We start from the raw sequence: 144179 nt of genomic DNA, 5'->3' as shown, positions 1-144179 counted from the left end.
ACAAGAAACATGACCTAGTAATGAGTCTTTTCCTGTGTTAATTATTTAAACAATTTTCCATTAAATCAATTCAGTTGACAACTGTAAAATGATGTCTTATATTGCGATATTAAAATTAAAACTTTCTGTTGTAATTGCCAGTAACTTAGATTTTTTTTCTTCACTAGAAAAACCATTATGAATTTATTTTTAAATGTTTTCTTAAACCAGAACACATTAATACAGAATTTTTAAAAACACCAATAACCTGTACAAGTCTCATCAAAATGCAGAAGATGCAGAAGTACAACAGTATCACCAGCTCAGTGACCTTACTAATATTTCCTTGTGAGAAGGAATATAAATATAGTATTAGGTGTCATTTGTTTCTCAAAATAAAACCAGTTAGCCAGAATACATTATTGAAAACAGATACTACTGCAGGAATGGTAGTATCCTTCTCAAACTCATTTTATGGAAGCAACTATGAGTTCAAGCTAACCAAGCTGCCCGTATCTGAGGAGAAGAAAGTCTTGGGATCTAGATTTTGTTGTTGTTTTAAAATCATCCAGATTGGTGATTTCCAAACTTTCTCAAGCTGTGAAGCATGCCTAAGATCCAAAACTTCTCAGAGAGTCTGGATGTAGTCACAGGAATCTGCTGAACCTGAAAACTGAATTTCTTAGCCTGATTTCAGAGGCCAGTTGTAGAACATTTTGTATGGCATTCTGCCCATCACCCTGCAGCCAGCATCACTCTCAGCCTGGGTTTCTGCTACAAAAGAGGCAGGAGGCAAAGAACTGTTTTGTTAGCCTAGCTAAAACACCATCTATCTCCATAAGGGTTCACAAACTGACAAAGTATGAAGCTAAACAACTCAAAGGCATTCTCATAGATGTATGAAAGGGTCGTATATACTGGCTGAAGCTGATTTTCTGATAAACAGGGATAGTGGTTTCTGGAAAAACTCTCGTTAATCCACATACATATGGGATTCATCTCAGTGAGATCATAGTTGTAGTAAGCAAACAAACAAAGAAAAAAAGTCATGCTTATCTATATGTACCCCAGTGATTGCTTGAGAAAAATGATGCACAAATTTAAAAGCAGCAAGGAGAAACTCAGCTGAGCTTGTAGAATTTCCCTGTTAGTCATGCATCTGTTTTCACCAGTCCCATGATGATTCCAGGTATTCAGCTGTGTTGTTTGTTTGGCCATGTAGATGCCTAACACATATCAAGTGACCTGATTGCATTTCTTTAAGGAAGGCAAAGCCATGGCTGCATCTCCTCATGCCCTGCTGTTACTTGCATAGGATTACAGACAGCTCTTTATTATCCATGACTCATGTCATGACAGGCTAATTGCACAAATGCAGCCAGTGTATTCTGTAGCTCATGTGGACTCCTCTCAACACGCCTTTGTTCTGTGCTAGCTGACAGTGCTGCTGGCCCATCTCTTGGGTGGTCAGTGTCACAAACAAATACTTTGCTTTTTACCACAGGCTCTGCAGCTGAATTGCTAAATGTAAGTGCCTAAATCTTAGTGCCCTATGAGTAAATGGGGCTTTTGTTACTGATTTTAAGGGGAGTCAGGTGCCTTTGCACTGCTGGATGCCTGATCCTTATCATGCAATAGTACACTTAAAAATGTTGCTGCTTACCAGCTGTCATCTTCCAGAAATACTATTTTTTGCATTTGTTTAGCTATTGTGTTTAACATTTCTTCAGTTTGCAGTTTTTAGAGCATTTGAGGGTGTAGAAATGGATTTCTATTAGAGCAAGAATATCTGGATTGCTCAGAAAATGAAACATGGCTGGCTGGAACAGGAAGAGACTTATTAACAGGTAATGTGCCTGTGTAGCTGGTGGATTGTAAGACACCCTGAAGTCACAGTCACTGGAGTCCATTATTTTATTAGCAGAGCTGCAAACAGCTCATGTACTGCTTTCAGAGCTTCTGTTCCAATGACGGTCACAACGCTCTTCAATATAAGTGGACAAGCACAAAACAGAATTTTTATATCCCACCTTAATAAATGATTATACCTCAATATAAAAGCTGAGTCATTACTTTCTAATCAAGTATATACTTCATATATATAAAGCTGCTGAGTCCTTGTCCCCGGCCCCACACTGATCAGGAACTTCTGTTTGTGTCTGTTCAGCCTATAGTGGAAGGAAATCTTGCAGAAACAAAGACAGCCCATTTCAGTGTTTCACAGCAGCAGCAGGATATGTGTAAGTGCAAACCATCTTAGTCATCTCTAGTCTTTCTCCTGATATATCTGGGAAAACAAGCAAAAGCAAAACAACTACTCTTGGTCTTTTATTATCACTTGAGCAGAATCTTGTAATGAATTCAGAAGGATATCCACTCATCTTTCAGACATAGGACTATCCAAAAATATTGCCCAATTATCTTGTGTGTTTTTTACCTTTTTTTAAACTGTGGCAGTGCTTTGACAAAGCTTCTGTGAATGCTATGAAATATAGATTTATTAGGGACAGGGAAATGAAATATTTAGTGTTTCTTTCTCTTTACTAAACAAGAATGAAAAAGCAAGCAATTCATAGACCTAAATACTCAAAACTCAGACAGAAATAACTCTCTATGAGAAAATCTCAGAGAACTTCAAAAATATTCTGCATGGATTGTCAAGAAGTCTGATGTAACCTACAGGGAATAACAGTGCACATTTTGAATTTGTGCTTCCAAAGAATACCTGTTGATTAAGTTTTTATAAAAGAACTATACTTCTCTGAAAGACATGAGCCATCTCTGGCTTGGTGTGATGTAGCACACCAGGAAGGCTGGGATCTGACGTCAGTAGGAAGGAAGATTGATATTTGTTAGTGCATCCTAAAGCCTTGCCTATTCTTGCTTGATATTTTATCACTTGCAGAAGAGCAAAGCACCTTGTTAGGGCTTTTCATATGAAGTCAGCTCTCAGGGCAATGTAGCAGAGCAGCCTTCCCACTCACCCAGCCATTCTCCACTGATGACAGTTCAAGGAGTGCACATGACACCTACCCTACAGCTGCTGGATTCCTGCTGTGACCAAGAGTGGTGAAGCATGACACTGTTCTTCATTAGGAAGTAGGCAGGAGTGCTTCTAAAGAATGCCATCCTGCTGTTCTGCACTTACTGCTTTGAACCCTTGCAAGAAGGCATGACCAGACAGACAGAACTTTCCTTACAGGACCTCTCTGATCCAAAGACGAGGAAGACTTAAAACTTCCTCAGATGAGAAAGACTTAAAACTACCACAGTGTGTTCTGAATCACAGGCATGTGTAATCAAACCCTGGAAATTTGTAGATTCTTTCTCTACGGAGCTATGGAAATTAAAATTCAATTTTTTTTTCTTACAGTTTCTTTTTAAACACAGAATTTCTATATGTTTTTTCCCAACAAATAAACTATCTCTTTTAATCAAGTACGAAGTCACCTTCACCCCCAATGTTTGAACAATGTTTTCTCAACAAGCAAGCAAGAAGAAAACCAGTCTGCCAACCACTATTTTCAAGTTCTTTTACATTTGTCCTAAAAATGTATTTTTTTTTCTTTTTGACATTTACAAATACATACTGCTGCCCTCTAACCTCCTCTTCAGATATTAAGTCTTCATTCCGTTCTAGTCAAGCAGAACTTTTGTCATTCTATTCTAGTTTATAGCAAAATGGCTTTGTTTGTGTTTGTGGTAATGAACAGGGCTTTCTGATTCAAGTCTATCTCCTTCTAAAGGAGCACCTCAGCTATCAGTAACATCTCAGGAGAGGAAAGAAACACCAATACTCATACAGATGCTGCATTATAAATCTTTTCTTTATCTACCTATTCATGATTGTAATGTTTTTCAGTATTAAACATTAATTTATATATGTTTATTTTAAACTTCATCAGGCAAAAAAAAGCACACACAAATTCACAAGAAGACAAGCAATTAATCAGCTTTATTAAATAATAAAGATAAAACTGAAGCAAGAAAGAAATAAAAATGCATTCTGGACCATGTTATTTAAAAACTCCTAAGAGAGCAAAAACTGTTAATTTGGCAGCAAATCTCAGTAAATTTGAATAGCAAAAAAGCTTTAGATAACACTAATTATGGAAATGCTTCAAAAACTATTGCTGTAGCTGGCAAAACACCTTCTATTACTCTATTCCATGAGAAAGATGTTATCAAGCTGTAGAAATTGTCCTGGATCCAGCTGGGACAGAGTTGTTTTTTTCTTCATAGTGTATGTTACAATACTATGTTTTGGCTTTAGGAGAAAAACAGTGTTGATAATACAGTGATGTTTTAACTGTGCTTGAGCAGCGCTGCACAGAGCCAAGGAAGTTTCTGTTTTTCAGCTCCTCAAGCTGTCCTGTCGATACGGTGGCTGGGGAGTACAAGGAGGTTGAAGGGGACAAAACCAGTACTGTTGACCTAAGATAGCCAAAAGGATATTCTATAATACACAGCATCATGTGAGAAAACTATAAAACTAAGGGGAGTTTGTTGAGGGGGTAGATGCTGCTTAGGGTCTGACGGGGTGCTTGTTTATGAGTGGCGAACAATTGATTGTGTATCAACTACTTTGTAAAAACAAAAATTATGTGTATGTATATATATATATATATATATATATATATATATATACATACACATAATTTTAATATATACACAATTAAAGTACTTGTTAGTATTTTTCTCTTCCTTTTCTGTCTTTGTAGATAGTTTATATCTCAACTTACAAATTCTTCCTTCTTCCCACTTCTTTCCCCTATCCCATTGTGGGGGGCTGGGCAGTGAGAGAAAGGCTGTGTGGTGTTGAGCTGCTTTTTTACAGAAAATCAGAAATCACATGTATTGAGAAACGTGAAAGTGAATCCAAGTATTTCTGGTCTCAACGGTATTTCAGCAGGTGGGGGGAGATCCCACTCCCACTATGTGTGAGTTTTGAAACCTTTCAATTAGATCTACTCAAATAATAAAATATCATTTCTAAAGCTGAGAGGGATATAGTACCATTATTTCAAAAAATATATCAAAATTAATGATTTATCAAGCTCTGTATTACAGATCTGTAATACAGATCTGTATTACAGATATTAATGTGTTACATTATCTGTCATCTGTCATCTATTTGCAGCAAAACAAACTGGACTTACACAGTGTCCTCTACCATTTCCTGTCGTGCTGTAAAGAGAATAAATACTCTTACTCCAAAGACTCCCAAATAGTGGCAATGTATCCAAAAGAGTCTCTCTTTCTCCATTCATTATTTCCCAGATGTAAAATAATCTATGGACTGACATTCTGTAACACTTAATTAGCTCTGACAAGGGTAAACTTCACTTTTTTGTTTTCATATCATACAAAAATATTTTGTTTTTATCAATATTCAACCTGCTGTAACATAGGAGGAACAACAAAGAACAATAAACCACAATAACGTTTTTAATTTGACTCATACTTAGTTTTAATATTTTCTTATTTTCCACAAAACTGATTTGTCCAGTAAGTAGTTGTCTACAAAGGAATTCAGGAAAAAGGGATAGAAAAGTTTTCAAAGTGTTCTTCCTTTTTCAAAGTCTCCTTGGTCAGTTTTTCTATATTACTCTAACTGATGAAAATAATAAAAGCAAGCTTTGCAATAAGTTATTAATTATGTTTAAATAAAGCATAATTTATGGAATGTAAATACGTGGTATATTAGGGAGCTAGTTATTTAACCACAAGATAAATTAAATTAACCACATGTTAATTATTATAAGGCAGCTAACCAAGAACAGCAAGAAGAAATAGAAGTTTCCACACTTCACTTTGAACATTTTTTCCTGATACAAAACAAATGAGCTTCTTTCTAATGGAAGCATAAATAGAGTCTTGAATGCAGCAACTTCAATGTGATGTGCTTTCAGGGAAGCTTGTCAGCAGCTGTCTGATCAGCTCTGATCTTGCTTCCCGCTGTAAACATCAAAGATACCTTTTGTGGATTGGCATGAAAATATGTGTCAGACTCCGGCTTAGATTGTTTCTGGTAGATATTTTCTGGAAACAACCAACTGCAGAAACGTCCTCTGTGGAAATGCTAGACGAGACCCTTAGAAATTCCTTTCACTTTGCTCCGACAACTCTTCTTTGCCCCTTTTGCTACTGTAACTATAGCTATGTCAATTAGTCTTTCTAATCACAGAATCAGAGAACTGTAGGGACTAGAAAGGACCTCAGGAGACCACCTAGTTCAATCCCCTGCTAAAGCAGTTTCCCTACGACAGGTTCCATAGGAAAGTAGATGGGATTTGATTACACCAAATAAGGAGACACAACAACCTCTCTAGGCAGTCTGTTCCAGTGCTCTGGCTTCAAAAAAAAGAAGTTTTTCATTGTGCTCAAAAGGAACTAAATAGGCCAATTTTTAGTGTCTTGAATTCCAAACTTGAAAATTTTAACAGCAGACACATCAAAATCAGTCTACCTGCATTTTAACACAGAGTAGACCACATCTTCAGTAGATCACAGTGCAATGGCTCTACTCCTCGTGTCACATTCTGTACTCAGTTATAATGGTAACATTTATGGTATTTATCCCTCACTGTTACAGAGTAGGATTACTGCTGATAAGAACAGAACACTTCCCACAGCAGAGCATCACTTGTAGAATATCTTAAAGTATCACAGCTTTCTTGGGTTTCTCTTTGGCAAAGAATAATTGTACGCATATTCTTGATTTAAGCAGCAGTACCAGTCTCCACAGCTGGCATTTGATTCAGCTTGCAGATAAGTCAATTAGAGACCTGATTTAGCTAGTATCATATCTCTGTTGAAAGGTCTCTTTGCAAATAATTGACTAAGATGTGATGCGTCCTCCCTGTGGACACCAAGAATATATCAGGGTCCACTACCTATGTACAGAATTCTTAAAGCAATATACAATTAAATATCATCAAGCTGTTCTCATAGTAATAGAAAAGCTGTCAGCATCACAGTACATCAAAAGCCTTTTAAGATTAATAGTATGTGTACTCCAAAGTTGTACTCCAACTTATTAAAGGCCAGTAAAAAAGGAACTTAAGAAGGAATTATTTTTTTTTCCCTGTGCGCTTACGTGTAATTCAATTAATGCTAAAACATAATTGTCTTGTGGATTAAATAATTGTGTTTTTTAAAGAAACAAAATACTATGTGTTACGTATTATGTATTTTCTGCTACTTTGTTAAAAAAAGTAATGACTAATGAGTTGTGACAGTGACATAAAATGTAAGAACATTTCATATACATGAGTTGGCCAACTCCATAAATAAAATTCATTCATTTTAGGTACTAGTGAGCAAAAGAATATTTAAAATAGACAGAATGCCCATGTAAGGTGGAAAAAATAGCCAGTGCTGGTTTCAGTGGATTTAAAGTCAGTGTATCTTTTTGGTATTGTGATCAATTTAGATGAAGTGATGGCAATCTTTCCAGTTATAGTTCATGGTACTTTTTCCCATCATTTTTTATGTTTGGAGCTCGATAACACTGCTGAAACAACTACAGTTACATTGTACAAAGTAGTTACAGTCATTATCTCTACTTATTAAAAAGAACAAGTTCAACCCCAGAACATGTACTGAGTGTTCAGGAAAAATCTAGGGCATAAGAATATTCAAGATAAGTCTAAGCTACAAGGCAATGACAGTTCCCTCTTCATCTATGAAAGAGGATTTCTTTTCATGTATCCTTGATAATACTGCTCACATTTAAAAGTCAGCAGCTTTTTCTTCTCTAAAAAGAATAAAACTCTCAAATCCTTCTCCAAAATATTAACTAGTAAGGACTGTCTTAAGGTAGTCCAATCATCTCTTGGGAGATGCTGTCTTCTTCAATTACATTGATCCTAAATGTAATTTTCCTAGTGAAAGGAAACTGGTATCCACATTCAGCATTCCCTCAAAATTCATCACTTTACAGATAAATATAATCATTTTGGCCAAGCTAGTATATTGCAATATAAATATTTTAAACTGATTTTTAATTTATTAAACTATTTTTAAAAATACATTCTATAAACTTACATTTTACACCTCCTCCCTATTTATGCTTCTTATATTAAAGTAACCTCTATACCACCTCTGTAACTGGCAGGCCAAGGGAAGTGGTTGTCTCCCTCTGCTTTGCCCTGTTGAGGCTACATCTGGAGTACCTTGTTCATTGTTCTGTGCTCCCCCATTCAAGAAAGATAGGGAACTTCTGGAGAGAGTCCCGAAGGTGGGGAGAGTCCAAAAATGTTATCAAGAGCCTGGAGCAGATTGAGAGGGCATCTTATCAATGCTTATAAATATATAAAGGGCAGGAGACAAATGGATGAGACCAGGATCTTTTTGACAGTGCCCAGCAACAGGACAAGTGGCAATGAGCACAAGACACAGGAAGTTCCATCTGAACATTAGAAAGAATTATTTTACCATGAAGGTGACAGAGCACTAGAACAAGCTGCCCACAGATGTGGAGTTTCCTTCTGTGGAGATACTCAGAATCAGTCTGGACACTTTCCTGGGGAACTTACTGTAGGAAACCTGCTTTACCTAGCAGGTTGGACTAGGTAATCTCCAGAGGTCCCTTCCAATTCCTACAATTCTGTGATTTTGTTGTGTTTGTTCCTCTTCCAGACACTGCCATCTTCTTTTCATTAGTCTTGACTGTTAATGACAAAAAAAATGAGGAACTTAGAAATATTTTGCTCTTAATGACAGCAATTACAGATTATACTATTCAGAAGTCAAATCTAAACACTTCTTTTTAGTTTTAAAAATTATTTAAGAAATGCTGGTAGGTTATTGTTTCTTACTGGATATATGGAAAGCAGTACCAATTCATTCTGAGTTTCTCCTCAGGCACCGAAATCACTTGATTTTAAAAATAGAATTATTGCTATGGTTTGAATTTAATTCCATAATAGAGTTAAAAAAGAGCTCTTAAGCTTGCCAAAATTCTGGCTATTTTTATGTTTAAGGTTTCTTTTTTTGATTCAGACAGGTTTGTGCTTTATAGCATTTATACTTAGCCTTGCAAGTTCTATCAAATTCTTTGAAAGACAGAATTAGTGCACTTCCAGGATTAAGTTTGAATATATTTAACAATCCACTTAAAGGCAACTCGGTTTCTAAAATATTATCAGTAAAATTCCACATTTGGTCTCAAAGTCAGTATCGTTACATCATGAGCATTTTCAGATCTAATTCTAGAGAAAAGAGGAGAAAAACTAGAAACATTTCTCCATATATACATAGGAACTAATTTAGGGTATTTCAGAAATATGCAGTAAAAAGGGAAAACATCTTTAAAAACCTTTGATTTCTGATCAACCCTAGGGACTGGGCTTATATGCCTGACTGTAAATTCCATTTTGCATGTGGCTTCTGATCATTTCAAGGATTTAAAGAATAATGACATTTGACTGATGCATTACTGTCATCAATTTGTATTACTAATCTGGTTGGTGGTTAATAAGGAAGACATCCATTCTGAAAATGCACCTTTGATGTTTCAGTTTGAGCAGCTAGATTTGAGATCGAAAATTTATTACACAATAAAAACTAGAAATAATTGCTCCAGAATTTAAAAATAAAGTTACAGAAGAATGCTACAAGTCTGGGAATTTATGAAAGCACATATTGCTCTTATAGTGGATTTTGAGAAGAACTGCTGACAAAGTCTACTATGAAGCTCGTCTGGGCATTGTCAGTAGCTGTATCACAGAAGACAGATGAGCAGACAGTGCATCAGATCACAATGCACTGTGTGCAAGTTGAGCAAACTGGGACCAAAGCCTGGTGAGTGCTGGAAAGCAGAGCTCAGCTAGAGCAGTAGTGGTAAACTCTAAGGTGGCATACAACCTTTATGCACTCTAGCAGACCCTCAGAACAACTGCTTTCCCCAGAGGAGTTCCTGAAAAAGAATTGTTGGGGATTTAGGCTTCCTCAATTAATACAAAAATTGATGGGTGAAAAGAAGAGTTAAGTGATATGGTATGCTATTGATAGGACAGGGTGGAGGACCTCAGTCACATATTTTCTTGGAGGGAAGATGCTCTAAATGTACATGAAACAACTCTAAAGTGGGTAGAATATTCATTCTGGTTAGGATCACAGAAAGGAATTGGGACAACTTGCTGGGGCACCCTCAAGACATTTGGGCATAAGGATGAGCCTGCCTCACTTCACTGCAGGTATCTTGTCATCTGGAAGAAGTGAAGTCAAGGGCCATAACTTAGTTTACGTTCATCTGTTAGGAACAGATAGTTAATTTGTACGTTTGTTTGTTTTATGATTGATGTATGAAAACTGAATAACTGAATCATAGAATGGTTTAGTTTGGAAGGACTTTAAAGATCACCTAGTGCCAACCCCTGGTGTGAGCAGGGTTGCCCCCCCACCAGATCAGACTGCCCAGAACCCCATCCAACGTGTCCTTGTCAATTTCAGGGAGGTAACTGCTTCTCTGAGCAACCTGTGCCAGTGCCTCGCTGCTCTCTGAGTAAAGTCATCCCTCTTAGTTTAAAACTGCAGCATCTGAGGCATGGACTCAGATGTAATGATTCAAATAATTTCTTACAGGTTCTAACATCCCTTACAATCACAAATTTTCTCTTTTAACTTTCCCAACCACCTATACATATCAACAAAACATTCCACAACTCTTCAACCATATATGCAGGTGCTTATCCAGTCGGGGTCATGAGTCACTCCAAGCCATGCACATGTCCTCCAGTCATGGTCATCATCACACAGCCATCACACAGCTTACTTGATTTTGTTTTACTTCTTCTGGAGTGTCCTTAGTTCTCAGCTTTGCTTTCTCATGCTGTTCATCTTGTTCAACAGCTTCTGCTCTGAAGAATCTTTCTTGTATACCCACAGAAAATGTAGGGAAATATGTGAGGAGTTTCTTTCAGATTTTTCAGAACACTTCCTAGAATAGGGTATGGTATATTTTAGGAATAAACCAGGTACATGTGAAGACTGAGAAGTGGCAAAGACAATATTATTTTGAAAAGCCCCACCTTCTTGGAGGAAAAAAAATAAAGCTTGTGATTCTTCATTCTTCATGTAACAGTTGTTTCTTCTGATGTCTTCTGTGTAGCCCTCTTATGTACTTTGCAGTTTCACCAGTGATTTTTCAAATCTGTTTTTGAGTCAGTAGTTCAGGTAAGTTCCTGTCCTCCTCATGTCCCCTGTTGTGCTGGTGACTCGAATATAGAGCAATGGAGAAAATTGTAGAGCACTACTAGAAGCCATTCAACTCCTGCTTTTGTTTTCTGTATTCTTTCTATGGCTGAAATTCATGGCTTCCACAGAAAAGCACCATCATTTGTGTACTCATTCCCACAAATGTACTGTAGTATCCATGAGAGCAATGAAACCAAATGAATAATGCTCAACTGAAGATCAAACTAAGGGTTTATATTTACAGAAACTGAGAAGCAATGTAAGAATATAAAATTTCTTTGGCAGAAATGCACTTTTATCAGATAAATCTTTGATACATTGATGCAATTTCAATTAAAAGAAAGCTTTCTATCTTAACTGAAGTGAAATAAAATGGCAATTTTCACTATGAACTGCTGAGATTCAGAAGCAGAGTCTTTTGATAAGACAGAAAATCTGAAAAAAAACCCTCTGAGGTAGTAACTAAAAGAACTAAAAGAGATAATATGTTCATGCATGTGAGTACTTGTCTTGGTGGGCAGTGCTGCATTGGATTATTTCTGTTATTGACTGGGCAACAAGAATGGGTTATGCAGTCACTAGGATAATCAGTTTTGAAAATACAATTTTATATGTAACAACAATGCTATTCACACAGACATGCCAGATTGTTAATGAATTCTTTGTATGCTCAGTGCTCGGGACAAACTTATATAGTATATGAGGAGTATTTGGAATGTTGATCTTCTGTATATCCTTTAATTTTCTTCTCTTTAATTGTATTTATATTGGAGGAATACTTAAGCCTCAGTTTAACTGAGGTATAAGAAAATAATTTGGACCATAGAATAAAATTGTTCATTGCCTTTATTTTCCAATACCACTTCAGATTTGAAAGGCAAGTTTCTCCTAGCAGAGAGGCAGAAGAAATCACACTAGGGACAAATCACTGAGTTGCTTGGATCCATGGAGGCCTATTGAATTTTGATCTTCCAACTAGGGGGTCAAAACTCAGCACACTGTTGACGCCCTAATATCAGTTAGGATCACTATTCTAAGAGTATTTAGTCTAAGCAAAAATCAACTTCAGAGAGATGTCTTAGTTTCATGTCTCATACAGGCCCGATGGGCGTTCTGCTTCCCTACCTCACCAATACTTCCTGTTTATCTAGGCTTAACTACCAAGCAGCTTCCTGCATCTGATGGTGCTGAGCCACCTCTTTGATGCAGCTTGCCTCAACCTGCCATTTTGTGACTCATTCAAAATAAGCTGTTCCCATAGTTCCGCACTACCATAGGCTTGGAGTGGTAGTGGAGTGGCAGATATTTTGCAGTGATTCAAGTTGTCTTAAAAAACTGGTCTGTTTTCAGCAGTTTGTGCTCATATCTGCAATGACAAGTCATTAGAAGAAATCATTACAAATAATATAGAGTTGTGTGAACACTGAAACTCCAATTAAATTAAAAAAAAAAAAAGTGTGCAGTACATTTCTTATTACTGATCTGCTCACTGGCATCATCATCCAGAGGCATTCTGTTTGTCTCCTATTTGGTGAACACTAGCACATGGTGGAAAGATGGCTAAATAAAAATGCAACAAACTAGAAGACCATGACAAAGAAGTTCTGAGATGATTTTTTAACTCCAGGATGAAAATAAATAAATAAATACTTAACTATAACCCCTCATTTTCAGAGATCTGACTGTCCAGAGTTGTCTCTGTTACACCTCCATGAGTTATAACTTCAAAGATACTTTTCATCCTTTTTTTTTAATTTTCATTTTTAAGAAGGATTTTTAATAGGTAGTCAGAGCTGAGAACAAAAGGCTACAGTCCTGTAACTTAATGCCTCGAAATTAAAAACCATTCTCTAACATATGTGACAACTTCCTGGGTTGCAGCCTGTGGGGTCAAAGCACATCTGTCCCTCATTTTCTCATTTCTCAGTGCACTGATCTCTTTCCAGCAATTCTTTCTTTGTGGATGACCGATTTGCAAAAAGAGTCATTTGTGTAATGCTCTTTTATGTGGGAGAGAATATAAAAATCTGTAACCTATGAATGGAGGAAAGTTGCAGGATATAATTTTGTTCCCCTCCTAAGTGAGAACTGTTATTTTTCTATTTTCCTTGTATCAGATGTTGCTGTCCCACAAGCAACAGAACAGAACTTGATGGGAATGTCGTTGGTTTAGTTGTACATGTACTGCACATTCTGGAATAGCTTGGCTTTGTCTTGTTTTGTCTGCTGTCTCTTGTTTACTTAGTTGAGATTACAACCTCAGAATTAGAAATGAAAAATGATAGTAACTGTAACAACTTCAGTAATTACTAAGTAACTTCATTTTAATGCCCCTTAAGGGCACTTTAGTGGTTTTGTACATAATTATTTGAAGAAAAAAAAAAAAAGGCCTCCACCTCTTCTGCTAACATATTGAAAGAGAGAGATTCTTTTTTCAGGTGTCTTAGAGCAGGCACACCCAACTTATCTGGTAAATTGCATGGGTGGTGGTTGAACACATGGTATTAAATGTGTTGCTAAGATTACAACAGCCATGAAGTTCAAAGGTAATCTGTTAACTCAGCCAGGGGAAAGTCCTTACACTTGAGGAAAAGAATTTGCCATGAATATAATAGAAATGTAAGGCTATGAGGATATGAGATAGGTCATCTATTCCATTCAACTGCTCAGAGTCTGATACTTGATCTCTTCTTGAATCACTTTCACCAGAGAATTATGGTAAACTCCCTGTATTATCAAACTAAGTGCTTACCACACTTAAATTATGCTTAAACAGAGAGGTATTTACTTTTCCTGTCATGTACTGGAAACTGCTGGAAATGATTTCCAGGCATGTGAAGGAGAAGTATCATCAGGAGTTGTAGTTACTACGGGTTCACCATGGGGAAGATTCTATAATGAAATGACTTGTGGGAGGAATGAGGAGGTAACAGTGCGTATTGTCTTCCTATACTTTAGGAAGGCCTTCAACTCTGTCTCACGGAAGATTCTCATAAAGAAGCTTTTGAATTATGGGTTGGAGGAACTGTCAGTAAGATTGATCAAAAATTGGCTGAAAAGCTGGACTCAGAGGGTCACTGGTACAAAGTCTATTTAGTTGGAGGTCAGTTATGAGCAGAGTACCTCAGGGGTCAATACTCTATTTGGTCTTGTTAAACATCTTCATTAACAATTTAGATGATGGGGCAGAGCGCACCCTCAGTAAACTCATGGGTGACACAAAATTGTGGTGACTGGCTGACTCACTACAAGGCTGTGCAGTCATTCAGAGGGACCTCAGCAAGCTGGGGAATTTGCCTGAGAGTAACCTTATGCAGTTCAACTATAGTAGAAGAGCAGAGTCCTGCACCTTGGGAGTAACAACCCCAGGGATCAGAACACTCTGGGTGACACTCAGATGGAAAGGGGGCTCTGCAGAAAAGGGCCTGGCAGAGAAATGCTGAAGGGCACTAAGTTGAACACCAACCAGATATGTGCCCTTGCTTCTATGAAGGTTAATGGTTATTGACTGCACTAAGCAAAGTATCATCAAAGTAGGTCAAGAGAGGTGATTATTTCCCTCCATTCAGTATAGCTGAGACAATACCCGGAGTTTTGTGTCCAAGTTTGGGTCCCAGTACAAAAGAGACATGGATATACTAGGAAGAGCCCAGTGAAGGACCACCAAGATGATAAAAAAACTGTAAGGAGAGTCTTCAAGATCTAGGATTGATTGGGCTGGAGGATGCTCAGGGAGGATCTGATTAATGTGTATAAAAGCTTGAGGAGAGGATGTGGGTACAAAAAGGATGGAGCCAGGTTCTTTTCAGTGCTGCCCAGTACCAAAACAACAGGTGATGGGTATAAAATGGAAGACCAGAGCTTCCTTCTGAATGCCACGTAGCACTGTAGTGATGTGTGAGTCACAGAGCACTGGCCAAGGTTGCCCAGAGAGCCTGTGGTGTTTCCTTCTTGTACTTCTTCAGAAGCTACCTGCATGTGATCCTGGGCACCCTGCTCTGGGTGTCCCTCCTAGAGCAGGGGTTGGACTGGGTGGCATCTAGAGATCCTTTCTAACCCTAACCACTCTGTGATTCTGCAATTACTCATCCAGATCTTCAAGGACATGTAGAGCAACTAGTTGCCACCACCTCAAATTCCTTCTCATTCTGGTCATTCTGGAATAAACAAGACCAGTTTCTTGAGCCTTTTCTCTGAAATCATCATCTGTCAAATAACTGATACACTACAAGCCTCTCCTATGAACACTTTCCCTCCATATTTTCCTAATTCCTGCTGTCTATAACTTGAAGTGTTGTTCCAGATGAGGCCTTGATACTGCTGTGAAAACCAAAGCTGTTACTTTCTGTTCTTCTCTTTACAAACGCATTCAACCCCCATTGTGCTGCTTTTGCAAGAGCATGACACTAGATTGGATTAAGCTTGCTCATAGAATAAAGCAGGGAAACTTTTACAGCACTAATACTGCATCCTGGAGTACAACATTTGAATATCTGATTTCTCATTTTTAAGTCTAACGTTGTTATCATATTTAATCTTATTGATGTATTAATTCTTGAAAATTGTGACTTTCTTCCACATACTCAATTCAGCAATTGGCTTCTTATTCCAGATGCTCTTTAAGACTACTGTGAGAAGCAGTATGGAACCAAGCATACTTCTCTGGAAGCAATCAGAATGCTATACACATTTGAGTCTATTTTGGACTGTTCCTTCTTTTTTAACATCATGTTAGAATGGAAGAAGGGAAGGGAAGGGAAGGGAAGGGAAGGGAAGGGAAGGGAAGGGAAGGGAAGGGAAGGGAAGGGAAGGGAAGGGAAGGGAAGGGAAGGGAAGGGAAGGGAAGGGAAGGGAAGGGAAGGGAAGGGAAGGGAAGGGAAGGGAAGGGAAGGGAAGGGAAGGGAAGGGAAGGGAAGGGAAGGGAAGGGAAGGGAAGGGAAGGGAAGGGAAGGGAAGGGAAGGGAAGGGAAGGGAAGGGAGGGAAGGGAAGGGAGGGAAGGGAAGGGAAGGGAAGGGAAGGGAAGGGAAGGGAAGGGAGGGAAGGGAAGGGAAGGGAGGGAAGGGAAGGGAGGGAAGGGAGGGAGGGAGGGAAGGGAGGGAGGGAGGGAAGGGAGGGAGGGAGGGAGGGAGGGAAGGAAGGGAGGGAGGGAGGGAGGGAGGGAGGGAGGGAGGGAGGGAGGGAGGGAGGGAGGGAGGGAGGGAGGGAGGGAGGGAGGGAGGGAGGGAGGGAGGGAGGGAGGGAGGGAGGGAGGGAGGGAGGGAGGGAGGGAGGGAGGGAGGGAGGGAGGGAGGGAGGGAGGGAGGGAGGGAGGGAGGGAGGGAGGGAGGGAGGGAGGGAGGGAGGGAGGGAGGGAGGGAGGGGGAGGGAGGGAGGGAGGGAGGGAGGGAGGGAGGGAGGGAGGGAGGGAGGGAGGGAGGGAGGGAGGGAGGGAGGGAGGGAGGGAGGAAGGAAGGAAGGAAGGAAGGAAGGAAGGAAGGAAGGAAGGAAGGAAGGAAGGAAGGAAGGAAGGAAGGAAGGAAGGAAGGAAGGAAGGAAGGAAGGAAGGAAGGAAGGAAGGAAGGAAGGAAGGAAGGAAGGAAGGAAGGAAGGAAGGAAGGAAGGAAGGAAGGAAGGAAGGAAGGAAGGAAGGAAGGAAGGAAGGAAGGAAGGAAGGAAGGAAGGAAGGAAGGAAGGAAGGAAGGAAGGAAGGAAGGAAGGAAGGAAGGAAGGAAGGAAGGAAGGAAGGAAGGAAGGAAGGAAGGAAGGAAGGAAGGAAGGAAGGAAGGAAGGAAGGAAGGAAGGAAGGAAGGAAGAAGGGACTGAGAAAATCTTCAGAAAGCTCCCTTTCTCTCTTTCTTTTTTTTAAATCTCTTTATTCCAGCTTGAACGGGTATGCTCAGGATTATTGAATTTCATGTTCAATGATCTAATCATTAGACTAAGCTACAAGGCAGATACTTTCATGCAAAAAACATTTTCATAAGCAGTATGGCGAAGTAGATTTCTTCTGATCAAAATGTTGCATTGGGTTGAAGGAGGTTTTAAGTAGTGTATTTTTTTCATTCAGATGAAAAGCCTGACTGTTTTAATACAAACCCTCTGAGATTTCTGTTGAGGTTCTGAAGAGTGAAGGGATGGGATAAAAGAGGAGGATGAAGTCTAAATATCCATAGCATAGCTGTTCTGGGCTTACCTGCTGTCAGCAGGAAGCTTGGGAGGAGACATAGGTTTATCTGTCTTTGCTCGTGATTTTTCTGAAGTAGTTTGCTATCTTGCAGGAATTATGCCTATGCTCCATGCAATCAGTAGAAAAGCACAATGAAATATGACCAGATACATAGCTTCCTTGGGCTGGACATTCAGCAGCAACATATGGAATGAAAGAGAATGTAATGCATGAATCAGAGCCACAATGATAACATTACTGTCTACTGCAATAAGTGTGTTGAGCTTTGTTATTTCTCAGCACTTCTATCAGTTTGTGACTTTTGAACTAGTAGGCTTTTTCAGACTACTGTTGTAAGATTAGTTACATACTATGATTAACTTGGCCACTGTACACAAATTGCTATGAATATTAAAAAAAAGCAAAAGTGTTGTCACTGTGTTTGCAGATACAGAGCAGAAGTTAGTTAAGGTCATTACAAGACAGAAGTGAGCTTTTCCCACGTATACATTCCTTTTCTCATGCGTTCTTCTTTGAAGAGCCAAGTATACATTCTTATCCTTCACTTTTTGATTCTTTGAAGAGCCAAGTATACATTCTTATCCTTCACTTTTTGATTCTTAATCTGGTATCTAACGATGCTCTACATTTCTGTATCTGGATTGTTTTTAGAAGTGCAGCTCATACTGGAATAATAAAGTCATAAGCGAAATTACAATTTAATCTAGGTATGCATTTGTTTTAGGGCTAAATGTAATCAACAATTTCTCTTCTCATTTTTTTTTTTTGTCTGACTTTCCAAGCTGATGGAAATGTACCAAAGCTTCCATGTGCAGAGTTATGCTCTTGATAACATTAGAGGTTTGTGAGCCTCATATGTTCTTATTTTCTTTGGCCTGATCATGCACCCATATGGTAGCCTTATGATTTTTCTGAGACAAGATCTAGAACTTCTTTGAGAAGCCACATGGAAATAAAGTAATAAAAGAAAAAAAAATTTAAACATATAAACAGGTCACGTGCAGATGAGAGACGTTTGGGAATCCTGTCCTTCTTGATGAACACATAGAGAAGCAATGAGAAAAGCCACATAAGGAATTAGCAGAGTGCTGTGGGATGACACCAGTGACCAATGGAGGAAGTACAAACTTATGCTTAAATTTGCCCTGTTAGCAAAACACTACTGAAGAATATTTTATCACGATGGTATGAATGTCTGTATCTCACCAACAGCTCTATTTGAGGTGTGCAAGTGACATATGACAACTGTGTTTGATTTTTATAACTACAGCTTGAGCACCAGTATTCTCCACTACAGATACCTTACTATTATGCTAGGATAAATTTATAGGTTCATAGGTTCATAAGGTTGGAAAGGACCTACAAGATCATCTAGTCCAACCATCCTCCTATCACTATCCCTACCCAACTACTAAATCAAATCCCTTAGCACCTCATCTAAACGCTTCTTGAACAGCGCTAGGGATGGTGCCTCAACCACCTCCCTAGGCAGGCCATTCCAGTGCCTGACCACTCTTTCAGAGAAAAAATGTTTCCTCAGGTCTAATCTAAATCTTCCCCGGCGCAACTTGTGGCCATTCCCTCTCGTCCTGTCATTATTTATCAGGGAGAAGAGGCCCACCCCCTCCTCACCACAACCCCCCTTCAGGAAGTGGTAGAGTGCAATAAGGTCTCCTCTGAGCCTCCTCTTCTCCAGACTAAACAATCCCAGCTCCCTCAGCCGCTCCTCAGAAGACTTGTGCTCCAGACCCCTCACCAGTTTTGTTGCCCTTCTCTGAACACGCTCCAGGGCCTCAATGTCCTTCTTGTAGTGAGGGGCCCAAAACTGAACACAGTACTCGAGGTGCGGCCGTACCAGAGCTGAGTACAGGGGGATGATCACCTCCCTGCTCCTGCTGGCTACACTATTTCTAATACAGGCCAGGATGCTGTTGGCCTTCTTGGCCACCTGGGCACACTGCCGGCTCATGTTAAGCCGAGCATCAACCAACAAAAATTATTTGTTTGGGGATTATTTGTTTAAATGAAAAAAAGATAACATCAATTTTTATTTTTTTTATCCTACTGCTTTATCCTACTACTTAAATAGTAAACAATAATACAAAAAATATTATTATTCAAACAACACTTCAGCTTCATTTGGGAAGATAGCTAACCGAATTTTTCAGTAGGAATATAATACAGTGGAATTTAAAGAGAATTTGAGAAAGACGTAAGAATAGTTATGAAGATTTTTGAGTGATTTCTTTGTTGAACATTTGAACTCCCAAGTTAAGTTTTGAATACAGCAAAATTTATCATCAGATGTTGTTACATGAAAATCAGATTTTTATATTTCGTTATATCAAATGGCAAAGGATTAAAATATTTTATCTCTACAAATAAGGCAGTTATCTTCTTTTTATCATTTTCTGTTAGTGCAAATTCCTGAAGTGATGTGGAATATGGTGAGCAGAAGAAAAACCTTGTTTTTTAATTAAGTGTCAGCCTGTGTCTAATTTTTATGAAGGTTCATAAGTTCATAAGTTCATAAGTTCATAAGTTCATAAGGTTGGAAAGGACCTATAAGATCATCTAGTCCAACCATCCTCCTATCACTATCTCTACCCAACTACTAAATTAAGTCCTTAAGCACCTCATCTAAACGCTTCTTGAACAGCGCTAGGGATGGTGCCTCAACCACCTCCCTAGGCAGGCCATTCCAGTGCCTGACCACTCTTTCAGAAAAGAAATGCTTCCTGAGGTCTAATCTAAATCTTCCCTGGCGCAACTTGTGGCCATTCCCTCTCGTCCTGTCATTACTTATCAGGGAGAAGAGGCCTACCCCCTCCTCACCACAACCCCCCTTCAGGAAGTGGTAGAGTGCTATAAGGTCTCCTCTGAGCCTCCTCTTCTCCAGACTAAACAATCCCAGCTCCCTCAGCCGCTCCTCATAAGACTTGTGCTCCAGGCCCCTCACCAGTTTTGTTGCCCTTCTCTGAACACGCTCCAGGGCCTCAATGTCCTTCTTGTAGTGAGGGGCCCAAAACTGAACACAGTACTCGAGGTGCGGCCGCACCAGAGCTGAGTACAGGGGGATGATCACCTCCCTGCTCCTGCTGGCTACACTATTTCTAATACAGGCCAGGATGCTGTTGGCCTTCTTAGCCACCTGCGCACACTGCCGGCTCATGTTGAGCCGAGCATCAACCAACACCCCCAGGTCCTTTTCCTCTCTACATTCTTCAAGCCATTCTGCCCCAAGCCTATAGCATTGCATGGGGTTATTGTGGCCAAAGTGCAGGACCCGGCACTTGGTCTTATTGAACCTCATCCCATTTTGCTCAGCCCAGCTGTTCAGCCTATCCAAATCCCTCTGAAGGGCCTCCCTACCCTCAGGCAGTTTGACACATCCTCCCAGAAAGGACCTACAAGATCATCTAGTCTTCATTGCATTCATTCATTGCATACCAAGGTCTAAAACATTTGTTGCATTTTCGTTTTATTTTAAAAAGACCTACAGGTTAAAAAGAACATGCACATCCTTAGTTCCATTGTAATTAGAAGAGGCCTTCTTGAATGTATAATACTACTACTACTACCAGTATAATATAATTCTACTACCAGTAGAAGATTGCAATGAGGTTTCCCTGGAGCCTTCTCCAAGTTAAATAATCCCAACTCCCTCAAACACTCATCGTAGGAGAGGCACTCCAACCCTCGATCATCTTTGTGGCCCTTTTCTGGAGCTACTCCATCAGCTTCACAACCTTCTTGAGCTGGGGACCTCAGGCCTGAATAAAGTAGTCCCGACAGGCCCTCAGTCTCAGACAGGGCAGAGCAGAGATGGACAATCCCCTTCCTCTCCAGGCTGGCCACCCCTCTTTTGATGCAGCCCAGGATACCATCAGCCTTCTGGGCTGCAAGTGCATACTGCTGACTCACATACAGTCTTTTGCCCATCAGAAATCCCAAGTCCTTGGTAGGGCTGCTCTCAAGGAGTTTATCCCCCAGTCTATACTCATATCTAGGATTTCCGTGACTCACTGGCCTTATGGAACCTCATTTAGGTTCTTGTGGGTGTCCAAATCCCTCTGGATGGCATCTTTTACTTCTGCTGTATTGACCGCACCACTCAGCTTAGCATGACTGTTTTTGAAGGCAATAATACTTTGTATTTGTAAATAGTGTAAATTAAATAGACAATGAACAAAACAGAAAGTCAAAATAACTTCTTACTGCCTTTAGTATCATTAATTCCAGCATAACCATAGCGAGTAATACCTTCCACGGAGAATGTGATTTGGACTTACATTTTCTCATGTAGAAAATGAATGGCAAGAATATTTTTAAATGTGTTAAACAAAGAAACAAAGAAACAAACAAATAAAGGCGTGCTATACTTTCATTCACCTTCTATTATTTTCCTTAGCAGTTCCCCAAAAGGGTGCTTCACACCAGAACAGACGCCAACACAAAGTGCAACCTAGTAACCAAGTTGTACAAGATAGTTGCTGCTGCTTAACCTTTTGACAATTCCTCTCCGGCTCTGTCCCCTGCACTTATGTATACGCGTGTTCTGAAGGCCTGCAACGCCAAGTGGGTTGCTCTGAGTCCGAAAGCAGAGAAAGAAAAGCTGTGTGGATGAGGATGCGGGGGCCAGCCATGGCCTGCATCTCCCAGTGAGGTGTCAGCCCTTGTTAGGCATTACTGTCTGGAGTGTGGATTGGGGGATTATTTTTAATAGATGGGCTTTGCTGGACAAAGAAGAGGCTGCTTGCTAAGGGGTACTTATGGTGATGCTGCTCAAGGTGACCAGAAAGATGTGAGAGAAGGGCAGTTTTAATCCACGGCGGCTTTGTGGCAATGGTTCCAAAGGAACCACAAGGAGAAAGCCAGGACAGAGTGTCTCGATGGCATCAGGGTCGCTGCTGCGAAAGGAGCGACGCGTACGGTGCTTTGTTCCACACTGAGACAGAACGCGGGGCAGCGGTGGGGTGGGTGGGGATGCCTTCCTCAGCTTCCAGAGCTGCCGGCAGGTCGAGGAGCGGCTCCGCAGCGTCCGATAAGCTGCTCCACCTGCCAGCAGCGACCCCGCGAGCAGACAGCGGGCGGATAAAGCTATTAGGCTAAAACTGCAGAGCGGCTCAGCCACCATCTGGTGCCGCGCAGCCAGGGATAGGTGCGGGAGGTGCGGGACGGAGGGGACGCCGGCGAACGGTTCGGGCGCCGCCAGGCAGCCCCTCGACCCCACTTCGGGAGCCCCCGTGTTCGCGGCCCCGGCACCGCCTTCCGCCGAGGCGGGTTGACGGGCAGTGACGAATGCCGCGGCGGCTCTGAGCCCGGCCCCAAGTCCGCCGTTCCCGTTGAGACGTCACAGCAGAGCGCGCATGCGCAGGGGTGATCGACGCCTGTTGTATCCGGCCGGCGCCTTTTTTTCTCCCCTCCCCTCCTCCCTCTCCCCAGCCCTCCCGCCCTCTCGGAGCCGCCGCGGTCTCTCTCCCGCCACGGCCGCCGTGCTTTCCTTCCCCGCCACCCCCGCGCGCCCGGCTGGCAGCGTTCTCGCTCGTCTAGGCTGCCCCATGAAGCGATGGCAGCAGCCAACTTCGGCAAGATCCAGATCGGGATCTACGTGGAGATCAAACGCAGCGATGGTCAGTGCGGCGGGGGGCCGGGAGGGGCCGGGCCATTGGAGTCGCCGCCGCGGGGCTGGGCGGGGAAGGGGCCTCGCGCCGGGCCCATTGTGTGCGCGCTGCCGGGGAGGGGCTGGGCTCGGCGCTGCGGTTGTCGGGGGAGCGGCGGCCGCCGGGCGCGGGGAGGCTGCGGCAGCGCGGGGAGGGGCGGGGGGTGAGGTGGGTGGGGGGGTTGGGTGGAGGGGAGGCGGTGTGGAGGTCCGGGGGGAGGGGGTGTGGGTGGGAGGAGAGGAGGAAGGTTCGGGGAGGGGAGGGGGTTCGGTGATGGAGTTCGGTGATGGAGGAGCCTGGCGTACGGAGAGAAGTTCGCTTTCGCTGTGGCTCGGAAAATGACAGCGCGGCGTGCGCTGCCATACGTGCCTGTGGACGCTGCCGTCGCCTGATGGAAGGCCTGGTGGTATTATTTTGGATGTGGTTAAAATATACGGGAAGTGCCTGCTGTTTTGTGCCCGTGGATGCCTGCTTCTCTGCTGGGATCCGGTGCTTTTCGTCTCGCCCGGCGTGCCCCGGCCGGAGCCCGCGTGGGGCTGCCTGAAGTCTGTATGATTGAAGGGTGCCGGGTCGCTGCCCCTGCCGGAATGAAGAGGGCTGAACGGGGAAGCTCAAGGCATGTCGGTCTTGTCTTTGGCTCTCTGATGTGAGTGGCAGTGTGTCATCCATTCCCAGCCACTGTGAGGTCTGAGACCTCCTAGCGCAGGGTGGGGTTCTGCCGCCTTCTTCTGGAAGATGTTTTATTCTGTGTTTGGGAGCTTCATAACAGCCAGATGTCATGAAGGACAGAAGAGCCAGAGGTGGTCAGCGTGGTTTTGTCATGAGGCAAAAACGAGCAGCAAGTCTTTGTGCAGCTTGTCTTTCCCATCTCCCATTGTACACTTCAACCCTACAAAACAAACAAAAAAACCCCAGATGTTCAATGTTAGCTGGATGCAGTATTAATCCAAGCCTTCAATTTGTGCTTGATGGCTTGTGTGTCACGTGGAGAATCTGATAGGTCTAATAGTTATTTGCATAACTCCTACAGAGTTCAGGAAGATTCACAAAACTCCCATCGTAGCAACTTGTACAACTGTTTTTCAAGGCCTTTGTCAATTTTTTCATATATATTACTGCCTGTTTTTGTGTCTTCTCAAAGATAAGGCATGGCAGTGCTTTGGTGTCTGTTTCTCTTTTTTCCTACCCTTCAGGTTTCTGCTCATTTCTGAAGCCAAAAGCATGAACTCTTAAACAGTAAATTGAACTTTCACTCCTACTGACAATTCACATCTTCTGCTGTATTGCTTACGTATGATATGGAATGTTTTGAATGTTACCCATCAGTAGCAGAGTAGGGGGTCATCATCTTAGCAGTTGTGCAAACTGTAGGGTTTTGAGTATTTGCATTAGTGTTCTCCTTGTGTGAGCAGCCACATTGCAGAATTGTACCGGGGTTAGCAGATCTTGGTTGTTGTGATATTTGCTTGCTTTCCATTGAGACTGATTCTGGTGATATTCATGTGGCATTGAAGAGGGTGTTTTGAGGCAAATACCGAAGGACAGTTCACACTAGATTGCATGTAGATTGCTTTGCTGTTCAGAAGGTAGGCTGTTACCAAGCTCGGCTGTGGTTGCACAGGCATTCAAGATTGATCTAGCTGCTTCTGAGAAAGAGTGTGTGCCTTTGCCAGTTCTGTTGTTCTTAACAGTCTCATTCATTGTTGCCAACATTTTTTTTCCTGATCTACTGAATTAATGCAATTAATACGTTACATTTTTGGATATGATAGTTTTCTGCAGGATTAGGGAATTCAAATGATTGTCAGATGGTCTGTGAGCTTGTAAGTATCAGGAAATGCATGGTTGGGAGAAAGAGGCAGTGATAACTTGTTACGGTCACACAATGTAAGACCATATAAAGTGGTCAGCTATTTTATAATCACCTTTGATACTGAATTTTATTATTTACTTCAGTATGATTTAAGGGTGTTACTTGAAATATTCTTTAGTAATCTGCTTTGGAAATGGAGAGAGCTTGTTCATTTTAGCTTGTGAATTGCCATTATCATGCTAAAGAGCTAGAGAGTAGGATGTATGGGTATTTTGCCTTGTCCAGAGATGCTTCTTTTTGAGGTGTAAATACAGACAATTGTGACGAATTCCCCTTGCTTGAAAAATAACTCATTGCTTTGCAAGTGAACCGATACTGCATCCTCACTTCTTTTGCATTATCCACATTATCTTGTGTGAATATATGTTGTTATGACACAAGAGCTGTGCCTGGCTTTTAGCCTTGTTGAATGCCGTACAGCTGGGTGCAGCCTATTCAGTGCCTTCCTACACTCCAGCACTTTAAAACTTCTGCCTAACTTGGTGTTGTCTGCAGACTTACTGAGGGTTCACTCCATCCTCTTATCAAGATCATTGATAAAAATATTAAACAGGATTGGCTCCAATACTGTGCCCTGGGAAACACTACTGGTGACCAGCTGCCAGCTGGATTTAACTTGGTTCACTAAGAAGATTCTTTGAGACTGGCTTACCAACCAGCTCTTATAAAACAGTATTGTCCAAATATCTGTCCAAATCACGAACAGTCAGTTTATCCAGAATATGTAAAGTGGAGATGTAAGCAGTGACAGATATCTAAGGGCCAAGATGGGGTTCATATGTAACAACGGAAGCTCAGCTTTTTTTGGGAGTGGCACGTGGTTCTTTGGCATCCAGAGGTTGGTTTATGATTGGGTACAGACATTATGTCACTGAAACCATCATTTGAGTGTGACTGCCAAGTATGATGTTGGAACAGTGGGTGCAAATGAATTGCTGGAGTGTGATAACATAGGCAGTGTGAACTGCTGATGTGAGAATTATCAGGCTGCTGTTGGTCTTGGATAATTGACTGGGTAGCTGTGTAGATGTATGGTCTTCAACCAAGCTGAACCTAGTAAGGGCATCTGTAGTGTTCACCAGATGTAGAAGTTCATTGGCTGTAAGCCATAATTTAAAATTGTACAGTTTTGAGGGAATTCATGGAAGATTTAAGATGCATTTGGCTGCTTGTTTAAAGCTTTGAGCTTTGCATTTATTATTTTTCTTTTGGGGAGTAACATTATTTAGAGTTTATTTTTTACTGTATCATTTACATTTTCTTCTCAATTCAGAGTAGGGAATGTATTTTTGTCCAGTGGATTGTCTAAGGAGAGTATCAGTGCAGCAGTTGAATTATACAGAGAGCTTGGTTCTTGATGTTTTTAGGGCAAAGCGTGGATGTGAAATCAATATGACACTTGGATCTTGATCCTTTTGTGTCAGTGCATGACTCCTCTGCTTTTACGATTACTCCTTGCTACCATATCTAAAAGATAGGATTTAAAATGACAGAGGTTATTTAAAAAAAAATAAAAAAAGCAATATATGTGCTTAAGAAAGAAGATCTTTATCAACTAAATGTTTACTGGTTTTATTTTTCTTTATGGGGTCTTACTGCTTGAGATCTTTTCACTGGATAAGTCATAGTAGTGGTACCTTAGAAGTTACTTATAAAACGACGATTCGTATTGTCACAAGCAACTTAATTTTAGCTGAATTACAAACTGATTGGATGGATGTCAGAATATAATCTTATGGCGCTTTACTGCTATGTCAGGACATTTAATGTTGTATCAGCCTAGAAGGGAGGCACCACAGTAAATTCTCTGCTGTATTGTTGGAAATCTTAACAAAACATTTCATTGAAAAAAACATTTTAAGTGGTGTGGCTTTCATACGGCATTGTGCTTACTTTTGACTGTTCTCTGCTGCTTGAATTTTTTCACTGTCCCATTCTGCTAGTAGATTGTATCTAAGTCAACTTTCAGTGTGTGACCAACAATCATTTTCACTTAAGCCCTGTTCTGTTTTAACCTTCTTCTTCCTGCCTTTCAGCATACACGAATTCAAATAAATTCTGGGACTTTTTTTCACCTGCTAATGAGTGATCATTTGTGTTTCCTTTCTAGGCCGAATTCATCAAGCTATGGTAACGTCCCTGAATGAAGATAACGAAAGCGTAACTGTTGAGTGGATTGAAAATGGAGATACTAAAGGCAAAGAGGTAAACTGAATTATTTTAGAACCTCAGTGTTTTTTTTTTTTTGTTTTGTTTTTAATGTGTAATCTTCGTGAATGTTGCTTTGGAATTTCCAGTGAGAAGGAAGATAAAAGACAAAACTTCATTTATTCAATGATTGTTTGGCTACATACTGTTTTGAAAGGGAGCTTTGGGGCAAACATTGTCTTCTGTTCTATTAAGTTTCACTTCCTGATCTTAGTGTCATTGCTTTTACATTGTGCTTTTTATTTATTGATTTTAAACTCAACTACGAAGGCTGACCTTGTTAACCCCTGTTTACAAGTAGAAAAATCAGATTTTTTGAGGAAGAGAATGAGTTGCATTTCAGACAGGGTATTTGTGAGAGTAGAAGATTAGAATTGCATTTTATTTTTTTATAGAATAACTGAACTACATTGTTTATGTAGATATGTAACTTATTTTTGGCAATAATTTTTTTAGGCTTTCGTGCTTTAAGAAACTATGTCTTTTTCTGTCTCAGTTATATTTTGTTGTTCCTTCTGAAAGTTTTGAATCTACTTAGCCTGTTCAGAGTGAGATATGGAGAAGCATCTAAGTAATAATTACACCTCAACAGTTCGATGAAAGCATGCAAAACAAAAAAATAGGAGAATGTTCTTGTGACTTCATTATCTGAGCTCATCCTTCTGGAGAAATAATCCATACAGTAATGACATCTTTGAAATGTCCAGACTCTGGAAATAGCAGTCTAGAAACAAAAAATATTTAAGGTCTTTAGGAAGCTGGATTTCAATGGATCCTAAGGTTACTAGTTCTGAGGTCTTCTTCTTCTTCCCACTGCTTAATTTTATGGCATTTTGAATGAAAAACTCTGAAGAAAAGAATAGGATATGTATCCTTGCATAGAAATATCCTTTTATTTTCGGGATAGTTGCAATTTCTTGTTTTTTTTTTTTCCACACAGTCTGAGAAATTTCAACTAACTAAGGTGTTTTTTTTATGCTATAGAATACTCTGCAGCACAGATTGTCAATTTTATGCAATAATGCTAGCTACTTCTCTTTTAGCTTTATCACACAATTGAATTCTGATTATCTGTTCACCATTATTATTTCATCTGTTTCCTGATGTCTGTATATTTCAACTAAGATGACAGCTAACACTTCTGATTTTTTTTGCAAGTTTGCATTGCGACATTTCCAGTTAAAGAATTGTGAATTACACTGAGATAAAACCTGTTGTGGAGTATTTTTGTTTATTTGGGATATGTTACGGGGTATGCTTTATTTATTCTCAAACACAATAGAAATGAATGTGATGAATTTGTTCTTAAACTCATAAATATTTTTTTAATATTTAAATAGATTGACTTGGAGAGCATATTTTCACTTAATCCTGATCTTGCAACTGAAGAAGATATTGAACCTAGCCCAGAAACACCACCACCACCAATTCCATCAGCCAAAGTAAACAAAATTGTTAAGGTTGGTAAAATGTATTCATACTGTAGTACAAGACTCATACATGTCTTGTTATGCTTAAATTTCTTCATTTGACTTTAGTCTGTGGAGCTACTTGTTAAATGTGTTCCACTTTTTTTTTCCCTGTGGTGAATGAGGTTTCCAAAGAGCACGTTAGGTAGAGAGGGAGTTGGGAACTAATACTTATAGCTAGCTCAAGGAAAAAATATATAAAAGGAGATAGTTTTCAAACTGTTTGTATAGTTCAAGCAGTCTTAATCCTAGGCTCTTCAGGGTTGGATTTGACAATAAACATCTCTCTGTGTTGTATTGCTGTTGTTATGCTGGAAGCCTAGCTGAGGCTTCAGTTTATGCTTTACATTATGAGGTGATCAAATATCAGAGATTTCTGTCTTTATAGTGTCGACGGAGTGTGGTACCTGTTAAGAATGACGTCCCTGCCAGAGATAATAGAGGTAAATATTATATCTTTCCATTTCAAGGAAGCAAAGAATATGGCCATATTTTAACTTGGAGCTCTTCTAAAGTTCTTTAATAGTTCTGTACTTCTAATTCATTATATACTCATGTGAGAATGTGAAAGACATCGTGCATCATTCCTAGAATTAATCCTATGTGTATTTAGGAATGGATACTGTATGAATAATATATACGTGCAAGGTTAAGGAACTTAGCAGCAAGAAAGTTAAGGTAAATAAAATGAAGGTGCAAAAATTTGAAGTTAACTGTGGTACATTAAATGACACATGGACTTTTACAATTGAAAACACCATCAGTTTGCTTCAGCTTGATTTTTCCATATACTACAAGTAGTGCACTTAAAATTCTTTCAAGTTTTTGGCTCAATTATCTAACAGTTAATAGTGAAAAATCTCCAAAACCCACAAAAATCTCACAGGAGGATAGATGCAATTAGGTATTAGATGAGTACAGATACAATGGATTTGTAATGTGGAAAGGAATAGTTATTGCCTATTGTTTTCATTTTCATGTCTGTTGTGAGCATGATTTACTTGATCTGGTAATGGTGATCATTCTTTCAAACATTAATTTAGTATCATTAGTTCAAACTTGATTCCATTTCATTTGTTTAAACTTGTTATTCAAGCGGGCTTGCATATCTTTGCAAGAGTTTAGACTCTTTGGGTATGCAGTAGAGACCACTTCCTGAATTCTGCCTTTTGTCTTCAGGAGTGGAAACTAAATCAGAAATATCATAAGGAGAAAATAGCTTTTCAGTTGTTATTTTCAAGGTAATATAGTCTACACTTGTGACATCTAGACTGGCTCTCCTCATGTGTGCACAAATTGTCATTTGTAGTGAATGCTCTGTTCAGTATGGAGTAACACTGCAAGTTGCGTTTTAGCAGGTACTGTGCATCTTACTATTTGCAGAATACTTAAGGATTAGTTCTTTGGTCTTGTAATTAAGCTTTCCTTGGCATACTGTCTTGTTAAGTGGAATTATTTCATGGTGTAAAGTAGATCTATCATATTTGCAAGTGATCTGGGAGTTTCTGTCTGTTCCTTTTGAATCTGTTTCCACGATTATCTCCATGTTGTACAATGTGCTGGCTTTTGGAATGTCATCTCTAAGTTATTAATCAAAACTGTTACCTTCAATTTCATGCTCTTCTGGCAGAGCTTATTACTAGCATGTACAAGAAACAACCTGCTAGCATGTACAAGAAGCAACCAAGCTGAAGCAGAAGTGCTTGGAGCCACTCTTCAACAAAATATTCAGCTCTTCTGGAGAGGCTTGCATGCTCACTACTCATACTGCATTCACTGGGAAGAGATAACATTGTACCATTAGAAACTGGCACTCTTATCATATATGGAATCAATGCACAAATTTAGGTAGTCATACCCCTTTCAAATGGATCTCAAAAAAGTGTGTTTCTTTCACTTGTAAATTGAGCTGCACTTGGCTGCCTTTCACTTGTATCTCTTTACTTCTCCAGATACTATAGGTTCAGTGAGGTGAGACTATTTTTTAATTTCTTAAGAATGTGAAACTGTGGGTCTGTTTTCTTGATGGATTTTTGATATTCTCACAATATAAAGAAAATTGCAGCTCTAAAGAACCACATGTCTCCAAGAATATTCTTCATTCTGTGTACATAATAAGTTGTACAAATTCTGCAGTAGAGTATGTGATGATTTGCAAGGGCAGCATAGGTACTTCGTAATTTGTTGTCTTGGTGTATCAGAGAAATAGTATCCATCATCTGAGGAAAAAATAAACTGAGTAGGAATTGGAAGAAGGGCTCAGAAAAACATTGGTGCAGATAAAAGAGAAAAAAAATGATTAAACGTTTAAACTGAAGCAAATGATCAGCATCCATGTTATTGATTGTTATAGAAATGAGACAAAATTGTTGTACACCAGCTTGAAACATTCAAGAAAAGTGTAGATATGGCCCTGAGGGACAGAAGTTAGTAGTCAGTATTGGTGAGTGGTTGGACTAGGTGATCTTAGAGATTAGATTTTCCATCTTAATGATTCATCGATTCTATCGATTTTCTCTAAAAAAGAAGTCTGCATACTTACCGTCTTTAATAACAGACTTTCATGTATATATGTGTATATCTCATTTCCATCCAATTCTCAGTAAACTGTCTCAAAAGAGGCCATGTTTTACCTTATCATAATAAAATTTTTCAAAGTTGGATAGATAAGATTTTAACATCTGGATCAGATTTGTTCATTTCTTTTGCAGTGTCTGTTTCTGCACGTGCACGACCCACTCAGCTTCCTGAACAGTCTTCTTCCTCACAACAGAATGGTACTGTTTCAGATATATCTCCAGTTCAAGCTGCAAAAAAGGAATTTGGACCCCCTTGTATGTAAACTGTATCTCAAGGATTCTTTCATTACATGTACATTCTCTTGGATTATGTTCCTGTTCACAAAGGACAAATGGTCTGTAGGCGTCCTTACGAAGCTTTTTCAGAGCACAATGGCTAAACAAGTGTTGAGTTTTGTCATAGGAGGAATTTGTTCTTCTTTTATCTTCTGTTACCTTTTATCTTTTTATTGTCACATCACAGATGTTTTTTATTGTTGTTTTCTTTTTGTTTTACATTTGTCTGGACTTAATTCAAACCAAGAGATCACATATACTTGTCCAAATGTTTTTTGAGGATCGCTTTCCTTATATTCTTGTTTTTTTAATTACTGTCCCATTTCCATTCATTCGTTCGATAAATTTTAGACACTAAATTGCTATAAATGTGCTAACCCCGATTTACTTGTAAAAACAGTTTATATAAATAAATACTTAGCAGTTATTGATTAATTAATGTAATTGAAATGTAGTGTAAATACTGATCTGTTGAAGCACACTGAAAATATTTTAAATTATATCATTTTCTCTAAGCACGTAGAAAATCTAATTGTGTAAAAGAGGTTGAAAAATTGCAAGAGAAACGTGAAAAAAGAAGGTTACAACAGCAAGAACTTAGAGAAAAAAGAGCTCAGGTAGGTATGTTTAGCCTAGGTTATACATTTTTTCTTCAGTAGTTTTTATGAACTGTGATAATCCTGAAGTTAAATGTTTTTTTTTCCTCCTACTCACAAATTTAATACATCATTTTGGTGTGTATTTGCATTGTTCCAGTAACTTATTATTTAGACAGTTTTCCCACTCTTTTTCTTCCAGCACAAATAATTATGTGCAGTTACTTACCTTTCCACATGTTATTTAAAAATCGAATGCCGATGATATGTATTTCTTAAGGATAATGATAAAAATCATCAAACTTTTTGCTTGAGATATTACAACAGTATGATAAATTGTTCTTTATGATCTTTTATGCTTTGTTGGAGAAGTAATTAAGGCTCAAGTTTGAACAGTGTGGATTTTTTTGTTTTGTTTTTTACTTCTTTAAACCTGTCTGTGACTTTATAGTTCAGCTTTGCATCATACAGGCAGCTTGGAAGCAAATTTTTAGAAACTTCTGTGGAAGAGATGAAGTTGCTAATCTTGTGAGGAAAAAGACTCCTAATGTTACAGGTGTGAAAAGAATACACACCATTCGTTGCCAATAGTAAGGAGTTCATGGAGCAAGCAGTAAATGAGCAGAACAGCGCAGGGCAGCCAGGAGTCTCCGCTCCACCAGAGGCACGCAGCTGGGGCCTCCCATCCCCTCTTTTTATTGTCTCATCTCTGCATTTGTGTTTTATCTTTCTCTTCCTGGGCTGCGCTGGCTGTTATTTGGGGGTCATTCTCTGCCTCCTGATGATCAAGATGATGAAGGCCGTAGTCCTCTTAGCTCTGATCACGCGCACTTAAGAGGAGATTTTCACTTATTTTTCTTTTGCAGTTTCTTACAAGGTCACTGTTAATATACTTTTCATTGTCCAGGTGTTAGAACTAAACGCTGTGGCTCCAATTTGCACAGACTACAAACAAAGTTTTTAGACAAAATATTTATATATCTATTTTGAGACTTCTACAAACTACATAGTTCTCATGAAAAAACACTGAAAAACACATCTGTCTCGAGTCGGTTTGATTAACAAGTACAGAACTTACTTTTATCACACTAATATTAAATGACTTTCTGTCACAGTACCATAAAAGCTTCAGGAAAAGTAGTAGTGTAATCTTGTTGGCAGGCTTGTATGTGCTAGTCTCCCTGAAGTGCAGTACTGATCTGCTGCTGACATAAGTAGCACCACTGAGTAAACAATTCAGCTAATTTACTTCATGCTTTTGTGATGTTTTTAAGCTGACCTAAAAGGACTCTTGCTGAACTCATGTTTTCTAATTTCCCTTCACTTAAACAAATACAGAACATAACTGTGTTATGTTTACAAATATATGTGAGGAACAAATAATTTTTATTTTATAACTTAAAAATTCTTTGACATGGTGCTAAAGCTAAAATTCTCTTTTTATTATTTGTGAAGACACTCTGACTTCTGGATGAGGAAAATCTAGTTGTCTTGTTGACCTGTCTGCATCTGTGCTTTCTGGTGCTTTGTTCATTCTCTTGTGAAATACAGTGATAATTAAGAGCCATTGTCTTCTATTGGACATTATTTTTAAGTACAGTTAGAAGAATAATTAACCCCTGTGCAGTGCTTTCTGAAAGTGCCTATGCCTCTTCCATAACCAGCTGAGCTTCAGAAAGGGTTTTAGCTCATGTGTGATGAGCCATGCAAAGCTCAGTAAAGTATGCGGACCAGAACTAGCTGAGTATGGCATCAGTACAATGTCTTGAAACTATAAAAAATGACAGGAAATGTAGATAAGCGTTTCTGCAGCCTGCTCAGCTTATTTGCTTTGGCTTACCAAGGTTTAGGCTCCATACACAAGCTTTTTCATGTCTTTTTGGTGTGCTACTCGTGGTTCCAGGTTTAGGAATCGGAGGACTTGTGTGCGTGGATGTAGCATATTATGTAACCTTGGGATTGTTTTTACTTCTTGGAGCTTTCTGTCGCTGTTCACTTCCAAGTCACTGTTACCTCAGGACCAGTAGTAGGATCAAACTTTAATCAGATCTGTTTGGAGCAGCCAGAGTACCTGCACTGTTTTGTGAAGCATAATAACATGAATAATAGTCAGCTCACTTGTTAGCTGTATAGCCTTGTCTCAGAAGTGTTGACTGTACATACTAAATAAATAGAAGTTATATGACTATTTTCCTTTACATTCAGTAAATTAGCTACATTAGTTAATGTTTCTTTATAACTAAATACAGAAGGTATTGAAATATGTCAATTTGGGGAGAAAAATGTAAGAAATTCTCTTGCTTACTTCTGTAGGATGTTGATGCTACAAACCCCAACTATGAAATTATGTGTATGATCAGAGATTTTAGGGGCAATTTGGATTATAGACCACTGACAACTGCTGATCCTGTAAGTACCCAGGCAATGTAGAAATGTTTTATTCTTTTGTATTTTTTCTTTTTGTTTTTAATATTTTCAGTGTATTAATGTACTTTTGTCTGTAAACATGAAAAATAAGTAGCTTAGTATTTATTAGTGTTCTTTATCACATGTGTTTGTTTGTTCTAGATTTTCCTGGAATACTAAGGGGTATACGCAATACCCTTAAGCTTCCCAGAAAAACCTCACCAAATATGAAAAATTCTGATTATTTTATATATAATTGATATATTTGGTATATAATTGAAGTATTTTAATATTTGATTTTTCAAGCTGATGAAGGCCTTTGATTTGCATTTAAATTGCATTATCAGATCTCTGTGATCTGTGACCAAACTCAGAGATTGTTGCAATTTCCGTCAATAGTTTATCCACCCTATTACAGCTGGATTTGCTTGTTGTCTTGCATTGTATGTACTACATTGTATTACGTGTACCAGGTACCCTACAGCATCAGACTGTGCAGAGAATTTGGTTATTTTCAGTGCATGGTTCTCGTTTGTATGACTCACGGTCTTTGAAATTTCTCTTCATTTAAAAATTGGTTAATTAACTCATAAATAGAAGTTAACACATCCTATAGCTGGAACTTAGATATAATTCACTGAAACTTTCTTTCCTTTGTAGATTGATGAGCACAGGATATGTGTTTGTGTACGAAAACGACCACTTAATAGGAAAGGTATGATCTTTCAAGATTTTGCAAAATTCTCTGTAAAGCTTCTTCTGAGTGTAATATTCTTTGTAGTGATGAGATTTAAAATGCTGATCAAAAGTGAAACTAATATACAAGAAAAAATGTGTGAGGGATCCAGACAATATATAGATTTATCATAACCTGGATAAAGAGAGGAACGACAGTAACTTAGAGTCACAGAAGCTGTATTTTTTTCCAAGGTCATCACAGTGTGTTTAGTTGGTCTGGAAATTAATTCTGCGATAATTTCTTGAGCATGCTTACACTGTATTGGTATCACTATTCTTTTAAGTTATCCTTTAAGTAATCTCTTGATCAGTGAGCTACTTGGTGAAAGGCTTTTTTGCCCATTTTAATATGTGCATTTTTTATACTTTCAAGTGGTCTTTAATAAAACACTGAGGAAACAGTTCAAGTGGTGCCTAATATTGATGTTCTGTGATGTCTTAAGACACTCAAGGGTATCCAGGACATTCTAGTAGAGCTTGTGGATTATGGACAGACTGGAGATTCATATCTCCTGTAATTGCAGCTTAGGTCTGAGCAAATATGCTGAGGTATACAAAATGTCACTAAACACCTAGTTTTAAGTACTGTAATTTCTCTAGTGGTGTGTTTATAGATACGTATGTACAGTATTACAACTTACTTCTTGCTTATTAGGCTGTAGTCAAAATTCCCCAAACTGATTAGATTTTCAAATCTAGTTAAATCTTTGTGTTCCTATCAAGTTCTTAACTATCAACATTACAGATGTTTCTGGACTGGGAGTTATCTAAGTTCAGCAGTAATTTAAGCTGATTTTCATCTTGAAAGATATTTCTTTCTTTCTTTCTCTTTTTGTTTAGGACTCAAAGAGCACCACACTTGGTTTGAAACAATGTAGGGTATATTTAGTATTTTTATACTGTCAAAACTGTACTTTGAGGTTTATTTGGAGGAAGCATTTCCAGAGGGATAGAGGAGAATTACATAGCAAAGTAAAACATGATGTCAGTGTATAGTTTAGGTGCAATTTTTTTTCTTTTATTGATCTGAAGGGAATTTGTCATCCTAAAAACTGTTCAGTTCAAACTATTTTTCATAAAGAATATTATATAAGTATCCAGTACACAGTCATCACCTTTATCTGCACAGAGGTTGCACAAAATGAAATTATAGTAAATGACAGCAAATTGTTACAAGAAAAAAGCTAGGATTCTGAAGTTGGATTGGAAACTGCATAAGTTGCATACCTTAGGTATGTGATTGTAAGCTATTAAGAAAACATTTCTGAGGAGTTTTTAGGAGGATGAACAGCGAAGCAAAAGGCAAGTTGGCACTGAAGTAATTTTGCATTTTTAAGAACAAGCTTTACAAAAAAAAAAGGCATTAATGAGTTAATTATGCAAAGGAAGAGTCAGAGAGGTAATCCAGTACCTCCATGACACAATCTTCTGAAAATGTGTATTCTATTTTTGAAAGTTCATAAGAAGCAGTATTTCTTATGTGATGTTTTTAAATAGCAGTGTGAAAAAAATCAAAGAAATTTGAGTACAGTCCACGGAAGAGAGGGAAAAAAAATTGTATTCTTTCTTATTTCATTAACAACATGTCAAAGATGTTACCTTTCCCTTTCCATCTTCTGTATTTTGAATTTCTGTATGATGTTGAAATCTGGTAATAGAAATCAAGCATGCAGGCATAATTGTCACTATAGTCTTCAGGTTTTCACAGTGCAGGTCATTTTGTGAACTGACTTTGCAGAAGTAAGTCTTTGGGTTGATATTTTATTTCAGTGAGGTATATTTACAATTGAGAAATGTATTGTGGGTTTCATAAACAGTGTTCCAAATTTTCATCAACAAGGAATGTAGGTTATTAAAGCTGTGAGGAGATAAATGTCTAATTACAAACAGTTCTTTAGGAAATAACAGCTTTTGACTGCTCTAGTGAAAAAGCTGTTTATTTAGATAATGGACCTTCATATATCCATTTCTACTGGTGTTCTTCATGTACTGCACAATAATTACATTTTACTTTATTGTAGTGCAGTTGAAATTTTGATTGTACTATGACTTGAGTGCATTCTTGTGTTGGTGTGTAATGTCATGAAGTGGTAACCATTGTACTATTTGATCAATGTGTTAGCTGATGAAAAGCTTCCTATCTAGTTGTGTAAAACTACATCTAATTATTGAACTGCATGGCTTAAGAAATTTTATGTAGAAGTGCAAGTAGGACACATTAGTGATCCTGACTGTGTATACACAAAGGATCTTTTTTTGTGCGTATGTCATGGACCACTGGGTTCTCTATATTTTGCTGAGTTTTATTTCTAAAACAACAATTAACCATAAACTGTGGTGTTGCTTAGTAATTATAACCTGGGAACTCACTATTGAAGTCGCATCTAGATGGCTTTTGTTCATTCCTAGTGATAGAAAGCATCATTAGCATTTTCAGTTTCTGGTTGCAAGATAAATTACTGTAACATACTTTTTTTATATGTTTACTTACTATAACATCTTAATTTAGGAAAAAGAAAATGACAAAGTCTAAAAATAAAGATGATTCTTTTAAGGATGTTAATTTCTTTTTTGTATGTTGGACAGTCCAATTAGTAGCTGCACTGTCCAGTTTCTCCAGAGAACTTACTTATAAAAACACTGTATGACAGTAATCTGCAAAAGAGTAAATAAGCCTTGGTAAAAGAACACAAATCCATGGAAAACACTGTTATAGAATACATTACGGACTATAATTGATTATCTTTCTTACCAACTTTATAACACTTTTCATTAATTTCTCACTATCGATAGCATGATTAGGCTTCCAAAATGAAACTTTAATTAGCAAGTAGCTGTCAATTTCACTGTTGTTATTTAGAGTAGCTGTTTTTTCTGATTGTTGCAAGTTAAATGTATCCATTTCACTTATTTTTTAGAAACTTTAATGAAAGATCTTGATGTAATAACAATTCCTAGCAAGGATGTTGTGATGGTACATGAGCCAAAACAAAAGGTGGATTTAACAAGATACCTAGAAAACCAAACTTTCCGTTTTGATTATGCCTTTGACGAAATGACTCCTAATGAAATGGTCTACAGGTATGTGTATGCTTCTTTTGTGAATCTCTTTTTCTCATTTATTCACTGTGTCAGTAACTGTGGGCTTACTCTGACACTTGACTCTTATTCTATTATCAAATACATATTTTCCTACTTCTATTCTTTTACCTATATACTTGAATATAATTCTGCTTGTGCTGTGTTTTTCATCTTCAATGTCATCTCCACCTCTTTTGACCTTACTTCTGTTCCCAGTCCTTTTCCAAGCCCTGCCTTGCAAGGCTCTAGCCTGTATTGCCTGCCTTCTCAGCCAGTGAATGTTTTTAACAACTTCATTGCTATCCATCTGTAAGCAGTCATTTCTGTTTCTGTCACTAAACATACTTTGTGTGAACACCTGGAAGAAGTTTACAGTGTATTACAAATGCTCTTACCGTTTTGTTTTGTTGGCTTTTTTTTTTTTTTGTAGAGGTGACCCTCTGTTAGGTTACTCCTTGCTTTTTCAAGATTTTCTTGAAGTAACTGATAGGCAGCTAGAAGTAGGGACAGTAACGGGGTGTGTTTTGTTTCTATTGTGATGAGCTTAGTTGGACCTCTTCTTGAGCCTTTTTCTCAGCGTACATGACTTCAAGATATTAAGAATCACAGTGTTGTTTTGGCTGCTTGTCTTATAAAGTATATCTTAGAAAAAGAAATAACAGCATTTTTTTGTATTGGCTAAACCTATGTATTTATCTGTTTTACTGTCCTTCTTACACATCTTCTAATGCTATCATCTTCAGAAATGTTGGGGAGATACAAACTCCATATAGTAAGCTTTGCTGTGTTGCATTATTAAAATGAGGATTTTTTTTCCCCTGAGAGTTTAAAGAAGGATAATATTGTTGTATATTTTTTGTTGTGTGTTGAACAAATAGGAGACACTCTTTAGGTTTTGTATAATTTCTTAAGGGTATTTTAATGTGTTAGAACTCCGTTAGTCAATTAGAGATATTCTTTGTCTCTCAGGGTACAGCGCCAGTTTTGTCCCTTCTTCCCTTAAGGTGTACACTGACCCTGTAGTAGAGTAATCTGTACATCCGTGTACAGTATAATCTGTATTTCTGTTTCTTATGTTCTTTTTTTTTCCTTCCAGATTTACAGCTCGACCACTAGTGGAGACCATATTTGAAAGGGGAATGGCCACTTGTTTTGCATATGGGCAAACAGGCAGCGGAAAAACCCATGCAAGTATTTCTTCTACATGTTGGCAATATGTTTTGTTTCTTTTTCATTAAATTCTATGAATAACAAAGATATAAGTCACAGTTCTGTGACTTTTAATCATATTTATTTTGGTGTTTGATTTTCTTATTTTTTATTTAATATAGACTATGGGTGGTGACTTTTCAGGAAAGAACCAAGATTGTTCAAAAGGAATATATGCACTTGCAGGTGAGATTTTATGGCTTGTTGGCTTTTCTCAAGCAAGTTGAGATCAGTGTATTTTCTTATATTTTCTACTGTCTTTGGTACAAACATGAAGAGTCTGCTTATTTTGCATTATAGCAAAGCTTTGGTAACATTGGAACTTGTTCCTAGATCTCTAGTTTTTACATGGTCAGATAAAGGTACAGTGTTTCAAAAACTATAATAAAGATTATGATTAATTTAGTTTACTACTTGGGGCCTTCAACTTCCTCCATTGTAATCTGGCAGTATAAACTGTAGTGTCTTAAGCTTGGTTGAGTTATCCTATCTGTTTTATTCTCAAATTAAGAGAAATGCTGGCTGTAATGAACTAATGAGAATTAAACGAAAATACATACCTAAATTTTATTTTACTTTGGAAATATATTCACAGCTCGAGATGTCTTCTTAATGCTAAAGAAACCAAACTATAAGAAGTTAGAACTTCAAGTATATGCAACTTTTTTTGAGATCTACAGTGGTAAGGTAAGGAGGTACTTTTTCCCATCTAAATTTTGAGTTTGTTTTGAAATTATTGGGTTTTTATCATCCTGCATACTTCATTTAAAATGTTTCAACGGTTTACGGGTAGGTTCGCCCCGGTTCCGTGACAATTGGTGCGGGGGACCCACAGACCCACGCCCCAAGAAAGGGGAAGGGGGAAAGGGAAGAGGGAGATGGGCCTAGGAACAGAACAGAGGCAATGATCTGAGGAGGAAAGCTAATTTACTAAATAGATATCGGAAAGCAAAATAACACAATATAATACAATATAATTGGAATTGAAGCTAATAAATCAAGTAAAATGAGCAAGAGAGAGTGGCCTTCGGTTTATCGGACTTACGCTAACGCTGAAGGCGGACGGCAGCGAGCACCCACTGCTGAGTCCATCCCAAAGGAAAGAGAGTGTCCCGTGACCGCAGACAGTTTTTATCTTTCCCTCTGAGCAGGAAAATGTAAAAATATGAAGTGACACAAAGTCCTCTGGGGAGTGTAGTTCTTTTCTTCTGAGACAGGTACACCCAGAACTATCAATGATCCACAGAGCTGGACCATTAACTCTTTAACTCTAAATGCACTACATGATGTTATGATGTGGAATACCAGTACCAAAAATCATAAAACCATGACAATTAGTTACCCTTCCTCAGACATATTTTGCTATGGGATTTGAAACAAATGCCTTTTAAAATTAATTCCTCTTCCACTGCTATATTTCTCTCTTCCTTTCCATAAGGTTTTTGACTTGTTGAACAGGAAAACAAAATTGAGAGTGTTAGAAGATGGTAAACAGCAAGTCCAGGTGGTTGGATTACAGGAACGAGAAGTCAAATGTGTTGAAGATGTTCTTAAGCTTATTGAAATAGGGAACAGCTGCAGGTATCTTCCATAGCTTCTACCAATTTTTCATTGTAAATTAATGAATTAAGACACCTCTTGTTATTTTCTGTCTCTGCATAATGATGACTTTTTAAAAGGCAGTGGGTTTTCTGAAAATGTGGTCTTCAAGAAGTAGGTCTACCTGCTTTTTGTATAAAGATAGTTTAGACTTTCCCACTTAGAAAACACTGCTCTTTCTCTCTACAATATGTGAATTGTTTGCCTTTATGTAACCAGCTTAGTGACTTAAATTCACATTGTTTGAAATCTGGAACACTGCCAGATTCTTCCTTTCTAAAAAGGCCTTTATGTGTAGTGACAGAGGTTAAGCATAAAATGATATTTTTTGTTAAAATGTAATTTCATTCTTTTTAACATTAGTCTTTCACATGGGCTGCTGCTTGATCAGATTAAAAAAAAATGCCATTGGCAATTTTGCATGTAAGCTCTCCTGTTGTCTGGAATAAGTAATTCATTTATTCTTGTGTTTAAGATGAAGGTAAAATACTAAAAATCTTCAATTTCTTTTTGGAGGTGGAGGGAGAGGTGCAACTGTATAATTACATCAGAGTATTAGAATTATATCTCTAGTGTCTATCAGCGTGTTAGACACGCTGCCAATGTATGTAAGAAGGTACAGGACTCTGCATTGAAAACAGGTTGGTTACTCTGGAAGTAACACCTCCTATTTGTTTCCATGGAAAAAACAAAGATACAGAGAGCCCAATAACACTACTTGGTAGAGCACATTTTCAGCTTCAAAGCGCTGTTTTCCAACATAGTCACCCCCACAAGCTGTACATTTTTGCCAGCAATGAACAAGATCTTACAGGCCACGCTCATAAAAATCTGCTTGGCCATCTGGAACATGGCTTGTCTTTCATGTCACTGTTGCCGCTGCTGAAACACACCACCCACCACCTTACTGTACTCATATCCACTGCCTGGTCTCCAACAACATTCAGCAAAAGTCAGTGAATGTCAGCCATTTTTTCTGCATGGAGGAATTTGATGCATACCTTTGGTTCGTCTCCACTTCCATGTTGGACAGCATTTTGTCAGACTGCCCTGTCCTGCCATCTGTCAATGGCAACAAAATCTAATGAAATCCTGATAGAAGGTTCAACCTCTACTGCCATAGCACCAACATTGGCCCCTGATATTGTGTGCCAACAGAATAAAATAGGAGGCATTACTTTCAGAACAGCTCTCATACATGTATTCCGTATACCATATATATACTATATATATATCATGTATGGTCCTTCACATCTTTGTAAGTTTCTCTCTTCTCTCCTTTTGTTTGAAGGACATCTGGTCAGACATCTGCGAATGCACATTCATCTCGAAGCCATGCAGTGTTTCAGATTATTCTCCGAAGGAAAGGGAAATTGCATGGTAAATTTTCTTTGATAGATTTGGCTGGAAATGAAAGAGGAGCAGATACTTCCAGTGCAGACAGGCAGACGCGACTGGAAGGAGCTGAAATTAACAAGAGCCTTTTAGCACTCAAGGTAACTGAAATGTTTCCACTGCATTTGAGTAGATGGAAGTTTTCTAAATAAAATAGCAATGACCATTAAAACAGGTGTTCTTGCAGACTTTGCTTGACTATATTGTCTACTGATGTGACAGGTAAAATAGTGCACTGATTTTTCCTGTGAATGCCTGAAGGAACACCTGGTCATTACTGAATAGAAACATATCAGAAACTTGTACTATCAAGTTTTCATGTAGTTTAAAACAAAAACAAACAAAACCACCTGGAATTTGAAGACTTCTCCCAATTTAGATATACGCTGGATAAGATGTGAGGAGAGTTAACTTACATTGCCACTTGAATTCTGAAATGCTAACTGGAAATATTCAAACTCATCTCAGTATATTGTGGGTCTGTGTGTATCTATATATATATATTTTATAATAAAAGCATGAAATGATATCTATTTACTGTTATTAATTAGTTTTCTAAGGAGAAAAGCACCACAACAGCAGTATATCCAGAAAGAACTAGCAGATGGGTTCAGTTAATTCTTCAACAGTGGGACCTGTTTTTGACTACTATCCATATTAAATTATGTGGTACAGTTCTGTATTTTCTTAGATGTCATCAAGAAATGTTTAAATATTCCATTTTTTTTTGTGCTTTACAGTGTTCTGAAGGAGTTCAGTCTAAATAATAAATAAAAAAAAAATTTTTGTTCCAACTGTGGAGGTGGCAGCATTGAATGTCCCAGAACTTGTCATTTAGTTATGTTTATGTTTACTTCTTTCTGCTCCAGCATTGTGGATTTATATGAATAATCTAAACACAAAAACTTTGTTCCTATTGTATTATCTCCAATATAAACTTGGGAGAAGTATATGCTCTAAACAGATTTTGCAAAACACAGAATTATAGTATCTCATTACAAAACTCTGGCATGTTGAAAAACTGGAAACAACAATCCAGAAACTGTCCTGCTTTGATGTAGAATCAAAAGAAATAATGCAAGAAACTCTGTGTTGATTTCATCACTTTTTTTTCCCAAATATGATTGAATAAAATTGTTTTGTTTTACTTTAGTTGTTTATTTTATGAATTTCTTTAGTGAGCATACCCATACAACATAGTTAGTTTTCATACAGTTTGTCTTTATAATTACAGTGAAAAATTGTGCTGCTGCTTTATTCGTGATTGTGATCTAGCTTATATGGAGAAGGGAAAATATAAAGGGAGTGAAGGTCTTGCAGAAGTATTAACAGCTGTATAATAACTGTTTCATGTTGATATGATAATTTTCCATTTTTCATCTGTTTCTAAAAATTTTGCACAGTTTTTGCCATTCATATTCAGCACTCTTGGTTCATATTAAACTGGTGTGTTCTGAAGGGTAAGCTTCAGTGCTGATCCAAGCTTTGCTGTTCACTGATGTGACAGTCCTGTCTTAGTGTGTTCAGAAGTTGATACAAAAAAATTTCTGTAATGTCTCTACATGTTATTTGGTTTTTTGAGCTCTGATAAAAAGAAATCTCTAAAAACTTTATTAAGTTTAAAATCTCACAATGTCCTCCTATAATTCTTAGGTAATTAAGGAGACAATACAACTGCATTTATTTGTGTATTTTTTTTCCAATAATAAGCTAAATAAAAATTACTTCAGTAAATTATAATAGTTTAATTAACTTGTAGGTTGCTGTACCAGTCATTCAGCATATACATTTGTTACTATCTAATCTGTTTTTCCCTTATCCAAATATAGTAGTAACATAACAAAACAATTCAAACATTTCAAGGGATACATTGCCTTTCTCACCTATAAGACTGAAACCTTTTTAAGTATTTACATGTGAGCTTCAGTCTTTCTGTTTACCTGAGCTGTGTCCATTCTATAAAATTCCACTAGTGAGTTTTTTGTTTTTTTGTTTTTATTATTTGTTAAAGCCAGCTTGCCTTTATGTTTGTTCCATTCTGTATCATGTTAGTACTAGACTGAATCCTTTTTTAGTTCTCCTATATGGTTTTTCACAGTTGCAGTGCTTCCTTGGATTGTTATCTCATGGTTTCTAGCATGGGTTTTTGAATAACTTGTTTCTAGGAAATTCCGAAAAATGAAAATTCAATATTCTTATATAAGAAGTGATTTATTAGCTGATGTTTGAACTCTGAGTGGACAGAAATAATGATGGGGTTGTAACAGTGGTGGCTTGTGCTGTGATACTTGGTTGCTGCTATAACTTTTATAGTCATTTCTTAATATTTGCTTCTGCGCCATATTTCTCACTAGAACTCTCCAACAAGTTGCAGATGTTTGTTTAGTGTCATACTTTTATAAACAAGAGGGAAAACATGCCCTTTTTTTCCACGTGAGAATGTTTTGAAACAGAAAATGACGTGTGTTTTGGCGTACCTTCTAATTTCGACTAACTCATTATGAAGTTAAACTTGCTATGTATGTGATCTGTGAAAGCTTTCATACAGCAGCAGTCTAGGCTATGCTGTCTAGGCTATGCTGTTTTCATCTGACCTGTAAAGAAAATCAACAGCAGAGTCAGATGCATAGCTATTACTTTTAATTGAGAAGAGTTAATGCATCACCATCCACACATCTGCTGGTGGAGGCTGTATGTCATTCAGGCTTTTGTAGCTGGTAGTCAGAAGTGGTTGTTAGCCTGGTGTCTTAATAGCAAGACTGAATTTGTTGTTGTTGGATACAGTATATGTAAACATCTTGGATGAGATTCAGAAAATTTTGTAGGTTTCTCCCTCTCTACTGAGAGGTAAAAAGTCTAACATTAATCAAACCTTTGATGGTAAATTTTAATGATATCTTAAAGAACAGCAAATAACTATGGTGTGTATTATCTGATTTTTAAATCGCATTTTTATTATTAGTATTTTTCTTAACATGAGTTGAATAAATACAAACCTCTGTTTTTTCAGGAGTGCATTAGAGCCTTAGGCCGAAATAAACCTCATACGCCATTCAGAGCAAGTAAACTTACTCAGGTGCTAAGAGATTCATTCATTGGAGAAAACTCCCGTACCTGTATGGTAAGTTTGTTTAGTTAACTGTATGTATTAATGATTTCATTGAGAAAAGCTAGTAATACAGGATATTGTGTTTAAAAGTGGTCATTTGCTGCTGGTAGTCTGTTGCATTTAGCTTATAAGCCTAAGAAATCAAAAAAATAATCTATTATATGTGGAGAGATTCTTTCAGCAGAGATAGTTCAGGTAACTCATTCCCTCCTCTTACTGCTTGTTCTACTTTTCCAGCTAGGGACCTATATATATAAGGACCTATATAAATAACAACATTCAAGCTAGAAACAATTCTAGCTTGAATGTGTTGTTTGTTTTTAATAATGTCTTAATTGTACAAGAGTACTGTTTGTAGAATCAGAATGTTGATGAAGTAATTCAAGCTGGAAGTATACTGATGAATTATGGTCTTTAAATGACAAAATTAAATTTAGAGTTGGTATCACAGGCATCCGAATATGCTCTAGGCTGTTAGAAGTGGGGATAGTTGGGCTATATGGAATGAATAACTGTATATTTTGTGTGTATTTGCATTGCACTGAAAAACAGAATTCTGTCAAAGAGTGGAAAGGACAGAAAAAAGCAGGTTTTTTCAGCAGTTTTATTTGTATGCCTCCATAATGTTCTAACTTGATGGAAATGCAAGCTCTCTGCAACAAACAGTGGCTATTAGGCTTGTTTGTGTTGGTCACTTTTCAGACTTCTTGGAATTGGTCTAAAGGCCACAGAAGGCTGCATAGGTCTGTAGACCATAGCATAAAAATCACAGTGTTAGTGCAGCCTTGCCTTCTCTTTAGCTTTTTGGTACTGTTCTAGACTGAAAATGGTGATAAAATCACATTTTTTATCAATCCTTTACTCTCCTTCAGTTTTCTGATGAAAATACGTGTTTATTTTCTTTCCACTGCTGCATAATTTCGCAAATCATATTCAGAATCAGAGAGCAAAAGCAATTCATAGCTAGCAAATGTATCCACAGTACTGAAGATTTGGAATGTTTTGCTGTTGGGAACTGCTGTCTGTACACAGAAGGATTAACAGTTACAAGCATGTCATGCAGTCTTCTCCAACACCTTTAACATTCCTAGAAGTGCTTACAAGATGTCTCTGTTTTGCTGTAGACTTCTTATTTATTACTTTTTTGTTAAAGTTGCCATAACTTTTTTTTCCTTTGAAATACATAACGATACCATCAAAACCAATCTATGATCTAAGGGATCACCTGATATACCCAATACAGATCATATTCCTTTATTTTATGTTCAATACATTTTGCATTAAGGAAAATACTTCCCCATGAAAGTGAGTGAAAATGTGTGTGAATATCCTACAGCTACAGTTATACCTCAAACTATCAGAAACAAAGTCAGCATAAATATTTTGACTTGAATGTTACTAATTGTTGTAGTAATACCGTAAGATATTGTATTATTGTTTGAAATTCACAAGAATAGTCCTTTTAGCCAGTCAGTCATCTTGGACATGCTGCAGTCATTAATGTGATCCAGGACCCTCAGTTCTCCAGGCTGGGAGTAGGAACCTGGGGACTTCAGTGTCCCAAAGGGGACATTGATTCCTCTCTGATGGCTTATAAGCAGTGTAGATTCAAGATAGGAAGAATTGTGTTTGCTGGTCTTATAGATATTCCTACATATATATAGTGCAACCTTTGCCATCCTCCTTGGCTGGAATTAGGAAGTGAGTGATGGAGGGGTCAGAGCCATCCTGTCCTTCCTAGTCTAGGCTTGTTGGGGCATAGGAGCATGTGACATAGTGAATGTTTCTATTCAACAGACTGAGTCTTGTGCCCTGAAAGATGTCAGCACTTGCAGTGAGTTTTTTGGCAGCTGTTCATTGTGTGCTTGAAGAGTTTAAGCAGTCTCCTGGCATTGCAGCAGTTGCCATGTGTGGTGCACACTGAACATTAAACTGAGGGAAGTGATGAATACACCTTTCTCGTAAAATGGAACTTAGAGGTTTTGTTAATTAGTACCTATGATGCTTTATAAGCTGATATGTAATCAAGCGATCTTTTCAGATTTATACTAAGTATTTTTACTATATATTACATATTACTATATATACAATTACTATATACAATTATATATATATATCATATATTTCATTACTATATATATCAGCATTAGAGACTAAAACTTAGTGTATGTATAACTCTTCAGACTTTCTAGCTTTCCTTTCTCCCCAGGAGGAGACATTCCTCTCAGGGACTACTTGCACAGTAATGTCAGCAGCAGGATGAAACATAAAAGCAGCATTATCTAATCTTATGCTGTGCTGCCAGCATAAAATGTAGTGTGTAGGATCATGGAGGTGTTTATCCTGGTAGTGCCTTTATGGCTATCCTGAAAGGAGCAGAGGTGAAAAACTGTAGTGCTGAGAGAAGCTAGGACAAGTAGTGATGCTACTCCTGTCTGATGGTTACTTTTGCTGAGTGTTGAAAAGAAAGTGAGATATCCAAAGTATTTCATTTAATCAGAAAAGGAAAATCTTAGAGGTTCCAGATATAAGTGATAACTTAGGTATCAATTATTATTTGCAGATAATTTTCAGTTCAGAAAAAGAAAATGCTTAAGGAAAATACTTAATGATATTAAACGTGCTTAAGTACCATTTTGGGCAGTTGCCAAAACAGATCTCTCAAATCAGTATGCAGTCTGTTTGAGTGGAGAACAGTTTTTGAAAATGCATACTTAAAAACAGTCAAGCAACCCAACAAAAACAAACAATCAAAAACCCCACAAACTCAACAATAAACAAAAACAAAATGCTAGTGTTACGGGGGATACATTAGACTTGTTTTCTACTGTATGACATATTTCTCTTTTTGAGAAGTCTTACTTTTTCAGTTAGAATGTTACACCTACAAGTTATATTATCAAGGCCGCCAGATGGGGAAAATGGAAGTTTACATGGATTCTTAGTGTGTCAGGTTACAGTTACAAAAAAGCTAACCTGAAGGTTTGACTTGATATATCTGTTCTTGAGATGGAATGGTATTAAGACAGGTTTATACAGTTGAGTTTTTGTAGAGGGCCTTGCATGAAACTGGGGACTTTAGGGGGAAAACAAAAGTTAATCTGAATTCATCTGCACTTTCATCTGTGCAAAACCACCTGTTAACATTTGGCATGCTTTTTGCAGATTGCTACAATTTCTCCAGGGATGGCATCATGTGAAAACACTCTTAATACTTTGAGATACGCGAATAGGTATGAGAAACATTACTTCTTGTAGACGTATGGCTATTGATTACTGAAGTTTGGAATACTGTTGTTCCATGATGTATAATTGCTTTAGCTCCTTCAGTATTTTAGAGTGTTTGCATTTTTTAATAAGATTAAAAACAAAATAATGTTTCAGGCTCACATTTAACTCAGTTGATCACTTTTTTTTGCAACCATAACAGAAGAACCAGTAGAAACTACATTTTTAAGCAATTATCCAGATATCAGTATAGTGTGGAATGCAAGGAGTGTGGAAGATGCTGCTATTTTTGCCCTTCTACAACCCTCTTTTTGCTTTAGGGTGCTGTTGTGTACTTGTTATTCGTATAACACATTCATCCCCTTGTAATTTTGAGGTGTTACCAGCCTATTTGATATATTTGTCAGCTAGCTTATTCATTTAAAAATTATTCTTTTGCTCTCCTCATCATTTTGTACTTCTGAACTGTAGGCAAATGTCTGAGATACCTAAGGAAAAAACTAGTTAATCCAACAGCAGTTATATCATCAGTGTAGAGAGATTATTACCTCCAGAAACTGTCAGCACGTCTGGATTTTCTGCTGCTGCTCTCTGAAAACATTAATTTCTCTTAAGTAATTTTAGAAGGAACTTTTTCCAGCTACAGTACTCTTTATTTATGCATATCTTGTGTGTTGCATTCGATCTGCTGCTGTTGTCCAGCAAGACTCAGACTACAGGGAACAAAGGAGGCAAGCTACATATGGGCTATTAGAAATCCTGTTTGTTTTTCCAGAATAAGCTACCGCCTAGTGGCCTGCAATGCCTTTCCTTGTGTGAATGAAAAGAGCAGAACCATGTCTGCTTCTTGTATGTGCAGCCCTGGCTGGCCACTAATGAGCAAAAAGAGTGCTGGAGAAGGTTACCACTGTCTCCTCTTTTAATTTGAGTTAGTGCCTGGAGCAAGGGAATTAGTAGAAATCTGTCTGGCTCAAATTCATCTGTGTGATTTCATTCCTTGTGAATTCTCTTGCACTAATATAAAGGAGGGAATTCCATGTTCATTAAGACTCATTGTATATTCCTGTCCCATATAACATATGTGTTGCTGAAGTGATATCAGAGGGGAAAAAAAACAAAACAAAACACAACACTACAAAAGCACTCAAACACCTACTTCTAATATATGAAATAAGGTTTCTTCCCCTTCGTGTCATGTTGGTAGAGGGTAAATGCCTACCAGGGTAAATTCGTGTTTTCAGTTTTTTTTAAGCTTTTTTCTATTACCAGTGTGTCATTTTCATAATACAATTACTTTTTAAGTGCTGTGCACCAGTGAGTGTGCAGTGTAAGACAGTGAGCAGGACAGAAAATGTTGCAGTAGCTATACTGGTTTGGTACTTTACCTTAAAAGGAGTGATTTAATATAATCTTGAATGTAGAGCAAATTTTATGAACAGCACCAACTGAAATCTAGAATTACTCATTTGAATACACTGCATTTGTAGTCTCTTGCAGATTAGCAGAAGTGTTTTAAATTAAAACTAATTTTTATATTGTTAAGCTATTAAAGAAGAATGTTAAACAAATAGTTGTTATTTTAACTGTGTTTACAAGAGCATTTTCTCTTAATTTGCTGCTGTATTTTGCTGCTGCAGAGTAAAGGAATTTGGAATTAGTCCTTCGGACATTCCCTTCTCACAGGGTAGTGGCAGTCGCTCAGATCTCTCTCCTTCCTATGAGTATGACGACTTTTCTCCTTCAGTCACCAGGTCTACTTCATTCTATACATGGAATCTTTATTTTTAAGTTTTGTTTTGGCTATGTAATTTTACAGACCAACTTTTCATTAGTCCCTTGCCTTGAGTTACATATACTTTTCGTTTTTATTTTGTTTGGCAGGTGATGGTTCTGCATGATCTGCAATCATCTTCCCAGTATTCTGTTCATCCTCTTTAAACATCCACCCTTTTTATCCAGGCTTGCTATTTTCCTTCATACATTAAAAGAAAATAATAAAATGGTGATGTCACCTTTGTATATTTAGTGGACCGAATGTAACAAGTCTTTTATAGGATAATTAATATACTTTTGAAGTTATTTTGATCAAAGGATATATTCATTCTCTGAGATATTTGGTTGCAAATTATTATTTTATTCAGGATTTTTGTAGATTTGCTTGTATCAGCTCATGAGTACTGAAATGTTTTTTTAAGGCACGTTTTTATGTACAGAATAAGAGACATGTCAGGTTTTGAGTATTGAATGAACTTTTCTATGATATGTTATTTACTGTTAAGGAGTTGATGTTGAGAGTTTGAAGGTTTATGTCCTCATCATTTTGATGAAGAATATTTTAGTTAAAAAATGTCTTGCTGAAAGTTGGACTTTAATCTACGTGTAATTGAAACAGAAAGATTTCCATTTATTTATTTATTGTAGTACCTTTATGGCACATTAGATTTGTGAAGGTGACGTCATCATCCATATTACATTAATGACATTATATATGAACCTGTAGAGCTTTATTTTTAGTTGTGGTGGTTACTTTGCGTAAAAAGTCAGTAATTTGAAAATGAAATATTTTCTAATTGTAGGGTGAAAGAGCTAACCATTGATCCAAGTGCTGCCCCCATTATACATCACACTCCCAGTCAGATTGATGACTTGGACACACAGTGGGGAGTGGGGAGCTCTCCTCAGAGAGATGATCTTAAACTGCTTTGTGAACAAAATGTGAGTGGTTTATAACATTTTGTGTAAAGAGAAGATCCTAAGTGCAATCCAAGAGCAAATCCTGAGTAATGTGTATCTGTAGTGTTAGCAATTAAGTAACTAGAGCGTGCATCTTCATCTTCTCACTTTATAGTTCATTTCCATACGGAATTTAAAATGAACAGTTTTCTGGAAGGCTGAGCGAAGAGAGAATGCTTTACTTTCCTTTACCTACCTTGATGATTAGGACTTTGAATGTCTCAGCAGTGCCTGCTCCAGTTTCTGATAGTAATTTAGTGTGCATTTTTTCCAGTATAGCTTTATCTAATGTTTGGCAGTTAACTGTATCCTGGGGAACTAAACCATTTTATTTAAAACACTTGTGGTTTTGAGCATTATTTTTCAGGCATGCAGTATCCATTTTAAGTTAGTATGCCTTTCTTTGCATGTAGGAATCATCATTCCTGTTCTTATGAACTTGATTTTCATGGTGAGAAACCCCAGTGCCCTGTCTTTGGGAAAGCTGTGCCATGTTCCAAAATGTCTTCCTGAGCTGAATGAACAGGGAGCTGTCTTCCAAAGGACATTTTTCTGTCACTGCTGATTAACAGCTCTTGTGTTCCTTAAATATTCAACAGGGATTAAAACTCAATCTACAAAAACACTGCTGAATGGTAGAAAAGAAAAATCAGTGCTTCCCAGACACTTGGTCTTCAATCTTTGCCATATTTCTCTCATTTTATTAACTGTCTCTAGAACATGCTCAGTGATCTCTGAAATCCACCACTGAACTGACAGATACGGTTTCATGTCATACTTTTTCATCGCTTGCTTTGCAGTGTGTCTTTATAAAGATTTCAAAGGCATGGTAAAAGAAACAATACTGTCTTGCTAAAAAATTAATTGCAACCTACCTAGCGCTTTTGCCTTTGATTGTTAAGTATTACTGTTCACAGAAGTCCTGTCTTCTGCCCTAATTTATAAATCTGTGTTCTGCATTCTTCTAGTGTATTAACTGCTATATATTTTTTTAGATTTTTCTCTTTATGTTTATTTCCTTTTTTCCCTTAATCCCAGTTATCTGAAATTTATTGAATTTGTTATCTTTTTTTTTTTTTCAAATTATTATATGTCTATTGTGGTGTCCACAGCAAAGGCCCTGATAGAAAACCTAGTTTTCTTTAGGTGTTGAAACCTACTATAGATGACCATTTTTCCATTGTAACTTCTTTATCCTGCTATTTTAACTTGTTTTTCTAATGTGTTTTCCGCTATTCACAAGGGTAAGTGGCTGGAAATGTTTAATGAATATGAATTAAATTTAAATTCATTTAAATTTAAATTCAAGTTGACATTTCGGTTTTCGCTGCCCTCTCTCCTCATTTCTAGAGAATTTCCTGTCAAAAGTATAAAATCCTGTCTTTGACAAGGTCTTATTGCATATTTCTTTTCATGCTGCATGATGCGATGGAACATATTCAGTGTATTTTCTGTAGTCACATTTCTTTCCAGGCTAATGATTTTAATTGTTTTTAGGAAGAGGAAGTTTCTCCACAGTTGTTTACTTTCCATGAAGCCGTGTCACAAATGGTAGAAATGGAAGAGCAAGTAGTGGAAGACCACAGGACTGTCTTCCAGGTACAGCACAGAGCTCTGTTTCATTTTATCCTAGTCAAGAATTGCGATTTTGCCGAAGAGCATATTCCATGTATAATGAAAGGTATAATCTAGTCATTACTCTGTGGCTAGAGATTTTGTAATTTTTTTTATTGCACAAAGCCTGTTGTAGTGAACAAGCAGGACAGGTGTTTGGATCCACTGACTGCTCATTTGTGTTCCTGAGATGAAAGAGAAGCGTATGTTTCTGTCTTCCCAGAAATGTAGTAAAATATTTCTTCTCGGGAACATTCCTCAGTAGACTGTGTTCACTGTAAGAGAAGTTGCTGTTTTCCTTTTAGTTCTGAGATACTTTAAGTTTTAGTCCTTCACCAGCATTAGTGCCTGTGTTATTCTTTCAGATTGTTGTTGAATTTTCATTTCACTGTCTAATCTTTGCCAATATTCATATTTCAAAGCTTCTAATTAATAGCAGTCATTTCTATTGCAGTACAGTCATCTCCATCTTAACATACTATGTAGGTTACTCTGAAAGTAATGTCCTACTTATTTCCATGAAAACTACAACAGATGTAAAGAGCACAATAACACTGATTGGTAGAGCAAGTTCTCAGCTACAAAACACTATTTTTCAACATAGTCATCACCAATAGCTACGCATTCTTGCAAGCAATGAATGAGAGCCTGCAATGCTGTGCTCGTCTGCATTTGGCATCTGCATGACTGTCTGGAACATGGCTTTGCAGCATTGCTATCAGCACTGCTGGAACATGCCACCCACAGCCTTGCTGTGCTGACTTCCACTGTCTGGTCTCCAACAATGTTCAGCAAGTGTCAGAGAGTGCCATTTTTTCTGTGTGGGGAATTCAATGGCACACAGCTTTGCTTTGTCCATATTTGCACCCTGCCCACGGCAGGGGGGGTTGAAACTGGGTGATCCTTAAGGTCCCCTCCAGTGTAAGACATTTTATGATGCTATGATGATGTAATTCTGTCAGACTGCCCCTCTGTTGCCATCTGTCACATGGCAGCAAGAATTGGTGGAAGATTCTCAACTGCCCTGCCACCAGCATCCACCTCTGACATCATGGATCAATGTAATAAAATAGTGGGTATTACTTTTGGAGCAGCCCTCATGGCATACTGCCTTCAGGTATCCTGTTGATATCTCCCTCTAAGATGCTGAAATCCAGAATACATGCAGAAATGTGAAAGTCGTATGCAATGTGCCATAGCCGTGCCCTAATGCTTGGAACTTCAGGTGACGACCTGCTTCAGTTAAAGATGTTACTGCCTTTGTATGTTCAACTGGCCTTCTTTTGGAGATTACTTCTCCTTACAGAAGTCACTAGAAGAAAATGTGTTCAAGCCTTAGCTCTCGCATTTACAGCCTTTCTTGATGGCTTATGGAATGGGTGAAAGTGTACCACGCTAATCTGAAATCCCTGGCTTGCACCAAGCAGAGGTTGTCTGTTGTCAGATATCCCTGTTCATTGTAGGGGAGTTGCACTAGATAACTTCTAAATGTCTCTTCCATCTCTTAACGATTCTATCATTCTAACAACTGTCACCATAGACTGTGGCAAATAGAACCGTGTAATGTTATGGTTGATGATCTGGCTGCTGGAACTAAAGAACTTCACACACGGTTTTTATGAACTGAGAATATGGATTCGTTTTAAAATTGAAATCTGTTGGAATGAGACACAGTAGGAAGTACAGTCATTTTGAATATAACAGTAATTCGTCTCCTTGTCTTGCAACCTGTACATTTGCTAATGTTTTTTTGTTTGTTTTATCTTGGTTGTTTTTTTTATAACTCTTTCTAGGAATCTATTAGATGGCTGGAAGATGAAAAAGCACTTCTTGAGATGACAGAAGAAGTAGACTATGATGTGGATTCTTACGCTACCCAACTTGAAGCAATTCTGGATCAAAAAATTGATATTCTGACTGAACTTAGAGGTAGATTGCTTTCAATCACTTTTGTGTTTTTTAGCAATGTGTAGTGTGGGCTTCTATTGTGGGATATTTTTTCTCTTACACTGTCATTCATGTGGAAGAAATGTTTGTTCTGCTGCCTAGGAGAAAGTTCACGTCTATATTACATTCATTCTAGTTTGAAAGAAAAGTCCAGCAACTTCCATTTCCTTTTCATTTATTCCAAAGTGTTAAAGGGAAGGAAAAGAAAATCCAAAGGAATTGTGCAAAAAATAAAGTAGTTTCAGGATCTGTGTTGTGCATAAGCACATCGGTACTCATTCTCTCTTTTTCATTATAGATAAAGTGAAATCTTTCAGGGCAGCTCTGCAAGAGGAAGAGCAGGCCAGTAAACAGATCAACCCAAAAAGACCACGTGCCCTTTGAAAGAGGCCTTTGCTGCTAAAGGAACCCATGAACCTGTACTGCTGTAGCACACATTTGTTACAAAACCTAGTGGCCCTAAGATCTCAACTACTTGAAAGTATAAAAATGTTAGAAATGTCTGTGGAAATGTCCTGTTTCTTACTTGCCTGAGTGACATTTTCAGTTTTGTGTGAAATGCTCCTATGATGTCTTCAAAATGCTTCTAGACCAGACAGCACAACCTTGCAGGGTTCAGATCTGTGAAGCACTTTGTTTAAAATATTTCATTTATTCAAATTGTGAATTTTATGTTTGGAGATATTTGACATGTTTTTAATTAATGAAGTAAAACTGTGGCTATTAAAAAATCACAGTATTTCGTTATAACTGTTCAGGTTTGTTACAAAGATCAGCTGTGCAGTTTTAAATTGTGTTTGCTTGCATGCTCACCTCACTAGTGCTTGCACATAACGTCTTCTACAGATAGCTGTGCTAACCACTTCCCATTCTGTGCCTTGATGAAGGCTACTTACCCTGAAACATCCTCCTTCTGAAGCACAGCCTTGATAAACAACATTCCTAATTTGTCAATATAAATTACTTTTAGCGTATGTACGTTTTTAATGTCTTTTGAAAGGTTTTTTTTTTTTGGTGAGTAGTTCATTCATTTCACAGAATGTGCCATATCATTTAAACAGGAACTGCAAGAGCTGTTAGAGTGGACAAACAGCTGGACATTCCATCCTTCTTGTAAAAATATGGATTCTAGATTTATTTGAATACCATAAAGAATGGTTATATAACATTTTTCTCAGTTAAAAAAAAAGAAAAAAAAGAAAAAAAAACAAAAATATACATTAGTTGATGTATAATAAAGGGTGATGTTTAAGTACCGAGGAGAGTTGTATCTTAGGATAATGCAGATATGCAGCATGTGGTATGGTGTGATAATGCTGTCAGAATAAAGGTACAATCTGACCTCTGTGTATGGCTAGGATAACTGTCGAAGTTTGGGGATCTAGCTAAATAAATACTTCTTGGGGATCTAGCTAAATACATGTTGGCCTTTCACATACTGTAAAATTGGCTTTTGATGCATGACAGACTTTACATGTACATTAACTGTAGTTTGCAGGTAGTTTGAGTAGCTCTGTTGCTTTAAAAAGTAGTAGCTAATACCTATTTTTCCCTTTGTATGCAGTGCCAGCAGCTGAAAAGTGGTGTGAAATTGCATCATTTAATGATTTGCACAATACCTCTACCTAGTGCTAACAGGAATTCCTCAAGTAACTAAATTCTCACAAATGGCGCCATGTGTATCAGCACTCAGTTGGTGGCATTCAAGTTACTTTTGCGTATCCAAAAGAGATTGACCTTTCATGTAAGAACTTGTCAGACAAAGAGCCGTAGACCTCTCTGGGAGTTCTCCCTGTTTCCAGGAGTTTCTGTCAGCAGACTTTACTGGGAACTGTTGAAGTGCTACTTTTGGAATACAAGCCTGTTTGCTCATGTCAGGCCTAGAGGGAAAGAAAGGCAAGGCAATGAAAGGAGAGTTATATGAGCCAGGAATTCTTGTAGTGTTTGATGTTTGTATCTGCTACGGGAAGCTCTTGTTGCAACATGGTTGGAAGAATCAAAAAATCCTCCTGTGTGTAAACATGAAAACTGAAGAAAAAATGTAGATTTTACATAATGTGTTTAATTAAACTATTAAATGAACTTCAAATGAGAATTCTATCAGAAGTTCTGTTCAGTTTTGGGAAGGGTGGCACTTGGTAAACCTGTGGGTTTGCTGTTCTTTTGAAAAAGCCTCTGATTTCTGAATGGATTTTAAATTCTACAAAACAACATTCCGTGCAAATTTGTAAGATGGAAAGAAGGTCCCCAGAGCACTGTTACAACTTTATTTTGCAGGTCTTAAAGACACATCACACATTTTTTGAGAATTTGGTTAAGAACATCGTTTTCATCAGTTTAAAATGGTGTATAAAAAATAAGGCAGGTAGGTTTTGTTAGCAGGTGCTAGTACAGGTTACCTCAGGTACGTTCAGCCTGCGGCCCAGCCCCTGCCCAATGCTGTCATGGCAGCAGCTCTGCCCTACTGAGCAGCCCATCTCCCACAGCAACCAACACTGGTGTGCAGTCAGCACTGTGTGGGCTGAAACCAGAGCTCAGGGTGCAGCACACTGTCAACTCAAGTTACGGCAGTTCCTGTGCATTTTGGTACCCTGGCTGAATGCAGTCCTGTGAGCAGCGTAAAAAAATGCAGCCGTGCTTTGTTTCGATGCAGCGATTTGCAAATAGGTTTCAAGGCTGTTGAAAAAATGTTTTATGATTTGATTTTCAAGACATTATGTGCAAATTTTCAAATGAAATGTGTGGAGCTGCAGTCAGATGTTCAACTCAGAACTCTGATTATGTCTCTTTACCAGCCTTTAAGCATTATCTTAGCAGAGAGAACTATCCCTTGCTTCACAGTCATGCCTCATTCACGTCAGCGATTTTTGGCAGTAGATAAGATTTGTGAAAAACTATTTTGAGGGACAGAGCATCTGAAGAGTAAAATTTCATCACAAAACTTTGACAAATGCCCTGAGAACTAAGGATTGCAGCCAATGCCACAGATACATTTGTTTTACAGCATCACAGAACTGTAGGGGTTGGAAGGGACCTCCAGAGATCATGGAGTCCAGCCCCCTGCCAGAGCAGCTCCCTAGCCCAGGTTGCACAGGTAGGCGTCCAGGCGGGTCTGGAACGTCTGCAGAGAAGGAGACTCCACCACCTCTCTGTGCAGCTGTGCCACTGCTCCGTCACTGCACTGGGAAGAAGTTCCCACATGCATTTGTGTGGAACTTCCTATGCTTCAGTTTGTGGCCATTTCCCCTCATCCTATAAGCACAGACTGCAGAGAAGAGTCCAGCCTCGTCCCTTTGCCTCCTGTTCCTGACGTATTTCTCAAGGCTGAACAGCCCCAGGTCTCTCAGCCTTTCCTCATAATGGAGCTGTTCCACGCCCTGTATCATCTTTGCAGCCCTCTGCTGAACATTTTCTAGGAGATGCCTTTTTTCTTTTTTTTTAGTATCACAAAAGCAGGGTTGCATATTATCCCACTACTTTTATGTTATTATTGCTCCTGTTACATTTTGCCAAGAAATATTTTAAAATACTTTGTTATTCTATGATTCTATTTCTATACATGCACATATATTTTATGTGGCCCACAGGCTGCCAGCTCTGCTCCATTCCTATGCCCCTAAGGACAGTTTCCCAGTGGATATAATCCACTAATTCCTTAAAAAGTTCACTCTCAAGAAGTTCAGGGTCCTAGCTCTGCTTTGCCAGGCCCATATTCCTGAAGATCACAAACGCAGCCAGGACATGTTTGCAACAGCCCAGACTGCCTATCCTTTTTGACCATCTCCTTTGCACTGCTAAGCACCAGGTTCACTAACACTTCACCTATGGCTGGGACATCTTGTGTGAGACAGCTGCTTCCCTACTATTCCTCTGTGCAAATCTACAGTCACAGCCAGGCTGTAGTTTGTAGTGGCTATGGAAGAGGACACACAGAAAAAAGGCAATTAAATCTCAGCCAGTTGTACTAATCCTTCCGAGTGCCATGGCCTGTACCAGATACAAGTTCAAACTACAACTAGTTCCCATGAAGAGAGAGACTGTGTGATAGATCCTGCTGTACTTACTGGATCTACACCAGAACTGAAGCAGTATGAACTAATCTAAGCAACTGATTTGCAGCAGTGAATGCCCTTTGCTATGGGCATTGCTTGACTAGGACTTTAGACAAGCATATTCTCTTTCCTGTGCTGTAAAACAACTACACTTACAAGGAGCATGATGCACCAGAGGATCATTTGTTCCTTCTGTTGTTGTTCCTACATAACCATCATTCATAATTAGGTTCTACAAGCTAAAATTGTTGTTAGAAAACAAACAGTTTAGCTTTCTGAAACACTTCTCCCTGCTCATGCATGTTCCTGAGTCACTGATTTTTAGAACAGTATAAAATGAAGGTGAATTTTGGAGTACTTTTCGTTAATCTTTCTTCTCCATTTACCATGGTCTTACAGAAAGTGAGATGCCACACAGAAAACAAATGACTGATGTTAGTTGTTAGTTACACTTTCACCTCTGTGTGATGCCACAGTGCTGATAGTTACCATTTTCATGAATCACAGGACAGATCAAAGTGGATTTTTCTTTTGATGGCTGCTGTGTGGAGTTAACACAAACTTATTTGGGAAAACCATTCCTTGTCTATAACAGTGAAGACATAATCAAAACATCAAGAGACTTCACTCAGTCAGACACACAAGTTATCACTTAGATTAAACTTTTCAGTGAGACTCAATGTTAAAACTTATTTTCTTACAAAAGTAGCTTCCTGGCTTTGCAACTGACTACAGTAAAAATCTGTAGATTCTGTCTATGCATTAGGACTGCTCTTCAGTTGGTGATTTTCTGCCAATTCCTACAAAGGTTCAAAAAAAGTTAAGAGAGGTGGTAAAGGAAACAACACTGATGCTAGGTGCCCCAGTGATGTTTTCATAACTCATACCACCTCCATAAGATGAACACTCTTGTTTCTGAACACTTAACAGCATTTATTTAATAGAAGCACGTTGCTAGCAGGCTTTTGCTAACAGGCTTGGAATGCCATTGGCTTCCAGAGGACAAGTGGAAGACATGGTCATTTCAGATCAAAAGGAAGCATTTCACTGGAATGACTACAAATCCCATTTTCGTGTCCAGAACAAGTTATACAATATCGTAGGAAGATATGAAGTTCATGATCAGAGAATACAGACTTCAGTTACGGCACTATCAATCTGCATGCCACTGAGTATACTCAGAAACAGTTTTGTGTGAAGTCCAGTAATTCAATAATGAAAGAAACAAATGCTTTCAAAATATGGAATAGTATCTTCTCTTCCATTGTCTGTGATAAAATTGCATATATTGTTCTTAATAGGAACAAAAATCTGAATGCTGTATTCCGCTCCTTTTGTGAAGAGAGCTTCTCCCTTTTCAGTCCCTTGGGATGCAATAAGGCTTACGTGACTACAGGAGATCTTTCATTCTTCCAGTAAAGTCTATGAGAAATGGATGCCTTCTGAATTGAAGCCATGCAAGAGACTGAAAAAAAGTGAAATATTCATGTCACAATTTCCACTAATTTGTACAGCAGATTAAGACATTTCTAATTCACACTGGCTGTCAAACATTGCAAACAGCACAAAAGCATCCATAATTGTTTAAATACATGAAAGAACTGTTACACAGCTTATATCAGAAGCTACTACTAAGTTTGCCACTTTAGAAGTTAACTTATATTGTATCCTACTAGGCTTACTACATCTTCGTAAAGAGTAGTAGCAGCATTAATTGTTACAGTGACATACAAGTAGGAATGTTATCTTAAATCAGGATTGAATTAGGAGATTATTATTGTTCCAACTTAAAATTAATAGCCAGAAGTTAGAGCAGAATATAGTAGATAATTACTAGTATTTCCAAATCATGATATAAATATATAAGGCCCAATCCTCAAAACAGGCAAGGGTTGTGCAAGCCTGCAGAAAAGAGATATTAACCAATTATGTTATTAGAGACATTTTTTTTCCAAAGAGACATAAAAGTGCCTAGTACACACATTACAGAAGTAGGAATTTTTATGTAGTTGCTTCTGAATACTGTACGCAGCAGTTAATACATACATATATATATATATATATATAATATATATGAATGTATTAACTGCTGCGTATATATTATATATTATATATATTATATTATATTATATATATATATATATATATATATATATATATATATATATAGGGCTTAAGTGCTTCATGTTCAGACTGGAAAGAAAAGGCTGCTTGGTATTCAGAGAAAGGCAGGGTTACTACTTTTCCAATGTGACCCAATAATAATCTGTCCAATACAGATAGAGAAGTGGGTGGAAGCTTAAAAGGAAAACATAAAGAAAAAAGAATTACCGAATGAAATCATCTATATCCATGGAACGGGCTCGTTTTTCAGAGTAGCCTGTATCTTTTAGAACTGTCTGTATTTTCTCCGCAATTTTGAAGTTTTCAGGTATTTCCTGCCAATGGAAAATAGGTTACAAATTACTTTTCTAGTCAAAGCACAGAAAAATATTAATTTAAATATTTTATTATTTCTCTGCATTTAAAAGATTACCTCTTTCAAATAACGTAAGCTGTATTTTTTCTTCTCTGGGTTACTGTATTCTTATGTCTGAAACTTCACCTCATCTCATTCACTATAAATGAATCACCACCAGAATTGCTATGCTGACACAAAGTTTTCTTAGCAGACTGTGAGGTCAGTCCTTGAGACATGTGCAGCTATTGTGTTAAAAATTAAATCTACTGGCGTTGTTATCACTAATTAATAACATTTTCAGGTTTTACTTTTTTCTTAAAGTAAAATTTGTCTCTTCCCAAAATCTTCTCAGAAAAGCTTTGACATGTTAAGCCCTTCAACTCAAAGTTTTTTTATTCTTACAATATTAGAATTTAGGTCACAATACATAGGATTAAAATCTAATATATTAAAAAGGAACTTACTGTATTATGTAAGGAACAATGAATTCGGTAATTGTGATCCAGCAACTGCTCTACAGCACTTGACCTAAAAGAAATATAAGTCTGGAATGGAAGCTGGTCTTCAGTATTTTGCCCAGTTGTTAGTCTTTACTCTAAAAAGACATTAATGGTTACAAAGAGTTGTTCTTTTTAAACAGCTGCCTGTTAAGGAATTTTGGAACGTTTAATTTTGGAAGAGTTTGTGACTTCAGTATAAACTCTCCTTCAAAGTTTATGCCAGACTTTGATGGCAAGCATTTAACACTGCTAGACATTTTCACAGAGTAAATGGGTAACTGGATGAATTCTCAAACTCTGAAAAATTCTCCTCTAATAGAAGTTACTTACTTAAAAGCTGCAGAGAGTGTCTTGTTTTTCCTAACAAAGGCTATCCTGACCAGACCGTCCCATTCCTGAAATCGAAGTGTACAGTGCTTACTGAAAGGGAAACACAGCTGCAACTGTCAAGAACAAACACTGTCTACATCACTGACAAAGATGCTGAAGAACCTCATCCCAAGATATCCTGGGGGGTACACCACTTGTCATGAGCCTCTACCTGGACACAGACCTTCTGACCACAACCCTCTGGCTGAGACCATCCAACCAGTTCTTTCACTGAATAGTTCACCTTTCAAAACTACATCTTTTCAATTTATAGGTAAAAGCATGGTGTGAGAGAACATCAAAGGCCTTGCAGAAGTTCAGGAAAATTACATCATTACGCTTCCTTTGTTCACTGATGTTGTCACTACATCCTCGTCAGGCACGATCTGCCCTTGGAGAAGTTACACTGACTGTCCTGGTTCCCCTCATTGTCTTGCACACAAGACAATAATTAATTTGTTATACTGTTAGTAGAGTATACAATGCTCACCTGGAAGTTGATAGGTGGTGGTGGGTTCTTTGGCTCTATTCTGACAACACTGGATTCAACTTTAGGAGGAGGCCTGAAGTTGTTTTTTCCAACCTGTTAGAAGTTAAGCAGCTGCATGATTAAGCATCTTCACATTCATTGAAATACAACTTTCTCTTAGGCAGCTTTGTTATGTAATGCAGAATGACAAACCTTCATCAGATGGTCCACTCGAGCTAGTAATTGAGTATTAATAGAAAGTCTGCAGTATAGCTTACTTCCTGGCTTTGCAACCAAACGAAGTGCAAATTCCCTTTGAAACATAAGTATTGCACACCTGGGAGGAACAGAAATGAGCAAATAAATCCTAAGTTTAACCAGCTTTTAAGTCAAAAGCCAACTAGCAATTAGAAAACATTCTTTTTCCCGGTTTTGTGTACAACCACCAAATCACTCTGAGTAGTTCTATGACAAATCCATCAAATGCAAGTTCTATAATCCCAAAAACTGACCAGTAACATCACTAGAACTAGTTTGTCAGTGACATACTGAACAACATGCAGAAGTATCCAGGGAGTTACATTTTTAGACCTTACAGACAATGGGAAATATCTTGGCTTCAATGCATACTTTATCAAACATTCTTCCTAAGGTAGGAAAGCATTTGAAATGTTACTACATGTTGCTCATCCCTGGAATAACGATCAGTTACAATTCTAGTGCAAGCAGGTGCAACTCTTGATCTCATTGATCTCTCTCTTACATGACGACTAAATCACCTCCTCATGCATAATGCATTTACATTAACTAATTTTCAGGCACTGGCAGTTTCCACATTACAAAAAAACAACCAACCAACCAACCCTGGTGTGGCCCTGAGCCACCACACGGCTATTTTAAGAACTAAAGAACTTTACGTAGGAATATTTGTAAAACTAGGAGGCTTTTTCTTCTATTTGGCAATCTAGAGCACTGCTCTTCCACATACCTGAAAAAAGGTCTATGAAGCAATAACTTGAAAACAAATGGTGAAGAAATCTGAGGAAAAGAGTAATAGCATCAGTGTAACTTTCCAGTAATTATCACGAATCTGTCACATGGTTTAGACCATACCTGGTAAGGCAAGTTAGCTACACACGCATCAAAGAACGGTAAGTCTGATTTCAAGACATCTCCAACCTTGATTTCAAGTTTGTTTGCCAGGCACCTGGAGAAACGTATACTGTAGTTATCTTTGGATAAACAGATTGCTAGTGTGTTTGCCAAAGCAGCTCCACTGCTCCAAGTCCATATAATCTCCACAGCTGATACTTACGTGCCTTGGACTCTTTTCTGAAGCTCACCCACAAGTCTGGGGTCAATTTCACAAGCAATAACCTGAAAATAATATACATAATTTCCAATGCCATACTGGAAGTCCTGACTGGGACTAAAATCACAATTGTAATAAAAGTGCAAACAAGTTGTTAAGGTTTAAGCAACTCTTCAGTATTTCCATGAGGCAAGGCGTGGGTTTTTTTTTCTCCCATCATAAAAACATGCAAGAAATATAAAACGAATGGATAACAGTAATATAGTTTGATGAAAACACAGATGAATTATACAAACACTGGAGATACATTCAGTGGTTAAGAGAAATATAGGTCAAGCAGTTCTACAGTTCTGCTTGTCCGGCTGAGGCAGCAGAAGACCCTTGCGTTTGCCCTAGCCTAAAGCCATAACACAGTGTGAGTACGGGAGGAGATTCACACTTACTTTTTTAACTTTCTCAAGCATTTTTACAGTCAGGTTCCCGGTCCCGGGGCCTACTTCCAGAACAACATCCGTCCGCCGTAACGCAGCCTGAGAGCGAACAGCAATCTCATTATTTTTCAGGAACAAACTTCCGGCAGCCACTCAATGTTAAAACGGACGCGCAGCTCAAAATAACGAACCTTTTCGATGATGCTGTTGACCACGAGGGGGTTCTTCAGGATGTGCTGCCCGGCGCCGGTGTTGAACACGATACCTGCGGCAGAGCCAGGCAGCACCGTCAGCTCGCTCACCGTTCCGCGACCGCTCCGCGCACTCAGCCCGCGGTCCCCGCGCCCGCGCTGCCCGTGTCCCCGCCGACAGGGGAGAGCGCAGAGTCTGGTCCCGGCCGGCACTCACCGCTGGCACGGCCTTCCTGGCGCTGCGGCCGCGGCCGCTTCCCTCCGCCGGCCTTGGGCATGGCTCCACTCCGCGCACACGTGCGTGCGCCGCGGGACGGCGGCTCCCGTCGGGCAGCGCGGCACGGGAGCGCGTCACCGCGAGAATACGGCGGCCGCGCGGGGGCGGAAGGGCCACCGTCCGCTGCTCTCCACAGCGCTGCGCGCCGCCTTATCCCACGGGGCGGCCGCACGTCCCGTCGGGGCTTTGTGGTCGTCGCTTATTCTCGCAAGGAAGCGAGGCGGAGCCGAGGCACGCGGCGCCACAAGCACAGCTCGCGGAAGTCTCGCGGAACAGCGGCACGACACCGGCACACGGCCGACCGGCTGCGCGCCCCGTCCACGTCGGCCAGCCCGCCCCGTACCCGCGCATGCGCAGCAGAATGGTGCCCGCCCCCCCATCCCTGCCAGACGTTGCGGCGGGCAGAGCCCGTCGTCGTCGCTCTGCGATGACGTAAGAGCAGCGCGCCGGGGAGGCGGGGTGCCGCAGCTCCCGCGGCGGGTGCCGGCGTGTGGCGCGAGCTTCGGAATAGGCGGGGGCCGCCCGCGCGCACGTCCCGCCCCGCTCTGCCCCGCCCCGCCCCGCCCCGCCCGGCCGCGGCGAGCCGAGCCCCGCTCCCGCGGTGCACGCGCTGTGCCGGTACGCGGGGCGGGGGACGGGCGGGGGACGGGCTGCGGGGGGGCGGGGCTCGGGGTGGAGCGGAGCGGCCTTCCGCGGCGCGGTGTGGCGTGGCGCGGCGTGGCGGGTTGCAGGTGCGGAGCCGAGCGGGATCGGTCGGTGCTGGGCCCGGCGCGCTGCCGTGCGGAGGCGGTATGGGCTGGCGGCGGGTGCGGCCTGGGCCGGGCGGGGCCGAGCCGCGAAGTTGCGCGGCGCCGTGCGGGGCTCTCCGTTGCGCCGTGGCTCGGGCAGCTGCCCGCACCGTAGCCCTGGGCCGCCGGGACGAGGACTCCGCGCTGCCGTCGTGCGATCCGCCCGGCTCCCGGTGCTACTGTCCTGCTTGTTCATACACGGCTGTTTTCTCCCCGCAGGCTGAGAGCCCACGGGAAAGCAACTACTCCCCAGCTCGCGCCCGGGGCTGGCACGTTTGTGGTGAGTTCCTTCTCTGTTTTCTGCTCCCATCCGGCACGTGCGAGGTGTCAGAGCGCGGCCGCTGCCCTCCAGTGTGTCCTCGTCTTCGCGACATCGCTCCGAGTGGCGTTGGCCGCGCGTGGAGCTCCTCCCGCGGTGCGCGCAGCCCGGGGCTTCGACTTCCTGCAGCTCCGGCGCCGCTCTGCGCCCTTTCCCGTCCTGCTCCATCGCAGCGCCGTTCTGCGGGAGGGCAATGAGTACCGTCAGCCTGTGTGTGTGCCGTACTAAAAGCTCTGACTGAACGGGGAAACTTCGGTAGCGTATCATCAGATGTAGGTTTAAGTTGTCTAGCGAAATGGTTTTGCGTGAATTTGATTAATTAGCTAATTAATAATTAGTTTAACGCCTCTGCGGGAGAGCAGGCTGAAACTTGTGTTTTTATGCCTGCTGTTGCATGCTAGTTTGTTGTGAAGTGTTCAGTTGTGCTTATCAAATGGCAAAGGTGAGCTGAGATTGGAAGAAGTCAGGTGAGTAAGGTATGCTGTGTGCATTAATGCAGTTCCCACTGACTGGAAAAGGGGAAACATAACCCCCGATTTCATGAATGAAAGAAAAATAGATCTAGGCAATTGCAGACCAGTCATTCTCACCTCTGTGCCTGGCAGATCTTCCTGAAGGTCCTAAAACACACAGAGAATAAAGTTGAGGTGACTGGTAGTAACCAACATGCCTTTACCAGGTGTAAGTCATGCCTGACATTCTTGGTGGCTTTTTATGATGCAGTTACAGCATTGGTGGATAAAAGAAGAGCAACCAACGTCATCTGCCTGGACCTGTTGTTATGGTTTTATGATTTCTGTTGTATTATTGATATTCCACATCATAACATCATGTGGTGTTATTGGGTGTTAAAGAGTTAATACTCTAGCTCTGTTCTGGGTATACCTGACCGGGAATCGAACCCGGGCTGTGGGAATCGAACCCAAGCTGTGGTCATGCAAGCAGTGGCTCCTAACCACTACACCACAGCATTAACACTTAATGGTCCAGTTCTGTGGATCGTTGATAGTTCTGGGAGTACCTGTCTCAGAAGAGAAGAAGAACTGCATTCCCCAGAGGACTTTGTGATGCTTTGCATTTTTACATATTTCCCCGCCAACACACCAACTCTTTAACTTTCAATACACCACATGATGTTATGATGTGGAATATCAATAATACGACAGAAATCATAAAACTGTAACACCTGTGAAAAGTGTTTGACTTTGTGCTGAGAAGAATGGGTTTGATGGATGGACCGCTCACTAGAATAGGATGGTTGGATGGTTACATGCTGGATTGTTGGCTGGATGGTTACATGCTGAGGATTGTGGTCAGCAGCTCACTGTCCAGGTGGAAACTGATGATAAGTGGTGGTCTCAGACCTGTGCTGTTTAATGTTTTTGTAGGTGGCATGAATGGGTGAGACTGAGTTGACACTCAGCAAGTTGGCAGATGAAACCGAGCTGAGTGGTGTGGTTGACATGCTAGAAGGAAGGAATATCCAAAGGGTATCTGAATCCAGAGGAACCTGGACAGGCTTGAGAGGTGGGCCTGTGGCAACCTCATGGCATTCAGCAAAGTCAAGTGCAAGGTCCTGCGCCTGGGTAGGGCAGCCCCAAGCACAAACAAAGGTTGGGTGGAGAATGGCTTGAGAGCAGCCCTGAAGAGCAGGATTTGGGTGTTGGTTGATTAAAGACTTAACATGAACCAGCCAATGAGTGTTTGCAGCTCAAAAGGCCAGCAGGATTCTGGATTGCATCAAGGGAAGAGTGGCCAGCAGGTTGAGGGAGGTGATTCTGCCCTGTGAGACCTCATTTGGAGTGCTACACCCAGTTCTGTGGACCCCAGCACAAGAAGGACATGGAACTGTTGGAGTGTGTCCAGATGAGGGCCATGAAGATGATCGGAGGGCTGGAGCACCTATCTCTGGGGACTAGCTGTGGCTTAAACCTTAAGATGAGAAGACTCTGAGGGGACCTCATAGCAGCCTTCAAATATGTGAAGGGGGTCTACAGGAAAGCGGGGGGGGATTTTTTTTTCTGAGGACATGTAGCAAGAGGATGAGGGTAAATGGCTTTAGCTGGAAGAGGGTAGATTTGGACTAGATAATAGGAAGAAATTCTTTACTGAGAGGGTGGTGAGACACTAAAACAAGTTGCCCAGAGAACTTGTGGTTGCTCCCTCCCTGGAGGAGTTCAAGATCAGGCTGGATGTGGCTTTGGGCAATGTGGTCTAGAGAGAGGTGTTTCTGCCTATCGCGGGGGGTTGGAATTAAATGATATGAAAGATTCCTTCCTACCCAGGCTATTCTGTGACTCTAAGTAACCTTACTGGTAAAGAATGAAGATATTCCTCCCTTGTCTTTGTGCATTCCTTTCTTTTTTTCTGTCTTTTTTGCTGAGCCCTGTGACATGGTTTTTCCTGAGCTGTGTCCAGGCACACTCCTTTGAATAGTCCCACCATCGTTTCTTACTGCGCCTTCCTTCTATAAGGAGTTTTTGCTCAGTCTGTTTCCCATTTAACCTCATAGGCTTTTTCGTGTTTTTAACTTCATCTTAGTTACTACTGTAAATAGTAATACCAGCCTTTCTCATAGCTGTCTGTTGTTCCTGTGTTCCACCTTCTTTATTTGCTCCTTTTTCCCTGGTGTCAGCTGATGTTTATTTCAGACCTGGGTTTTAGCTGCAGTGTTTGTACCAGTAAGTTTGCATGTAAATTCTGTTACTAGTTCTGATCTTCTGTTTTCAGTAGCAGCGAATGGAGGAAAGTACCAAAATTGATTCTCACATGGATGTGTTTATTTTAACACAACTAAAATTGGACAAATGTAGATTATGTTTCCTATCTACATAAAGAATGAGTTATTTTTGAAAATCTTTCTAAGGACTCACATAATGTTTTTAATTAAAAAATAATGTTGCTGTAGTGATTCTGGTCATTGGTGTAGAAGCTACTAATTTTTGAGGAACACTGAACAGCTGCAGTACTTGTATTTTTGTTGTTGTTGTTTTGTTTGTTTGCTTTTACTGATCAGTAGAACTAAAAACATCTGGTGTGATTAATGCAGGTACTGTAACCTCAGGAAAAGAGGTTTATAGGAAAATGATGGAGAGAGGTTGTATCAAGTACCAGCTGTTCCTGAAATTGAAATGCTGATGGGCACTGTTAATGGCACATGAATACTGACACCAATGCTAGCATTATCTCAAGTATGTTTTCAGAAGATGAGCCATTGCTGGTTCTTGTGTCTGTTCAGAATAGAAATTGTTTTCCTCAAAACAAATGTGTGGAAAAAAAGTCTAAGTCTTCTAGTTGAATCTTCCAAGCTGCAGCCTCTAGCTTTCGCCCCTTGTAACATCATCTGCAAAATCCTGAAGATTCACTCTCTCTTTATATGTGCCCTTCGTGTGGTCATTTTTACATGTCTTCTCAGCTGTCCCCTAACTCCGTCTTCACCAGACTGAACAAGTACTCAACCACTATTCAAAAGTCCTTTGCTTGACCCCATTTACCTTAGCAACTATGGACTCTGTCCAGTTTCTACACTTTTTTTTTCTTTATTGACCTGGGGAAGGGGAAAGTGATGACAAAACTGAAGACTGTGTTAGGAGCAGTATGTTATGTGCGCTATCCTCCCAAATACTGCTGAGTTGAGGGGGGTGATAACATCCCTGGAGCCACCTTGCCACGTTCCTCCTGAAGCTGTCCAGTATGTAGTTAACATTATTTTCAGTGAGAACGCTGTATTTTGTGAAATGTTATCAATTTCAGAGCATCTTAACTGAATCTGTTTCTGTACTTCATTGCGGTGGAAAATATTCTGTTGAATTAACAAAAGATAACAAAATTGTACAAATTAATTGCTTGGGTATGAATTAGTTGTTATGCTGATTCTTTGGAGTACGTAAAAAGTGAAGATTTTAGACTGATTAAATCCTTTGTGTGTTTGCAGATACATAGCTGCTCTTGGTTTGTTTTCCTAAGTAACGTAATTCTAAAATTTGGATGTATTTCAGTGTTAAGAGAAAAGAACCTGAATACTCACCCTCTTCCAGCTTCAGGTATTTAAAGAGTGGAAGGACAAGCATAGATTTTATTTATAAATTTTTACCTAAGATTCCCCCATCTTCAGCAGAATCACTGCATTTGTTTCCATTACCATGCTCATGACTGCCCTGTCCAGTGTTGTGTGAGGACTCAGAGTGTCAGTGGTGCCCATTTGTGGAGGACAAATATTGTGAGGGCTGTTAAATTCAGATGCTGTACTTCTAGTAAGTCCTGAAACCAGAGTCCCATGGAGGAAATACCACTGAAGGGTTGTCCTCTTCTGATGATCTTACTTGAGCATATTTGGTATGCTATGTTAGGGTCATTCCTCTAGCAATGCCTGCCCATTTTTATGATTTATTTTATATATGTAAGTGTAAATACAAACTTCTTCAAGAAGTTTGGGAAGTTTTGTAAATGTTTATTTTATTTATTTATTTATTATCAATCTGCATCTGTCATGTAATCATTTTGGAACAAGAAAATGGAGAAATCCTTATGGGTTTTCGTTTGTGTTGTACTAAGTTGAGTAAGTCAGTCACCTGATGAAACCTGTTCTTGGTGAAGTATGTAGTTTTAGTAATCACACTGTTCCCAGGGAAGGAGGCAGAAGAAAGAAAGGCCACCTTTTTTTGTTCCCATGTCCTTCTTGCATTGAATATTTATAGCAAATATCAGGATGTGTTCCTCAGAATCAGTGTTGATAGACATGTAGTTTTCCTATGGCAGGAGAACACTGAGCAAAAGGCCTAAAATTAACTTAAGTTGAAGAAATTACTTAATGTTCTGTTTAGACACATGCATGTTCCAAGCATGGTAACTTTTAGAAGTTCTCTGCATGATTTCTATTTCACAGTGAAACTAATACTCTGCAATGTTTTTTAATTGATTGGGTGCTCCATATTTACACTTTATTAGGTCTTGTTAGTGGTGTAGGTCTGTAGGATGAGAATATATTTCTTTCGGAATGAAAATAATGTGAATTTCTAAATAGAAATAAATGAAGTCACTTCAACTACAGACTATACTTCCTTGCAGGAATTGAGCTGCGATTTCCTCTGTAGTGCAAGCTCTATGCCTGCTTCTCTTAGCTTTTTCTCCTATTTATTTCTTTTCCTCTTTTTCTTTCCATCACTGCCTTTTTTTAGTCTCACTGAAGTTCTGTTAGCTATTCTAGACAAACATCATTTTATACAGGGTTTATGCCATGTTTACTGATGCTTCCTTTGTGTGTGCTTATTTTACTGAAGTTCTTAGTGTTTTGCGATAGAGTTCCTATTGTGATCCTTCCTTTTAAGTTAATCCTGTGTTTTTCTGCGTTGTCAGCGTGTTTCTGCTTCCTGGTGAATTTTGTCTGTTCAGTGAGGAAGACAGACTGAGGTCCTCAAGATAGAGAATATCTGCAGAAAATAAAAACAGTCCATTGTTCCACCTACATACTTCTTCATACTCTCTGTCAACAACATTATTTATAGGTTAATCATTTAGTGTGTAATTTAAATGGAAAAATGAACCTAGTGAGACTTCTAGTATAACATCAAAGCTTTATCTTGACATCAATTCTTCGTTCTGGGCACTGCTCCACAAAGAGAAAACCAGTTCCTGTTGGATTTTACAGTGTAAATGAAGGTCTTGGTTCTGCGGAAATTGATGGTCACCTGAGAAGCATGCTGAGAATTTGTGTTTCTAAATTTGTTATGACTTCATAATTGTAGGAAATCTTTAGGCAATCTGTAGGGTGGTAAAGGTTAAAATGATTAGTGCAAGTGATTAAGGAGAAACAGAAAGTGATTTGGTTTTGCAGGGCAGTTAAAGCAGAGACATACAAAGATGTATTGCATGGGAGGTATAAAATAGATTACTTGTTCGTTCTTTTTTGTTACTGCTGGTAAGTGGTTATTTAGTGGTTACTAGTTTTTAAAGTATGCTCAGTATTTGTTTTTTTTGTGTGTGTTTTTTTTTTCTTTTTTTTATGTGTGTGTTTTTAACCTGGAAATCTTCAGTTTTTCATCTCTTTTCATTAAGGAAGACATACACTGTGATGTTTTTAATCTTTTTGTTTATTTTGATGTTAGAGATATTTTGTCTTTTTGTAAAAAATTAAAATTTCAGATCTGTTAGAATAAGGCTTGATTTGTGACTTTCTTAATATCACCCTAGAAATTTTACACCTCATTTTTTGTGTGAATGTTGGAGTGATAAACTTTTTTTTTTAGTATTGAACAAAGGCAAATTCTCAAGCCGTTTAGTGGAAATAATCTGAGCTTGGTTGTTTATTTACGAAAACTAAGTATACACATTTTTTAGCTTGTCTAAATTGTAGTAAGCTTACAAAGGTTATAAATGAAAATTTTATCAACAGAAAACCAGTTACATTAACTGTTAGATATTGTTTTCGTATATGTTCCTCTTCGGTTCATTGCAGTTCTTATTCTTCAGTCATTATAGATGTAATCCCTGCCTTGCGTCATGCAGACAATAATGGATTTGTTTTTCTTTATACGGTGTAAGAATGTATTTGTATTTGAAATTGAGCAATTGGCATTCTCAGTTTGCCTGATTGGTCTACTGTATGCTAAATAGATACAAATACATTGAAGAAAATTCCATTTAGAACTCTCATTGAGTAGAATTCCACAATTCACCTACTACTTCTGAGTAGATACAAAATGTGTAGATGTTAGAGGTTGTGGTTGGACTAGTTGGTCTTAGAGGTCTTTGACATCTTAATGATTGTATGAATTACAGAAATTAACTACCTGAAATGTATCAGTTTTGCTGTAGGGGCAAGATTATTCAGAAAATAGTTTTAATACTCTTCATCTTGCTTGTTTCAGGTAACCTCATGGTTTTACCAGCTTGCTGCTGAAGTTCTAGTTGCAGTTTGACGTCTGCCGTGCTTCGCACAAGGTAACCAGTTTAATATCAAAATATTTTCTGTAACCCTTTATATCTAGTAAACATTTGGTGTCATTTTGCAGATGACATCAAGTTGGGAGGATGTGTCAAACTGCCTGAGGGTAGGGAGGCCCTTCAGAGGGATTTGGATAGGCTGAATTGCTGGGCTGAGCTCAATGGGATGAGGTTCAGTAAGACCAAGTGCCGGTCCTGCACTTTGGCCACAATAACCCCATGCAATGCTATAGGCTTGGGGCAGAATGGCTTGAAGAATGTAGAGAGGAAAAGGACCTGGGGGTGTTGGTTGGTGCTCAGCTTAACATGAGCCGGCAGTGTGCCCAGGTGGCCAAGAAGGCCAACGGCATCCTGGCCTGTATTAGAAATAGTGTAGCCAGCAGGAGCAGGGAGATGATCATCCCCCTGTACTCAGCTCTGGTACGGCCGCACCTCGAGTACTGTGTTCAGATTTGGGCCCCTCACTACAAGAAGGACATTGAGGCCCTGGAGCGTGTTCAGAGAAGGGCAACAAAACTGGTGAGGGGTCTGGAGCACAAGTCTTATGAGGAGCGGCTGAGGGAGCTGGGATTGTTTAGTCTGGAGAAGAGGAGGCTCAGAGGAGACCTTATTGCACTCTACCACTTCCTGAAGGGGGGTTGTGGTGAGGAGGGGGTGGGCCTCTTCTCCCTGATAAATAATGACAGGACGAGAGGGAATGGCCACAAGTTGCTCCGGGGAAGATTTAGATTAGACCTGAGGAAACATTTTTTCTCTGAAAGAGTGGTCAGGCACTGGAATGGCCTGCCTAGGGAGGTGGTTGAGGCACCATCCCTAGCGCTGTTCAAGAAGCGTTTAGATGAGGTGCTAAGGGATTTGATTTAGTAGTTGGGTAGGGATAGTGATAGGAGGATGGTTGGACTAGATGATCTTGTAGGTCCTTTCCAACCTTATGAACCTATGCTTGTAGTTATAGACTTAATGCTTGCTTTTACTGTGGAGCATTTTCTGAAACTGAATTAGTTTAATCACTCTGTACCTTGACACTGCCTACGAGTGGGCGTAATGTTGTTATCTTAGACAATGTAGTCTAATGAAAAATTAGTACAGAGTGTTTAGCTAATATGCATGGAAATTACCTGCCTATATTTGCTGACTTTTTTCTTAAGTGTTTTTCTTCTTTTAAAACGTTCTCAGATTTTCATGGATCTCAACAGTGCAAGCAGTATTGTTTTGCAAGTCTTGACCCAAGCTACTAGTCAAGATACTGCAGTGCTGAAGCCAGCTGAGGAACAACTGAAGCAGTGGGAGACACAGCCAGGTTTTTACTCAGTCTTGTTGGTAAGACACAGTGAAAAAATGCTGTTACTTAAGCTGTTGGCAAGTTGAAGGTGGCTTTTTAGAATAGTATTGGATAGTGACTTCTGGCTGAGGGTAATGATGAGTTGTCATGGTCCAGCATGCTGGTGTCCTTACACAAGCTGTGCTTGGCATTGTCCTCACTGTCTCAGAGGAGGTTTGATTCCCAGGCATTTAGGTAAAGGAGGAAATAGAACTTCTAGGAGCATGAATGGTTGAGCTGTTACTGGCCTATAGGATAATAGAAAGGCAAGAACTCTTGTTGAAGGAATTGCTTTACCATCCCTTTTAGCTGGTAGCATTTGTACCACCTTTATTGTGGAGGTGATACATATCATGACAGTTTTCATAGAAGAGAAGCTCCTTCAGTGTATACAATTTGATACTCAGGTAGCATTGATTTCCTTCTCTTCAGGGAGAGAGGGTTTTCTAGGGAGATATGATGACTTGGCTGGTAGTAAGGTTCCAGGAACAGGAAAGATGAGAACCTTCTTTTACTGCTACAGTTGATGGAACAGATTTGTTAATATGATGGCAGGTAATGAAAATATAATCATGAGTACATATTCTCTAAGAAGTAGAGAATCTCTGATTCTTTTTTTAGCTTCATTATGGCACTCAGACTGTCTGGGAGAAGAGGTAGTTGGTAGCTTGTTGGTGGAGCAAGGGGTTAAGGAGATGGTTATAAATGGAGTGTTGTTAAGACAGTCAATCCCTGTGGGATAGGTGAATACTGTAATTAATGTCTGATACCTCTTCTGGGATAAAGAGAATAGGGAAAGCTATAATGTGTGATGAAACACATGTCTTTGAGTCTACAGTGTCTTTATAATTATCTCCTTAGAATTTTGGATTTCTTCATAGTGGTGATGTTGCTATGCATTTTTATACTTCTTCTGAGGGCATTGTTTGCCTCTTGATGAATAGAGATGGAAAAAAAGAATGCTTGGTTGTTTTGTGAAATAGACTCCGTCCTTTGCCAGTTGTATGAGTTTTTGTTGTTTAGCTTTGTTCCTGTAATTCTTGTGGCAGCATTGCAGCTACAGCCTTTGGTGTTTTTCTAATGGTTGCTGGTTTTGAGTCGATATCTTTGTTGGCTTGTTTTGGCTTTGTAGTGATAAAACTTTGCTGGTTGTTTTGTCATCAATTTCAGCATTATATCTAGAGAGTTGAAATTATTGTTGAAATTGAATTCTAGAGAAGTGCAATTAAGTTCTGAATTTATAGTGAAAATGCTTGATAAACATTTTCCTGAGCTCTTTGAAGGTTGTATTTATAGTTTTTTCAGACATGATGTGCAGTTGTAACATGCTGCTGACCTCAGTCCCTATGGTTTTCATATTTTCATGGATTTGTACAGCGTAGAATAAAACCCCTGACTTCATGGCTGTTTACTTGCTAAAAGAAGGCAATAATGTCTCATGCCCTCAAGAATTTTCCATCTGATACAGTCACTTTTTTCCTAAGGTACACTAGACACAGCAGAAAAGCTGCTGTCCTCTTTGGTACATGTTTTAAGTTTCCATAGCATACCTTTATTTCAGCTTTTCCTGTTTTGTTAATTTTCAGATGCACCATATAAAATAATTACTGTGTGCATTTGTATGTATTTGTGTGAACATGTACATACATGCGTGTAGAAGTGTGTGTATGAATGGATCATATGTCCATGCATGACTTTAGCAGTTGAAGCTAATTTTCAAACATAAACATAGGCAAATAGACAGTTGCCATCCTACCAGTTGGCTGTTTTTACACTGATATTGATGGTCAGGAAGGTTCTTGGCATGGGTCAAGATAATGAGGAAATCTCCTGAAGTACCTTGGAAGTTTACATAATACAGTAAAATAACTTATGTCAGTCAGAATCTGTTTTGATAAAGAGTGTAATAATTGATTGGTGCTGATAATTGCCTTTTAATGCCCTGCTCGATGAGATGAGAATTATATTTACACTGTTCATTAGACTTATGTTTTACAAATAAATATTCAGAGTAGTGCTGAGCATTTTTTATTTTATTCGTTTTCCAAATGCTGACTGATGCAGTTTGTTTCTGTACAGTCTTATACACAGAGGACTGTGTGTGTGTTTTTGTGCATGTGCCAGTACATCTGTTTATACAGGTTTTCTCTCTGAGGAATGTTGGATACTTGTAACCCTTTTGTTTTTGTTGTAATTTTATGTAACAGAACATCTTCACCAATCATGCCCTGGATGTGAATGTCAGATGGTTAGCTGTCTTGTATTTTAAAAATGGAATTGATCGCTACTGGAGACGAGTTGCACCACAGTAAGTTCTAACTTCCTTATGCTCAACGTACAGTAGGCTTTGGCACGTTTTCCCAACGGAAAACGAATTAATTCCTTTGTAGATAGCAGCTGCTTTGAAATTGATGTTAAAATTGGTAAAACTTTACAGCACTGGGGCTCTGTCTGCTTTTATTTTCACAACTTTCTTCATATTCCCCTTCAAAAAACTGAGCTACAAGTGCATCTTGTAGTCACCAGGTTTTGAAGCAGCGTTATGAGGTTTAAAATTATCTAGATTTTCTGATAGTGGCAGATGATAGGTGTGAAGACTTCTGGAAAGGTTATTTGTGCACATTTCATTTAATTCAGAATTCTCATTGAATTATATACGTGGGAAAGAGGCAGTAGCTAACACCATAGGAAATTCTTGTCTTCATTTTCTTCTCATACAATACATGACAAAAAGCTCTCCAAAGAAGCTATGAGTATTGTCAGTAATAAGCAGTGAATATTTTCTTAAAACTTTCAGCACCATTATAATTTGTTGCAACTACAGAATTATATAATTCAAAGAATTGTTGAATGGCTTGGGTTGGAAGGTACCTTAAAAACCATGTATTTTCAACCACCTGCTTTGGGCAGGCTGCCACCTAGCAGCTCAAGCTGCGCAGGGCCTCATCCAACGTGGCCTTGGGGCATCCATGTCTTCTCCGGGCAACCTGTGCCAGGGCCTCCCCACTCAGAGGAGTGCTCTTTAAGATAGATAACCTATCACTACAACCTTAATTAATGTAGTTTTAATTGATTAGTAAAAAAGGTTTCTTTTAAAACAATAATTCTTGAATACTTACTTGCGTGTGAAGAACTTTCCATCTCCAGAAACAGTCACAGTATGTTAAATGCCCCTCTTGCACAGTGTGTTCAAGTTTTCCTTGAGTCTAGCAGGGCTGACTTTACCCTATTTCTGCTGAGCATTTATGGCTTCATTAACTGCTACTTCTACATGTCAGGAAGATACATAGTAATTTGAAACCATGTATTATTTGGAAAGTAGAGTGCTTAAATCTTTCATTCTAATAAAATTCATAGTTATAGAACACAAGTCGAAACAACTTCTTCTTTTAAGAGAAAATGATCCTTCTGAAATATGTTGCTTTCTGCGCATGGTTGCCAGTGCTGTCCAGCATACTCAGGATACTTATTCTTTACCTGTATTAAACTTAAAGCAGCGTTTTTCAGTGTGAGTAGTTTTAGAGACGGGCTGTTGAATGTTTTCTCAGGCAACTCACTTGTTTGCTACAGAGTTGGTTTATAATAGCCTGTTTTCAGACACTATTTGATCTATCTTTTGGAATTGTTATTAGATTCTGGTTTTATTGTATAATTTTACTAATTTTGGATTTCTTCAGAATTAACTTCTCTTGAATCTCAGTGGTACCGCGAGTTCCTTTTCCTGAAAATATTGTTGATTTCATGGACAATTAAATTAATTCCCATCTTTTCTAGACATTGTTCTTTAGTTTGATTACTTCATTAGCAATCTTCATAACATCTTTCATCGTATTTTTTGTTTGAAAGCTAATTTCAGGTAGCTTCAGATTTCGACTTCTAGTTTATGAACTAATATATTCTAAAAATATGTATAAATAAAGAAAAGCTCCAGGGGAACTTTTTAAATCTCTTGATAAGTATTTCCGTACCCCACAAACACAGAAAAATGTGGAAAAGTTTTAAAACTGTAAATTGTATAAGACTACAACATAGTGACTTTGAGACTTTGAAATTCTTCCTCAGAGAAGCTTAGCAGGTTTTCCTCTGGTGTAATACAGCACAGAGGTAAAATAACTTACAAAGAGTGCTTATTACTCATTAACTCCTAGTTTGTCTAGTTGTAGGCTTTTATATCAATTCATTACAGAAAAACAGAGATGCTATTTCCTGTTGTTACATCTATCAGCTCTGCAGGGAGTAAATGACTAGCTGGAGTTCTAGAGTCCAGCAGATGTCAGTGTCGGACTATCTGGTTGGGAGATCTTTGCGTGCTCCTGTGAGTGGTAGATGCCGCATAAAAGTGCACTATACCACTTGAATGCTAATTGCTTCCTTAAATTCTTAAACTTTCTGTCCAATTTGCTTATCATAAACTTCTGTATTTAAGGGTTTTCTTCTTTTGCTTTGCTTGTAAATGCCAAAGCTCACTTACCATATTATTAATTCTAGTAACAGATTGAAAGTTTACTGTTTTTGGAATATCTATTTTGTATTCTTGAGAGAAAGGACAGTTAAAGCAGGGGGCCTCATGAGCTCACAAAATAAAGGAAATAATAAAGTTGAAAACTGAAACACTTTCTTTGATTATTTGTTATTCTTTAAAGTGACAGATCTCTGCAATCCCTGAAATGTGCAGGCTTTAATTAATTGAGAGTAGATTTCTTAGGTACATTAATAGTACCCTTCATGTTGTAGAAACAATTCAGATTATGTCTGTGTATCTAGAAATTATATGCTGCATTTGTGTATTAGAAAACACAATATAAACTTCCACTGTGCCTGTATTGTTTTTGTCAGTAAATGCAAGTGCTTGAGTCACAATTGTTAGAGTAATAACTGTACACTAGCTCCTTAATAACAGTTTTTATTTCGTATAGTTTTTCTTCGTGTCGGTATAAGCTGTACGTCTTTCTCTGTATGTGAACTGTCTCTTTTACCACTTGGGTTTATGTAGGTCACAGTACAACCTGCCAGAAAACCTTGTAAATACTTGACTGTTTCACTTTTTCTTTGAATACCTTGAGATGGTTGAAAAACAAGGGATGACCTTTTCATAGTTTACATTTGCACACTATTTTCTTGATACATGTATTTCAGTTTGATAATCTTCATCCAGTCAATACAATGCACAAATGGTAGTAATTGTTCAACTTCAGCATCTAATAGTAGTGACAGCTCTAAGTAAGGGTTATTAGTTGGGGTTTGTTGCAATTGAAATTATATTCTAATAAATGTATCCTGACAGTGCTCTTTCTGAAGAGGAAAAAACTACATTGCGTGCTGGACTTATTGCCAACTTTAATGAACCAGTGAATCAGGTGAGTGATGAGTGTCTGACTGATACTTGAATGTTTTTCTTTCTTTATAAAATATCTAAAAATAATAATAAAATTGACAAGTTTCAATTTACGTGTTGCCTTTCGTACACATCTTCATGTTGAAGTGAGATCCTGTCACTGAATATTTCGCCATGTGTCATAATTTACTGGTTTTTGTTTGTTGCTGTTGCTTAATTTTGTTTTTTGTTCTTTTGTTGCTGGTTGCAGTAACAGTTTGTTACCCTTCGCTGTTCATGCAGACATGGTGGAATAATTCAGGGACTGGGTCCACTCCCCCTCCTTAGTGACTTGCTTTTCTCGTATGTGTCTGTACACTGATCTGTCTCTCCGTGTAACTGCACCAGAAAAGTGTGGTGGCATTGCTGTAGCAGGAATGTGCTGCTGAGAATGCTGCTGCATAGACCCACCTAAGCAGTACTGCTGCCCCATGTCTAATCACTGCATAAATCAACTTACTTAATCTTTATTACGTTTATTTAGGATAGTGCCCTGTCACACACAATTTCAAGTGACTAAGCTGCTGTTTTGATTTGAATAAGGAGTTATTGTTGAGTTTTGAGCCATTTCCATTAGCTCTAAGTATTTATATTCTCGATGAATCAGTCTTCCTTCTGCTAATGGAGTCTTGCTTATACAAATATGAGATTCTGGTTGGAATTATTAGGTAATATTTTAAGCTGGGTCTTAAAGAACTTAATCACTCCAGTGGTCTTTACGTAGAATTTAAACATTATTGCCACGTTATCATTTTACATAATATTTAGTCATAAATTCGAAGAAATAGTTTTTCTGGACTTAATTTGCATTATACAAGCATATAAATAGCTTTGAAAAAAAAAAGATGCAAAAACTTGATAAGTGCTTACTAACTTTTATTATTAAATTCAGGTTTTATTTGTCTGTTAAATTCTACAGTGTTTGTTTCTTGAATGGTCTTTGACTTTGTGCTACCTGTGTTTTGTTTTGATTTTTTTTTATTTGTTTGTTTTTTACAGATAGCTACTCAGATCTCTGTACTGATTGCTAAAGTTGCTAGGGTGGACTGCCCTAGGCAGTGGCCAGAGCTTATACCCACTCTTCTAGAATCTGTGAAAGTCCAAGATGATCTTCGGCAGCACAGAGCATTACTTACATTTTATCATGTTACAAAGACCCTGGCATCCAAACGACTTGCTGCAGATAGGAAGCTTTTCTATGACGTAAGTAATGTGATAACAATATTGTACAGCGTGAGCAAAGAGTTTGTCTTACTTGCTTGCCACTTCCGCGTTGTTAGCTGAAAATGAATTAACGGCAGTTTTGTGGATTTTTGCATCTGCCTTTGAAGCAGAAATGTGTTTACTTTAGGTGTATGTACAATATGAAATACTTGAAAGTCAATTTATATGTGAAATATGTCTCTAGTTTTTATTCATTTTTTATCTGATTTGAGAGTTTTTGTAACAATTTGGTTTAAGAAGCAGAGTTTAATCAGCAGCGCAGTCTGTGTAAATCAGACTTTTTGTTAACATATCCTACAGCAGATCTTACAATATATAAGCTAGCACTGTGTTTGGAAGAATGTTCTGGATCCATAACTCAATAGTCTTTAAATAATGCTGGATTTTTTACTTCATTACCATGGTGTTCCTTTTTCCTTTATTGTCAGCTGAAACGTGTTCATGATGATTGGGCTTTCACCAGATCAACTTCTTTATCCAGGTTAATTGAAAAATAGGATTTGAATGAAAATGCCAAATCTTGTCTCACAGAGTTTGCATTTTCCATTGTAAGAGTCTGCTGTTTAGCATTCAAACTTGTCTGCATCTGCAGTCCAATTTGGAATTAGGCAGTGATATAATGTAATCAACTGGATGTAGCAAATTAAACATAGGTTACACTGTGTTGTGGACAGTGGAATAAAAAAAGAACCTCAATCTGAAACGTATGCATGCACAGCTTTTTGAATATCAGGTGGAAAAGGAAATTTTTTTTAAGCATCTGGTACTATGATCGATTATTCATATTTAATTTTTTTAATTTCTTTTAGAAGCAGCAAAACCGGGCCACTTTGAGTTTTGCTTCTTCTATTGCCTGGTAAAGGGAATTCACATCTCTTAAGTGGCATGTGACTTCACTTGCACAGTGGAACTTTTCTCATAACAAATAACAGACCCCAATTCTTTAGTGGCTGCACTTCAGAACGTGTGTATTTAAAAGAGAGCAGTGTTTTTCATCCTAATTCTCTGCCATACTTTTGAATTTTTTCATTGTCTTGAAGGGGCATTTTACCTTTCTAATATTTCATTGAACTTTAGGAAAAATAACAGAATCATCACATCTCATTGTTTTGTTCAAGTGTTGATTTTTATTTGTTTTTTTGTCCTAGAAAAAAACAGACTTAGACTGTCTTACTTCTAGTACTACTAGATTTGGTATTTTTGACAGTTCTTCACTCATATTTTATTTTCTGTTTCGTATTTCTTGAAACTCCTTAAGCTTCAGAAGAAAAGGAGCAGTAAGGATAACGGTTAATAGACTAAGGGATTATAGTTCTTTATAAAATGCACTAACATGTACTAGCTTTCTCACAGTTATTATCATGTCTCTGTAGATGTAAAGGATATTTTCCTTGTGCGTTTATTTATTTGCTTGATCTGGTGTATCTCTTGGTTCTGAGACTGGCTTTTGCATTATCAAAAGATAAAACGGTCCTGGTCTTCGGTGCGTTCTTACCTCTTGTATTTAAGATCATGTCTTCCTTGATGATTTCAGCTCTTGAACAAATTCAGATGATCGTCTTCTTCTATGCAACTATTTTTTTTTATTTCAAAAAAACAACCTTAAGTCAGCCTCACCTATAGTGCTTACCACATCTGATCTTTTGTAGTTTAAGAACAGTATGGAACAGTAATACCTGAAGAGCTGAAGTAGTAGAAGCTGCAGTGTTATTTCAGTAAAGACACATTAGCAATATCTTTCCTTACAGGTTTTTTTTTCTTTAAAATATTCTCTATCTGCTGTCCTGATTCTTTGTAAAAATTCTTTGTAGAAATAGCAGCCTAATGCAATCTATTGGAATAAACTAAAGGGAAATAAATTTGATACCAGGTACCCCTACGTTTGTCTGGAAAGCACTTTTTTTTTTTTTTTTTTTAATCGTGAAAGTGTGAAGTTCTGTGCAACTTCTGTCTTACTTCTTTGATGATTTAGAGATGGCTAACTATTTGAAGTATGGTCTAGTACAGACAACTTTAACATGAATCTTCATGAGTATTGGCAGCCTATGAGATCCAACACTGAACAGGTCTTCCATCTTTGATTTTCTCATTACTTTTCATCTTGAGCAGTTTTCCTGTATGATAATCCTTTATATTTGTTCTTCATCTTTGATGTTTCATTACTGCCACCATCACTGTTTACCTGCTTTACTGACTAAGGCAATTTGAGGCAGTCTAGCTCCATGACTAGGTCTTCATAACTTGTGTTACTGCAATACTTAATTGATATTTAAACGATTACAAATGTAAAAAAATGTGATGGGTCCTCCTATTGAGTAGTGCATGTATTTGTGGTTCTCTTCCCCACTTATTAATAAAGCAGTTACTGTTTTAGATACTGTCAGACACCCTATGTTTTAAATTCTGTGAGGTGAAGTCAGAGTTTGGAGCTCTCATAAAAATTAGTTTATATAGGCATCATTCGTTACTATTTGATTAGATATATACATGTAACTCCTACCTGTATTCCCAGAGAAAGCTGATTCAGACGTTAGCTATTCTGTGAGACAGATTGCTTAAACCTTGTGAGAAAGGAAGAAATCAGGAGAGCTTTGGGGTTTTGAAGCCTATTCTATGGCTAGAGTCATTGAAGTAAGAAAAGGGGCTTATATAGTTGCCCTTGAAGTGGTAGAGTCATCAAACAAGTACTTAGGGAAGCAGCTAAATCTGTCATAATGTATTTGAAATAAGACAAGAAGTTTTTGTGGAAAACATCTTCAGTCTATTACAACTCAGTACAGCAGAGGGATGAGTGAAACGCTATCACCCATATTATACAAGAAGGTAGGGTAAGTAATCTAAGCCTGAACTGCCCTTTACAGTTTACAAAATTATCATAGCCAGATTTGAGAAATTGAATACATTGTTTGTCTTTCTTTTGCAGCTTGCATCTGGTATTTACAGCTTTGCATGTTCCTTGTGGAATCATCATACAGATACATTCCTACAACAGGCTTGCACAGGGAATGAAGCTGCTGCCTCAAATGCGTTAGAAAGAACTTTGTTGTCATTGAAAGGTAATAATACTGGATGATTAAATGATATTAAATAGAAGTTATGAAACAATTCTCTTTGTATCAAATGATCAAGACTTCTCTGGTGAAGAGTCTTAATAGTATGTAACAAATCCATGCCTGTTGAGTGAACAGGCCTCTTTTGACATGCTTTTAGCAAGGCAGAATGAGGACAGTGAATTGGAAGGTGGAGAAAATACTTTCTTCCTCTGTATGCAGCGTTACATGCTTAGGGGAGGAACTCAAAGTTTAGGAGATGAGAAAGTGGGGTCATGACAAGATGCCTTTTTGCGTGTGTTACAATGGAAGCTTGCATCTGTCTTGTCTTATTTGAAGCACTCGACTGAGAAAGCTTGTCAATGAGTTTGTGTTAAGTTCATCTTATGGTCAGTGAAGAGGTATAGCCGTATCAGTCAGTTTAGATTTTTAGATCAGTGTAGACTTATGCTCAGGTACTTACCATTGAAGTGAACACGTGTCCATACTGTACTTCGTTGTGCTGAGGAATTAAAATATTTGTGTGCATACCTACAGTGTGGTTGAAATCAGTTTTTAGGCATTTCAGAAGTTGTGGCATAGTGCTTCTTTTAGTTTCTGTCAGTTGAAAGCCTGAGAAAATCAGTAAGGTGATGTATGGGCCATATCTGACTTCTTCCTTTTACAAAACCAGCTCCTTAATGGGTGAATATGTGAAGCTTTTTCAGAACTATTCTTGATGATTCAGTAATTTAGCGTTTTCTTAATTAGTTTACGTATTAATTAGTTAACATATCGAGTTTTAAAATAATTCAATGAGATTATTTTCATGTTATGTATGGTAAGACCATCTGAAAGCCCAAAATTAGTCTTTTATTTGGAGAATTGGAAGAAGTGCACAGCAGCTAATCATGTTCTGAAATCTCTTGGAGCAAAAACTGAGAAATATGTACCCAGTCATTTCTTTTTTTCCTAGTGCTTCGTAAACTAACAGTCCATGGATTTGTAGAACCTCATCGAAGTGTAGAGGTGATGGTAAGTAACATTTATCTATTTCTGTACTTACGTTAGAAACCTTTTGTTGTTGGTTCAGCTTTTAGAGGACATTTAAAGATTGTTTTAAACTTGTCTGTCCAACCTTTTGGCTTGCCTGGGCTGCGCTGAGTGAACAGGAATTGTCTCAGGATGCATAACACAAGGGTACCTCTGAAAGTAATGCCTTCATAAACTTCCCATGGAAACTACAACAGATACAGACAGCACAGTAGCACTATTTGTAGAGCAAAATCTCAGCTGTAAAATTAGTTTTCAATCTAGACACCTCCATCAGCTATGCATTGTTGCCTGTTTTCATCAGTGATGAAAAGGCCTACATGGTATGCTTCTAACAGTCAGCACCAGTGAAGGTGACCTGCTTTTGCTGCTGCTGAAGCACGCCACCCAGTGTCTCACTATGCTCATCTCCATTGTCTGGTCTCAGTCAGTGTTCAGCAAGTGCCAATGAATGTCAGTGGGTGCCATTTTTTCCGCATGGAGGAATTCAGTGACACACCTGTGGTTCATCCACACTTGCATCTCTGACACCATTTTGTCATACTGCCCCTCTGCTGCCATCTGTCTCTTGGCTTCAAAATATAATGGAATATTGGCAGGAAAGTTCAAAAAAGAAATCCAAACTTTTCACTTCCCCATGAACCCTTTCTGCTTTGCTGAAAGACCCTCAGAAGTTGAGAGCAGTTATTTGCATCAGATTAGATGCTCAGTTCCAGAGGAAAGACTGCAAAGCATGTATTTGGTTTTTTTTTTTTTTGCATGCACTCTATTAGAGATGCTGTGCTGCTAACTAACAAGGTCAGTTTAGATGCAGTTTGATAGCTACCTAATTATGTGTTTCATGGGGAAATTACTTGTCCATTGTAATTAATTACATAATTAAAAGTGATCAGATGATATCTGAGCTGGTAACGTCTGAACCTACTTCAGTTTTAACTTTCTTCTCATGTTATACTACAAAATAAGCCTAATCTGTAGTCATATACTTTTGTATTTTTCAGGGTTTTCTACATGCACTGTTTGAACGGCTAAAACAGTTTCTGGAGTGTAGTAAGTGTCTTAATCTTTGTGCCTGTGTTGGTTAAATACTGGAATTTGGATAAAAGAGTAATGCAGCTATATCAAAACTGTAAATGCTGAGCTATTTGAAATGGTGCTGAGCTATTTGAAATGGTGCTGAAACTACACAGGAAAGATGTCAGTATAATTTTTGCTCTAAGTCCAGCATAATTATACCTGTTGTAATGCCTATTTTGGAGTGAAAAAGATAATATCATAACTGATGGGATTACAAGATATAAATGTTAAAATACATAGATGCTCCTAAAATTCAGGTCATCTTGAATTTTGTTACGTGTGCTTTATAGCTGACAGAGCAGACAACCACAAGTTAAGACAGTCAACAGAAGCATGAGCATAATTGGATAGTGTTACTTCTTCAGTAAGAAAGTTACCTGGTGCTTGTAGTTACGGTTCAACCCAGAAGCATTCAGCACTGTACAGTTGTGTGCTCCCTCCCTCCCTTCCTAGTTGGTTGGGAGAGAGAACTATGGGAAAAAAAAAGTAGAACTTGTATGTTGAGATTAATGCTATTTACTAAGACAGAAGTGGAAGAGAAAAAGTAATAGTAATGCCAAAAGCCAAAGCAGAACAGCATGCCAGACATTGTGAAGAAAATCAGAACTCTTCTGCTGAAACTGGGACGCTTGCAAAAAAGAGTTCAGCAGTGTTGTATCTGAACTTGCTGCTTTCTTGTTTACTTGTAGTAAACCCACAAGGCCATTCATTTATTTAATTCATCCACAGTGTAAGCCTTTTGATTCATTTGGAACTTGTCAGGTCATTCTTCTAGAATTCAGCAAATTTATTTTCAAAGGCTGATACATAAGTTGAATATGATTTTTTTTTTTTTTTTATACAAATTGAAAGTATTTGACTCAGAAACCTGTACTTAGGTAAGAGCTGTTGAGTTCTGAGTCTGAGCTCTGAGCCTTGTTTTCAGGAAAGCTTTTGGAAATCGCCATTGTGTTTGATGCCAGAGTAAAATTTTTTTTGCTCCCCTAAAATACAGGGTTTTTGCATTCAGCTGTTTGCTCATTCTTATGTACTGTAGTCATATTCTTTCTGGCCCTTTGATTTTTGGCTAATCTCCAAGTACTAAGTGACTTCAAGCCCATCCCATCCTGAAGCTTGATGGTTGTCATAGTTCCTTAGATCACAGGGGATTCAAGTGTCCTGAGTAATGAACTAAAGCTTACTATTTCCAGTTCCGTATCAATAAAACTATCTAAATGAAATGAGAGTTTATCATCTTTTTTTGCTTGTATGCCCTCAGTATTGCTCTTCAATATTTTTTTTAATAAAAGCTGTATCTTCTATGTGTATGTGCATGACTAATAAGGATATAGCATTTCTTCTTATGGGTACATTTTTACCTTTTTAGTGTTCTTTTACTCCTTGTTTGTGCTAGCATTTTGCTTGTATTTTGTTTTATCTTTGAGCTTTTATTGTGGTGCCCCAATTTGTTTTATTCTGCTCAGTTATAGTGAATTTCATCGCAACTGAAAAAAATGATTAAATAACTTTTTTCATACTCAGGACTTTCAGTTTATAACTTTGAGTTTATTCTACCATAGACTTTTTTTCTGCCCTTTATAACCCCTGAACTACAAATAAAACAAGCTGTTCTCCAATATTACTGTATTAAAATGAAGTTACCCAGAAAAAAATGAATCGGAAAAAATGATTGTTGTTAAATATCCGATTTGCCAGGTAGAAATATACGGACAGGAAATGTATGCAGAGATCGTCTAGAAAAGACTATAATCCTGTTCACTAAAGTGGTAAGTAAATTCTCTGGTTACTGAATAGTTTTCAGCAGTACAGTCCCTATTCAGTTATGTCTGCTTCTTAAAACCTGTAGGTCTCAGATCTCTTACAGAAGGAAAGGATACTACAAATTCTTTGGTATAAAATACCCTTTCCTTAATTTTTTTCAGAAATGTATCTGCCAGACTTTAGTCTGTTAGATTTAATGAATGGGTTTTAAATGTGCCAGGTATGCTTTATATACTGCACTGCTCCCAAGCTGGTATAGTTGAAAACAAGTACTGTTTCTTAAATTTTTAAGAAAAGATCTTCTTGAATATGAATTGAGAATGTCATGGAGAAACTAACTGCATACATACTGATCTGTACCTAATTTTGATGTTTAGATTTTCTATGGATCTCATATAAATAAGCAAGAAAAAAAACACTGTTTTTTTTAATAAGTAATTTATGAAAGCATTCAATGTGAAACTTGCAAAAAAAGTCATTTGATTTATCTTGCTTTTCTACTTGCTTAATTTTTAGCTTTTGGACTTCCTGGATCAGCATCCTTTTTCGTTTACACCTTTAATTCAGAGGTCACTAGAGTTTGCTGTAAGCTATGTTTTCACAGAGGCTGGTGAAGGAGTTGTATTTGAGCGTTTTATTGTGCAGTGCATGAATCTCATCAAGATGATTGTAAAAAACTATGCTTACAAGCCATCCAAATATATTGAAGGTAACTGCTGCTATTTGCTAAAACCATTTTTTATCTTTAATTATTTAGCTGGTAGTTGGCAACACCTAAGTTCCTTTGAGGTGTTCTTTTGAAGGACTCGATGCTTCAAAACTTAGTGATCAGTGTTTTGGTCTCTGTATTGGTAATTCTTACTGTGATTGTTAAAGTACACAGGTGTTGATTTGCAAAAGTCATTTCCAATTATGAAGAATGAAAATTTTAAAATAATAAATGATTTTTAATAATAAGTGCAAAATTTTAAATAACAAGTTTTAAGGAAGTCATTTTGAAAAGTATGGAGGTATGAAATTTGGCAATTTTCATCTAATAGTTTAATATATCTTTAATGAGAAGAGTTTAATAAAATTATTTGGTGTTGTAATTAACTAGTACTAGAACTCTGAAATATAGAAACACATTGAATTTACGGAATTAAGTGGAAAACAAAAGTTTGTGTTCTATTTCTGTTTCACCCTGACTCTACATATATACCTCTGTAAATGGATAATGAAAAATAATTTTCTTTAGCATTGAACAATAGCCTTATTTTCTAAAAAATTCCATAGTAGTTTGACATTTGCCCAAAATTCAGAAGGATTTAGCATTCTCTTTTGAATTTTAGAAAGTTTCATGAGCATTGTGTTGTCGGAAGGACTATGCAAGACAAATATATAAAATTCTTAAAAATGTCAATGTATTTGACTACTGATATACTTCAGTATTATTCCATAATTCATTAAGAGCATTCTAAAATCCAGTTTTTGCAAGTAGAAATTTCTATTAATAATCAAAGTTGCGTTTGAATTTTTAATATGGGAGTGTAGTCGATTGAGGAATGAAGAACATAGTATGTTCTGATAAAAGCTGTAGCATTTGACATTTTGAGAACTCTGTGATTTAAAAAAATATATGTTACAGAAAAATAAATAATTTTTCTTAAGCTTTGACTGACATATAGTATGTATGTTAGTTATATAATATGCACTGTTTTTCTTGCTCCTTTCTGTAACCGTGTTGGCTGTATAGCATGCAGTATTTGTATTTATTGCTACTTAATATAACCAGAGTAAACTCCTTACCAAGAAATACAGAGAAGGAAAAAACAACAAAAACCACCAACCTAGTTAATTTTAAGCTTTCATTTGGATATGCTTTCTGAATAGCTATCAGTGGAACTATTTGAAGTCTCTGTCCTAATTGATTTCTTCAGTAATGATGTTGGTAAAAGAATAATACTAAAGCAACAGCAAAACTGTGTTTGTAATTGAAGTAATAGCTGAAAAGCATAATACTACTGTTCAGTCTGGTTGTTCAGTTTGAGATTCTTAAATGACTTCAGGAGTTTACCTTGCTATAGAAGAAAAGCACACTGAAAACTTGTTAATGAAGGTCTGCCATGAAAGTAGCCTTTTTTACTCTGAGGATGAGAATTTCTTATCTGTTATTTTCTTTCTAGTACTGTTTGATAGTAAGCTATTTAATTGTAATCTGGAATTTTTATACATTTACTTTCAGATAGCAGTCCTGAAACTCTTGAAGCACATAAGATAAAGACAGCATTTTTCACATATCCAACACTAACGGAGATATGTAGGAGATTAGTCACTCACTATTTTCTGCTGACAGAGGAAGAATTAAACATGTGGGAAGAAGACCCAGAAGGCTTCAGTAAGAAACATATTGTGTAATTGGCTGTAGTTTATTTGGGTACTGGTGTAAGAAACACTTTCATGTCCATGTTGCCTCTAGAAATCACCTACTACAATATTAGCTGTTTTTTGTTTGTTTTTTGTCTGCAGTCTTCTTATATAGACAAATACTTCATCTATAATGTTTCCATAATGTGAGATTTCTCAGTTGTCTGTGATTTTCACATACCTGAACACTAAACATCATTTGAACCATAGCTGAAATAATGCTTTCTTCTTTTCTTTGTGAAATAATAGCTGTAGAAGAGACAGGAGGAGATTCTTGGAAGTACAGTCTCAGAGTGAGTGTTTCAATTTGAAATAAAACATTTGACATCTATGATGCACTTTTATCTGAGAGAAATGATACTTGATGGAAAGATCAATACTTAGAAAACGTAAAATTGCATTTGAGTTAGTATAAATGAACTTCATATATTGGCTATTGTTGAAACATTCTGATGTGTACTGGAAACTGCTCTTTTTTCCCATTTTCGAGCATGGAATTTGCTTCAGCAGTTGCCTTGTGTAGTGTCTGGTGGTTATTAAATCCAGTAAAAGTTGTCTTTTCTTTAAACTGATAACTTATGTTATCATTAGTGACTTTGTGAGATGTGATGAATGAAGAAAGTTTCAGCCGCATCTGAACTTTTTAATTCAGATCCAAGTGTGCTTTAGGAGTGAATTTCTCAATTATCCATGCTACATTTTTCTTTGCAAGGAGAACTCAAAACTTATTTGCTGGGTTACTTTTAGATTAAAACTAGGAAAAAATGACCCTGAAGATCTTTCAAAATGCAAGTATGCAGTCCTATCAAATGACTGAACTAGAATTAACTAGAAAAAAAAAACTAATAAAAAAGAAACATGAAATATTTACAGTTGCTGGCTTCTCAACACTGGCTGTTTCACTCCACCAATCCACTCCTGTGCCACAGAGCTTGCTAATATGGACACTTTCTTCAAAATCTTGCTGAAGCAAAACATACTATATAATACGAATTGTTATTTCATATAAAACTAATATTCCCACAGTATATTGCATTTTAAATGATGAGCTTTGGTGTAAGGTATTTGGCGCTGATACAGTTTAGCCTAAAATACATTTGAATTGCCCTTATTTGATTCTGAAACAGATTCTTTCAATTTTTCAGCCGTGTACGGAAGTTCTTTTTATTGATATTTTCCATGAATATAATCAGACTCTTACTCCTGTACTTTTAGAAATGGTTCACAGTCTGCAAGGTAAGCTGCTTAAAACATACAGAAACAAAAAATGTATTCTTTGCCTTTTATAAGCAGTTTATCAACTTCTGTGAAATGTGATACAATTTTATCTTCTGATATCTTGTGTTTCAAAATGCATTCATTTGATATTTCTGAAAGCACGTTAAGATGAATAATCTTTCTATAAGGAAAATGCTGTGTATGTACAGGTAGAGGTAAACCTAGGTGGCTGACAAAGTTTGGAGCATTTCTACTTCTGTGAATCTTCAGGCTTTCTTGAGAGTGATTGATCCAATGAGTTTAATTAGGTATTTAAGTGTTTCTAACAGGGAATTTCCTTTTCGATCTTACTGGGCTGTTTATGTTCTACCATGTTTATGCAGAAGTCAGGGGAAAAAAAAAACCTTTTGAAAAGAAAGCTCAAGTTATGATCTCATTTTTGGAGATGGTCAATAGTACTGTCCAGTTCCGAGAAATTTACTCCAAAAACTTATCCTTTTTTGTACAAAGTCTGAAATCTTCATAGGCTGTGAGAAATGATTCAGATAATTTTTTTTTCTGATACTGTTTATAGCGTCCATGGAAGTCATAGCTGGTGCTTTTTCTCCAATCGTTTTGGACTAGGTTTTGTTTCCCAGGTTGCACCTTACTTAATTTACTACATTGTTTTGCATTTGAATTTCTCAGAATGGATCAATATCTACTATTAAATAGAAACCATACTCAGAAAATAAGTACTTTTGACTTCACATCCAGAATCTCTTCTTATTTGTTTTATGTCTTTAAGTTTCTGGATGGTTTGCTATGCTGGAATTGGTATAAGGCTCATTACAAAAGGTTTGGCAGTTAATTTGTTTTCTAAGATTTAAGATACTGCTTTTATGGTAGGAGGTGTACTCATGCATACATTTCTTACTCCTGTTGCCCCTAGTAGCATTTCCTAGATATTTTTTTGAGTCTTAAAGTACTAGTTGGTATTTAGAATTCATTAATTCTCAAGACTTTGTAGTAGTGCCACTTGGTTTATGTAGTCTTTTGTTCTTTATGGATTTTGAGTCTGCTAATTAATTCAAGCTTCTGACATTTGTGTTGCTATTAAAGTTTGCCAGCTCTGAGAAAATGCATCAAAACTAGGGTATGAAAACAGGTTTTATTTCAGAAGATTCACTGAAAAAGACATGAAAACTGAAATACTGAATTGTAACTAAGAATAGTGAAGCTGTCTTAATTTAGAGCATATTTCATTCAATCAGAAGCTGTTAAACAAACAACTGAATTGCACTGTTTTAGTTATGCTTTTTTCTTTATCTGTTTGTCTTGTAGGAACTACCAACTTGGAAGATACCAGTGCTATACTGATTAAAGATGCCGGTAAATTGTAAATTAAATTTTGCTTTACCTTTGAAGGAACAGAGCTGCTATTGTGTATGTGCTTGACTTCTTAAAGATTATATGAAGAACGATTCATATAATAGAAGTAATTATATGAGTTATATGAACAGCAACATGCTCATGAGGGTATTGTAACCATTTTATTAAAGGAGGTATTTTATGTCAAAAGAATTGTCTGAGGTCTGTAACAGAACCATTCATAATATTAGAATGAATTCTTCATTCTCTTTACAGCTTGTAACTGCTTTTAGCAGTCTGTTTGGTTTTTTTTTTCTTGGTCATACCTTTTGCTAAAATATCCATGGTCTTCATAGTGTTCTTGGGAGTATTCTTTAGTTTTGTTTTCATTTTTGCACTCAGATTATCAAGTGGTTTTTTTGTTTTGTTTATAATTAAATTTATCTCATTATTTCTAACGAATAAATGAAACATTTAAGCAAACAGCAAGCATAACTCTTGTTTTTCTCCAGTGTATAATGCAGTTGGACTGGCTGCTTATGAACTATTTGATAGTGTGGATTTTGATCAGTGGTTTAAAAATCAACTACTGGCAGAACTTCAGGTTTCTCATAACAGGTAAATATTTGGATTATTATATATTACTCATTTAAACATGAATTATCAATACAAATTGGTAAGATACGATGTCTCATTACTGTAGACCTGAAAAATGATCAGTATTGATGAAATATATCTGTTGAATGACCAGAGTATGAATAGCTAAAAAGTCACTGATGTGACTATGATGTTTGCATTTTGTTAGTAATATTTAAATTGCTTTCAGGTCCACATTCCATGTTCTGTAAAGATAACATAAGTCTGTCTTCTTTCAGCCATTTAACTTTATTTAGCTTTCTCAGGAAAATTAGATTTGCTTATTTAAAAAGTACTTATTTAGGCGTCCTGAGTTCACGTAGTCTTTTAAGCAGCCAAGTCTCACTGAAGTCAGTGGAAGTGATTTCTGTGAATATGTAGTCTAAGGTAGAGATTTGTTCTTTTATTGAACTCTGTTCTCTTAAATTGTAGGCCATCTGTAGCACTCTTTGATTCATTCTGCTAGAAATAAAGTAGGGAAGTAAGGGCAAATTTGAGTTATGTTGACCAAATGTGGATAATTGTAAGCTGATTCCATGTAAAGGGTATTATATAGTCCATCTACTAGGTGTTTTGCTTCCTACTAAAATCCCTCTTCAACTGAATGACCTTCAACTTAATGTGGTTAGCTCTTTTCTTTAGTATCTACCTTCAAGCATTTTGAAAGATAATTTTTTGCATCTCAGAGCAGAGGTAGATAGACAGCTCTGTCTGTCTTAACAGATCTGATCTAGCTGTAGTATCCCTGATCATTGCAGGGGAGTTGGGCTAGATGGCCTTCAGAGGTCCCTTCCAACTCTCAGGATGCTATCATACTATGATTCTGAGATTCTAAGGTAATGAAAGGGGGCATGTTTTAAGTGCTGCTTTAGTGACAGCTTTAGGAATAGATTTGTTGTTCAGATAAGGGAGATTAGAGGGTATGAGCCACTGTTCCATATACATTGCATGCAAGCATGGTAATTTGTGAATGAAAATGTGGACAGTGCTAGCAATGACCAAAGAATTTGCTGTGTTCTGTTTTGTTTGAATATCTCCATCTGTTGTGAGAGTGATAGACTATCAACTATGACAGTAGCAGTCAGCGACTACCTAAATCTTTTCCAATCTGAATTGATTCTGTGAGCAGAGGGTGATTATAAAGAATACAAATTAGGGGCATGGATTGTACAGCAAGTTCCACTAGAGTTGGGAATACTTGCTATTGGCAGACAGCTATGTACTCCTGTCAAATGTCATTTTAAACTTCTCTTTAAAAGATAGTGGTTTGAAAACTATCCAAGACTTTTCCAGAAGAAAAAAATATACTGTTCTTTTTTCTGTGATCAGAATTTGATGAGATTGCATATTAGGCATGAGTATTCCAAGAATGGGGAAAGTTGTTTTGCTACAAGTGTTTAACTAAATAGTACAACAGGTGTTAGTAAGGCGGTGTCATCTGAAAGTCATGCAGCTGTTTGTAGAAAATTGTTTGTGCTTCACTGTCACTCAGTAAATCTCAAGCAAAAATAGAATGTTATTATTCATTAGCTTTGTGTTCCAGTGTGGTGAAATGCTGCATATATGCTACTTTGACTACTTCCGTACTCTCTGAAGATTTGCTCTGTTAATTATTTTATGGTTATGGGAATTTTTAATAAATTAGATTTATTCGCTGTAAAGAAGCCTCAGTAATTTGTTTAAATTGATGTCTTGATAACTTAGAAAGCCAGGAGTGTATAAAATGAAAAACAAATTAAAGTCATGAGGCAAAATAGATTGTTACGTAAAATCCTTTGGGTTTAATTTGTCTTGCTTGACTCCATATGTCTGCAAGGTAAATACTGGTCTTAAAAAATGAAATCTTGGAGAATACTGTTTCTTATCAAATTCCTTTTTCAGCAAAGTATTTTAGAACAGCAAGTGTGAGTTAATGAATACTTATTTTTCTACTTTGAGATATAAACCAATACGCCGACGAGTAATTTGGCTGATTGGACAGTGGATTTCAGTAAAATTCAAATCAGATTTGAGGCCTATGTTGTATGAGGCAATTCGTAACTTGCTTCAAGACCAAGACTTAGTGGTAAGTGTGAATAAGTGATGTTTTCTGTTACACGTGCTCTGTAAAAATGTGATACGTAAATTCTGTGCTTTTGTTAAGGTTGTTGAAAACTCTGTAACACCACACTTCAAAGTCTGTTGTGTCTTTTAGAAAATAATATGTTCAGAAGTGTTGGGAGTGCCCACTTCTGGAATTTCAGCAACAGTAATGAAACCAAATTTTAAGATGCTTGCTAGATGATAATTCTGTGAAAATTAATGCCAAAAGGAAATCTGTGTTGTTTTTTTTTTTAACAAAGGTGTGAAGTGTCTTGCAAGAGGTCATTTATTAACTTGTAGATGCTTTGTTTGTTAAAACAGAGTTATTCTGTGATACGGTCAGTGCAGAAATACAGTATTTTTTAAGCACTGACATAACTGTTCTTTGCTGGCAAGATACAGTTAACAGCATCAATTTCTAAGCCAGTTGAATTCAGCTCTGGAGTTTCAAGCAGCAGTTTCAGTTTTCCATGAGGTAAAGTTGAGAGTCTGCATTCCTGTTTCTTTGTTTTAAACAGACCTAACACTTACCCAGCAAAGTAAACCAAAAATCCCACCAAAATAAATAAAAATAAAAAACTTAGCTAGCTTGTTATTTAATTATTATTAGTTTGCAATACAGCAATTGATTCCATACAGCTTCAACAGAGCAGAATGGATTGCCTTGTCAATTACATGACTTTTCATCAAGAGCTTTCCAGACATCTACCAAGAAAGAACATACCACTTGTTGAATTTATTTATTTGCTTTTTGTGTGACAGCAAGACATGAGAAATCCCAAGTTAAACTCCTTCCCCTTTATAAGAGCTTTTGTCACAGGATAGATTTTTTTTTTCTTTTTTTAGTACTCCATGGTTTTGCTTGAGCAGTTTCTCCAGGTAGTGGCCCTGGGTGCTGACAGATAAACTATAGGGCAAAAAACTGTGACAGAGTAAACTAAACAAACAAACCTTCTACAGGATTGGAGAACACTCAACAATTGAATAATCAAAACAACAGATTTAATTTAAGTTTAATGGGTATAAGGATGATGATGCTTGACTTTTGTCTTCCAGGTCCGTATTGAGACAGCTACAACACTGAAGTTAAATATCCTTTTATTAACAAAGATGCTGGTTAGACACTAGCAAAGATATTCAGAATTGCTGGAAAATAGGCAGCTTTAAACTTACTGCCAAATTATTTTTTACTTTGTTATTGTCTCATATCCCTGAAATGCTAGCTTATTGGAGTCTTGCATTCATGTGTAACATGTATTACTTTCCTTAATGGCTGCTTTACCTGTAGATGACTTTGAGTTCAGAACTGACCAGTTCTTACCGGTAAGATCATTTATATGGATGTAATCTCATGAGCTGGTAGGTTTATGGTTGGACTAGATGAACTTGGAAGTCTTTTCCAACCTTGGTGGAAAACAATATAATTTCCCATTTCATTTGTGGGTATGTGTGTACATTTACTTGTAGTTTGCATAGGGTAAGACGTAAAGATTCATACTGCTGCTTTTAATGTTGTTAATTCGCAGTATTCACTCAATGTTATATTTCTATTGTGTGATTACTAGAATTTCTTGTTGTTGTGTTTACTGATAGATACACTATGCTCTAAAGGTTTATGGTTGTGTTATTAAAATAGTGCCTTAAAATCATAGACTGGCTGTTCTCCTATTTTGATGTTCTTTGCAGTGATTATTATTGCTGGCATTAAATAAATGGGGAAATGCTAGCTATAAATACAGTGAAGATTTATTTTCATAATTTAAATTTAGCAAGTGCTTTGCATTCAAATTGCAATATAAAGTATGTGTTAATTGAAGTTCTTTAGGGAACAATCAACCAGTTCCAGGATTCAGACACACTGCTTTTTTAGAGAGTCTTTTTTATAGCGTCTTCTTAGTTCAAAATCTGAATTTTACCTGCAGACCTAAAAACTGTAAGATGATTCCTTTGCTCTGATTCCAGCAGCATATTCCTCTGTAGAGACAGTCTTTGGCCTTAGAGAATTTTATTTATAATGTTGTTGTTATACTTACTGAAACATGAAAATGGTCTACGTTTTCAATGATTACGCATTTGAACTGTGAAATAACAGTGTATCTGATTTATTTATCTTGTTAAAGCTTTGAATGTTGTGTGTTTTTCCACATGAAAAAGTAACATTTTGCACACTTTTAGCTGTCTTTCAGAGTTCATAAATGTCTTAGTACTATAAGCACACTGAAATACTATCAATTCATAATCTCATTTGCATTTTTAATTATCTAATGCTTTTTTATTTCTTTTAGTATTTGGAATCCATGTTTACACTGCTCTTTCAGCTACTTCAGGAAGTAACGGAATGTGACACGAAAATGCATGTTCTTCATGTTCTGTCTTGTGTGAATGAAAGAGTCAATGTACAGGTATTTTATTTCATTTTTTTCCAGACTTCAAACATCATTAGCTTGGTGCTAACACCAGAAAGAACTTTTCTTAATGTTTCAGCTTGTAGAAAATTAGTAGAAAAATATCACTGGTTACTAGTCTGGTTATACTTATGGTAGATTCCTGTAATATTTAATTTACTTGGCAGTCTTCTAATTTTTAGTCTAATATTTGTCTAGTATTGCTTTTTTTTCCCATTACTACTAATCTTTTAAAATTTAATATTTATGTTTGGCATTGACTCACCTTTTGGTCTACAGAAGGGATTCTACTGCTTATTATATTGTAGTTCTTACAATTTTGAAAATGTTTCTACTTTCTATTCTAATTGTCTAGACATGTACTTGTCAGTAACTGTTGTGATGAAGATGTGTATCATAATGAAAGGAAAACATCTTCAATTATCAGTTTAAGTTACTGTTTGTTTCTTATTTTCTACATAAGCATTATTGTCATCAGTGGTTTGCTATAGATTGGATGTTGTATTTTTACTGCTGTTCAGTCAGAAATCAGCTCAATTGCATGGTAAAGAATAGAGTGCCCTAGGAAGAGGAAAGAGAAGTAAATTAAAGCAATTGAAGTTTTACTGTGACAGAAATGGCTCTTAAATCTCTCAGAAATAATTTTTGGGTTAAATTAATGATCTTGTTTCACACATTAAGAAACATGTTTGTGTGCTGAATTTCAGATACGACCATATGTAGGATGTTTGGTTCAGTATTTACCTCAACTTTGGAAACAGAGTGAGGAGCACAATATGTTACGGTGTGCCATTCTAACTACCTTAATCCATCTTGTTCAGGTAAGGTGTCAAAAGCACAGAAAAGTTGCTACTGTCTCCTTCAGTCTTCCTTAAAGAGACTTGCCTACAGTCTGCATGTATCGTGGTTTTTTTACATATATATTTATATAGATAAATATGTAGTATTCAGATATACTTTGGTTTTAAAGGCTATTACTAAACACTCTTCAGTCTTAAAATGAAGACATGGTGCTGTGGTAATGGAGGTTATCATGGCCAATGTTAGACATTCAACTGTTTTGCTTCTTGGGGCTTGTTCAGGAAATGCAGTTCTGTAATCAGACTTGGTTGTGTTCTGGAGGTTTGAAATTTTGATTCCGTAATCTTAGAACTGAATTTGTTTTAATGTCCATCAAAGAGCTAGTTCTGTTTTCATTTGTTTCTTGTAAGGTGTTTGGAGCGTCAATCTCTTCTTCGTAAACAGAGTATATGGTTCAGACTTGATTCTGAGGTGGAGGTGCATCTCTTTTCCCTTTGTGTTCCATTCAGCAGTCAGGGATTCAAAATTCCTTTTTGGTTGCGAACTTTATGTGGAAAATAAGCAGTTTCTAAATCACAGGTCAACATATGGGTCATCATAACAAGCTACAGTGTGACTTTTTAAAATTTGGGTTTTAATTCAACTTGTCATCAATTGTTTGTTTAAATTCTAGCATTTTTGTTAATGTCTTTATATGTTTTCTTTGATGTTAACTAATTATGGGTCAACTTGTATATTTAGTATTCTGACCCTTTTATTGTTACCATTTGTTTTTACTATTGCCTTTTTACTTTACAACCTCTGTATGCTTTTTCATTTTTATGTAGCATGTGGGAAAAAAAATCCATCATCTCTTCATAAATTTCCTAGCTTTTATGTTCTCTTCTGCTTTGTGCTCGCGTTATATGGAATACAGATAATAGCGGCTTTGAACCTACTTTGTTATATAACAGATTTGTATCACATTCAGTTGTATTTCTACTTCAGACTTTTTGATTATTTCTTTTTCTTTTGAGAATTAATCTATGCTCATAAGCTTCATTTTTGAGCATACTTGAATATTGATACGTTTTAAAGTGGAATAATCAGAACTATCAAAATGTCTTTCAGTGGGAACTACTGTTGCCTCGTCTTTGTTAACAAGTACATCTAAATGCAATAACAGAAGTAATAATACTTGGAAGAGAGGTGTATACAGTGATTCTCAGACCATTTTTCTCTCCTGTAGATTTTCAGTGTTCTCTTTTTCAGCATCTTGTATTAAACTTTATATTGTCAGTATACATTGCTGCTATTTATCAACGTTGAATTTCACAGAATTGCAGAATTACTTGGGTCAGAAAGGCCCTGAAGGATCAAATTCAAGCACCTCCACCACAGCACAAGAGTTGCCAACCCCTAGATCAAGGGTCCCAGGGCACCTTTCAGTGTGGCCTTGAACACCTCCAGGAGCAGAACATCTGCAAACTCCTGGACAACTCTTTTCAGTACCTCACCGCCCTATAGTTTTATATATTGTAGTTTGCCTGTAGTTGCCTATAGACTTGCTTTTCAAGACTCAGGGTAGTATTACAGGTGGTGGCATGAGATATTTTTCCAGACATCCGATGGTTGCTTCCACCATCTTAAACTCATGACATTTGCCGTGGTGAGTTTGTCTGATGTAATCCACCTGCCGGGCATCCCTGTACTTATATTTCAGTGATCCTCCTCCATACAAAAGCAGTCTTATCTGTTTGGCTTGCTTAATTACAGTACGTGTTTCACATTCGTGGATGAGCTGTACGATAGCATCCATAGTCAAGTTCTGTCCTTGATCCCAAGCTCATCTGTATGTTGCATCTTTTCCTTGATGGCCTGAAGCGTCATGTACTCACTGAGCTAGAAATAATTTAACCTTATGTTGGCAGTCCTAATACATCCAGATCTTAGCAGCCCAATCCACCTGCTGATTGTCCTGACATTCTTCAGTGGCACGACTCTTGAGTACACTAGCCTCTACATCATGTACTTTTACAACTGTGTTCTCTACTGGGGCAGCTACAACAGTTCTAATTATAGTTGCCTATAGTTGTTTCTTAAACAGTATCTAGTTCATTTATGTCTTATGGTTCTTAAAACTCAAGAAATCTCAATAACTTTTAGACCCAGATTTTCCTGTGTAACTATTAATGACTGTACTAGGCAACATTCTATCTAGGATGGAAGTTGATTGTGGTCCCTATTCAAACAAGTTTTGACCTTTTGGGAGGTAATTTGATGGTAATTTGCCTCTCTTCTCTGCTTTTCTGAATCCTAGTACTCAGAGCTATAAATAATGTAATTCCTCTAAAGACTTGTGTTATGTACAGGGACAAAGAATTTTGAAGTCTTATAAAAATTATTAGCTGCTTTATCCAATTATGGTAGTAAATGAAATGAATTTCTAATCTCAGAATAAGAAGATACAGGTTATTACTAAATAATCCTTAAATTTGAAATAACTGGAAATATCTATGCTGATGGCAGTACAAATATGAGTAAAATGTAGTAGGTTAGTTACAGGAACTAAAGAATAAAACAATATGTGGCTATGTGGCCGGCAGAATCCATACTATTAAGAACTTCCTTAACTTGAATAGTATGGTATCCTAACTTCTCTACTTTTTACTAAATTGCAAAAATGATGTAGTAAAACTAGTAGAGCTTGAGAAGGACTTGTAGAATGTAGACCAGTATCAATACAGGAAGAGACAGGCTGTGAAATCAGTGTCTAACATGGAGAAGGTTTAACTGAGGGGATATTATTAGTAGTCTACAAAAACAGTAATAGTGATTATACATTACAATAAAGGTTAAAATGGTGTTCTTTTAAAAGCCAAGTTAGTTCAAACAAAGTGTGTTTTATAACTTGTGAATCTTCTTGTTACTGTCCTGTAAGGAGGCCAAAAGCGATTGAACACATTTATGAAAGATTCTTTTACTTCATTGTTGTTGTTTTTTTTCCTGAAGATGGAAGATTTTTGAAACTGTATCGATAATGATAAATTGTCCTACAAAAGCCTTAACTGAAAAGCAACAGTTTACAGATATCTGATTAGAATATTAGGGATTACACAATAGCTAGGCTAGGCTATTCAGCTAGGCTCTGTTTTAAGTAGTGACACTGCAAAATAGCCAGTAGTTTCCAATTTATTGGAACCTTTATACAATTAGTTTCAATTTATGAGTGGTTACCTTGAACTCCCCACACTCCCCCCCAAAAAAAAATCCAACCAAAAAACAGCAATAAAAAGAAACCTGTTATCAATCTGTGAATCTTTGTTTGAGAACAAGAGCAAAGGTAAATCTTCCACATGATTTTCAAAATATGTTAAGTTTTAGAGTGTGCTAAGGTCCAAAGATTAATTTCTTTCTAGATTTGTAATGTAATCTAGGCATATACTCATTTGCTTGCGAGAGCTGTGACTTTTCTGAGAAAGGCCATGACCAGCGAATGTTGCTCAGGGAGTGTTTTCAGAACTTTTTTCTTGCAGACTGTTGATAAGCTTCTTGTTCTCAAAAACAACAACAAAAAAAAAGACTTGTTGAGAGAAAGTTCAAGCACTTTCATATATGAAATGAAGTTCAGTGTCTGATTTCTCAAATGGATGTTTACACATGTGAATAGAACAGTATCACAGTTGTTTTTAGTTCTGTTCTCAAAATGCTTAAGTTAAGGTTATTGAAGCATATGACCTTTTAAAAAATTGTTATTTATTGTTACAGGGCCTGGGAGCAGAAAGCAAAAATCTCTATCCTTTTCTACTTCCAATTATTCAGCTAAGTACAGATGTTTCCCAGCCTCCGCATGTCTATCTTCTGGAAGATGGTTTAGAGTTGTGGTAAGTATGTTCTTTTTCTGAGTGTTAATTTTTTTGTATATCCCCAGAAGAAAAGAAGGAATTTAACTCTTAATACAGCTAAAGCTTTTGTTTATTTGCTGGATAACTTTGCTCAGTGTCATCTTATATCATATATTTTCTCAGAAGAATTGAGGTTAAGAAGTCAATAAAAGAAGCATGATATAAATTAAAAGTAGTTCAGTAGGTGATCTGTTTTCAGATAGTTCATAGCAAGTTATAGTTTTATATTGTTAATAAACAGCAAGACGCTGTTTATCTGACACTCACTCTAATGTGCATATGCAAATACACACATTTGACTTGAGCACAGTAATACATTGTCAGAACTGATTGATGGAAGATATGCTGGAGTTCATAGGAATAAAATGCAGAAGCCTGCCTTCCCTGGTGTCTTGCTGTGGTGGCTGAAGATAAAAGGTAGCAGTATGATCTGCTTTGCCACAGGGCTACTTTGCTGATGTTTCTGATGCAGCTGATGCTCTGAAGGGAGGAAACTGTTTTCTATTTCAAATTCAGCTCGTTATAATTTTCCAGTAGAGTAAGAATATATTGAGCTTGTCTTGAAATAACAAGGAATTCCTGAGATCTGAACTGTAGGCAAACATTTGTAGTTCAAATGCCTGACCCCAGAAAGATCTGTTTTATGTGTGGTAAAAGTGAGGTGTATGAGAGGGAAAGAACTTCGACGTGCGTTACGTTCACAGTATTTAAGATAAGGTTTAAGATCCAGGACTTCCATGTTACTAATACTGATCTTGAGAAGATTATTCCAGTGCCTGTGCTGGAGATTGTATATGTGATATCTTAAGATATTCCAGAGGAGGCATGTCCAACCTGGGGCCCACATGTGGCCCTGGACTGGTAGTAATTAGCCCATTCTCCTGTTGTACACCATCACGGAAAGCATTTCCTACCAAACAGCCTGGACCCAAATGGGTACCCATCACTAGCAACAACCAAAACATTGGCTCATGTTCTACAGCATCATAGTGATCTCAATGGAGCTGGCATAACATGGAATACTGTATAAATACAGTAATCCCACACCTAGGCTTTGAACACAAGCTGGAATATGTTGCTGTGTCTTTAAGTGTGAATTTCATACGTAGTCACTTTTCTCAAATGTGAGAAATTTTAAATTAATATAAATTGTGCGACCACATAATTGTGGTTTTATGATAATCATTGCATTATTTTAAACCTGAAAAAAACGTGGGGGAAAAAATAAAGACTTGAACTGTTTGCCACCACAGTTGCTCTCAGGAAGTGTGTAGCGCTGCACATATTGTCCTTTCAATAGCAAAATGCATCAGTGTCTCTTTTCTTGGCAAGAGCCAAGCATCTACCAACACATACGTTTTAAGTACTAATACTAGACTTGAAATGTGCTTTGAGCAATAGTTACACTTTATTTGTGGTTCCTATAGGGTATGTTATTTTACATTTGTCAAAGCAATTACTTAATGCTTTTTATAAAGTATATGAAGTATTTCATTTAATCTATTCTTAGGTTAGTGACATTGGAGAATAGCCCATGTCTTACACCTGAACTCCTGAGAATATTTCAGAACATGTCAGCTCTTCTTGGTGAGTTTTTTACTAATAAAATTCCTGAGGTATTTTTCCCGCTGTCAGGAGTGTTCATGTATTAAATAATGCCACTGTGGCTACCAGAACTAAGGAGTTAGCAAAATTTATAACTATTCAGAAGGAAGAACAGGTTTTTGTTTGACTTATATCTTCTTTAATATTTTTTCATACTTGCTGGAGTTCTGGGTTGGTTTTGTTTTTGTTTTTTTTAGTAACTTGAAGCTTTTTAGTACCAAGGAGACAAATTTCAGTTTGTCATTTCTGAGATTTTTAAAGAATTCTTAAAAATTTAACATAAAATTTGCTGAGTTTACTGATAGGGATTAATGGAGTATTTTGCCTGCCCTACTTAAAACCACAGTGATTTCTAGTCTGAAGAATTAAAGTTTGAATTAGGTTTGCCATTATTCTGCCAGTAACTATGTAGGAAGTTTTCAAACTGTAGATTTTTGAAATTGTGTTTAGCAAATAGCACTGAAATAAAAAAAAAATGCTTTGCCTTGTTCTGATTAATAGAAGTTACTGTTTTATGATGATAGCATAAATTGTACAGTTAAGTTGGACCAGCTTTCCTTCAGGTGAGGTTTTATTCAGGCTTTTGTCAGTATTTTTTCTGTTAGAGATGGAGTTGAGTGGTGAATGCACAACAGCCCTTCCAGTATGTAGTTATAAACCAGTTTTCTTCTGTACTGCTTTACTTCTTGATGTTTTTTTTCTGAGAAACTTTTGTTTTCTGAATGTCCTATCAGGCAAAAGTGTTGATTTCCATGAGCCAAAACAGTGTGTGCCTTGGCTGGAAAACAGAAACCATTCTGTTACCTACTGGTCTGCAGTTCGCTGTTATTTACATCAGGAGAATCTGGACAAACTAACTCCACATATCATAGCTGTGACAATGTGATGTTGAGATGATGCTTTTTTAAAACTTAGTTATAAAAACTGTAGTATTTATAGTATCCTACATGCAGTTCCTTTCTGAAAATATGTGAATCAGTGATGACTGCAAGTTAGTTATCGAACTGATTAGTAATTAAGTAGTTTCTCCACTATACAAATTGCTGAAACTTACAGCATTTAAGAAAAATCTCTTCCCACCACCATGATGTAACTGTCAGAACTAGGTAGATTAATTGGGAAGGTTTGTTTTATTTTGTTTTCCAGATATATCTGAAAGAGCTTTTCACTTTCAGATCAGTGCTGAACTTAGTGCAGGTGGGATCTCATGAGAGCTAAGTATATGAGAACTACAATAAGTACTACTAAAGGCTGATATATTGGAACCTTTTGATGAAAGTGTTAGATGGCTTACTTAAAAATTCATCTCTTTTCAAGTCAAGCTATTTAAACCTTCAAAATGAGTGATGATAAGACATAACCTATGCAAACACTGATATTGAAATAGTTATGCATTCAAAGTTCTTGAGTAGCCATATCCAATAGTAGAAGTCTGTCTTCTTTTCCTTCTGATGATCAAGAGAATTAACCGTTAAAACTCCCTAGAACTTTTCCAGTGTTATAATGGAAAGCCAACCATAGTTTCTGTCATGGAGTATTTTCTGTGGAAATTTTTCCTTTATATACATCACTGTGGTGTAAGCCACGGTTTCATGTGGATGGCATGCATTTAAGCCATGAAACAAACACACATCAGGTCTTATCCAGCTGCTGATGCTTGTTTAATGTGATAAGAAATTCTAACAAAGACATATTAAAATCTTCTCCTGTTCTCTCTGATTTTTTTTTAAACTAGAATATTAATTAAAGATAGCAAAACAGGATTATGCTTAATTAACCAAGAAAAGTCTCTGAGACTGTTTTTAAGCAAATGTAGCAAACTATTGAAAGTGTTTTGGTCTTCTGTTTTGTTCACAGACAATTAAGGATGTTGTCTGCACTAGCATCAAACTCCTTGTTGAAGATTTGAAACCTCTTAATTTGGCTTTGAATTGTGTTACTGTTCTGGGGGGACTTGTTTTTTTTTTTTTAGCAGTGTTTCAGATGCTGCCTGAGGACATGTTTTTTCTTCTTTCTTAAAACCATCCCTTAAATCTATATGCTTTCTTTACTGAGGTACTCGAGATATGGCCTAATTCTCAGTGTATTTTAGTTGAGAAGCTCAGTGTCATTTAATTTGATATCTGGGTCAGAGGTTCAGGCCTTACATCACTCATTCTCCTCAGCATTTACTCACTGAAATACACAGATGCAAAGTGAGGAGATGATTATTTAGTAATTACAGCTCTCTTGTGCATATGTTTCATTTGTTCTGTCCTTAGTATCTTCACAACCAAAACTTCATTTTTATCTTCTTTCTTGATTAGAATTAGGTTTTGAAGTCATGGGGTTTCTTGAGAGAGTGATAGCTGAACTCAGTCGTCTCTTTTTGTCATTTTCATGGCAGAAACTGGAATGGTGCTTAATCTAACAACTTTTTTTTCTGTTTGTGGTCATCTAGCACGTAGGTGCTATATGAGGAAAAACATTTTTGGAAATTAACTATTTTAGTGGTATGTCAGTTTGTCTGTGAGTTTCTGAATTGTAATTCTTCTTTCTGTTTTCTAGAGCTGAGTTCAGAAAACCTCAAAAATTGCTTTAAGATCATCAATGCCTATGTTTTCTTATCGTCAACTGAGTTTTTACAGGTACTTTGCCATTTTATAATCGTCACCACAGTCTTACTGGCAAACTACTTTTTTTTTTTCCTTTTTTTTTTTAATTCATGTTGGGAAGCATCAGAGATATATCAACATTTATACACTTGTTCATTTATGTGTTTATAAGCATGCTATTTGGATTCATCTTTATGACACGTGGTGAACACCCAATAAAATAAGATTTCAGAATGATTAGAATTAATGTGACTAATTAAGTAGTTTGCTGCCTGTAAAGGCGGAGTAGTAATTGTTACTCTGTGAGTTTAACAGATTAAAGTTGTGATCATAATTTCTATTAAGAAATGATCACGATAAATTAAGACATGTCTTCAGTCCTTGTCTGTTAGAAAATACACTGAGATTGTTTTTAAATTTATATATAGATAAAAAATACATAATAGCTCTTTTATTGTTTAATTTCAGACATATGCTGTTGACTTGTGTCGATCATTTTGTGAATTATTAAAGGACATAACTATTGAAGGTCAAGTTCAAGCTTTAAAGGTAGAGTATAGAGAAAATCTAAATACACAGATATTCAACTCTAAACATCTGTATTCTTGCAAGAGTTTTGTCAGGATTAAATAGCATTCTTAATTATGATGAATATAGAACACGTAGAAGAAAACAGTTTATTTAAATACTCAGTATTACTGGTGTTACAAGTTTTTTAAACTACTTATAAATTATGTGTATTCAGAGCCAAGTACACGCATAATAATAAAAAAAGACCCTACATGCATTGTTTTTACCCAGAGTATATATAGTGTGATCCAAAGAGAGAGCTGTAAAAAAATAAAAACAAATCACCTAATCACCTGATTTGCAGTTCATGTACTATCTCTGTAACGCTTTCATATAGTCATATGGTTCCAAGGTATTTTTCTTAATATAATTCTAATAGAGTCCACTTTTCAGATGGATTTAGATTAAGAATCCATGAGATCTTTCCCACTTCAAGGAAGTTACTAAAAAAAGGAAATTAGCAAGGACTTGTACCCCTCTGAAAATAGTTTTTTTCTAGAGCATGGTAGCAGCACATTGCAACGGCCATATGATCAATCCCTGTATGGCAAAGATTATGCTATTTGTAGAAAATCTTGAGGACACTGGAGCAACAAAACAACCTAAAAGATGTTCACACTTATTAGAAAATAAAAGGACAAAATTTGTCTCACTGATTAGTTATAAGACTTGTCCTAGTTGTTTTTAAGCTTGTTTCAGAATTCAGAAAAAAATACCAACCATTGCTTGGATCAAAATTAGGAAGTGATTTGACTCTAAAAAAAATTTCAAAATTGTTGTTGTTTATTAGTAACTTAAATTCATTTAGTGTATTTCTAATCTTTATATGAAATGGTAAGTAATTGCCTAATTGCCATATCTAACTCTGAGATTCTTCTGTATCCTTTAAGTCGTTATTAATCCCTTTGGTCATACAAGCAACATTAGGAGGAATGGGAAAACAAATAATCTTTTTATGCACCTGGAGAAATTAACGATTTTGCTTAGATCTTATACTATTTACAGTTCCAGTCTCTTAATCTCGAAGTAGAGACTTGGAAAAGCTCAAATAGAAACAAATCGTGCTATCAAAGATGTGAAAAGATTTTGTATAAGAAACAAATTTTTTAGCTAAAACTTTAGGTTCCTTAGAAGATGGGTAGTGGGAGAAGTTGTATTTCCCCCTCATTGTAACAGTATGCCTATAGAATTGAGAGGCACTGAGAAAACATCTTTCAAGGCAAAAAACAGATGGTTAAAGAAATGAGGTTCCAGAGGGAAACAACAACAAAAAACATTTTTAGATATTCATAGACCCAGGGCAAATTGGGCAAAAGGGGTCCTTGATGATGATGTCTCCCTGAACTGAAGGGAGATGAGGACTCAGAAGAACAGTGTTAGGAAATAAATTTACATTGCTTAATTCTTACTCTTTTATAGTCTGTGGATGTATGGTCTCTATCCTTATTCTGATAAGAGGGGCCCATTGTTCTTAGTCACTTTGCTCTCCCTCACGATACAAGGGAAGAGCCCAAACAACAGGAGAAAGGATAAAAAACATAGAAGAAAATTACTTCACAACTCATGGGAAAATAGAGATCTGAGGAACAAAGGGTTAAGAATATAAAGACTGGGATGCCAGGTACTTAAAATACCATATCTGAGATCTCTTATAGTTGGTTACCACATGCAAAGAGGTGATAGCTCCTAATCAGTGGGTCTCCAAAAAAAGTGACAGAACACAAGTAAGAGAATGAGCCTTGAACTACTGAGTCTCCTCCCTTCCAACATACTTCACCAACCTGCTTTTCCTGGGACCTGGACTTGCCAGCTTTGCCAGGTTGGGAAGTGGCTGAGGCGGACATGCTTGGCTCAGTGGTCGCTTGATTTGGTTTCACATTTGAGTTTCCATCATTTCTGTATGAGAATGAAAGGAGGTTTGCAGAGTACTTAAGTTGAATATACTTTCTGTAGTTTTGTATTTACTTGGTACTCAGCAGTAAACTTGCTATAATTCCTTTATAGTATATGTGGTTTTAAAGCTTTGATTATAATTTTTACATTCACTTTTTGTGTAATTTATTTTTGTATTTAAGGTTGTGGAAAATGTCCTAAAAGTAAATCCTATTTTGGGTCCTCAAATGTTTCAGCCTCTGCTACCATCGGTATTCAGGGGGATTATAGATGGGGAGGTAAGAGTCACTGTTTTTGACTTATTTTTACTTTTCCTTTTGAACAAGGAACTACCTTTCTTTGCCCAGTCAAGTTTTCTCTTGATGAAATTTCTGTTTTCATCTAGTTTTAAGTCCACCTGATAGATTTATGACAGCTAATTTAAAAGTTCAAGCATAGTAAGGTAGCAGAGAAACAGAAAAAACATAGTCAACACCTGTTTTGTGTTCTAATGTTTATTTTAATAAAATGCCACAAGTTTTATTTTGCTTTTGCTTCATTTTTAGCACTAAAAATGTGCTATGATTCCACTGGTAGCATTTAGTCAGATTATTTACAGATGTTAAGGCATTTTATTGTGCTTTTTTTTGAAAAATGTTATACTGCCTTTTAAGAGTATGCCCCAGAATAAAATGAGGTAGGATGGAGATAGACTTGGCCTTCTTTTCCTGGTCAACATAACTAGTACATTAATGGAACTGAAGAATGTGAGAAGGCTTTGTGAGGTGGAAGAGCTTTCAGATTTTGTTTACATAGGTGTCTTTCCTCTTTCCATCTGATTTCAACAAATTTGAATGCTTTGCAGAAAAATCTGATACGCTTCAACCTTGCAGTGCAAACAGGAGAAACAAAGTCATTCTACTGTATGAATTGCTAGGTGAAATTCTTTGCGCTGTTAACTTTTGATCAAAAATTCACCTTTTTTTCTTCTAAGTTGAAGGTCTTCTCATATCAGTATTTGACTGTTTTTATGCTGTTTGCAAGATTACACCAAGTATTACTACTTAGTAGTTTACTTTTTGATGTGCAAAACACACAAAAAATGACTGAACAATCCTTTGTGTAAACATTTTCAGGTAAATGTTGGCATTTTGTTTTTCAAATAGGAAGTTGTGCAGAATTGTTACTGCTATGTTATTTGATGCTCGTTTTATCTGTAGCTTTTTGTAAAATGAAAAATGACAACAAAAGATAAACAAATATTTATTAATCTATGTGTTTTAAATTGCAACTATTTCAGAATAGGTTTTAACACATTCTTAAAGATCCTCTCAGAAATTACTATCTTCAGAAATTCTAAGCCTTTCTTAGTATTACTAAAATTGTAAATAGTCTTTTTAAACCATAATCAGTTTTAAATGTAATATTCTAACAGTATAGAATGTTGCTCATTTTTGAGATGTAGGTTTTTTAATATGAAGTAGCATCGCCTTGCATGTTGTGGCAGCTATCTTGGAAGAGGTAGTTGCTATAGTTTTTGTATTGTGTCAGGAAATTTTTTTGCTAATTATTGCTCATTATGGTGTTTTTTAAGTTGTATTTTATAATTCAAAATGCATGAAGGATGCATGCAACTATTTTCCATATATTTTTGTACTGTATGTTAGTTTATTTTTATTGAACTAAATGCTCTTTGTTCTGATTTATTTTTGCTTCAGAGGTACCCAATGCTGATGTCTACTTATCTAGGCGTCATGGGTAGAGTTCTTCTACAAAATACAAGCTTTTTTTCATTACTTTTGAACCAGATGGCATGTGAATCAGGCCAGAAGGTAAGGATGTTAATCTTGGCATTTCAGCTGGGTTGCATATGGAATTCACATTCTTTAAACATGAAAGAACTTTTCCCTGTGCTTTCCATATTCTTTCCCCATCCATCCAACATTCCCTTTGCTTTCTCCTGTTCTCCTCTTTCTCCCGATCATCTTGTAACAAGTTTTACACGTTTCTGCAGTTTGCTTAAAATATCTCGTAAGAAATGTTATGCCATCTCTAAATTCTCTTCTTGCTGCATCAAACAGTAAACCATGTAAGCTCTCATAGTTTTCATGATGTTGTAGGCTGAGAATTTCTTTTTGTCCTATCTTGAAGGGTTTTGCACCAGAGATAATGGTTTGGTCATTTACTAATATTACATACTAACATTTTACATACATTTTACATACTAATTTTCTTATCCTAGGTTTTCAATCACTCAAATGCAAGACTCTAGTAATTACTACCAGTGAAGATTAAAAATAATTAAAAAATAGTAAATGCATGTGTTTTTAGGTTCTTATATGAAAATGAGTTGAATAATTCAGTGTTATGAATGTATGTTTTGTCTAGGAATTAAATGCATTCCTGACTTCGAGGTTACAGTGATAAGGGGGTTCAGGGCCTGGGATCATTGTCACAAGTAATTAATGAAAGAAGAGGAAGCAAAATCAGATACATCTGTTGCTGCAGCTTCTGTCAGGTGTACATAACTGTTTCTCATTACAGTTGGACCAAATTCTTGGTAACGTGATTGAAATGTGGGTTGATCGGATGGATAACATCACTCAGCCAGAGAGAAGAAAACTTTCTGCTTTGGCTCTGATTTCACTTCTACCTTCGTTGAATAGGTAAGAGAATTTGAAATGCTCAAAAAAGGAAACTTTGACGCTGCTTGATGGTTTGTAAGATCTTTCACAATTCTACTTATTTACATTCAATTATAAGTACTTCTATTACATCTTTATTTCTAGCTAAAGAAACTTAAAATACAGAATTTTCATGTTACATACCTTCTATGAAGCTTCATGACAATATACCTGTAAACATTCTTCTGTTTCTTTGAATATGTCATTTAGAAAAAGTGAGGAAAGAGCACTGTATTTTATTGCACATTCTCATGTTAATATTTGGCTAGCTGCTTCTCTTGTGTAGTAGTTTTAGTTGTCTTTTTCTGTCCTTTCCAGGGAACAATACTTTTTCAATCCTCTTTCAAGCTGAGAGCAGATATTAGTGTTCATCTTGTTTCTCCACTTTATGATGTTGATTGAAAGAGTTGCTGTGAAAAGCTAAAAGTGTTTTTGCACTGCGTGGCAAGCAGTTTATACCTTTGACACAGTCATTAGTAGATAAAGGCACAAAAAATTTCTTTATTAAAAATTCTGAATAGCATTACATTGTCAGTAATGGGATTCTTGTGTAATTCTTGTTTAGATTGGAGTTCTGTTTGTAACTATTTTCAGATTATTACTGTCTGCTTTAGAAGTCAGAAATACAATATTGCGTGCGTTCATTTAGTCTTCCATATTTCCTGAAAAATAGGAAGTGTTTTCCAGTGATAACTTAGGTATTGCTTACAAATCTTGAAGTTGTACTATATTTGTAAAGCTGTAAAATATATAGTCATAAACATAAAAGTTCTTCAATTTTAAGGAAATAACTTACTGATTTGTTTCATTGCTTTTAGTGTGCACAGAAGCTTTCATTTCTCCCCCAGATCACCAAGACAGGCATCTAGCCAAAAGTGAACCAAGCAATTGCTCTCAGAAAGCTTTGTTTTTCAGGGAACATAGATGTTATCACATATTTGAAACATTCTTTATGAGATATTAGCTAAAACTTAAGTTGTTGTAATACATACTTATCTTTCAGTGAAGCGGTTTTCACAGAGAGGAAGGAAAAATGTTTGGATAACATTTTTATTTTGAACTACCTTAAGCTGCTCTGAATTTCCTGTTGCAAGAGCCAGTTACTTCTAGCAGTTCTCAACATAATAAAACACATGCAAATAACAGTTTTATTTTCAGATATTCAAATTATTTGAATGCTTATTCTCCAGCAAAAAAACAGCTTCTGTTTACAGGACATACATCTTTAAAGGCTACAAAAATTTTACTGGACAAGTAATAGTCTGCCAGAGCCAAACATAAATTCAAACAGAGTATGTGAAGTGGATTTTGTCAAGCGCTTGTTCTTTGTACTGAACAATGTGAGTCACTCTTCTAGGCATTTCATAGAAGTTATTTACATATGCTGCTGCATCTCACATCTGAAGTTTCTGTTAAATTAAAGTTTCCCAAAATTACGTTTCTTTTGCAAGCCAACTTGCATTGTTTAAGCAAAAATATATTAAACCACTGTGTTTAACCAGGATGTTACTTTAATTCATATAAACGACCTTCTCAAGAAAAGACAAGTAGTTTTTCCTTTTGAAACACCTAATTAAATAGATTGCTGAGTAGATATTTCTTCAGATTTCCCAAGCAAGTACGTGATTTGTCAGCTGCATAGGCCAAATGGGTTTTGTGTTCTGAGGATGGCAGCAAGGTTGGCTCATTCAGGAATGCCAAGCATGCTGTTGTGTGTGGTGCAAAGCAGATTTCCATTCACTGCTCACCCCTACAGGGTTGATGGTCACTAGCGTACTGTTAGCAAACAGTTGGGATTTGGCTGTCGGAAGAATGGACATCTGTGCTGCACGCAGAGCTTCCTGTGATTTTGCTGCTTTTTTCCCAGTTGCTTCCTCTAGCCGACAGCCAGAGCTGTTCTAGAAAATATTGGGTTATTTTAGAGGAAAAGAAGGAAATAAACAGAAGAGGGGTGGGTGGAGTCGGAAATGAAGATAACACATTCTTTGTTCTCACACATAATTACTTTAGGGATAAAATGTTGATGACTGATATTTTAGCTCTAAACTGTTTAGCATTCATTTGTTAGATAGTTTTCTAGTTAGCGGTAGGTTCACAAGTGTATGTATGTGTATAGACTTGTTTCTTTCTGCATTTTAGGTGAAGTGAAAGCTTCCTTTGTTTTCAGTTAGAAAACTATGCAAAAATCATTTCCTATTTTAAGTATATTGCTCCTTTAATAAGAGACTCACAAGTGAGGGATTTAAAAGAGGATACAATGGAAAACAGCTGCAGTGCATTTGCACTTAACAGTGGTTTTCAGGCCATTTAGTTGGCTTAAGCAGATTATAAAGTGACAGTGTATTAGTTAAATAAGAGCTTTTTAGTGTAGGCAGTTTCATTCAGTGGTCAGCAATGACCCCTTCCATTTATCATGTATGCATATAGTCCATCAGTCCAGCATCCTGTTTATCTTCCTGGTCACAGATGCACATAGTGGTAGGTTTTAGGAGTTCATATTTACAAAAAAAAAAAAAGCAAAAAGAGCGATGATGGTGATTCTTTCCTGAGTTCTGTGTTGCATCTCCTTTTCACTTAGCAGTGATTTCCTGGTTCTACGTGTTAGTTTGTTTTTTTCATAAACTAAATGCTACCTAATTATTTGCTTTTGGTATCCGAATCTGACCACTCAGATAGTTAAAATATTTTGATTGAGCCATTCTCCACATTCATTTTTCTAGCTTATTTTGTTTGTTTTAAAAAGGATTTTTATCTGATCCGAATAACTGTATTGTCTAACAAGATTTAGGCAATAAGATACACTTAAAGAGTAATGTTCTCTTTATGCATGACAGCTGAGGGGAAGATACATGTAGGCACACAATAGCTTGAACATTGATGGGTACTTTTTATTTCAAAACGCACAGAAGGACTTTGGGAGAGAATCATGTCAGAGCTAGGATGCAAGGTGTGAGATACCACAGCAGTCGGTAGTCCTGAGGATGAGTAAATTCCCAAATGTCATTAATTCTTACGCAGATTTAGTCAAATTCAGTAATGCTTTGTATTTATTTCTGTGGTGCCTACAGCAAATGTTAAAAGCACAGTAACAACTTTTTGATGGAACAAATTGTCACCTACAAAACACTATTTTTCAGCATAGTCACTGCCATTATCTGTACATTTTTGGCATCAATGAACAAGAGCCTGCACGCTGTGTTTGTAAAAATTGTACCAGCGGAGGTGACCCACTGTTTCACAGCTGCTGTGATGACATCATTCTTAGGAAAATGTTGCCCGAGCAATTGGAAGTCAGAAGGCACCAAGTCTGGACTGTACAGTGGATGTGTTAGGGCAGTCCAGCCAAGAATGTTAATGTACTTCAACATCTTTAGACTGGTGTTACTGTGTTGTAAAAGAAAGATTGCATTCTGTGGCCTAACTCCAGAAGTTTGAGCCTTCAGCTTAGTCAGCATTGAGATGCTGCAGTCAAAGTTGTTGATTTGTCTGGCATGCAGAAAATCCAGAAAGTTCTCTCCTATACCAAAAGACAGCGCACGTCACTTTACCCAGTGAGGGATGTGTCTTGAACGTTTTCTTGGATGGGGAATTGACATTCTGTGGACTCATTTTTCATAGAGGTGATACCACACCTCATCTCCAGTAATGGTGCAGTCCAGAAACTATTACTTTCAGCTTTGTATTGGATCAGTAGGTGACAGACCTGCATAGTGTTCTTTCTCTTGTTGTGTGAGCATTCATAGGACCCAGCTGGCACAAACGTTTCAATACTCCAACATTGCCACCATTGTTTCCAATGCACCGAAGCCGATATTCAGCACCATACACAGTTCCCTGGTCATGATGTGCTGATTTGCATCACTGAGCTGATTGAAATGCTCCTCATTTGGTTGTATGACAGCCATCCTGGCATCCAGGACATGGCTCATCTGTCATGTTGCTGTTTCCAGTGTTGAAATGCACCATCCACTGTTTCACTGTGCTGATATCCACTGTTCAATCTCCATCAACAGTCAGCCATTGTATTTCCTAACCGTAATGATAGGTAGTATTTACACTGTGTTGAAAGATAAGCATGCTCTTTTGCCAATGTCATTATTGCTGTGCTTTTCATTCATGAAAAGAGGATTGCCACCAGTGCTTTTACTGAAAGCTGTTGAAATCTAGGTCAGGATTTTACGTTTGTGTTTCAGTCTAGTTTCAGCAGTTAGAGATCCTTGCAAAGCTTGTTTTCAAGTCTCTTGATATCTGCTGGATAAGGCCACGTCAGTGTCTGCTGCTTGTCCAGTGACAGCATGTTTCTTTATTCACATCTCAGGCACTTGCAAGATCTGTTCTGTCTCAGAGTTACTCTGGATTAGAAAAGAATTGTCATGTCAACATTGTCTGAGAATACAGTATTGGCTTATCTGTTCAAAAGAGATTGTTGTGGGTTGTGCTGTTAGGTTTAATGCAGTTTACACTGAGCAATATTCTTGTGCATATCTGGAATTTGTAGTCCAAGCTGGAATTTTATGGGATCCCAGCTCTATTCACTCTGTTTTCCACTGGAAAATGGAAAGCCCAAGAAATGTGATGTGACACACTATTCTATTACCAGCTCTTTTTATCAGTTTTAGACCGTATCAGAGTGGAACAGCTTTGTGGTTTGTTCTTCTTTCATAAAGTTCGAAGCCTGGCAGGTTTTTGTTGGCTTCTGACATCTGTGTCCTTCAACTGATTTCTATGAAAGTCTGTCCGAAGACTGACCAGTGAAAGTCTGTGATTTTTATTTAAGGAAGTTTGGTTGTTTTTGTTTTTTTTTAAAAGGAGTTATCAATGAATGAAACTTCAGAGCTTGATTTTTTTTTTCTCTTGTTAGCTCATAAAATTTCCACCATTAGTGAAAGGTAAAAACACAATGGAAGATCAGTGAAAACTTTAAGACAGAATGTGCATTGTGATGCATGTGAACCAGGTGGCCATACAAAATGGACTCGTTGTTTACCTAAGTTTTCCAAATCGAATATTGGTATTCATGACCATTATTTGTTAGCATTGATTCCTGATGGATGCTTTCAAATGGAGAGTAGGTTGATGATTTCTATTGCCAGTTATTTTGATTACTCTCTCAATTTGGGATGTAGTAGCTTGTTAATACAATACAATTTCTTGTTTAAAATTCTTATGATACTGTGTGGAAAAAGATGTGTTAATTGCATATAATACTATTAGTGCAGGTTAATGGAAAATAAAAAGAGCAAACGGTTAACCTTCTTGCAGGTTTTATTGTTTCTGAGGAATTTTTTTAAGTATTTACCCGTAAATTTATTCTGCTCTGAATGTCTTTGTGCTGTGAATTCTTGGAAATGGCTTCCAAAACAGCTGGGTAATTTTAAGATCATTCTTACTGGACTTACCAATGTAGAGTGAGTAGTATGGCTCCAAAATAGAGGCAAATTTTGACAAATGGAGCTTTTGAATTTCTTACCTTTTTTCTTTGTCATTTTTGGCACTTTAGTAGCTTGAATAGTATTCCAGCGTTCGTATTTCTTCTTTTGATTCAAATGTATTTATCTTGAAAAACTATTGTGAGGAAAAGGGTAAAAGCCAAAGATGTTTTTCAGGTTTATTCTGATTATATCTAATCTTCCTGTAAATGAATGTCTGCATTTTCTTGCTGTCTATCAAATCTGATATGTCACCCAGTATGATTTCTGGCAATTATAATTGACATTCTGTGAGTACAAGTACTTAGAGCATGCAATTATAAATCTTCATCAGGTTATTACAGAAGTTAATTTTTCTTTGTCATTTGTTAAAGTTTCTTTGTTAGAAAAACTTTCAGGAGGCTGTCGATATGGAATGTTAGGAAATGGCAAGAACATGCCTAATAAGATACTCTGTCACAGTGTTGCTATGTATTCCTTAGTAAAGTTAGAATTTGTCACTTAACTGTTTTTATCATCCCAGTAAATAAAGTTGGGTCTACTTTTGAAGCTTATGCCCTGTCTTCCATTTCACTTTTTATTTATTAAGTCAAATGTGTGCTTGATCACATGTTTAATTGACTCATAGTATTAGTAGGATCTCTTCTAAGTTTTGCTTTTGCAGTTGCCATCCTTATTTGGCCTTGGGTTTGTATGGTTTGCCTACTGGTGAAAAAGGTGGCTTGGGTGTTAGTCTGAGTATCAGTTTAGGTTGTCCAGAGTGTTATCTGTAGTTAAGTACTGCAACTTGCCTCAATTATAGGTCACATCATAGCACTGGCACAAAAATGCGTATGGAAAATAATATTTTGAACAAGGGAAGATTAAACATTAATTAATTTTGTCCCCTGTACCTAATTCATTACAGACTGGTCAAGAATCAGTTATCATTCATGATATGGCCCTAAGGCTTGTTTACAAGGGAAGGTGTACCCAGTAATTACAAGGGATTTTGTCATTAATTGCAACTGAGCTCCTGCAGGAAGGTGTCAGGGTGGGTTTTGAGTAACTCTGGAGTTGAAGACTCCACAACATCTCTGAGCAGCTTGTTTCAGTGCTATCTCATCTTAATAATTCCATGTCTGTCTTATATTGAGAAGCCCAGAACTGTACACAGTGTTCCAGATGGGGCCTCACCAGATCAGAGTGGAGGAGAGGATCACCTCTCTCAAACTGCTGGCCACACTGCCAGTGGCACCCCAGGATACTGTTGGCCTTCTTGGCCACCAGGGCACACATTTTGCTCATGGCCAGCCTGTTGTACACCAGGACAGTCAGGTTCTTCTCTGCTCAGCTCTTTTCCAACAGGTCATCTCCTAACTTGTACTGACATGCAGTTACTCGGTGTAGGAGCCTAAGTTTGCTCTTTTTGAGCCACATCAGGTTCCAGCAAGTTAGTTATAGTGGTTGAAATCTGGGAATTATTTGACGCACCTTTTTTAAATCTTTGAAGTTTAATTGCTTCTGTGTTTATAATTCTTCTGTGGTGTGAACAGTTTACTAAATACTGTAGTGAACAGTGAAGGCTAGAGCCACATAGTTTTTTCAACATATCACATCTGTGTATCTCGTTGGAGATGATTTTTAGATGGCTAGTCTTCTTGACGTTACTCAGGCTTATATGTGGATACCTTGTTTTTTCTTGTTGGCTGGTATAACAAATGTTTTTTATTGCTGTAATAAGCATTTGGGTGAGAAATTTACTTTCCAAGTGAGCATACGATTTCATAAGCCCTTTCTGTCATTTTTCTGGACTTTAAAGGGAACTAATGAAAAGGGACTTATGAAAGGGAGACATAAGTAATTTTTTATCCTGAGTGGGAAAAGAAGTTCTGTAGTTTCCTCATTGTTACTCAGCATGTTGCAAATCCTCCTTGATTCTGCCTGTTTATTTAGTAATAAAGATTTCCAAGGATAAAAAGGAAATTAAATTACAAACGTTGCTTCTAATATTATTTGTGGTACATATGTGCACCTATAAATGTTTTGTATTGTGAGTTTATTAAACAGGAAAGTTTCTGCTGAGTTATTATTTTTGTGTTGCAGCTTTTGTATTGCCCCTTCATAAGAGTTATAATTGCTTTTATATGAGAGTCGAATACTGCTCAGTTGAAATTGACTATGTAAAACACATTAGAAGAAAAGACCAAATTTAAAATGAATAGTTAATTCTGAAGAACAGTCCATTTCTGTGTTAGTTTAATGGTCTCAGAATAAGGAACCAAATGCTGTGCAAATTATGAGTTTTGTTTGATACAGGGTATCCCTAAATCAGACAATGGACCAGTTTTACTGGTTCTACTGATTTTGATTTTTATTAGATATTTTAAGAGAAATAAGCACAGATAGAAATAAAGATCACTAAATGATTGGGTTTTTTTAAGCATTACTCTCCATCTCCAGGAGCTTTTGGCCAGCTCTGGTTGAAAAATAAAGGAGAATTTTGGTTGACATTATATATTTTAGATTTCAAACATAAAACGTGCTATTACTTACGGTTAGAATTTTTTTAAGGCTTTGGAGAAGTAAGTTTCTTTTGACAGAATTTGGAAGAACTGCTTCTAAAGTTTGTCCTTGTTCGTCTGTTCTGCTTCGTTTGCTTATGTGTTTCCTGCGTTTAGTGTTGGATTATTGTAGTCAAAGATACTGAATGATCCTTTATCCCTTATGTGAACTTAAGCTTTAATTCTGCTGTAGTGTCTTTTGTTTGACTGTGGCTATTAATGGACTTTGGCATCATCATTTTGCTGAACGAAACGTCTATGTCTGTACAAACAGTTATTTTTTAATAACATTGTTGTTTCTAGGCTGAATTGCACATCTCTTTTAATTGTTTTGTCCCTTCCTCCTTTGATTGAACTTTGATAGAGTTCAATCTTGTGAGAAATAAGATGAGGATGTAACGTCTGGTCCTGAAGTGAGGGAACTATTAATAGTATACATGTGCACTAAGTCTTTGTGTGCACAAGGACACTGTAGGAAGCTGAACCCATGTACCTAGGCTGTGGCTTTTGTAGCATACATAGAGCTGTGCTGATATAGCTTAAAAAAGGTAGCATAAAATGAAACTTAGCTACGTGCTTGGACCAAGTCTGAGAGGCAACTTTAAAATGTATTATAAACACATAATACGCATGTGCCTAAAAACATATGTAAATTATGTATGTAATGTAAGTCTTACACACATTGGCATGTCACAAAATTCACACATCCAAAATTTTCAAGATTTGCTGGCTCGACTGGGGGTTTTGCTGGCTGGCATGGCTGAGGTGCCATGGCAGTGGTTCTCCAGGCCCTGCCTTCCAGGCATCGCTCTCCTCCATTTCACAGTACTACACCTAAATGAAGAGCAGTTTGTTACGCAGACAGGTGGAACAATATAAATTGCTGATTATTTAATAAAGCATTTTCTGTCTGAAAAATAATTTACAGATGAGGGAGTAGTACTGTTACAAATAGGTGTGCTTCACTGTAATACCTAACTACCTTGACAAACCTTTTTAGAGCTCTCCTACAAAAAACAGTAGTGTTTTGGGGGTTTTTTTGGTTGTTGGGTTTTTTTGTTTGTTTGTTTTTTAAGGCGCCAGTTGCAGATTAAGATAGTTCTTGGTTTTCTAGAAACAACTAGTTGAGATTTCCTTTCCAACAATACTTCTGAAGCACAGATAAAATGGCTTCCTGTCTGACAGTTTCCTGTATCCATGGCAACCTCACTTTAACTTCTTCTTACTTAGTTTCCTGAGTGAACGGTTGCAAATCTGAGGGTAAAATGTGAGAGCTGTAGTACGCAGCAGTATCACATTTCCACACATTTCGCAGAGTGTAGTCAACTAGTAAATGCCTTACAAGCTGCAGAACAACGAAATAACAGAAATAATGAACTTCAGATTTGGGGTAAGGAGTTGTTTCTGCTTATTTTGAATGTAATTCAACTTTGTAAAAAGCAAAATTCAAATTATAAATGAAAGGAAACTTGTTGGGACTTCTGCTTGAATGCTGTTGAAAAATTCCTTGTCATTTTTAAACTATTTAATATACAGTATTGTGAATTTACTCAAAGCCATTATTTTGGCAGCTTTTATTCTGTAACTAATTAAGTATTTTCCAGCTATTTTGGCAGTATCGTAAGATCGTATGATCATTCTGTAGAATCGTCTGCTATTTTGGCAGTGATTTGTTTCACTTTCCATTTACATTGAATTTCTTTTTCCATGTAGTTCAAACTCTCGATCATGAAGTTTTACTTCGAAATTGCTTGTTTGGCCTTCTAGGACAATACATTTAAAATGCCAATCTTAAAAGTAACACTTATGTTTTATTTTTTTAAAGAATCCTTAAAATTTCAAATGAATAATATTCATAAACTTTTTTTTGTCTCTACTAGCAAAGTCAGAGATGAGTGAGAAGGCCAAAGACAGGGATATGTGTGGGCTGCAAAGTTTTCCACCCTGCACAGGAGCATTTCTGCATCTCCTTAGCGGTTTTTTTTTGTTGCTGCTCCAGAAGGAGGTTCTTGGCTGTCCAGCTGTTTGCCAGCTCTGCACAGGGAGACAGGTTACCTGTCGTAACTTGGGTCTTACAAGCATCCCTCGGAACTTCCCCAAAACGGCAATTCTTGTATACCTCAGTGGGAATAACATATCACATGTAATTCCACATGAATTAACAGGCCTTCACAGACTTGCTGCACTTCACATGGATAATTCCAGTATTTCATATGTACACCCAAAAGCTTTTGTGGATCTTCCTAAACTGTGCTTCTTGCATCTAAATAACAATAATATTAAACGCCTGGATCCAGGGATTTTTGAAGGTCTTTCAAATCTTCATTATTTGTACCTTCAGAATAATCAAATAGCTTTTGTTCCCAGAGGATTATTTAGTGATCTCCTTTCTGTTAGATATTTAACACTTCAAAGAAATCGTCTCAGTGTCCTTGGAAGTGGAACTTTCTTGGGAATGAAAAATCTTCAAACGCTTAACCTAGCCAATAATAAGATTTCACGGATATCAGATGCGGCATTTTGCCATCTTGAAAACCTTGTATACTTGTTCCTAGAAGGTAACAATTTAACACTTGTGCCATCAAATGCCATTGGAAGGCTCAGGAATCTTGAAAGACTTTCTTTATCTCACAATCCTATTAGATCAATACAGCATTTTGCATTTAAAGGACTTGACAAGCTTAGATACCTGTCTTTAAAAAGTGCAAAGCTAAAACATATTGCTGTAAATGGATTTTTTGGATTAAGCAACCTTAGCCAGTTAATCTTAAGCTACAATGATTTAGAAAATATAAATTCCAGCACTTTTACTTCTTTGAACCGTTTAAAGTATCTACAGTTAGACCGAAATAAAATAACCAGTATTGGTGAAGGTATCTTTGAAAAAATAGGAGAGTCACTTAAAATTCTCAGTTTAGCATTTAATAATATTACAGAATTGCAGCCTGAAGTGCTCAAGCCCTTAGTGTCTTTAACTCACCTAGATGTACATTATAATCCTTGGAACTGTAGCTGCAAAATGCTTGGGTTACTTAAGTGGCTGGCATCATCTCCCATTTCTGTTAAAATTCTTTGTCAGAATCCCATCAGCATGCGTGGCAGACCTTTGCGTTATATCAGGTGGACTCAGTTTGCAAACTGCAGCAGCCTCAGCTCCATCCCAGAAGCAGCCTGGAAGCCAGAAGAATCTGCAGATATCCATCACAGCCCTACCACTGTACTGATGGCATGGCATAAGGGAAACAGACGCAACCCATTTGAGCAGTTTATTAAGGCAGATACAAAATACATTGCTCTCTGGGAAGGAACTGCAGCTACATCTGCTAGCCCTTTGCCTTACGGAGAAAATGCTGCTGAAACTCATTCACAGGTGCCTACAATACTATCAGTTTTACCAGTGCAAATACCAGCACAGGTCATACCTGTTACCAGAACTATAGAAGTAAAAAGTTTTTTTCCAACAGGTGCTGCCCCTGTATCATTACAGACATCCGTACTTTGTACACAGCAGGTTGAAAAGCTGAATCAGGCCTTTGATGTTTTGCTAGCCTTTTTCGTTCTGGCTTGTGCTGTGATCTTGTTTCTAATCTACAAAATTGTTCACTTTAGACAGAAACTAAAGGTGCTGGAAAACTCAGGGGAGAAGAGAATAGAATATTATGGTTTTTATCAACCTGGCAGATACAACATAAATGACGCAGTGCAGTCATTAAGTGAGAATTCAGTGGGAGATTCAGAACTGGACCAAATCAGGCTGCTTAAGCGAACAGCATCTGAAACTCAGGCACAGGTCATATTGTTTGAACATTCATCATTGTAATTTACTTCAGTTGATTTGATGTTAATTTTATTGCAGTCTGAAATATCCAAAAGTCAAGAATTCAATTTTCTAAAGAATTCTTCCACTGATTAAAATCAACTGGTTGATAGAGTTGTGGAAAATAGTATAATTTATGTTTATTTGCTTTCTCAGTCTTCTGAAGTTCATTGAATTTTATTAAATGCCATTTAAACCTGATATGGATTACCTATGTTCCTGTTGTAGGATTCTTTCACCTGTAATGCAAGTATGTGTTCAGCTGAAAGAATGTTCATATTATTTACTTTGCAGTACTTCTGGGAATTAAGTTTCTGTAGAAATTATATAGCTAACTTGAGATTAAAGGTAACTGTAGCATGATCATGAAGCCAAGAAACCTGGGGGAATGGAAAGATAACAATGCTTAACGTATTTATTGCATACACAGTTTTTGTTGTGCCACAGTTAATCATCAAAGTTAAAAATGAGCGTATTTACAACAGTGTCATCTCACATTTTAACATGAAAATTTGTGTACTCGGTCTGTATAATGAATATATTAAAATGTGTTTTTATAACTGTGTGCATCTGTATCATTTTATGGTCATAATTTATTGAGGGTTAATATGGAAATTAAATATTGGATTCAAAAAGGGATTAAGTTTATAATATCTTAGGTAATGGAATTTGTTAATTATTGTCTGTAGAAGAGGTTCTCATTTAGAGTGAAGTTTGAGGTAGTCTTTGACTAGGTGAGGAGTATAAACTGAAGAAATCTACCGAGGATACTTAAATATTTGTATGTTTTGAAATGTTAGGTCAAAATATGTTTTCTTGAAGAAGACAAAATTCTAAGACTGTACTTGAAATGATGGATATTATGCAAACCATATTGATTGCATCTGTTTCAACTTTTTCATTTTTGTTTAGAATATTGATGTTCTTTTTACATTTTTGTTAGGTTACATCTAGTGTATTGTGGGTTTATTTTCAGCCTGAATTTCCTTCAGTTTTTTCTTGTTACTCTAGTAATTCAAGCTTTTGACAGGAAAAAGTCATAGAAATAGGTTCCAAATGGCCTACTCCTATAAAATTTTCAGCTACCTGGATGGAACATAATTTTCATAGATACTGCATGTCTTCTAAAAGTGTGTATCCTAGAGATTTCAATTACTTAGTTTATCAGCAGCTCAGTTTACAGGTGCATCATTTTGCACAGGGAAAAACGCATAACAGTGTTTTGATAGCCATGATGTTGATTCACGCAATCAGAGAATCACAGCTTCATACTTTCACACAAATATTTTATGCTCTCAAGGTCTAACCTTGAGTGTTTTCTTTAGATGTGCAGGACGCTGTAGGGTTTCTGGCTCAAGGCAGCCTTCACTGGCATAGCTAACATGCATGGCCATGTTGACGCACTCACTGTCATCCTGTTTATCCATTTCCAGTGCTTTTCTAGGAGATAGCAGCAGAGATAATGAAGCTCTTCCCTTTTTTAATTTTTGCTGCTTCATCCTGGCAAAAGAGAAAATCTCTGCTTTTCGACTTTTAATGTCCAGAAGAGAAAGGTATGCTTGCAAGTACGTATTTCTGCCAATAAGTATTCCCCCCCCCTCCCTTTCTGATAGACCAAGAAAGATGTATAGGAGATGGGAAGACCATTTTATTTAAGTACTACTAGCAATTTGTTATCATCTAGGTGTAAGTCCAAAATAATGAATTTTTGCCAAAGACATTGGATAAAAATTTTGAACAGGTCGCTTGAATAAGTTGGAAATTGCAGACAGAACTTTCTTTTATTCACAGAATATGCAAACTTTGAAATGAAAAACATTCATGTTCAAACTGCCATAAATAGGTTTGGTGCCTTTTTTTGTTTTTATTTTTTAAGAGATGAGATTTTTTTTTCTTTTAAGTAGGTAACACTAAAGATCCTTTTTGTGATTACAAAGTAAGGTGTTGACTGTATCAGTGAGACTGATCCTGGGCTAGCTTAAGTCGCAGCTGACTTCATAGAAGTTGTAAACCTCTAATTCTGGGCCTATCTCTAGATAATTAGTGGTATATACCAAACTAGGTTTTGTCCTGGTAACTTAAAGAACCTCAGGGTAGTTAGAAAATCAGTTATTATGTACACCATTACTTGTTCTGTTGCTGACCTTGATTAGATGCAATTATAAGGTGGAACTGCTTGAATGCTGCCTTCATCCTGAGCTGTTTTTTTGTGGGTTTTTTGTTTGTTTTTTTTGTATGAACAGTGTCAGCTGTTCAGTTTTGCAACAAAAGTTCATCAAAATACATTGTCCTTTTCTTTTCTGAAGCCACTCTTAATAACTTCCCAGCATGTTTCTTAAAACAACCAATCTAATTTTAGACTTCTAAAAAGAGATTTCCTTGATTTGCAAGGCTCTTTCCTTCTCTTCTTTGAAAATGACACCTGATACCTCATTGTATTGCCACTGGACTTGAGTACAAGTTTTTTTTGGTTGTGACTTTTTTTTGTTTTTTCCAGATCACAGTAAACATATGCTGCCTTTATTTTCCCCAGCATATGTCTTACATTCTAAAAATAGTTCTATTGTTTAACGATTCTGTACTTGATAAACGATTCAGGGAGTTTCTGATAGGAAGAAACTTTGTCTCCTATCAAGAGGGAAAGGAGAGGAAGGGAAAAAAAGATGGTATTATCTTCACTGAAAACGGCGGGTAGCTGTTATGTTACTTTGAAAGGCCTTCAGTATTTCTGTGGCATTGTTTTCCTCAGGAAAATTACCATCACATTTCTAACTATTGGGAGCTGTGTTTGGAATTTTTAGCCAGCATCTTCAGTTTCTTCTGATTTGTCACAGATCACTGGAAACAAGTGTTAACTGAAAGGTGCCTCCTTCTCTGTGTGTTTTTTCTGTCAGTCTGTGCGCCTGGTAGAGAGGAAAAAAAATAATGAGCACTGTGCTTACTTTTTTATATTTTGGTTAATTAACATAACCCCTCCTGAATAAATTGACCATAATTAGCCCTTGCAGCAAATGAAAAGGCTGTGTCTTTATTGGATTAAAGATTTTTCTCTCTTCTCTCCCCTCCAATTAAAATTATGCAGTTCCTGTGGCAATTAGGCGTTCTTCTTGCAGCTTGAAAGGAACAAATTTAGCTACCAGGTAGCTGATAGCAGCTGTACTATTAATTAAAATGATGCCTACTCATAAAGCATAGTGTACTCTTCTGAGATGCAGTGTTCTTGGTTGAATTCCCCAAATCCTCTTTTGAAAATGAATGTGAGGACAGCTGTTTCCTTTGTCACAGTGGAAAATACTAACCACACTAATGGGGATTTTCCTAGATGTATTTGTTAAAGAAAAAAAAAAAGTATCAGGCAAAAAAGCTTTGATGAGGGTGTGCTTCATAGGAATCTAACTCAACTGAAGAAATCCCTTAACTCTGAGGGCTTATTCTGCAGCTGCTAAGACTGCTCATTTTCTGTAGGTTGTGTGCTTTCTTCTTTAGATGAGGTGGTGAAGCTGTTTGGCAAGGCAGAAAGTCTTTTCTAAAGTGAAAGTGGCAACAATAAGAGGCCAGACTGAAGGAAAATTCCATCGGTTTTCATCCCAGCAAGTGCTGGAGTTTCAGCTTTCACCATTCAAATACAGTTCTGCTCCTGGCAATTGACTGTAGCTGAATAAAAGTTAAGAAAATTTTTCATTTGAAAACAAAACGATTATGAGCTTAATCATAATCTTATCAAAACAAATTTTAAATAAATATTTCATATGATTAGTATGATAACTTGATAGGCTTTTTTTTCCAAAGCATCTATTGCAATGTAGTCTGTTATGTATTTAGGACTCTGTATTCCTGCAGGAGCCATCTCTGGGTAAAATGAACCCTGTAATTCCAAAATTGCAGTAACTGAACTCATCAGTGAGTAGCAGTGACCTGTGAAATATTTGTCTTTTCCCATCACTGATCTGACTTTTCCATTTCACCAACAGCTGAAACTGTTGTTCACATGCAAAGTGCCTTCTGTAGCTCACAGACTAGGGGTCTGCGCATAGATAGCCAAACCTGGAATAGCAGGGAATTCAGCAGAAGTGAGAGCAAGTTTCCCATAACTAGAAGCTGCTGGTACCTGCTTCCTCATCTAGAGTCTGGGAGGTCATGGTTCCATGCCCTTCTCACACTACAGGCACATGAATTTGCAAGGTGGAGATGTGTGTCTAAGTGCTCCAGGAGAGCAGTGTCCTTTGGAATGTTTAGAGTATCCAACCTGGCCTTCTGTTTTTTGTTGGAGAAAGGAAGATGCTCATCTTTGTTTCCTTATTTTTTCTAGCCCCTGGTGCTACCTATCAGCTCTCTGGTCTGCTAATTCAAATGACAGGAGTTAGCTGCGCTTAAGCAGACTTGAAACCCGAATCCACCTTTCTAGTTAAGATTTGCTTCTGTAGGTAGAAATATCCTTCATCCCTTTATGGAATGTCACTAATCTGTCCAGGAGGTTAAAGAAATGTTCATAAGGTTGAATAAGAAAGGCAAGAAGGGATGTACTAGTTTTCCACACAGTTCTTTTTTATCAAGTTTTGTATCAAATAGTGATGACAGAAAACATGCAAATGTGTTAGAATCAGAAGCAAGTACTCTGACCTTTCTAAATTTTCAACAACACATGATAATTAAATTAAAAATGCCTCTATCATCTTTTTGATTGCTTTAGTTCCCTTATAAAAAAAAAATTGTTGGAATTAGCTGCTTGATAGTGTGCTCAGCTAAGTGGTGAGCAATGAAAACACTACTTGGTAAATATGCCTTACAGTTATTGAGCAAATTTCCTGTTTAGCTAAGACACTTTCCTGTTCTTTTCCAGTGTTATCCAAGATAAATTCTGTGGTATCATCCATGTTACGTTGGAAGGTCTGTATGATGTTATGACTGAAGATCCTGAAACAGGAACTTACAAAGAGTAAGTGAAAAGTGATTTTGGTGTTTTACAATAGTAAAGTGTTTTAAGTACATAGTGTTTTGACAGCAAAACTCCATAGATGGTTGGGATGGGTTTGTAAGAGTCTGTTCTTGCAATTGTTGATGTTTTAGCAAGATCGGAAACTTTTGATCCTAAGAGGAGTACTTTAGGAGGTTGGGGGCAACGTAAAATGGAAATTAATTTTATATCTCATATGTTTATATTTTATATATTTATAATTTCATATCATTCAAAAAAAATCTATGAAGTGGTGGCTTAGAATATGAATATTCCCACTTTGCTTTTTGTTTACTTGGGCCCAGAGTTTCTTTGAATGTGACATCTGGAGTTTAACTTTAAAGATCTTTCCCTGAATGTGTCATATACGTTGAATGTACCCAGTGTACCTAGCTCCCATGATGTGGAGGCAGTTGGAAGTCTGCTCCACACTCAAGGTTTTTGCCATTCATTGTTCCTCCTAACATACCAACCACCACAAAGCATATTTGAAAAAGCAATTTTCTGAACTGGAGGAAGGGCTTGTTTATGGTGGAAAGGATGCTCAGAATGCACTGCCACCAGCACTGTGTTTATTCATCCTCTACTTGTTAGTGGTATTTTAGAAAATCTGGAGAAGTCAAAAACACTGAGTGAAGGGTGTTTAGTTCAGAGATTTTGATGCTGTTTTTTTCTCTAATATGATGACATAGTTTTAGAATAAAGAACAATGAGGCAAAAATAACAACAGTAGGTGCTCTGCAGGATATCCCTACAGACATAATATATTCTAATAACATTATTTACTGTGTACTAAAAATAAGACATTTTCTAATTTTTCTGATTTTCTAATTCCCTGGTGACTTACTAGACTGTACTTGAAATAATCAATTAAATATTTAAGGGGCTAATTTCTGGCCCTGAATTCTGCTGATACAGTCCACATGCATGCTTTAATTTCTCCTCCCCTTAAAACAGATGGATTGCAGACAAGTTTCTGAATGGTCTATAGACACTAACCCTGAAATGTGCTCATGAATTTCTTGCAAAATGCTATCTGACCCATACGATGCATTTTCCATTTTTATCAGTGTGGAAGATACAGCTGCAGAGTCTGAGAATATGCTTTGATGCTGTGTTTTAATTAATATCAGAGTCAACACTGTAAAATCCCTTCTGTTTCCAAATGTGTTACTTTCTAACAATATTGGAAGGTAACAAAAACTTTGTCATAGTTTTGTATTTTGTTTATATAATATATAGAACTATTATATAGTCTATTGTATTCTAATGTATTCTATTATATAGAACTATATAATATATATATGTAGAATATATATAGAACTCATTATAAGTTTTGAACTCTGGACATTGCCTTTTCTTTATAAGGTACACTGAACTAAGGACATATTTATGTGGACAGATGCCACACAAGCTGTTCAAAAGGTTTTGACATTCGTGTTAAAAATTTTATATAATCTGAAAGTAAATAAAGCAGTCATCTGGAGTGATCTATGCTTTTGTTACCATTTTACTCTTCTGCTGCTGTGTTTTTTAGAAAATGTTTCAGACATTTCTAAGCACATGCTAATGGAGAAACAAATATATAAAATGTGCAAGTCTTAACATTTTCATAAAGTCCCAACTTTTTTTTCCCTTTTTTCGTTTCATTATAGTAACAGTTATCCCTTAAAGCAGACAGTTTGGCTATAGCTGCAGGAACACTTCCCCTGTAGTACAGAAGTGAAGGTCCAAGTAGAATTAATAATGTATATCTGTATATGTGGATTATTTGTTCTTCCTGACATGAAACATGCCTAATAGATCATTGCATGGTTGCAAGTTACTGCCATTTGAATGGTTTTACATTAGTTTTTAAAGTAACAGAGTATTGGTGGGAAGGTTCAACCTCTGCTTCAGAAATTGTGGGCTGAAGTAATAAATGTAGGAGGCATTAACTTTGGAGCAGTCCTCATATTTGCAGACTTTCTATACCTGAGACTTGCAGTTGTTGAAAAAAATTTCTGAATTGAATGCCCAGACAAAAATGGCATGTCTTTTTTTTAATTCTCATTATATTGTTGAAATATAAAATACAGTATATTGCAAAATTGTTACATTTCTGAAGGATAGCTAAAATAATGTAATACCTAACTACTTTTCTTCATTCTCCAGTGTGCAATCTCTTGCCCTGTTACTTGAATAAGAAAGCAAAATTCTACCCAGTAACATTTTAATGTACACAGTATTTAAAAATGTTGCCTGAGTATGAAATTTCTTCACTCTCTTCCAGTAGTGAAGTAAAAATTCAGTGTAATTAAGGGAGTGAGAATTGAGAAATGATCACCACTGAGAGTTCTGCCAGAGCATCTCGTGTTTCCTTCAAATACAGAAATATGGTCAGTATCAGATACAGGAAAAAAGAATATTTTTAGCATCTCTCTGGAAAACTGAAAACTAATGTTTTTCTGTCATAGTGAAGATATCCTCTTAGGAAATCACTGTGTTCTCTGATAAAAGAGCAGTATTTGTGATTTTTCAGTTGGAGAGTGGATTTTGAAAGTAAACCCTAAGCCTTTTTTCTTGTGCTGATACAAGCTAAAATATCAAGTCAAAACTTCCAATATTCAAACAACATTACAAACATTTACAAACAACAACCTGATTTCTACAGATTTATTTGGAAGTCTGATGACTACTGTATTTTTTGGTAGGTGGCTTTGCTGGAGAACCTTTTCAGCCTGCTTTAATCCCTAAAGCAATGAGTTTTTATTTACTGTTGTCATCATTTCAGGATAGCTATTTTCCATTGAAGTGTAATTCCTATTCTCAACTGAGAACAAAATATGTATAACTGATTGCATGCTGTGTTTTAGGAAGGTTTTAAAGTAACTTTTAATGACAGTGTGTACTTAAGCTATTTTTACTCCCTTTCATAGCTGCCTGTTGCTGTCTCATTTTGAAGAGCCCAAAGTTACAGAGGATGAGGAACCTCCCACAGAACAAGACAAAAGGAAGAAATTGGTAAGCTTTAGTTTAGATGTTACTCAGTTATAGAACTTATTAGGTAATTCGCTGATCCCACACAAAATTCTTTGCCTTTAAGCTTGGTTCGTGTATTGTTTTTGAATACATCTCTTGAATCAAAAGGAGGAAAAAGCTCTGATGACAAACTTTACAGCCACAACATTTATGCTTCTGCATTCCTTTTGAATCTTAGAAAACGTTGCCAAAGTAAACATAATCTTGTCACAGGATCTGAACATTGCAAAGAGGGTTTTTTAAAAATGCAGGAAAATAAATCTTATCAAAATGTTGTGGTGGTCAGGTTTCCCAAATTTAAAACAAATCCTTATACTGAACTGTGTGCTTTGCTTGGAGAGCTATATGCCTGCATAAAATCTTTTTCTATTGTGGAGAGCTCTCTGTGGGCCTTTCCACAGATTGCACATCTGTCCCAATCTATGGATGTTTCACAACTGAAGCAGTTTTGTAAGAGTTCAGGGAAACTGGTTCCTCACTTGCACAGAAAACTGCAGTGCACAAATGCTGTAGAATTAACTAGTCTGAACTGCTTGATGTTAGGTAATTGCAAAATATTGAACTGGTTTAGTAGATCTGTGTAGCACTGTTGTGCACAGTTGGTCTTACTCACCTACCTTGTTTTATTAAACTGTTGTCTGCCTTTGGATTGTCTTTCTTTTAAATAGTAATCAATAAACAGATCCTTGTGTAACTATATGCTAAAAGTGTTGCATACTCTTCAGCTAATAGCGTTGCCTTAAGAGAAATTCCTGGTGTCTTGCAGTGCCTTATTTAAAGTAAATTTCCATAATTCAATTGCTCTTAAAAGCATCTCTGGACTTGCTTAAATTTGATATTCTTCCAGCTGACAGATTTAAGTGTGCTTGTTTCAAAATGATAGCATTCATTCTTAGTGATTTTGATGTTTATTGAGATATGTATCTATCTTAATTGGATATCTTATTTAGACAGATAACTACTTAGCCACAGATATCATATCTCTACTGGTACATATGATATAGATGTCATATGTCACTTGTCAAAATCACAATCATAGAATCGTAGGGGTTGGAAGGAACCCCCAGAGATCAGCCCCCCTGTGAAAGCAGCTCCTTAGCCCAGGTTGCACAAGTAGGTGTCCTGGTGGGTCTGGAATGTCTCCAGAGAAGGAGACTTCACCACCTCTCTGTGCAGCTGTGCCACTGCTCCGTCACTGCACTGGGAAGAAGTTCCCACACACATTTGTGTGGAACTTACTATGCTTCGACTTGTGGCCATTTCCCCTCGTCCTACCACCACGTACTGCAGACAAGAGTCTCGCTTCATCCCCTTGCCTCCTACTTCATAGATATTTATAGACCTGGATCAGATCTCCTCTGAGTGTTTTTCTCAAGGGTGAACAGCCCCAGGTCTCTCAGCCTCTCCTCATACAAGTGTTCCACACCCTTTATCACCTTTGCAGCCCTCTGCTGGACTCTCTCAAGGAGATCCCTGTCTTTTTTGTACCAGGGAGCCCAGATCTGGACACAGTACTCCAAGGTAAAGCGTTACCAGGGCAGAATAGAGAGGGAGGATCACCTCCCTTGATGTGCTGGCCACATTCTTCCTAATGCACCCCAGGATCCCATTGGCCTTCTTGGCCACCGGGGCACACTGCTGGCTCATGGCCAACCTGTCATCCACCAGGACACTCACGTCCTTCTCCTCAGAGCTCCTCTCCAGCAGCTTATCACCCAGCCTGTACCAGTGCATGCAGTTATCCCTCCCTACGTGCAACACTCTACACTTGCTCTTGTTAAACCTTATCTAGTTTTTTTCTGCCCAACTCTTCAGCCTGTAATACATGGATTTGTTTATTGAGAGATCTCTAGGATTTGCTTTATTGATATCTACAAATATTGATTTAAATATAGGCCTGTATGCATTGGATTTGGTAGTCAGACTTTAAAGAAATGAATTTAAATTTACATTCCTTTTGTGTTCTTAGTGTTCTTTGAAAATATTGAAACTAAATATATTCTTTTGGCTAACTCTTAATAAGTTTATCTTAATTTTATATTTACAGATAGACTTTAATAGCTTGGGTATGCATTTAGTAGTGTTGACATGGCAGCTTTAATTCATGGCTACCATGGATATAGATACATAGGAAAAATGAGGAGTTTGTTATTCTATGGCTAGAATCATTCTTTCATCTTAAATGATACAGTGCAACAGTAAAATGTCCTAGTAAAGATGATGCTGTGGGATCACATTTAGTGTGAAGTCACTGGCCATTTTGCAGAACATGCTGTCATACGTGAATATAAATGCAGAGGAAAGTGCACTAATCTTGTAATCTAGACATATGTGTCCATGTTTTCTGGTTCCTAAATATTGGAAAATCCTTTCTCCTTTCAAGCCTCTGTTATAAGAGGCCTGTCTTACTTATCTCGTTGCCATAAGTGGCTGATTATTCCTGATATATTTCAGACTTCCTTTCTCTTGTCATTTTTTCAGCTACTATGAATGTTTAGTCTATTCTTAACTCTGTTCTCTGCAATTTCTCATTGCTGTTAAGGAAAGAAAAGGCTAGTTGGTGTGATAATCTGCTGGAAATTCATTCCGAATCCCAGATGATACCACTCAATATAAATTTTTCTGGATAACTCTGCATTTGTGAAAACTTCCACTTAGTTCTTATTGTCCAAGTTTCAGCAGCACAAATGTTACAGATCATTTGGATAGGTTACTGGCAGTGGTTATTTTTTGACACTGGGCTTTAAAAGCACCAAAAGGATTTGATTTGAAAAAAGAGGTCAAAAACAAAATACCTGAGTCCTCTTTCAAGCATCTACACTGGAATCTTCTTCCTCTCTGTATCAGCACCAGCACATATGATCAATAGCAGATACCTCTGGTTTAACAAAGGTGGGAACGAATAATTGAGGTGAAAAGAGGAAGTGGAGGGACCTCTTGATGAGAATCTGCAATTGGTTTAAGAAAACTTTTTGTCTTATGTCCTGTTTTATTCCTGCAAGAGGTTTGTGCCATCTTACGTGTTCTAATGCTGAATCAGCAGCTTGTATGGGAGGGCTCAGAGGTTTAAATCTCATAAGACAATATTGAAAAGATAAATGGGATTCTCTCTTTGAAGATAATAAGATTTTGCAAGGCCATAAATGTGAGGAAATGCTATCATGGTCTGTGTGAAATATCACTTCCTGATGTTTGCACAGGGTCTAGATACTCTTCTTTGATTTCTCTTTATCCTGTCATTGCTACTTCTCTTCACTATTTTGCATAGCTAATGATTACTAAAGGTCATTTTGGTGCTTTAGAAGTTTATGATAATTTTGCATAATCTACTTCTACCAAATAATAGTGTTGTTTATTGTAATTTTGAATATATTGAAAAAAATGTGAAAAAAATGGAAAGCAATTCATGATCTTAATTGCATATACTAAATTAGACTTAAGGTGTTCTTTGTACACCCTTTACATGTTTTCATGAGCTCCAGGATCACAGATCACTTTTTACTTTACCCTACTGTAGAAAAAAGCTGGTTAATTCAAGACTTTGTACTCTGAGGAGAGTAAATAGATGAGTGATTTTGCTATAAGTGAAACGAGCAAGTTTTATGTGGTAAGACTTGCAAAACGTTTACTGCATTGTTTGGTATTCAGTTTTCTTTTTTTTCTGTACACTTAGATGTGTGACTGATTTTAATCCAAGGCTCATTGAAATCTGTGAAAGACTCTTACATTGTCTGTATGCATTTTATATTCTCAGATCATTTTTAAATTTGAAGGATGGGTCACTTTCTAATGCTAAAAAGATTGTATCTTACCATTGAAATGTAAAATAACTAAATAGCATTAAATGTTGAGGGATCAAAGGCTTAGAAGACAGTATTATTAGGAACACAGAGGGAAGGAGGAGATTTAGAGTATGAAAGTTGGCCATAATAAAAAAGTACTTTTGTGATAATTGCAGTGTTTTCTTATATTTATAATAAGCCACTAATAGGCAAACATAACAATATAGTAAGTGTTTGTTCAGTCAGCATTTTCACCAGTTTTGGCTGTGGCATTATTAATTAAGTAAGTAAGTCTTGGAAGTTAATGTCTTCCACTCCCTAGTCAAATCCAGATATTCCTTTTTTCCTATTATGCCAAAATGGAAATTATTTTCTTCATGTTATACTGCGGATTTTTATCTCAAAGTATGCAACAGTGTGGCATGTATGAATTATTTATGAAAGTACAATGTAATATTTTTCTTTAAGGCTTTTGTTACAGAATAAATGCATTACTGTTAGGAAAAAATGATACATCTCATTTGGTGAGAGTGACCTACGATTGCTGCTGTTAAGGAAAAATTCAGTCTCAGGCTGTGGACATCTGTGCTCTTACTGATGTCGTGTCTGCACTCAACCATATTTGCCAGGCCAAGTAGCTTATTAAATAGAGAGTACTTTTGGTATTGCATTCCCATTTGATATAAACTTCATGTGATGCTAATTGTATTCCATAGCTTCTAGTAAGAGAAGTATTAAATGCCTTATTTCCTATTTCTGATTCAACTCAGCAAGGAAATTTGATTGAAAAAATGTACATTACTGAAATGTAGGGGGATCAAATATATCCTTTTATATAGCAAAAATCCTCTGCGCTTTTCACTCTGAGTTTTTTATGGGACAGTTGCTAAGATAAAGGTGTAACTTGTTGTGACTTATGCCATAAATGCTGTGAAAAAAGACTGAAAAGGAATAAAGTGTAGTTGTGTAAGTTGCATTCTTTGGCAGTTGCAGTCTAGCTGGGAATCTAAGTTCAGAAAGTTTCCTTTTTCAGTGGGCTCTGAGACTTACTATTCCATTTTGCTTTCTGATTTTGCAGCATTAGTGATGCTTGATAGGCATTGAGGCAAGCAGATGTTCATCTGTCTGCAGTAGTTTTGTATTCATTTCAGTATTCTTCTTTGTGATTCCAGGTGCCCTCACTTCCTCTTCTTCCAGCCTGGTAGACAGAACGCCATACACTGTATTACATCCATGTCCCTAGTCTGTTTGGATGTCTCTTCTGACTTTAAATCATGAGTAGCTCCTCTGTCAACAGAGCTGCTTTGAAATTATTTTGTCTTACAAAAGGATGTGATCTTGCAGCAGACTGGGTTCATGGTTCAAAACTTGCTTCCAACAGTTTTAAATTAACATATTTCCTTTTGCTTCTCAATTCATTGCAAAGAAAATATTTCTTTCCTGGGTTCAGCTTACTGAAGAGATGAGTATTTGAGGATTATTTTTGAAGTGCATTACATATTTATTTTCTCTTTTTCTACAGCTTGCCCTAAAGGACCCCGTACACACTGTGTCATTGCAACAGTTTGTGTATGAGAAGCTAAAGGCACAGCAGGAATTGCTGGGAGAACAAGGCTTCCATGCACTTATGGAAACCGTGGATACAGAAGTAGTTGCACAGCTGCAAGAATTTTTACAAGGCTTCTAAACAGCATAAAATAAAAAAAAAGATTTTGTATGTTCAGTTTAACTTCCAAAAAACAGAAAAATACTCCAGCCATCTCTTGTATGAAAGAACCTACTGAAAGCTGAGAATAGTTTGTGTTAAAGAAAAAGATTTTTTGTTTCTCACTGTAAGATTGATAGAATAAATGTAAGCTGGCTTCCGACTAGAGTTTGCAAGGTGTTGTGTGTGTTATTTTTCTGTAAATGAAGGAAGATGGTGGGAGGAAATATACATAATATTTGTTTCCTTAAATATTTGTTGAAGGTAGAAAAAAATAAAACTAAACAACAGCAACAAAAGCACCAAAAAAGTGTTTGATTTCACATTGAGGAGAGGAATCTGATTTCCAATCAGGTATTACCCTGAGTTCTATGCCTTATACAAAATTGCTAGTGACAGCACTTTTCTGCAACTGCTTAAGTAGGGAACCATTTCAGCAGGAAACACTCAGTTTTTAACTGGAGCATATTAGACATTATATGCATACATAAACCTGCCTCTGTCAAGATATCCAGGCTTAAAAAAAATTGAATACCGCTTTTTCCTTTCAAAAGAAAAAGTTGCCAAATGTGAATGCTCTCACAAACTGAGAGGGTTCACCTGTACTGCAAGTATTTAAGCTATCAGTATTAGTATGAGTGTGTCCTGCTCAGCACTGAGTAGCATCCTTTTCATAAGAGTAATGATATCCCATATTGAGTTCATTTGATTTTTAGCAGGCCCTGTAGATGTAATTGAGGATATTAGGCTCAAGAAAAATGATAGAGAAATCTTGAGGATTGTTGGTGATTAAGAGGCAGTGTTCTTTATTCATTTTTGTCTGTTTCTCAACAGAATAAAGAAAGGGGAAGTGGAACAAGGAGAAGCCAGTTTTAATCTAGTTTTCCAACAGTCACTAACAAATTAGGTGGGGTGTCAAAACGGACAGAATGGTTTCCCTGTAAGTGAACTGTGCATAGCACCTAACTGGTGTGTGCTTTGTTCCCTGTGAGTTGTAAAACTGTACTTCAAATTGTGAAACTTTCAAAGAGCCAATAAAGTGTCAGAAGGATGCCACCCTTCTGGCTTGGTTTATATGAATGCTGTGGTTTGGGCAGTGGGTCTAGGTGAACCTCGTGAGGTTCAGTAAATACAAGTGCAAGGTCTTGCACCTGGGCTGTATCAGCCCCTCCTTATCAGTGTAAGCTCGGGATTTAAAGAACGGAGCACAGCCCTGCTGAAAAGGACTTGGGGGGGTACTGGTGTATGGCAAACTGGACATAAGCCAGCAATGTGCACTCACAGCCCAGAAAGCCAAACAAATCCTGGGGTGCATCAAAAGAAGCATGGCCAGCAGGGTGAAGGAGACAATCCTGCCCATCTCTGGTGAGACGTCACCTGGAGTCCTCAGTACAGGAGAGATGTGGACCTGGTGGAGCATGTCCAGAGGAGGGCAACAAAGACAATCCAAGGGATGGAGCATCTCTCCTATGAGGGCAGGCTGAGAGAGCTGGGTCTGTTCAGCCTGGAGGAGAGAAGGCTGCAGGGATACCTGAGCAAGGCCTTTCAGTTTCTAAGGGGGGATACAAGAAAGAAGGGGACAGGCTCTTTAGCAGTATTGTAAAAGGAAAAGGAGAAATGGTTTCAGATTAAATGAGTGGAGATTTAGATATAAGGAAAAAAGTTTTTTACAGTAAGTTATGAGGTACTGGAACAGGTTGCCCAGAGAGGTGGTGAATGGGGACAGTCAAGGTCAGGCTGCATGAGGCTCTCATCAACTCTCTCTTCGCTAGAGAGTTGGATTAAGTGACCATTAAGGATCCCTTCCAATTCAAATGATTCTATGATTCTCTGAGGCACTACCTGTAATTTCAAGAATGATGCCTTCTTGCACTGACATTGGATTTATGAGGAGTTACATTCCTGTCTCTTAGTCACTACAGCTCATGTAGTCTTGAATTTTCCTCTTTCCTCTAAGATTGACTTAAAGCTTCTTTGCACGAATTAATGTTCACACCGTTTATTTATTTATTTGTTTTGCTAGTTTCAAAACACATTTAAATAAAATTAATAGACTTTACTGTCTTATTTTCTATGGAATAACTTGGCTTTAATGAGATAGCAGTGCATAAGTAGACTTAAAGCTGGAAGTACTCACCAAATGTCTACCTTTCCAGATGGACTTTCAGTGTTGAATAATGAAACTGAGTAACTAAACTACTACAATTTTAGGTAGCTTTACAACTAGTTTTACTTATCCCAGTCCCCTGGTTAACATCTTCTACCTCAGCTTCTTGTCTAGAGGTAGAGGGAAAAAAACGTTGCCCATGACAGATTTGTTGTCACCATGAAACTAACCTTGTTGACGCTGTAACTTTACTTTTCAATACTGTTCACAAGGTTTCATGAAATAACACTTCCATGACTGCCTACATTATATGTTGTAGAAGTACCAGGTAGTGCTGGATTTAGCACCGTTCCTGACTTTTGTTTCACAAAGCTATGTCATAAACTGAGAGATAGGAAGGAGTCTATAATAAATATGAAGAGGAGTGCCCCCTAACCCTGCAGTGTACTTCAGTATCAGCAGCTACTTGACTTGGTGCTATATGTTTATAAATTTTTGTGTCCTGATATCATTTCCACATTCAGCCACACAATCTGAAGGATGCAGCTGTGAGTAGAAATATTCCTTCAGGAGAGAAGATGACTTTTATTTGATTTGTTTCAGATAAAAAGAGACTTTGATTGTAACACTTAAATTATATTTGTTGAGGTTCTAGAGAATGTCAATGTATAACTCTGTCCACAGGTAGAAGTTTTCATTTTTGTCACTAATTGCTTTTCTTATGTTTTCTTACTTTCCGCCCTGAGATCTTTCTATCTCTCTTTTAGCTGTCATAATGCAGAGAGTCTCTGCAGAGATTAATGGCTAACTCTGGGCTGTACTTGGACTTAAAATTGCTCTTAGCGAGTGCTTCAATTATTTTCCTTTTCATCAGAGGTATCACCAGGGTACTTAGTAACTGTTACTGGAAAGTTTAGGGCCAGAAGGTCACAATTCAAATAATTACCTACAGATTTGAGACTTTTATTGTATCAGTTATGAACTAGAACCCTGGGCACCTGCAGGAATGGAACGACAATGCTGCTGCTTTCTGTGTGCCCTTGTCTTTTCTATCGAATTTCAGTGGGGAGAAGTCTCCTCTGTGTTTTCTTCTGTGATTTTCATTTTAAGTTCTGATCTTCCACCTTCAACACTGAAGTAGATTTTATTTCCCTGACTACAGGAGAATTAAGCTACTCTGACATGCTTTCTTCCTTTTTTTCTAGAGGTAACTAGCAACTTAAAGGTAAAGATACCTTCATGCTTTTAAAAACCTTGCCAGACCACCATATTCTTGTTAATATATTCATAACCTTATGGGCTTTTTCCTCTACTGCCCTTCTGGGAATAAATAGTTTTGAAAAGCTTTCTGCAGAGAAAGTCTGACCATTCCCTGCTTTCAGTGGCAGAGGCAGCTGGCTGCATCTGTCTACAAAAGGTGTTTCACAATCCATTATTTCCTACTTCCTACCTGGGACCAGTGTGGTTTCAGAAAAATTGCTGCAATTTGTCTGTACATTACCTGCATTTTCCTTCCTCGTTCATCTTACCAGCATCAGTGTACCCAGTGTAGAGTTCTGGATGATTCAGAACTTGCAAGGTGATACAGAGCTGGTGACATTGCACTGTGGTAGTGCCTATGTCACACAGATCTGTTGGGCCCTGCTAGTACAAACACTGCAAGGCATCACTGCACGGTATGCAGAGCAATCTCAGATCACACAGCACTACTTGTCATCTTTAAGCACATTTCACTAACATCCCTTATGCGTCTCCACGGCGTGTTCCTGGACATCTCAGGCAGGGGACGGTCCTACCTACCTTCTCTAGGCTTGGGAAGGGTGGTCTGGTGTTAGTACCCTCCCACACCAGGAGGGACTTGTCAGCACTGCCACATGCTGATGAACCAAACCTGCTCTGCTCTCTGCAGCATTCAAACCTTGCATCACCCCATGTGGTGAAGTGCTAACAGCAGGTTTTTTTGGTGCATACAACTAACGTCAGCACAGGTGCTGTCAGGAGTGAGGGACGTACTTTTGACTAATAACTGCATAATAACATTGTGATTGACTTTCTGAGTAATATTTCTGAATCAGCATGTTCATTTATTTTTGTATGCATTAGGGCACGAGTTAAATTTGTCGCAGGATGTTCAGCTTTTCATATTGGAAGATTTTATACCAGGGCTTGGACTACATATTAAAATAACTGTCATCGTACTGCTTATTTGAAAACAGTTATCAGCACAATGCAAACAGGCATCTACCTGCACTCAGTAACATTCCAGCACTGAAACAATGGATAAACTGAGTACTACAACAAATTGCGTGAAACAGAAGCCATGAAATAGTTTCTGAAATTCTCCCCAGGAAGGATCTTTGCTCCTGCAGCCTTTTCAGCTTTGTTTTTCAAAGAAAAGAGTAAACTAAGGTTGTTCTGTTTTTTTGTTTGTTTTTTGTTTGTTTGTTTGTTTGTTTTTGTTTTTTTGTTTGTTTGGGTATTTGTTTTTGGTGTTTTTTTTCCTACAGCATAATTGAACTCCTGAGGTTTACAGATTTTGTCACTTCATCTTTCAGGAGAGGCAGTAGCTACGAAGCTGAATATGTGTCTCTTCTGTCTCATAAGAGCTCAGTGTTTGTGCGTGATAGGGTGCAAGGGGAGGGGTACAAGGCATGAGGAGATGCTGCAAAGCTCCATGTGGTCCCAGGAGTCCTTCTGGGAAAAGTCATTTGAGAAAACTCTCTTTGGTGTGAGGTAGGTGAAGTAATGCTCTCTGGCTGGCAGGATGCAACTGGTAGTATTTGAAGAAGGAAGCCTGGCTCCAGCAGTGCTCTCTGGAGACAGCAGAGGAGGAAAGAAGGGCTGTGTCTCACTGGATTGTTGCTCTGCAGGCACATTATTCAGGTCACAAAGGAAAGGATGTCAGAATGATCAGATGTTTTCCTTCCTGATATAAAGTCACCTTGTTTGTTTTCCAGGGGTTGGACCACAATTGTTATTTTAACATGGATAGTCTCATAGTGTGAGCTCTTCAGCAGAACTGTTGATGAAAATCTTTTTTTCTTCTTTTTAGTTCCCACAGGTCCCTAATCTCAGGACCAGGAATGCTGATGGAGGTCATAAATGGAGGCAGAGCTCCTAACAGTGATCCATACCAGATGGGTTCATTTATTTGGTTGCTCAGTGCTGATAAAATTACTTCTATAAACCATATCACAGACATGCTACCAGATCTACAGTTCGACAATGTTCAGTAACTTTCACTATACTTGATGGTGTTCATTTTAGCATAGTTCCAAACTCCTGTGATTCTCATAAATTACAGTTCACAGTACTCTTTGAACAGCTACACATGCTGTAACTTTACTTATCACCTTCACAATTAAGGTGTGCATTTTGAAGGCTTTCCAAACGCATCTGCTTGTCTTGCTGAAATGCTGATGCTTCAAAAATAAAAGATTAATTACTAATTTTAAAATGTTCATGATTGCCATCTTTCTACTAGCTGTGATTAATAATGATGACTAACCATGAGATAATCAAACCTGTCTGGTTCTGTAGAAACTATTCAAAAGGAATGAGAGTTTTTTCATTTCATATTTTGCTCTGTTGAAAATAAAATTGAGCTAACCTTCTTAAAAGAATTTGAGGGGCCAAATGTTTTAAGTCGTTGTATTTTTGCTCAATAGGATACATGCCTACTTCTGCCCTGACTATTGCTTACATTGCCACATACTACTTACATATTGATCATGAGGGAATTTCCTATCTGATTTCCACATCAGTTTTCAGAGAGGGCAGTAAAATTACTGTAAAGGAGCAAAAATGAATTTGCTGCTAAGGAGGCAGTTCTGCCACCAATGTGCAGGTGTAACTGAAGTATGGCTTTTAAAATAACATTCCACACTAAGGGATATTTCATGCCTGAAGTCAGCAGTGGCTGTCAGCAGGTGGCAAACTTGTCCCCTAGGCTGGAGCAGTGTAAGTAATTGACTTCTTCACTTTCTTTGTGGAGAAAGGAAAAAGTGATTGCTTTGCAAAAAAATAAATAAATAAATAAATAAATAAATAAAACACAGAAAGAAAGAATGTATGTATATACATATATCTATTAGGTGACCCAAGATTTAATGCTGTACTTCTTTTTTAGATTTCTTAACCAGCTTTTAATACAATGGCAGCAGCTTTTGAAATAAAGCTGTCACATTTCAGTATGTCAAAAATCTAGAAGATTTAAAATAAATATTCTTAGGTGAAACAGTTTGCTGAACCTGCATGTTTTCTCACTAACTAAAACTAGTTTTCAGCTTCTGCATTTCATTAGCCTCCAGAAAGCTTACTCAATTTTATTATGGAATTTCGTATCAGTATTACTCTTCAGAGGTGGCGACACAAAAGCACTCAAAACAACAGCAAAAAGTAAGTAAATAATTAGTCATTTTGACTATGATTGTGGGCTGTCATCACTTTCTTAAGTTATTTTTAACAGCTTCTAACAAGAAAGACCATTAAAGCAGCATTTTGAAAGAGACAAGATGGTTAAATGATGTGACTGAATTTAAAGTTGTTTTTTTTCCAGTGTTTGTGCTAGAAATGTCTTTGACATTACTCGGGGAGAATAACAGAATGTGCGTTGTTCAGTATTTGTGTTTTAAGATGAGAGTGTGCTCCTCCACTTATTCAGGAAAACCAACTGAATCAACCATATGCTTTA

The 144179-nt window shown here is 37.4% G+C and overlaps 4 protein-coding genes across 8 annotated transcripts; 3 read left to right on the top strand and 1 right to left on the bottom strand.

Annotated features, from left to right (window-relative positions):
* Nucleotides 1–22743: 22743 nt before the first annotated feature.
* On the top strand, nt 22744–56285 carry KIF2A (kinesin family member 2A). 4 transcript variants are annotated; one of them, XM_065739783.1, is made up of 21 exons: nt 22744–22981; nt 26995–27089; nt 28433–28552; nt 28950–29004; nt 31273–31338; nt 31933–32033; nt 34326–34421; nt 35079–35133; nt 38075–38237; nt 39334–39424; nt 39569–39632; nt 40042–40133; nt 40885–41027; nt 42337–42541; nt 45451–45561; nt 48715–48782; nt 50415–50528; nt 51354–51492; nt 53008–53109; nt 54918–55053; nt 55370–56285. In XM_065739783.1, exons 1-21 carry the CDS (start codon nt 22918–22920, stop codon nt 55453–55455), a joined length of 2166 nt encoding a protein of 721 aa, XP_065595855.1. In that variant the 5' UTR covers nt 22744–22917; the 3' UTR covers nt 55456–56285. The 4 variants fall into 4 exon arrangements, with proteins under 4 accessions (XP_065595855.1, XP_065595854.1, XP_065595857.1 ...); XM_065739782.1 differs by having other exon boundaries at nt 31273–31395; XM_065739785.1 differs by lacking the exon at nt 50415–50528.
* Nucleotides 56286–60035: 3750 nt separating this feature from the next.
* On the bottom strand, nt 60036–65171 carry DIMT1 (DIM1 rRNA methyltransferase and ribosome maturation factor). 2 transcript variants are annotated; one of them, XM_065739757.1, is made up of 12 exons: nt 65074–65171; nt 64857–64930; nt 64678–64764; nt 64238–64299; nt 64036–64129; nt 63911–63960; nt 63136–63259; nt 62944–63036; nt 62415–62479; nt 62049–62112; nt 61455–61561; nt 60036–60588 (listed from the first exon to the last, which is right to left on the bottom strand). In XM_065739757.1, exons 1-12 carry the CDS (start codon nt 65132–65134, stop codon nt 60546–60548), a joined length of 924 nt encoding a protein of 307 aa, XP_065595829.1. In that variant the 5' UTR covers nt 65135–65171; the 3' UTR covers nt 60036–60545. The 2 variants fall into 2 exon arrangements, 1 of the variants encoding a protein (XP_065595829.1); XR_010622420.1 differs by lacking the exon at nt 62049–62112.
* A 1002-nt stretch (nt 65172–66173) lies between these two features.
* IPO11 (importin 11) lies at nt 66174–137547 on the top strand. The gene is made up of 31 exons (XM_065739777.1): nt 66174–66201; nt 73107–73179; nt 74359–74502; nt 76711–76811; nt 79788–79860; nt 80877–81080; nt 84025–84157; nt 85107–85165; nt 86185–86233; nt 87956–88026; nt 88538–88730; nt 90246–90398; nt 90677–90720; nt 91573–91663; nt 92969–93016; nt 93508–93613; nt 95570–95696; nt 96770–96803; nt 96996–97036; nt 97999–98115; nt 98826–98939; nt 102667–102782; nt 104314–104390; nt 106956–107035; nt 107471–107551; nt 109648–109743; nt 111163–111276; nt 111989–112110; nt 128758–128853; nt 131790–131874; nt 137197–137547. The coding sequence occupies exons 3-31, from the start codon at nt 74365–74367 to the stop codon at nt 137359–137361; spliced, it is 2928 nt and encodes a 975-aa protein (XP_065595849.1). The 5' UTR covers nt 66174–66201; nt 73107–73179; nt 74359–74364; the 3' UTR covers nt 137362–137547.
* Nucleotides 121340–124348, top strand: LRRC70 (leucine rich repeat containing 70). The gene is made up of 2 exons (XM_065739797.1): nt 121340–121490; nt 121981–124348. Exon 2 carries the CDS (start codon nt 121992–121994, stop codon nt 123918–123920), a length of 1929 nt encoding a protein of 642 aa, XP_065595869.1. The 5' UTR covers nt 121340–121490; nt 121981–121991; the 3' UTR covers nt 123921–124348.
* Nucleotides 137548–144179: the final 6632 nt, after the last annotated feature.

This window comes from Cyrtonyx montezumae, unplaced genomic scaffold (genome assembly GCF_038088225.1).
Source record: "Cyrtonyx montezumae isolate F1298 unplaced genomic scaffold, pur_monq_1.0 scaffold_25, whole genome shotgun sequence".
In the NCBI taxonomy this organism is placed as follows: domain Eukaryota; kingdom Metazoa; phylum Chordata; class Aves; order Galliformes; family Odontophoridae; genus Cyrtonyx; species Cyrtonyx montezumae.
Note: the sequence above shows the minus strand (reverse complement) of the source record. Positions and strands in the feature narration are given on the sequence as shown.

Bases quoted from the DNA above. Each gene is read 5' to 3' on its own strand.
- KIF2A (XM_065739782.1), top strand. From the start codon at position 22,918: ATGGCAGCAGCCAACTTCGGCAAGATCCAGATCGGGATCTACGTGGAG. The intron at 28,553-28,949 runs GTTGGTAAAATG...CTGTCTTTATAG, and splicing joins AAGTAAACAAAATTGTTAAG to TGTCGACGGAGTGTGGTACC. The intron at 45,562-48,714 runs GTAAGTTTGTTT...TGCTTTTTGCAG, and splicing joins AAAACTCCCGTACCTGTATG to ATTGCTACAATTTCTCCAGG.
- DIMT1 (XM_065739757.1), bottom strand. From the start codon at position 65,134: ATGCCCAAGGCCGGCGGAGGGAAGCGGCCGCGGCCGCAGCGCCAGGAA. The intron at 64,300-64,677 runs GTAAGTGTGAAT...TATTATTTTCAG, and splicing joins TGCTTGAGAAAGTTAAAAAA to GTTATTGCTTGTGAAATTGA. The intron at 63,260-63,910 runs GTATGTGGAAGA...TGTTCCTCCCAG, and splicing joins CTTCATAGACCTTTTTTCAG to GTGTGCAATACTTATGTTTC.
- IPO11 (XM_065739777.1), top strand. From the start codon at position 74,365: ATGGATCTCAACAGTGCAAGCAGTATTGTTTTGCAAGTCTTGACCCAA. The intron at 90,399-90,676 runs GTAAGAAACATA...GTGAAATAATAG, and splicing joins AGAAGACCCAGAAGGCTTCA to CTGTAGAAGAGACAGGAGGA. The intron at 107,552-109,647 runs GTAGAGTATAGA...TTTGTATTTAAG, and splicing joins GTCAAGTTCAAGCTTTAAAG to GTTGTGGAAAATGTCCTAAA.
- LRRC70 (XM_065739797.1), top strand. From the start codon at position 121,992: ATGAGTGAGAAGGCCAAAGACAGGGATATGTGTGGGCTGCAAAGTTTT.